At 42.7% G+C, this 144,179-nt stretch overlaps 1 protein-coding gene and 2 long non-coding RNA genes across 7 annotated transcripts; 2 read left to right on the top strand and 1 right to left on the bottom strand.

Moving 5' to 3' along the window:
• Window positions 1-74,892: 74,892 nt before the first annotated feature.
• Window positions 74,893-88,176, bottom strand: NR2F2 (nuclear receptor subfamily 2 group F member 2). 3 transcript variants are annotated; one of them, XM_069866980.1, is made up of 4 exons: window positions 88,170-88,176; window positions 87,586-87,647; window positions 79,599-80,126; window positions 74,893-76,491 (listed from the first exon to the last, which is right to left on the bottom strand). In XM_069866980.1, exons 2-4 carry the CDS (start codon window positions 87,626-87,628, stop codon window positions 76,217-76,219), a joined length of 846 nt encoding a protein of 281 aa, XP_069723081.1. In that variant the 5' UTR covers window positions 87,629-87,647; window positions 88,170-88,176; the 3' UTR covers window positions 74,893-76,216. The 3 variants fall into 3 exon arrangements, with proteins under 3 accessions (XP_069723081.1, XP_069723080.1, XP_069723079.1); XM_069866979.1 differs by lacking the exon at window positions 88,170-88,176 and having other exon boundaries at window positions 87,586-87,768; XM_069866978.1 differs by lacking the exons at window positions 87,586-87,647; window positions 88,170-88,176 and adding an exon at window positions 81,918-83,297.
• Window positions 84,974-106,223, top strand: LOC138725775 (uncharacterized). The gene is made up of 3 exons (XR_011338305.1): window positions 84,974-86,979; window positions 103,156-103,340; window positions 106,033-106,223. It is a non-coding gene; the product is annotated as an uncharacterized lncRNA (long non-coding RNA).
• Window positions 106,224-107,968: 1,745 nt separating this feature from the next.
• LOC138725514 (uncharacterized) lies at window positions 107,969-114,161 on the top strand. 3 transcript variants are annotated; one of them, XR_011338251.1, is made up of 4 exons: window positions 107,969-108,003; window positions 108,569-108,651; window positions 109,787-109,862; window positions 110,596-114,161. It is a non-coding gene; the product is annotated as an uncharacterized lncRNA (long non-coding RNA). The 3 variants fall into 3 exon arrangements; XR_011338252.1 differs by having other exon boundaries at window positions 107,969-108,030; XR_011338250.1 differs by lacking the exon at window positions 107,969-108,003 and having other exon boundaries at window positions 108,496-108,651.
• The last annotated feature ends 30,018 nt before the right edge of the window (window positions 114,162-144,179 follow it).

Genomic DNA, 144,179 nt, shown 5'->3' with positions numbered 1-144,179 from the left:
GAACAGTGTTCAGAAAAAAAACAACATCCTGGTGAATTTGCATTTGTTGAAAGGGACAAAATATGAATGAATGCTACAACACCATTTGGAATTTCTTCTATATTCCCCTATTTTCTTAATATATTAGGCAAGGGGGAAAAAGGAAAACAGGAATTAAGACACAAACACGGAACCTCAACTTCCACAGATTGGCACAACTCCATCCCAGTCACTGAAGATGCTTTGATTTATATCAATTGAAGATCTGGCCTAAAGATTTATAGGAGCAGTGGGGCCAGGAGAATTTCAGCAGTGCTTCACTGGTGGAGGAGAGAAGATGTGCTGCAGGGAGCTGCGCATATAGTGTGAGGCCATGACTGCTTGCACACTAATTAAACCAGTTTTATATTTTGGTACTGGAAAGATAGTTAAAACCATCTGTTTCTTTGTAAAATATTCTACTAGCTAAGAAGAAAATGTGGTCAAAATTAGATCTAGGAGATAAATAGTTGTTTGGATTTTTTTTTTATTCTGCAGCTGAACCTAAATATCTAAATAGTATTTGTGTCAGACAGAACTTAAGTACAGATGTAAAGGTTTATTGCAATTTGACAAACAAAATGATCTTAGGTTAATCTGGAATGTTTTGTTTCAACCAAAACAGTGATTTAATTTCTTTAGTATTTTATTTGAGCTTCCCTCTTTTTGCATGCTTTAACCCTTGCAATAGGGAAGCATGTAATATATTTTGAAACAAATGTTGAAATAAATATTCCCTATTTTTTAACTAAAACTAATTATTGAATATGACCCAATCTGAGGCCTCTTACACATCAAGCAATCAACAGGCTGATGCCTCAGTGGAGTGTTGCAGCAAATTACCTGGCACAGCCTTCGCAGGGTAGCTGTGCTGGAGCACATCCCTGGAGCTGAATTAGAGGTTGTAAATTGCCTCCACAAATCCCTTCCCTCATAGTCACTTATTGTCCCACATAAGTAGCTATCATTTTAATTGACAGAGTGTTGTATGAGGGATGCAAAATCATGAAAAATATGATGTGCCTCATACAGAGACAAAACACAACTCCATTGAAATTATACCTTGTCAAGAGAGAAAATATTCTGGTTGGCTGAACATGAATCAAAGAATCTGGAGGACCAGAATACTGGAATTACCTGGACTCAGAAAGTAAGTATAGAAAAGGACCCAACTTGTTTTTTTAGACTCATCTGTCTCCCTATTTATTTTTCTTTTGTGTTGGTCACAAACAAAGGGTGAAACTTTCAAGAGAAAAAGCAGGGAATAACTAAAATATAGATAATAACAACTTGTATTTGTGGAGTACATAGTCCAGGAAATAGATAATGGCACACAAGCATTTCCCTTGGGAAAACAGCTTGAACCCAGCTGGAGTCTGAAGCGATGGCTATCCATAGGCTTTTCAAGGGCCCAGATATAGTGGATTTGTGGTCCGTGTCCCTTCTTCATAATGGTATTTAAGTGGTTCACAGGCTCTGCATTGGCCCTATAAACAAAGATGAATTTCACTCTCTGAACACATCTGTCACGTTAGGGCTCTGACACCATGCACGATGGTGTTTAGCAGTCTTGGTATTGTGCACATTAAGAATTTTAATACTATCTTGTCTCCTCTAAAACAGATACTTAATTAAAAATTAAATATATATCTGTAATCACAGTTCTGTCCTCTTATGCTGCAAAGCCACAAATGGAACATCCAGTTCCTGTATCTTTCTTGCCTTTGTTTTCTGCTCCATGGTTTGTATTGCACAGTGAAATGGCACATCAATAAAATGAAGCTCAAGTGTTATTTTCTCCCATTTTCAAAAAACATAAAAATGAAACATACATGACCAAAAGGCTGGAAAATGTGACAAATAAAAATGTGTACTCCGACTGAGTTTTGTTTGATTTTACATTCTGAAATCCCTTGTTGATAAGGGAGAAGTATTTTACACTAGAGATTCTACTGGAAGTCAACAAAGCTATTTCAGTTTTAAAGACCAAGGGTAGAAGAATCTATACCTTAGTTTTTCTACCGAAGAGAGAGATTTAAAAAAAGTTTACATCCACTATTGATTGATTTATTTATTTAATCCATCCACTGATAGCACGAAAGCTTCTGCTTTAGCACTTTACTGTTGATGCTTGACTGAACTATAGAGCTTACTTTTTTTATGCAACCCTAAAGTCAGCTTCAACATTGAAGCAAAGGCCATGACACTAGAGATTTTCAAGCAGCTGGAGTAAAAATATTGGGTTTGTGTGTATCGGTGCAGTAGGTGTTGAAAATATAAAAAAGAGGAACATTGATCAAAATAATAGATAGAAGCATTGTTTAATCTGCACAAGTCCATACATGTTTGTATCTCCAATTGTATGCACACATACAAAGACATGCAGAAGTGTATCTGTCTCCTGGAGTATTTGGCATTATATATATCTTTCAGCTTTTCACTTGATTTCTTTGACAGTTCAGTCAGAATTGTATTTTCCCTTCCCTTGTGGCAAGCTATGCATGTTAAGCCTGGGTTTTTTAGCAGTGCTCTTGTGCTGTTTTCTTTCTCTTGCTTGATACATGTTCTGTTTTGTTTTGTTCTGTTCATGAAGCAGAAAAGCGCATCTTCTCAAATGGATTTTTATCACCAAAAATCAAGTGTGTTTAAAGTACAGTCAACTTGATGAAGGTTTGCTTGAAGGGAAGGGGAGATTTCTCCTGCTACTCCAATACTATTTGCAAGTGCATTGACCAATGGGAAAGTCAATCCCAAGATGAGGACTAAGCAAATTTTAACTCCCCTTTTCTCTCCCTGGTGTGCAAACCTGAAGGCTGCCGACATCTCCTGAGAATTAATAGCTAGGATAAGGTGCTTTACTGAGGAGCAGCCTCAGCAGAAGGTCAGGTTTCAAGGGTAACACTAGCACCAACAGAATGGTGTAAGAGAGATTTATTGTCTCAATACAGATATTTATTAAACATATTGTGAGTGCCACCAGTATATCTCTTGCCCTTGCATGCAAAGGGTTTTCAAGGAAAATGTGCCACTGTATACAGTTCAAAGATGCATAGATCGAGGCATAGCAAAAAAACAAGTGGTCTGGTGGTTCAAGATTGATAACTAGATCAGCAACACAAGTTGCAGATTAACTCTAAGCAACTGGCTTGTTTATTATGCACATAAACTGACAAATGTTCCTGAAGGCAAGGCTTTTTTGATGTAAAGCCTCGTAATGTCCCCAACTTTGCACTGAGTACTCTGAGAAGGAAGAGTTAACTTCAATGAAAGCCTGTTGGTGCTTTAAAATGTCATATATATAGCTTGATTAATGGAAATAGATTAGAAAGAAACATATTTTAATACGGAGAACTTAGTTACCAGTGCACTATCAGAGCACAACTGACATGGGACGCAGTCTAAACAAAAGTCAGCAGCTACTAATGAGGCTTGTTAGTGATGCTAATCTATGTAAATGTTATTAATTGAGAACATCTATCTTTTATCTCCAACATTTGGTAATCAGGCAATTAAAAAACAATGACATTCCCGGCGGTTGTTCTCCCAGTAAAAAAAAAGTGATCAAAGAGTCCTGAATAAGGAAAGGGAAAGTCCCTTATCAAGAGCTGGGCCTTGCCTTGGGCTACCAGGCCTCATTAAAGGCAGAAAAGCTCTGTTGATCACCAATTAACCTGATTTGTAGGAACTCTGATAAAGACCTCAAACAACATGAGTTTTCTTAACTATAATAAATGACACAGTTTATTGACAAAAATAAAAACGTTTGGTTTGAAAAAGAACATAAAGGAGCTATTCAAATTGGGTAGCCCTACCACACACCATGCCTGAACGACATGGGATAGGTTTAACTTCACCGCATCGGCAGCATATTATCAGTGCCAGATACAGTCAAACCTATTAACAGCCATACACACAACAACCAAATATATACATATTTGGTACCTGTCACATAAATTTCTGTCATCTCTAGTCATAACAGACAGCAGATTGCATTAATTATGTATGTACTATGCTCATGAATGGAAATTCAGTGCTCCAGGGTGAACTCTGTATCTCGAAACACGAAAGTAAAAAAAAAAAAAAGAAAAGGATATTTTCTTGAGGCTTAATTGGTGGACATTTTGTAATTATACTTTTTTTTTTTAATCCTAGCAGTTGCTTTAAATTATCCCCAGTGTAAATTTCCATATGCCTTTTTAACCCATTCTTTCCTTCTGGAGAATTTAATTCTTCCTCTCAGGTATTGTTCATAGTGTCACGACTGGTAGGTAGAGCACTGCAGTGTGACTGTCAACTATAATTGTAATTATCGCCAGCATTTCATTAATTCAGATGGTGATGGCCTGTCCCTGTTTGTGTCTCTGGAGAAAGATGGAATAATAACTGAATGTAAAAAACTTTGGCCTAGAGTTGAGTCAGAAAGTAGTACAAACATGGTACCAAACTCAAGCCTTCTCTGTATTTAAAGGTTAAATTGTTTTAGTTTAGCACTGCAGCTATTCCACCAAACCTAAGCATTGTTAATATACCTGCTAGACATAAACACGCTGGCATATTGAGGATCTTGCCAGCACATGTGTATTGTATCAAATTATATCCGGAGATTAAATTGCTTTATGTGCAACATTTTAAGTGTACTTTAGACCTTCAATGATAAAATATTTTTGAGACTGTAAGACTAAACCTGCCTTATTAGGTCTACTGAGTAGCCGATGCCCATGATTTTTATGGGCCAGATCTGACTTTGATAAGAATCAAATTGGGTCATAAAGTGAAAAAATACCACTGTCACTTTTTCTGACATATCCATTTGACACATGCAGGACTGTATCTCAGATTTATACATCAAAAATTCAGCTTGCTTTTCTTCCTTATCATGGAAGCCTTCATCATTTCTATAAAAATGTTTCCCATTATATAATATCTTTTCCTCCTCACATCTGCCTTTTTCATTTTCTATTTATGCCTATTCAATGCAAAACTGCAGTAGTGAAGAAAATCACATGGGGAGGTCCAATGCCTTTAAATGAGCAATTTTTAAGAAACTTCAGCTCTAATACACAAATTGATGATATGTCACATTTAGCAGAGAATGTTGAGTATCAAAAGACATGTCTGAGAAGAAACAAAAAAAGACATAGCAGTAAGGGTAGTATGGAGTGTCAACAACCCCTCTGAAGCTCAGACCCCTTTTATTAAGATGATAAAATGAAAAAAATTAAGCAGATGCTTAATGTTGGAGCATGTGATTATTTTGATCTGAGATGACATCTATGTTTTTGCTTTTTTTTTCTTTTTTAACTAATACATTAGTGCTTCCCTCCCAAAAAAACTATTGATTAGTGATACCATGACTGAGCTTTTATCTTACTACATAGATCTAAGCATGTTTTATAGCAAAGATAATTATCTCTAACCAGTGATTTTGGCTGGTCTTTGATTTAGCTGTTCAAGCAGATGCCACCATAGAGATTCTATTATGCACAAACAATTGTATTTCATTGGTAAGTGCCCTGCATGCCTACCTCATTATTGGAACCCAATTAATTTTTCTTTGTAATAAAATGGAAAGACTTAGAGCTAACAGGAAGGCTAATCTAAAGAAATTTGGACCAACTGCGAAGAGTACCTGGAAGAAGCATAAAGAAGGAAGAGCAGTAATTACATGACGCATGCACATATACAAAAAAGAAAGAGCATGAATTGAAGTTTCAGTAAAAGGCCCAGAGAGCACAGATCTCAATCTGTCTAGATTGCAAAAGTAGTACTGAGATGTCTTAATTATATGATTGATGTAAGCTTCAAAAGAAAACTCAGCATTCACAATGGCTACAAGGTTATGTTATCTAATGTATAAAGAAAACTGCCACTGAAGGCAAACACTGCGTATGAAACCTGAGACCTTTCTCTTTCAGAACCAATCAATAATGTCTTAATTTTAATCTATAATATGTTTAAGAAAATGTGATGACATCCTTGATTCAAGATCACACAAATAATTATGCTAATAATGACTCGCTTTGTAGGATCTACAAGGACTGGATCTACAAGCACTGTCGTTTGAATTCCTGTGACACTGCATGTGAGGGGACCTGGTTCAATTACCTGATAGAAGTACACAGACTATTTGAGACAAACTGGGAAAAGCATTACTTGGGGACATTGATTAACACAGTTCAACACAGTTCTGATTACCTTAATCCAGTGACTTAACTTACCAGCAAATTATCTGTTTTCAAGATAGCAGGGTTAACTGACACTGGGTATTTCATCTTGCAGGAAATTCTAGTATTTCAAACCTTGTTTTCCCTAAACCAGACAAAAAGACTTTCAAATTTCATTATTTTAGGGTCTAGTTTTTTTTAAATTTTCTTTCAAGCTTGTCACTAGAATTTAATTTTGTTTCAGTTTTATCATTACAGCTATTAATATCAATGGAAAACAAATAAAGAATATTTAGATTTCAACCAAAGGAAATATTTCTATAATTTGTCATTAAAAATTCAGTTAAGAAATCAATACAAACTTTTTTTTCAGTCAAGTAAATCATTGTATTCCAGACAGAAATTTCTTAGTTTGAAAATTGTAAACTGAAAGCGTTTTCTGAGCTTGCTGAAAATTTGCAGAAGATGACCAAATATTCAACATTTCTCCATCTATCAGTACCACTATCAATAAACTGCTTTTCTGCCTTTTTCTTGATGCTGAATTATTTATTCTAGGAGATACAAAGAAATATTATCTTTGCATACAAAATGCAGTCATCTATGTACACCCAACACAACAAGGAACTAATAGGTATTTCTTTGTGAGTACCCAAAATTACAGATAAGATGAACGGACATGAAATAGGTCTTTATCCACAGTGAACAGAACAGTGAAATTAAAAGCTATGAACTCTACAGCATAGCATATGTTTTTAATGAGAGCATCCACATAAACATCTTCTGAGATGGGTTTGGGTAGTCCAAACTACCTGACCTTTTTGGGGGCTGTAGATGAAGTGGTCTTCTCCTTTTCCTATCCAATCTGTTTATTATTAAAGGGTAACTCCCTTGCTTGTAGATACCCAAATATAATCTTAACACAGCTGGCCCACTTCTATTTAAAAGTCCTTTTATGAGTCCTGATTGACTAGGTCTGATGGTAATAGAGTGAGAGTTAATGTTACAAGCATTACACAGAAGAGGCAAAAATAAAAGCTCTACTGTGCAGACAGGAGGGGTGAAGGGTCCATTGAAAATCAGAGAGATTAGCAACTCATCACATTATATGTGGGTTATCAGGAGACAGAGGTAATGAAAGTGAGACCTATATCCTTGATCAATAAGAGTTTGACTGCATTTTGAGTTCATTTTCCCCTGCCGAGAGTGAGACAGCAAGCTTACTATTGATCACAGTGTTAATCCATAACTAGTCTGGGCCCTAGCCTAGTGGAACAAGGAGGAAAAATAAGATAATAAGCAGGAACTCTTGATCTTTTATTATGGTGTGCTAGATAAAGAGAGTGCAGGGTTCAAGGTGAAATACTTTATGGTTAACCCCTTCTTTGCTGCTTAAGTCCAAGTGTATGAATGAAAGTAAATTAGCCAGGCCTGATTTTTTTATATATATTGACCTTGAATCCTGTTGACAAACCTCTTGCTAGGACACCCACATGTGTGTACACGTTACCACTCCACATCTCTTCAAAGCCTCAGGGACAGAGACACTTGCGTGGCATCTGAGATGCTGGGGCCACATCCCCAGCTGGTGAAAGCCTGTAACTTTCCCCTGAAGTAAGCAGGCTGAGTTTCTCAAGATGTGATGAGGTGAGACATGCCTAAACCTCTCCTTTTAGCATTGCCCGTTGGAAAATGATCACACTGATCTTAAGATGAACAATACTTTGCCTTGCTTGTGTATTTATTCTAGCCTTTGTTACAAACACGTCTAGATATTCTCTGTTCGTGGGTTTTTAGTTATAGGTTGGGTCTTCTTTTTCCTACAATGTTTTTAAATGAAAACATGTGCAATTATGACAACTTAATCTTTCCCATGGCAACAGCTGACTGATGTCAGAGAGAATGACCATTTGAGGTGAGCAGCTGACAGGAAGTAGTGATGGCAAATTGCCTTTTAATAAATCCAGTGAAAAGGAGGAAAATTAACATTTTTATCGCAAAAGTTTTTAAACCATGAAGGTTCCATAAACTGTAGCTTCAGAAAATTTTAAAATAGTAGTATTCCCTTCAAGGACAAGATGATCTCTGTTTCTTTAAGTTTCTATAAAACACTAGAAATACAAGTTTTAAGTTCCTTCCATTTGGAGATGAAGAGTGCATCAAGAGCCTAATAATAAAGGGAACACCTCCTCTGGGTCCTGTATTGGTAAAGTAGGAATAGCTGCATTTATAAATGTGTTCAGCCTTACTACCTTGTTGTGTGATCCTCTCACATTTCAGCTGATAGTAGTTTCTGGCGTTTCTAGTCCAAGTTAAAGTGGCTCACATTCCAGCAGAACAGTGGCATTCTCCATACTGTTGGAGATGTCTTTGGGATGTGACTGAGAACTAGCAGAGTTATGAATGCAGTTTATGAGGAATAGTTTCATTTTGTTTAAAAAAAAAGAAAAAACCTTGGATTTTTGGGCCAAAAGTCACAAGTTTGGCTCATCTAGATAAAAGTTTTCTTCTGTAGACTGCATCAATTCACATCATCCCTAGTGAAATGAGAATACAAAGATGCTAGCACATATGGCACTGAAGGATTATTCTTACAGATAAATCTCAGTGTGTATCTCACCATAGTGCAATTATTTGATCCTATGACTGGGTCAAGTCTTTACGCTCTGCCTGCTAATGCCACGTAGTCATTTTGGTTGGGTAATGTACCTTTCAGCGCTTCTAGGCTATAACCAACTCATTCAAATAGCCTGTACAACAAATTTACAACCTCTATAAAGCAAATTCACAGTTAGCTCCTTTTAGTAGTTGTTAAATTATCCCCGTGCATCATTTACACATTGCGTGAGTTGGTTGGGATAATTAATGCCTGTAAAGCACTTTGAGGTTTTGGGATGAAATGTACAGTAGAATTACAGTGAGTTATTCTGGTGATGATGATGATAAATAAATACTATGGAAGAAAAAAAAATGACAACAGCTTTCATGTGCTATTAAAAATACAAACCTATAGCTGGAATGCTCTTTTCCAGCTGTGAGAGCCCTGTAGTCTCAGATACTCAAACAGAGAGATTAATCTTCAAGTAGTAGATGGCCAGTTACTCTTCAGTGTTCAGCATGTTTTACACAAGGGTGCGTAATGCAGCTACACACTGTGACATAAATCAATTTATGGACAAAACAGGAGGAGGGAAAAATCCCATTGTTCTTTAGTTTAGTAACACTTAAAAATCATATGGGGAAAAGTGAATTATAAGAGTCCCAAGAAATAACAGGGGTGGGGTGTTTTTTTAAACATCAAATTACTAAAATATTGCTGTAGGCAGTACCCACAGGTTAAACCAAGTGGTTCTTCCTACACAATATAGGGATGCAGAGACTTCTGCAGATGAAAAGCAGGCATCACTTTGCAGTTTTAGGGGCTTCTTTGTTTTATAGTATTTCAGTAGTTCAGTTAGTAGTTATTAGTTTTATATTCTGAAAACACAGTTTTGACAATAGAGGCTCAAATATTTGGCACCTTTAATTCAAGGTGTTGGTTTTCCCTGATAAGGAGGATTCCCCAAAATCTCTCATCTCATTTTTGTCACACACTTGAAGTCCTCATTAAGTTTGCAATGAAAGGAGGTGGTTAGAACAGAGGAAACTCTAAAGTGGACTCTTGCACAGGAGCTGTTCTTGTAAGGTCATGATCTGCACTGGACAATGATGCCTCAATTTTCTTATTCAGGTATTTATATCTCCATACAAACAAGGCATAAGCTTGTGTTCTTTGAATGACATCCCTTAAATCTTTATGGATTGTATTTTCTGACTACAGCCTCCTTTTACGCTCATGCCAATATTTAGTGCAATCCCTACACAAATAAATGTTATTGTCTTCATCTAAGCAAGGCAGCAACCTTAAAAATGTGAGCTGTCTATATTCTTCTGTCATGAAGTGTGCCAAACCCATAATAAAATGCAATGTAACTTTTATAGTCAGATCAGAGCTTTGTGGTTTTATTCTCTTGAAAGTCCTATAATTCTCAGGCTGCCTTTTCTGCCCATGGTGCGCTCAAGGAGGGCTACAGGGCTCGATATTGGTCATCTTCTTGTGAAAGTCTGACATGGAAAGTTTTACCTTCAAACTGTGGGGTGAATGAATCTCCCAATTCATTAAGGAAGGAGAGAGGGACCATACTTTAGAGTTGGAAGATTGTTTTTCTCTTTTTGTGAAGAAAGTTTCATCTTGTTTCTAGGAATGAGAATTCAGAATCAATCTCTGGAGACAGAACAAGCTGAGGTTCCAGTTCATCATGTTGACTTATGGGAAAGAATATATAGGGAAGGGGATACAGAAAACCATTAGAATAATCCAGGGAAGGTGGACTTGGATCAGTCTGTGGTCTAGTCATCATGTATAGAAAGTCTCAAGCCTTTATCTGGTGCATCCTCACCTTCCACGTCCAGTTGTTAGATAGGCTAGGATAAGTCATTAACTGTCTCACAAAGCACTTTTTTTAATTTGGAATTAACACCATGGACAATTTTTTGGCCAATTCATCAAGTTACAGTTGAAATTCCTTGGGAAAAGTTTGACATTTAGTTCCACTGCATTCAGGATGCCCCAGAAGGACTGGGATGGATGTGGCAGAAGCTGGCAAGCAGAACAGAAAAGAGCAGACTTGGAGGACAGCAATCAGATGCCAGCACGAATCACACAGTATTCAGAGAGCAGCATGAATCACAGTATTCAGAGAGCGGTGGGCTCCATGGACAACAGTAACAAAAAAAAAAAAAATTGCTTTGGAGTGGAGTAATGTTCTAAAAATTGATTATCTTCTCTTGGCTGTTGGAAATAGCCTACGTGAACCTCAGGAGCAACCCTAACCTTTGAATGGTGCCACACTAGCTGCAGCACAGCCTCACCATTTCACCTACTACTTCAGCTGTCCTAATAGGTATAAATCTATGCTCCAGTGTCTCCCTAATTCTTACTGTAGGACTCGAGCATGTGCTCCAGAAATATTTTCCCAAAAGATGTTTTTACTGTAATAACAGCACATCTATATGAGTATTTGAAAAGAGCTGTACCATACCTACCATGAAAGAAGAGCTTAGGAAAGTATTTCTTCATCTACTACTTAAAATACTTTCTTTCATTCATCACATTGTAATATCATATGTAGTAGATTGATTATATGTTTATTAATTATTCCCTTTCAAAATATCTACCAGTGATGTAAATTGAAACTGATGGATTTATTTTGGGGAAAAATTTTAATGTTGTTTTGCAGTCATTGGTTTTAATAGGGTTTAATTTCAAAATTACTTCTGATTAAAGAAGGAAAATAATACCATTTAATTAATTTCAGCATGTTTAGGATTTTTAACATATCCTAAGAGGCACTGAAATTTTCACTTTCTTAAAAACATTTTTCCTAACAACACACAGCAGACTATTTTTGTCTAGTGTTGTATTTCACATGGCCTTAATTCAAACACGCAAGTTTACTACATGTACTCAAATGAAAAGAACGTATAAAACAGCCATCTCACAGGTTCCCTTACCACTTGCGAACATTACAATCACAAAGGCCTTGAGAGATGGGCCATGGCCCTGTTCTTCAGCTGGATTTAGCAGGAACCTGCCACATGGTAGAAGATATTAGCTACTCTTTTATGATTTGGAGCTCTTTGGTGGACTATGCAAAATGCATTGCTCACGATTATGTCCCCAAATCCATGTTGTAGAAGTGAATGCCTGGACAGACCAAGGATATCTGGCATAAAAATTAATTCTCCTGTACACGCAGTTAAAACACTACTGGGCTATTTCACTGTAACATACACTGTAATCACACTAAAGAGTACTGACATGAGATGTTACAAATAGAATTTCAGCTCCAGATTGTTGAAGTTAACAATAATTTATGTAATTATTTTATATTAACTATAGGTCATCTACTAATATCTTTAATTAATTAATGCTGTAATATGATTATGTAATTTATAGTTACTATGGAAAAAGGTTAATTTGTCAAGAAAGGCACAAGGTAAACAGAATTGTTATTAAAACCCCATATAAACATTCAAGTCAAAACTTGAAATAAACATTAAAAAATTATAAAGAAATAAATGTCTAAACACCTATGTATACACACCTATATATATTGACTGGTCTGATGGGCCGTGGCTGGGGGGAGTGGAACTAAATGATCTTTAAGCTCCCTTCCAACCTAAACTATTCTATGATTCTAATTGCAAGTTTGTAAAACAGTTGGATCTCTTACAGGTTTTCCTCTCCTCACAAATGAGACAACCGCAATTTTTTTGTTTGTTTGTTTCAGTAAGAATTATAATCTAAAAAAAAAAAATTAATTCCCTGGTCTTTTGGAGGAAATCATTCCTTTTTGCAATATTTTAACCAAGGGAATCATTTTTACTGATTATTATCATGATTTCATTTACATGGAAAATTGTTCTTACTGAGGACAAATGTAAATTAAAAGGTAAGTAGTTCTGTAATCATGTCAGTAACATTTTTATAGACACAGTTTAAAATTAAAGATTCTTTAAATCATATCTATTTTCAAATATGTTACGATTTGCTTTATTATCAGCCCTAAAAAGTACATTTACAGCTTTCCAGGGCTGTATTTCCAAATATCACTGGGCTTAGGCAACAAGAATTACCTTCAGTAGGATTCACAGATCACTCAGAGTTCCTTTCCACACTCGAGGTGGGCAAAGAGGACTTTAAGCCCCTGAAAGCCTTCAGATCCCCATTCTCCCAGTGCATCTTAGAGCAGCTGTCAGGTTTCTCACATCTCTTCTTGCTGCTGCTCGATCTTGCTGCTCACAGACTATTTTATGCCTGAGTAACTTAGTTCAGCAGAATGTTTTTTTTCTGAATTCACTGGAATTGCTTTTATTTATTGAAGAGCTGACAGCTGCCGAAGTTCTTGGTAGCTCTTTGAGATATGTTGCCTCTTCCTACGTGTCTGTGCAGAACCAAGGGCATTTCAAGTTGGAATAGTCATCTAAACCATGATGAATGAGGCAAACAACTAACAAAAATCATGCAATTGAAAGCCACAATGTTAAACAGGTGTAGTGAGAGCAGAATCCATCCCAAGTGTTCGTTACTGGCATATGCTATAATACTATCAAATTATTTCAGCAACCTGATGTGAGAATAGCGTGTGGGGTAGAAATTTGCAGATGGTAACAAGGGCAAAAAATGCCGAATGAATTTTAAATCTGTGCAGCGTAACATTTTAGCATCAAAGTGAGCATTTAGTACCAAATACCATTAATTAACATTTCCATGGGCTTTTTATTAAATGCTTGCTCAGCAAGTCAAGTGTCTTTCAAGCTTGGAACAGCTGTGAATGTATAAAAATATATTGACACAGATATATTCATGCATGCAAATAAATGTATTTCTTTCATTTATTGTGAATGATTGTTATTATATTATAGGTTTTTAACAAGTTAGAAACTAATTTGCATTATCAGCCTGAACAGCTGAAAAGGGGTCATACATTAATACCTGTCTACCTGATTGTAATCACTCTGTAGCATCTGGTCCCAGCTAATCCTTTCTGCTTCTGACTTGTTAGCAGCTCGCTTCAAGGAAAAGGGTATGAACCCTAACCCAGGTTTCACTTCCAGCATCTCTTTTAAGGCTACTCAGGTACTCATTTAACAGTGGTTTTAAATCCAGAAAGAGTCAGTTGATGCCAAACAAGAAATTAAAAAGGCATAAATTAAGTTTAAAATAATGCATCGCAATGAACAGTTCTGCAGCTAAGCGCAATTCCTACTGTTTAGTCATCTTGTAGCTTGTGAATACTAGACCCAGTAAGCAGTTACCTGATAGCTTTTGTTTTTACCCTGTGATATTAACTAAATTAATTTGTTTCCTAATAAAATATTTCAGGATGTAGAGAAAATACAGATAAGTAGAGAGAATCCTTATTAGGATCATCAGTATTAACATAAAATCCTTTTGTGCTCATTAAAGAAAATACAGTCAATTTAATTAATGCACATTAATCCCTAGCTGACATTAAAATCAGCTAAAAAACAACACTGATATAGATTATTAAAATGAGACTTAAAAAAGTGTTTGAGATGGCCCCTATAGGAAGAAAATCATTACTGAAGACCTAGGTTTCCTATTTTTTTAACGGAAAATATAATCCAGCTGAAGCCCCAGTTGCCTGCCCATTACTCTAAGGAAAGTTTGCATCCACCAGTCATTTGCCGGTGGGATTCAGGAGCAGAAAGGCACATGGGAGACGAAAATCTGTCCCATGTGATGGTGGTGTGGAAAAGCCCTAGTTGTTCTTACACTAGTCCTCGCTGGAGGTGATGGGTTTTGCACAGCATACTGGGATGTATTATTTTCACGGCTGTTGGCAAACAGCTGTTGGCAAACAGGAAGCTTGGCAAACTGCTTTTCACCTTCTTTATCCCATGTGTGCTTTTTCCACCTTTTTTGATTTGACTGTGATTTAGTGGCATGTTAAAACATTGCATGATCTCTAAGTAGGTGAGTGATCTCATTCCTGTTCAGCAAAGCCCTCAATCTCACATTTTATTTTAGACATAAGATATCTCAATGAAGTCTACAAGATCCCTCATGTGGCTTCAGTTAAGCAAGTTCTTGGAGTAGCATTATAAAAAAATGCATGAGTAATTCAAGTGTATAAGACTTATTTTCCAAAGTATTGTAAGTGTTTAGACACCTGAATCTCATAAGATTTAAGTGCGTGTTCAAGTGTGTCCTGTGTTTTATGTGGGAGTGCACATCAAATGCACATGCTCTGGGTATTTATGCAGGTATACATATATGCAGGTATTTAAGCCCCACCTGACTGGGAGCTGTTCACTGGCATAGGGCTGTGCTAGCTTGATGGTACCAACCATGGGATATGAGCTCTTGTTTGCCCAGGGACCTCTAAACCCAGCACTGCACTGAGCTCTGCAGGAAAGCTATGCCAAGATCACGCTCCCCCAGGTGAATTTCCAGTCCATCCTCGGAGATCTGCCCTGGTGCCCAGCACTGAGTGGGAATCAAGGAACCCTTCAACATCCAGTCCCCTTCCCTTAAAAGCTGAAATATCAGGAATTGAGGGGTTCAGGGCTGGGATTTACAGCAGTGGTGCTTTAGATGTTTTTGGTGATGTTTTTCAGATGTTTCAGATGCCTGACATCACCAGAGATACACTGTGATACAGAGCCGTGCTGATACTTGCACATTCCATCTGGCCCAAATTTTGCGCAAAGTGGAAAAGTGGAACAGTTTCAGGAGGAACTGATGAAAATGTGGCCAGTTTCTTTCTTCCACCTCCTGGCAGAGATGGGGCAGTGGCTTATGTTCTTTCAGATGGAGGACAACCTTGAGTGTAGATCACCATCCCTCTGAGACTAGTCTAACCTCTTGAGGGCTGGTAAAAGGGCAGGGAAAGCACACCTTCCAGGAGGGAAAAAACATCAGGTCAGTCCTCTTTCTTCACCCTGTTCATTTTTTCTTTTAAAGCCCTGAGAACTCCCTCCCTATGAGACCCCTTGGGCAAGCACAGAGGCCTCATTTGTGAAGGGCTAAGAGAAAAAGTAGAAAACACGAAGCTGTTCAGCACTGCCAAGGGACAGAGAACCTTAGACCTGCCCAGAGGCAAATTCTAGGCGCTTCAAGGAGAAAAGCTGCAGTGCCTGCAGACTCTCAGTTTATTTTCACCAGCAGCTGCACAGGCATTTTGAGAAGCCCCATTTTGGATATAGGTGTGTAGGTGCCTTTGTACACCTAGCCTAAGTTGCCTTTGAAAATCAGGTTTAGATGGCTTTGCAAATATTATCTTACTATTACTTTGTTAAATAGGGACCGAAATCATTTGCTTGTGGAAGGTGTGTGTTGACGAAAGATTGATCTTCAACATGTAGCTTAGATTTCAACTGAAAATGGCAGAAATGTTTCCTGAAAGAAAAATGTAATAAGTTCTGTTTTAGAATTCTTGTGTATATAGCAAAAATCAATTCATTTTTATAGAATGTAGGATCAATAATATATATCTGTGCTCCCAGACACCAGTATTTCTAAAATACCATTCAAGTCATGACAAACCTTATTTAAGTTAATGAGAGTTTTGCCATTGATTGTTTGGTTACATTTCATTTTATGTTTCTTTATGGGTACCTGGTGTTTTCATCTCGCACAGATTTTAACTCCAGAATGACAATTTTTTTTTCCTCTGGGATTTCTGTCTTGTATTATAACTCCATGCACTCCCTTCACTATTAATTACCCACACAGACTCTTACAGTCAGCATATAACTTATTTTATTCACTACTTAAAATGTAAAAACATGGAAAAGGGCATTGTGTAATTATCTTATGAACAGTGCAGGGTTTTTGAGAAAGTACCTAGCTGTTAGCAAAATAGAAGAACTTTTTTTTTATGGTATGACATGTTCCAAACTATGATAAGATTTTGGGCTAATTAAATAAGAAGTAAGGTTTGATAATGTACAGTTTTTATGATCGATGTTAGCATGTCGAGTCTTTGCTCTTTTTTTTTTCCTTTTTGCTTCATATTTTAAAGTTTCCTTTTATGTCTGTGAAAAATGAGTAAAAGTGTCAAGTCTTATCACACCTGACCTTGCTTTTTGGCTAGACTCTTTCCCTTATCTATCAAACACATTACTCTCCCCATCATAACGTGGTAGTGCAAATATCGCAGCTGGCCAGCAAACGACCAAAGCTACCTTTAAACTACCTCTAGACTCTTTAAACTCAACTAAAAGGCTGATTAGGTTCCACCTCTTTGGTCATTATCTCATTTCGATAGCCACGCAATGAAAAAGCAATCTAGTAAAAAGCTCTTTCATAGGAAAACTAGTTAAAGTGTGTGCTTGCTTAGGACGGTGTACTTAAAGAAAACAATTTATTCGTTCGTCAAAACCGACTGTGTAAACTAGTTTAGCTGTTTGCCGAGGCTTGGAATGAACAAACGTTGCTGTTTTCCTCCTAAAGCTCCTCGGGAGGGGCGGGGATGGGGAGCGACCCTGGGTGCGGGGCCGGCCCTGGGTGCCCCGCAGCTCGCCCGGCACCTCGCCGGGGGCAAACCCAACCTCAGCCCCGCAGCCCACTAGCGGGACACCTTGTCCCCTTCCTGGGCAGGTAGAAGCAACCCTTCACCGACAAAAGCGACGGGAAAACCCGCGCTCCATCTCTCTTGGATGAGGATCTCGCACCGCGATTGCTGGGGAGGTGGATCGACTCCCACTTGTTGTTTGATCCGTTCTCCCTCCCCGCCTTCCTAGGAATTATCTTTTTGGGGTTTTCTTTCCCCCCCTTTTCTAAACAAATTTAAAGATTAGGACGGGGAGGGAGAGGCTGGCTGCGAGGGGCAGGAGCGGGGAACCACAAGCCTCTCTCGGGCGGTGTTTGCTCGGCTTTCTTCTGCAAGCGCGGCACAATGGCAACTATTCAGGAATCAGTCAATATGACCCGGCACCAACAACCCTTAAAAACATCTACAGTTCGTTCTCACAGAGCCTAGGAATCGTGGCTTTAAGTAGAGTTGACTTTATCAACGGATCAGGTAACGCGGGGAGGAAAAGCGCTCACCGTCCTCTCCCCCAAAACAGACCATAAAATCATCTTTCCCGGCCAGTTCAGCGCACAAGTGGCCCTAAGTGTCAGGATTTCCCCTTGAGCTGGAAAGAAATGCCTTGGGAATCCGGACAGCCACCCTCGAGGGGGCGGGGGGGGGTTCGCCACGCCGGGCATCAAAGGAGTGAAGCGGGAGGAGCTCACACGGGTGCTAGGAGAAAGGGCAGCCCCGGCCACGAAGAGGTTAAGAGCCCGGTGACTGGAGCCATTTGTCACCGGCACCCACCAAAAAAAAAAAAAATCCAAAAAAGAATTACTGATTAACATGATCTGTCAACACGCCTTTGCCCCGCGGAACTGGAGCCGATCTATTACCTGGCACCTCCTTTGCCATCTCCCTCACCTTGCTGAGCCTTTGCATCCCTCGCCTGGCCCTGAGTCATGGGTAAACACCGCCGGGTGCCAGGCTACGCCCGGGGTACCTGTCCCCGCCCGGAACCTCCCTGCCCTGCGGGCAAAGCCACCGGGCTGGGGGTTCGAGGAAGGTTTGGGGGGCTCCTGCGAGACAAGGTCGCAGCCTTCAGAGGGCAAATGAGGGAGGTCCCCACCTCTCCGAAGTGCACAGAGGGGAAAAAGCCAAACCAACCACCTGCAGGCACGGAGAGCGGCTGCGGGGAAGAGGGGATGCGCTCTGAGTTAATCCCTGACTCTGCAGGAGGAAGAGGAAAAAACAAAAATAATGCTATTTTTTAAATATAAAGCAGTTGGAAAAGTTTATTTCTTGTAGCAAAGCGTGGCTGCACGCGGGGGAAACACATAAAAAGTAGCCCCTTAATTAAAAGCGCCCAGGTGCGCGGCGGCACCGAGCCGCCCCCGGCCGGGGATGCCCGGGGAGGGACCCCCAGCCCCGCTGCGGGGAGAGCCCCCGGGAATCAGACCTCCTTGAGCAAATTAATTCATCACAGAGCTCGTTAAACAATTTGCAGGGCTGGAATGATGCGAGCTGGGGGGTACGATGCTTTTTGGGGGTGGGGGGGGTGTTGTGTTTAACTCCTCTCTGGGGGCAAACAGCAGCTGGCAGCCAAAAGACTTTCTGCCTGTTTCATCTGGTGAAAGTGAGGAGAAAACTGACGTCTGACTCTCTCCGCATTTTAAATATGCTTGAATATAATTGACCGACCGGAGCTATTAAGCATTTGACGTGGCTGATGGTGCTGTACTCAGGTGCTTTGAAAGTCGTAGAAAATGCTGATTTGCGGGAAGGACTTGTTAAAAATAAAGGGCTTGGATTAAATTAAGAGGCTAAAGGCATCTGCTTGTGCGACTGTTCGCATCGTGATTGTGTAAGCACTCCTCCACCTCTCCCCGTATATCAAATTTATAGTTCACAAAAGCCTAGTAGCTGTGCGGTACTAGTTCATAGAAACCCCTCTCTGTATTCCCCGAAAACCTCGTCTGTGCTGTAGGACCTGCTGTGTTAAATTATGATCCAAAGGCTGTGGGGTGGGAACAATCAATCAGAATACCTGGGGTAGTGTGTAATGTGTGTGCTCTTGCCAGCGGGAGCAAGCGGCCCCTGAACACAGTCCCCCAGCAGGTTAAATAAATATGATACTATAGACAAACCGAGAGGATCACATGGCCGCATCAATCAGCTGTTGATAAAATACAATCTTCCTTTAATACACGCTGGGAAAGTTATTTAACACTTACAAAACCCGAATCCAGTGCAGTTTCTTTTAGTAAAAAGGGAGGAAAATATTCTTTGAAAGTGCAACTCTTCTTAAAAGGCAAGGAGAGGTGACAGTTGCATTTTCCTGGGGGATATAATAGAAAGCTTTTAATGAAGCCACAGACACTGTACAAAGTACGTGAGCCACGATGCTGGAAAAATACAGAAGCTGTTAAAAGAACAAGTCAATGTAGAAGTGGACGGAGTCGATTCCAGGCTGCGCATTAGGGTTTATTTCCTTTTCATTCATGATTTCACAACCTGGGTGGGTAAAAGGCTCCCGAGAACTGTGTTTTCTTGGCACGTAATTAGGGGCGAGCACCTCCAAGGAGGATGCGACCGAGGGCTTTCCCCCCCCAGTCCAGTATTCCCCAGTTATGTCCAGCAACTGCTGGATGGAAGGAGCGGCTGAAGACACGGATGCTTTTTTTTTTTAATAGAGTTTGTCAAAGAAATAATAAAAGATTAGAATGTCCTAAAAGAAGTCAGTTCTCCGGGGTATTTATTGAAGCAGAAAGTGATGGGCAGTGGCTGATCGTGGGAGGTTTGATTGAATTTTGTTTTTCTGCGGCCGGTGGGAAGGAGTAAGGGCTGTTGAGGTTGCAATGAGTTTTCCACGTCTCAGGTGAGGGAGAGTGGAAGCTGTGCCTACTGCGATAAAAGGGGCTGTTGGCTAAACACGCTTTGGGATCCTCGCCCATTCGTTACCTTCCTGCTTCCCACTCGCTTAAATGCGCCACCCCCCCTTTTTTTTTCTTTTTTTTTTTTCTGATTACCCATCACGGTGCCTTGTGACACTTTTACTCCGTGGCAGGTCCGGCTCCTGCCCGGCTCTCCCCGGCAGGCTGTGTGTTTGCGGGGATGCTGGCAGAAGTGCGGGGTTAAACACTTTTCGCTGGCCGCCGAGCCCCTCAGCCGCCTACCTGAACCTCCTCCTGACGGGAAAAGTGAGCCCCGAGCCTCGGAGAGCTAGAGGCATAAATCACTGGGCGGCCAAAACCTCCAAGGGGAAAGGAGGGAGGAAATTCTGACAAGGCTTCCCCTAACAAATGAAGATTAATGTCCGCTGTAAAAAGGAAGTGTTTGGAAATTATGTTTATATGAGAGAAATCCTGGAAATGGGAGAAAGAGGGAGCTAAAAAAAAAAACACAGCTAAACGGGAGGATTGCAGTCTCGGGCTCATCCCAAGTGTGGAAATCCGTGGCTGAGGAGCCAAAAAGCCGTGGGGCGGCCGGTCCTTCCCGGGGTTTTGCAGCCGGGGATCCGCGGCCGCGGGAAGTGGCGGGGGGGATGCCCCGGGGCGACCGGGGCCCCGCGGGGCGGGGGGAAAGAGGCTGGAAAGCAGGATCCTGGGCGGGGGAAACCCACGCGTGGCCGTGAGACCCCGGAGGGGACCTGGGGCCGGTGTCCCCTGGGGCCGGGGAGAGGCGGCGGGGTCCCCGCAGCCGCCTCTGAAGATGCTGCGGGCGCCTGGGCTCCTCTAATGTGTTTGGAAAGTTGCGCTAAAGGGCTCTTTACCTGCCACAGACACCCTTAAGCGCTCTCCAGGGGCTTGTTGGGCAGATGTAATGGCAAGGCCAGGGGGTCTTGTTTGGCTAGACGTAGGGACATTTGTCATGGGTGACCTGTGAACTTCAGCTTCTGAGCCCAGAACTGTAAGGAGAGGCTCGGGCTAATGTAATAAAGCGAGAGAGACAAGAGGAAAGGCCTATCCTGCCCCAGGGCCACCACATGTTCACTCCGTTTTACTGTCAGTGCTACACGGAAGCTGGGGCTTCATTTCATATTCCATTAATATTTACAGCAGCGATTGAATTTCCCATTACAAAGTTCACCATACACACGCTGCTAATATGAAATATTAATAGTATTGTGCACATTATGAAAAGTCTTACTATTTAAAAAAAAATAATTAAAAAAAATGTATCTACTGGCCAAACTGCGCGGATGAATTCATTTAGTGGGTCCGGCTGCAGGAGGAGACCCGGCCGGACGGCGGGTGAGGAGCGGGGCCACCCTGGGAGCATCCCCGGATCGCGGGTGGCACCGCGGGATGCAGCGCGGTCCTCGCAGCGTCACCTCCACCCGCGGAGATGAGTCGTTTGCTTTCCTAGGGTCGCGTTTTCCATCTGGTCTGGGGCGCCCTGAGGACAGGGGGTGCCCGAAGTGGCTCTTCCCTGGATGGGGGGGGGAGGGAGGGAGGGGGACAGTGAGGTTGTAGGGGGTTTGACCGCTTCCCTCCAGCTCGACTTGTCAAGGGGATTTCAAGCACAAACAAACCCTGTGCGTCTAAAAGATGAGTAATCGGGCATCAGCTTACTTGGTCGCTTCTCAGTTGCTGCTCAGGGCGGGCAGAGAAATCCTATCTCCTGTGAAAAGAAAATTGGCCGCCAGAGTCCCAAAAGTGCCCTGAGGATCAACTGAAATGAAAGTAAACCGATAATTTCCAGATCTTGTGTAAAACAGAGCGGTATCGAATTTAATCGGTACAAACTTAGACTGTCAGGACGACCCTCTCTTGGAGCACTTTATTGTGGCTCCGTTTCAGAGAGGGCCTGCACAGATCATTCTGCGCTTTTATTATTGCTTTTATTAAGAGCACAAACAGCCTTTCCTTTGCTTTGCAAACCTGCAAGTTTTGCCTGTGAGCAAGGTGCAAGGAGAGAAAGGAGCGAGTCTGAGAGAAGCGGAGCTGCAGCTCCCGGCTCTCCACCCAGGTCTGAGCGCTTCAGAAAGCCCCGCGTTGAGCATCCGCAGGTGCTTAAAATACTGGGAAGAAAGTTGGCATAACCTGGATTTTTATAGCATTTTTTCCCACCTCTTAGATAACTCTTTAATTACACTGATGCCGGTCTGCGACTCAGATTCCTTTTTAAAACCCACTTGTTTTCCGTCAGGAGCTGGGCTGTATTGATCTACATGGGTATTTACTTCCTCCTGACTGCAGTACTAAAAGCCGCTGTAAAGTCACTTTCTTCACCTTCAATCTTTGGTGAAGGTTGTGTTTGAACTTCGCTGGGAGTGTTTTATCTCCCTGCTCTGCCAGATTTAACGTTTTCCTATAGGTCTGGGCCCTGGCTAAGCTGTGCCTGGGGCTGATTTTTCCCTGCCGTGTTTTGACCGTGGGGAGTAATCAAAGCCAGAAGGAAATCCCTGGCCAGCTATAGGTGCTGCAGATGTGGAAACAGATATATCTGTTAGCGAGCAGATCGTGGTGACTCCCCTGTTTTCCCAAAGCTTCCCCCACGCACAAGGAATAAACGCTATTTATGACTCTTAATAGCTCTGGATTAAGGTAATTTAGGAATTCTTAGGTTCGTCTCCCAGCTCGGGGAGATGACAGGCTCTAGGAGGTATGGATGGGTGACATTTCCACCATGAGTTCCGTCCTTCCCCCCTCCCCGCTTCCCTCCCTTCGCGTCCCCCCTTTCCAGCCCTAAATGTGTCATGCTTTGTCACATCCTCTGCGTGTGTGTTTTTAGAGAACATTTGAATAAAAGGCTCGATGCCAGGTATTGGTGACACAGTGGGTGGAATTTGCAGCCTTTCCACAAAGAGTTGGAAGCCTCCATTTGCATAAGGTCAGGGTACAGCTTCTCACAGAACTTTAGCAGCATCTCTGTCTCTTAGCAACACTCTTGCACTCTTGGTCCCTGCATTAAATTGACTGGTCCTTTCCTTTTCTTCTTTTCATAGGGAGGCTTACAATAAAATGTCACCCTTCCAACCTGTGCCTGTCACCCAGTAGGTCATCTGTTTCTCTTATACCTCCTTTCTCCTCCCCCCCCCACTTCATCTCCAATTAAGAGATGAGATTATTCATTTGGTGGATTCCCAAAACTGCTTCATTTTTTATTTTGTTAATTAATATTAATAACATTTCTCCTTTTGTATCAATAAAAAGGAGCCCTCATAAACAGTGAGGAGATAAGGAGCAAATTGCAGGCACCTGCAAAACAATGGGATTGGAGAGGGGTAATAAGGCGAGTGGAGATAGAGAGAGCAAGGTTTAGGTCATCCTCTCCACCCATTTAGTTGATGCAGGGTTGAACTCAGCATGGAAGCCTTCAATGTGCTCAGAATATTAGAGTCACCCCTCTTGGCTCCGGCATGGGAATTGGTGACAGAATACAGATGCTGATAGGAGGTGTTAATGGAGGGTCAGGCTTGGACAATAGTATCCATCACTTGCCTCATGGCTCTGCTGTCAGATGGAGTCATTTCTGACTGCTCTATCACCAAGATTTGGGAGAGATTCAATTATTACGTTCAGCTTGGCAGCGGTAGATACAAATCTATGCCCAAAGGACCTGAAAAATCACCCCTATCTCTCATCTCGCATAGCGGGGTTTCCCCTTCCTAAATTTAAATAAATAAATAAACTATATAACATTAAAATATCCATGCAATCCATCCAATGTACCCCTCTGCCAGATGTTCCTGGAAAAAAAATCAGCTGCCGCATTCCTCGGCCTGATAGTTACCCGGTGGTTACCGTGAAACTTCCGTAAGGAAAATTATTGCGGATCCTCTAAACTTCTCAGCCTGCATAAGAGTTTTTGCCTTTCCCCCGAGGAGTTCTGGCTCTGCATCCCTGGCAGGGAGGTGAATAATGTCTCTGAGTGTCGAGGGCTGAGCAGGACCCAGTGCAGAACCCGGCTCCACCCGGGGCCAGTTGGAAGGTTATTTATCTGGTGCCCAGAAAGTGCCCCCATTAACCTTAAGAATGGGGCTAAAGGACAAGTTTTAACCACGGAAAAGCTCTCGATTTCCCCCTTTCCACTTTTAAAGGTATTTAAGTGGTGATAGCCGTTTTAAATTCAGTTCGGATTTTATTCCCCGGCTCCCTGTGGCGAACTGATCCACTTCTAAGGAGGAATGGCTTGTTTTTTCTAATACGTTATCCATCTCTTGAGTGGTGCAAATGCTAAGGTGAACCCTGTGCTTTTCAGCGGTATTTCTTCAAAACTCTTATTCAAACGCCCCGCTCCCTCCTCGCTGCCCCTCCCGAAGCTTTCAGACACTGTAATTCCTGCAAGATAAATTCTCAGGTAATGGGTTCTGAGAAAAAGCAACAGAGGTTAGGAGTCAACTGCCTCCTCTTTAATAATTCACATGTCATATTTCTTCCACTTTGTCAAGTTGGCTAAAGAAGATGGGCAGGGCTGAGACAGGCAGACACTTGAGTTTATTATCCGAGGGCGAGGGGACCCAGGGAAATGCGATGCCCTCTCTTCCTCTAGAAGAGGGGCAAATCCTGCTGCCCTGCTCCCGAGTTGCCCATCTCCCCGCAACTTCGCAAAGAAACCCTTGTTTTCCAACAGGCATACCCTTGCCTGGCTTTCCTCTTCCTAGGATCCCGCATTCTCCTCTCCTATTTACCTTTAAAGCCGTTAATCGTCCCTTCGCTTCCTTTACTGCTGTTAAAGAAAAAGAAGAGGCAATTTACAAACAAACCTGAACGAGAGCCCATACTGTATATTGTCTTTTAGCCAGTGTGATGTGCTAGGGCTCTCTCCCTGAGTTGTAAGACCCTTTCGCATGGGATATTTCTCTGTACATGTCTGGAAAAGTTTCGAGGCTCGCTAGCTCAAATTCAAACAGTTTTAGATAACCAAAGGGAAGCTGGGATTTATCGGCAAGGTGAGAAAAATTTGGGCTCGGCTGTATTCTCGGAAACAGCAGCGCAGCAAAATACCAGCAGCAAAAATTCGTCGCTTAAGTGGAAGAGACAAACAGTTGTCCCTTCCGGAATTTGTCACCTTTTCTTACTTGATACAGTCCCCGAGTAGAGTACAAAATTGATACATTATAATTCCAGGAGTCCCCGCAAATTTGTCTTTTCCGATCGCTTTTAGAAAAAACTCTAGGATTTTCTGATTTTTCACTTTCTTGCCGCATCCTTGGAGCATCCTTCCACCGCACGCCCCAAACCTGTCTTCTAGCGTGAATGAGGAATAATGTCATGTACCTGTGAAGTGTCGGCTGCATTTTGAAATAAAATGTAAGGAGAACAGAAGCGGCTCCCTGAGCCACACCGCCTGCTCTCAAAGCGCAGATACAGGTGAAGACGCGAGTGACAGCAGAGCCGAGAACATCTTTATTCTTCTGGGAGCTGCCTCTTTTCTCCTCTTCCTATATTATGATTTTCCTCATGCTATGGTTTAAAGTAAAACATTTTTTCAACAGTTTTTCCTTGAAGCAGCGACACATTTTAAGTGATCTTTTGCAGTGTAGCTCTTATGTGTGGCTATAAGACTTATCCAGAAGCAGTAAAGGAATATGGCTTTATGTGTCAGATTTCGGTAACTTTATACGTGAAATGGAAGAGCAAGCAACTTTTGGGGATTTAGCAAAAGGACTTATCAGTGTAAGTAAGGATAAGAACAAACCTTGAGGCCCACGAGAAGTTTGCCCTTGTGATACCGGCCAGGGTTTGCTACATTTTTTGTTAGAGGCTCATGACTTTCACCCTTTCTGCAAGCATCATTTCCAGAAACAAGCAGCTCCAGTTCGCGGTGCAGATTGCTCTGGGATTTCGTTGGGGTTTGTTTTTCCTTTGGAGGCAACCTCTCATGTTCCTGAGGGTTCAACGCTTCAAAAATAAATGTAAACCCGGAATAAGACCCATGAGGCAAAGAGAAACAACAAGCGTCAGAGTCACCTGGCCGGAGAGGGCTGGAGGGAGCATCCTTGGGGGGAAAGGGGCACAGAGGTGCTGTGCTTCTGCCTTCGGTCCTTCCGATGAATTACCGTGTGGCTCATGGCTTACACAGGGATGTCAGACCGGCACAGAGGTCACCCTAGGGCTCACAGAGCACACGAATGTCCCCATATTGCCCTTGCGGCTGTCGCGTTTCTCCCTGACCTGAGGAGAATGAGGGGCTCCCCGAGCACTGCTCACCTGCCATAAGCCATAAAGTCACCCCGGATGAAACTCTTAAATTTGCACTCTGACACTTCAAAACTTTTTTATCCTTATTATTTAATTTTTCCAAACACGATGACTTTTTTTTTCCACCCCAGTCCCACCGCCCCGGCTTCCGAAATGTGAGTTTATTTTCCCAGTGCCAAACCGCTCCCAGAGACACCCGGCAGGCGCCGAGCGAGGCTCGAAGGGAGAGACGGAGCCGTCCTCGGTTGGCAACCAGCAGTGAAACGCTTGAAAAGCTGCCAGGGAGAATTAGGATGGTAGCCCTATCCTGCAAAATCAGATGGTTTAAAGTGTCCCTGAGCAGCTGTTAAGCTTGTTGGGTTTTTTATTATTATTATTATTATTTTCCGGCGTGGTTTTCTTTTTTTTTTTTTTTAACACCTGCGAAGTTTGTCTATGAGGATGCCACCAAAGACAGAAGTACTGAGTGCTTGACAGACTCCATAAAGTCCTTGGCATCCTCCTAACGACGTGACAGGTCCAAGGACTAAGAAACAGGAGCCGGGGTGTGAGCGCAGAGAGCCTTTCGCTGCCCGTTCGCACAGCCCTGCAGACGGGCAGCAGGTGCCCTCCTGGCCCCAAAGAGGATTTGGATGGGGAACCCGGTTGAAGTAGGTTCCTCTTGCCTTAGTCACAGAGATATCGCCTGTCCTGTGCGGGGCGAACGGGGAGAAAAAAACCCACAAAACTCTAGACATTCAGACAGCCCTGATTTAATAGCGGGGGGGGGGAATTAAAAAAATAAATAAATTTTAAAAAAAGAAAGAAAGAAAAAGGAGATCTGGTGCTGCCTGCTCCTTGTTTTCTGAGAACGAGACGACACTGGTACTGGGGCTCTTTGGGGCAGGAGCCGCCCCCTCCGCTCCGCGCATCTCCCGCCGCTGCGGAGAACGCGCTGCGCCCGCTGATGGCATCAGGGTTTCTTCTCACACCTCTCATCTTCCTTCTGTCTTCCAAACATCTGGGGCGTTCTCCCTTTCCCCCGCTTCGATTCCACTTGCTGTTTCTTCTTATTGAGTTCTCCGTGTCTCTCTGCAAGTTGTCATAACCTGTAATAAAATGCCCTTTTCGTCGGGAGTTAAAAGTCCAGAGGGCATCAGATCCATTTCCAGCTGACAGCAGAGAAGCGAGGCAGGACACAGGCTGGAGGATCGCTTTTGTCTGCCTCCAAGGCTTTAACCATTTCACAGAGAAACTCACAGAGGGCAACCGGACCCCGGTGTCCGGGCTGAGTTCCCCCTCAGTCTCCCGGGGGCTGTATTACAGCCTATCCTGACCCCCCAACACCACCCTGGGACCAGAGCTGGGGCTCTTGGGCATCCCTTGCATTGGTGGAGCCTGCACACCCCTGCCAGGGCGGGCATTAAACAGCAGAGCATCCTTATGTTCCCACTGACCCACCCCAGCTATGCAAATTATTCTTATTCTTATTCTTATTCTTATTCTTATTCTTATTCTTATTCTTATTCTTATTCTTATTCTTTATTACTATTGCTGTTACTAATCTCATTAGAGTACACTGGAAGAAACATGACCACTATATGTCACATGCTACCACATAGAAGGCAACGTCAGATACCTGTGATGAACATGCGCTCTCTTTATATCCATATTCATATGCACTGAGAATAACGCATGACCCTAAATATGAACATCTATAAATACGTGCTGTATATGTATGTATGCTATACATTTGTGCAAATTTATAAGTTATAACCTGTATATATACGTGTGTGTATGCACATAAAATAGTATGTAGATAGATAGATAGACAAGCTTTCTGTGTATTTTACTACACAAGAAAGTGTGCAACTTGCCCAGTTTATTGCATCGTCTGTTTGCAGAGGCGTGTGTACAACTGGAAAAGCACGCCAGGATATAAGGTGTATGAGGCCAATAAGCCCTTACATGGTTAAGTGTGATTTTTGCATTTTTTTAAAGATCAAGCAAACAAGTAGCAAACAGGAGGTGGGTTAAAAACACACCCAGCGAGGTGCGCTGTAACCCTGGTGCTGCCCAGCATGTCCTGCCAAGAGGTCAGGCTGTGAGGCTGGTGGCGGGGCTGTGCCTCTGATCAAGTATTTATGGCCACTGTGTCTTTGCATAACATTTACTTTGCTTTCTTTAGTGGTTTCCTCCACTCCTTTCCCCGCTCCTCCCTGCAAACAGTCTCAGTTCAGTTCCAGCCCCTGTGATGATATCAAGAAAGGTTTTTCTTTTTTTTTATGGTCAAGCCAAAGCGAGGTCATTCTAATAATACCCAAGGTCACTGGTGGGAGCCACCGAGTCTCCCAGTCATTTTTCATTTGCTTGCAACAGCTCCATCACAGGGATGGAGCTGGGAGCTGATGGCCATGTGATGTCACCAGCACATGCTAGGGGATTATAAGGGCAGGTACAGGGCAGGGTTGTGGATTAAAAATGATGGAAAAAAAAAATCACTATTAACTGCTTCACTCCAGCAGCTTGGTGGAGAAAAAAAGGGTACAGACAAAGAAGAGGAATTTTTTTCCTCCTCCTTCCGAATCAGTCCTCCAAAATGCCAGCTCAACTACTCCATTTTTTCCCGGATTTAATGACTCAGCTGGAAAAGATCTGCAAAGCGTGTGAGGGGAGGCACCGCTTACTGTACCAGCTGCCGGGTAAGAGGTTGCAAAAGTAACCTTGCAATTACTCAGGGGCATTCCTCCCCCCTCAACCCAAATCAAAGGCCTCATCCCCTTCCTCCTGCTGCCAAGGGCAAAGCCTGTAGTAACGCCAGCAGGAGTCAGACCTAGACAAGTTTTTGGACCTAGACAGGTATGTTTGGGGGTGGGATGTTTTAACAACTTCTTTCTATTCTTGCTGCCCACTTGGAAAAAAAAAAAAAAAGAAGAAAGAAGAGGAAGCAGACCTCCTGGTTAGATCACTCCCCGGTCAGCTGCAGTGCTCTTTGGCTGGAGGAGCCCTGGGGGAGGTGGGTATTGATTTAACCATGCGCACCAACTGTGAGGTTCATACTGCAAAGTGCCCCTCACACAGCCACGCTCACACTCAGACCTGCCCCTTGCCTCCAAGGAGTCACTCTGGAGAGCTCAGCCCACATGTGTGGCCCATCGCTTAAACCCATATGCTGAAACATTACACACCAGAAAGCTATGAGTTTGCACCAGTCTGCAGGGACCGGATGAAGAAGCTACATAAATCAACTAGATTCCAAGTTTCCTTATAGTTTAAGAAATATAATTATATTCTGCTCCAAAAGGAGCACAGGTAGGAAGATTTTAACCTCTAGGATAACTAATAGCTCAGACAAAGTACTCTTTCTCACTGGGAAACAAATCAAAAATAAGATAAATTGCATATTAATCTTCACTCAACCTTTCATCATTGCACTATTTTGTCTTAGTTGTGTCATCTTATTGCATTTATTTATGAAATACGGCCTTCCCATAGCCCGTGTTTCTGCATTTTTACTATTTTCTGATATATTAACTGTATAGTGACCATCAGTTTCACTATTTACTGCCTTCATGTATCTTTTAAAAAAGTAATTCCATGAAGAAGGTTGGATATCAGCTGAAATTTTTGTCCAATGTTTTTTAATCATTCAGTCTACAAAACAAAAAGCACCAATTGAAATGCTGCAATCTACAGTAGAACAATTAAGACAGAAAAGAAAACAAGCGACTGTCTGGTTTATATGAACACCTAAACTCTAGGCTTGTTTCACAGCCCACAACCATTCATGAAAGTCTCACTATTGAGGTCAATGGACCTTGGATCAACTCCTAGTTAAGGCAGAATGGATCGATGGGTTGACAAGATGAATGGAAAGTGATGTAGTTGTGCAAAACACATTGGGATGTGTAAAACCTGTACTTTCTGTTTTCTGTGTCTCTTGTCTTCTCTTAATGTTCATTTCTGCAAATAACTTTTCCTTCAAATGCTGCATCTCTTTTGAAGGAAGAGGGAGAAACAGATGCAGCAGGAGAATGAATTTTTGAGCCAATTCCTGCTGTTGTAAACAGCTGTGGCTGCAGTGAAACCCTCTGAAGGATGCTGAGCCATGGCAGTATGATATCTGCTCTGAGACATGTTGTTAAGGACCTTCAGGTGCTACCTAGTATTTACTTCAGCAGTTCTGTCAGAATCAAAGGCTGATTTGTTAGGGTTTTTTTAACCCTGAGAAGGCACAAACCCATGTGCCACTCCTCAGATGAGAAAAACATGATACATTCTTCCTATCTGCCTCTTTTCCACAAAAATATTCATGTCCTGTTTACAATTAGACCTGACTCGATTTATTGTAGTTAATAGGATTAGAGCGTCAGCCTCTCTCAAGAATGTTGAAATGCACAGGACGAGTGGTACTGAGTTGCTGGTGTATTTCTTCTCCTCCTGTGATGGGCATAAGGACACACCTCCAAGCAGAGGGGATTTGTCCAGTGGGAGCAAGCAGATTATCTGTATCTAGTGAAACAAGGCGTGCGTGGCAACCTTTGCCAAGACTCAAAGCCAGAACCTACTCACTATAAAATAATTGTGTCACTACCTAACCAATGCACTCTTCATGTTTCATTTATCTTTTGACTGTAATTGAATGGTTGAAAAGCAAAAAAATGTAGACAAATTCCAGCTGTATTGAGATCTTTTTCTTTCTCTGCTACCATGGCCCATCATTAGATAGTTTCCTTCTCTGTACAGAAGGTCAGAGAGTATAAATATAAATTGCATTTTGCATTACTTCTAGATGAGTGAAGCTGTCAAAGCAATAATATAAGCTTTCAGTCCCACATTCTACCACTTCTTTCCCATTTTTTGGCCAGGAGGTCATGTGCAAATTGAACGTGACAGCCCAGACGACATGTCCAACAGACTTATATCGTTAGACTGTTTTGCCATGGCACTCATCACAACATTAAACCCACATCGGACTCAGAGCTCTTCAGTAGCTGCTAACAGTAGCTCAGACTTCTTGCAAAAAAGTTTGTGTCCACATCAAGTTTTCACAAGAATAACAACTCTTTGGAGGATCTTGTCAAAAATGCAGAAAACAGAAAAAAAATCTACAGGCAAACCTGAAACAGCTGATCATAATAATGCGAAGTTTTAGTTGTTTGAAAGCTGTATACACTTATAATGTATGTCTATGTGCGTACTCTTCAATTCTGCAAAATCCTGCAGAGTTTTTAGGTGAATATTCTATTATAATAAGCAATAATTCAGTATTTAGTGGACATTTTCCCTATCCACAGTCAAAAGAGAGAGAACAATCCCCTAGTTGTCCACCTCTTTTTGTGCAAACAAAGTTCGCTCCATGTCTGTTGGATAAGACACTGTGTTTGTAACAGTTTATAACACATGTGATCTGGAAATAAATGTATGTTATAGTACTAAAATCTGCACAGGCAGTCTCCACTAGCAGTTATTTGGATGATGTAATTTAAATAAGTTAGTGAAAATACATGCTAATGGATATTGTATTTTATATTATTTCAGAGCAAAGTTTGTCTACAGAACTCCAAAAGGATGAGACCGAGGTTGTCTTTAGAAGGAGAAAATCAGATTTCAAGCCCTTCGCCTTCAGGTTCCTAAAAATGCTGCACAGGTTGTGAACAACTGAAAATTCTTAGCATCTGGCAGCAGCCTGCTGGCCTGTGCTAAAGAGCTGGTGGTCTTAGTCCAAATCTCAGCAGAGAAGAGTTCACATTATAAATGACATTATCTGGCAAACCTTTGTCATAGTCTGAGCAGAGAGGCCAAGAACCAAGTTGGCACAGCAACTCATGGTTTCCCTCAATGCAGAAATGTTTTCCCTAGATAAGGCCTGAGGCGTACGCATGGATCAAGAAAAGTCCCTGCCACTCTTGCTCTACCAGCTTTCCTTGAATTAACAAAGAACTTTATTTTCAAGGACTGTCAGGTTTTTGCCTTTTTTTTTTTTTTTCAGAAGGACTAAACTTAGAGTGAAGATTTTGAGTCCCATCTGGTACAAATCAGTAGGAGCTTTGCAGGCTTCAGTGGAGCTACCCTGATTTACACCAGATGATGCTATTAGAGGACTGAACTCTCCAACAATAATTATAAAAAATGTCTTTGATTATGCATGTGCAACAACTATTTATGTTTACATTGCAGAGATTTGCATGGAGCACAGTGGGGAGTATTTTATCTCTTCAAAACATTGCACCAGCATGAATAATCCACCAACATTCAAATGAGCAAAGAAATACCCGCTTTTTACCACAAGATGGACCATAAAGATTTTTCTTCATGCGTCTTTTTCAAACAGATTTGTCAATAATCCTCAAATGCAAAGTTCATTCTAAAGAAAGAAACACAGAAAAATAAAAAAAGAAATGTTCTTTTCCAGGTGGTTACATTATAGGCTGCTCTGAACAGGAATTGAGTCTAGATACAACCAGACGATCCTGCATTTGAGAGAGAAGAGGATGGGGGAAGCAAGGGAATGTAGAAGATCAAAAATGCCACACGAAAGGCAGTACCGTACCTCATCTGACAGTCTTCAAAGCAAATTGTCAAGGAATACGAACCAGTTCAAATCCAGAGTGAATATTTGAAGCAATTGGACACAAACCTATCAAAGGCAGAGATGGAGATAATCATGTGAAAGCTGGGAGATGTTCTGTTGAAGTACCAACTTGGAATGGCACAACAGAAATTACCATTGGGGTAATTGCACTGACATTTAAGCTTTCAAAATAGAAAATGCTTAAAATACACATTAATATATTGTACCTTTGACTCACAAGAGGAAAGAGAGATGAAAGCACAGGTAGTATTCTTTTGATGTTGAAACTGCACACACAGGTCTCCTGCTTTGACTTCTGGGGATTTTTTCTATTTGCAAGGTGTGCTTTGGTGGTTGCTTCGAAGGCATTACATTTCTAAAATGAAGGCATGCTGCCCTCTCCAAATACAGCTTTCCTCTGGACAACCAGGAAAAAAGCGTTGTTAGCATTGTAAGCTTGATGCCGAGCAGAGAACTGGAAGACACATAGACATAATTTTTATGTCCTTGCTCCCTCTATCCACCTTCACATCTTCCTTCAAATGCACCAGGTGCTGGTGACAGTTACACAGATCTGGTAGAGCAGCATGGCTACAATTGCAAGGATAGCTGATCTCAGCATGCATCCTTGGATGGAGTCACATAGCCCCGACCTTAAAAGCCTCTGGAAGTTACTGGGAGTCTGCTGCATTGCTTTTCTACCCAAAGGACCTTGCTGCCTTTGAGAGCAACAACCACTTTTGCCAAGGGTGTCGAGACAACAATGGGAGATTTAATCAAAGCATGAGGAGGAAGCAGAGAATCAAAATCTTGACAGCTCTGTGCTCTCAACTGTTTCTTTTGCTGAACTCTGGAAGGAAAAGATGGAAATACCAACATGTTCTTCCATTTATTCCCAACAGAAGTAGATTTTGCCCCACATTAGAAACCACACAGCACCTGGGTGGTTTGGCAAAGACTCCAGCCTGTTGTCCTAAACAAGGCATGTTGCCTCAGTTTCCCTGTCAACAGAACAAGGATGTGGTAACAATAATCTGCCTCTTGGGAGCAATCTGAGCAGTAATTAGTATTCCAAGATGAAATGTGTCACATAAATGGTCAGAGCTATTAAATGAATTTAATTGGCTAGGGCCTGAGAAAAAGTTCTATCATAAAGGGACATATTTGAACAACTGAAGGGGCTACTGGACTTGATTCTGGCACAAGGATGTGCTTTTGTATGACAGAACAAAACAAGCTCAGGATGGGAGAAGAAGAGCCATCACACTTGATACTCTAGGTACTTTAATAGGAGCCCAAGATGAGAAGTCATATAAGATATACACTCAGGATCAGTAAGAAACAGAAACTCAAGTTAAATTTCTGAAGTAGACAGAGTGGAAGTGAGCTTCTCTAGAAATCCCCTCTGCTCGAAGTGATGGAAGAACAAAAAAAAAAAAAAAAAAAGCCGGCCCAGGCTGTCGCAGAGGAATTTAACAAGGGGAGCGCAGGCTTAGCTGGGAGCTTCCAAACACCAGTCAGATAGGATAACTCTAATTTTGTGGATTTGTTTTCCTCTAAAAGCAGATATCTCTATTTTGATGGCTGTTTGGGGGGCCATAGTCTTTAAACGCCACACTTTAATCCTAGCAAACTAGCCAAACCTCCAGGCACACTGCTCACCAGAATTTCAGTACAAGAGAAATCTGTCATGTTATCACTACAAAATGGGGCCAAATTTTCAAAGACATCTCTGCAGTGAGACTGAGAAATCCGGTACTAAGCCATTAGGGGATTTGCATTCACGGTTTGGGTTTCCAACATGACAATAGGAAGTTTAACTCTAAACACAATCACGTTGTACAAGTGCATGAAAAAAAACAAAGTGAGAAAAGCCTCTTTTCATTTTCTGGGACAAGCATGAGTAAACTAAAGTGACAACTGTACTTTTGCTTTGCACGCAGGCTTCCTTTGATTTTTCATGAGAGCTCAGACCTGCAGAAGCTGTGTTTATAGGAGCTAATCAGAAATATAAAAGGAGAAGTTTTAAAAACTTCTTCTGTTTTGAAATCAATGGATGTTGAGTACAGAAGTCACCCATTAAGTATCAATTTCATACTCCGGATGTTCATTCTGCTAATGATAGCAAAGCTGTATTTAGATCCTTAGAGGGTATATAGATGTCCAAGATATCAGGGAGCACTGTGACAGGATGAGGGGTAATTATTTTAAACTGAAAGAGGGTAGATTTAAGCTAGATATTAGGAAGAAATTCTTTACTGTGAGGTTGGTGAGGTACTGGAACAGGTTGTCTCAAGAAGTTGTGGATGCCTCATCCCTGGAAGTGTTCAGGGCCAGGCTGGATGGAGCTTTGAGCAACTTGATCTATTGGAAGGCATCCCTGACCATGGCAAGGGGGTGGAACTAGAATCTTTAAGGTCCCTTCCATCCCAAACCATTCTATGATTCTATGAATATGAATTTGTTCTGACAATCTAAGTCCAGTCCTCTCTGTCAGCTGGGTGAGCAAAAGTAGAGCTGGGTCAACACTTGCTTGCTACTCCAGTGTAGGTGGCTGAGAGACCTTGCAGTGTGCAGATCTGTGTAGGATTGAACAGAGTTGGACTGTTTCAATCTCATCATAGACTGATCTTCCTCAGTGGCAACAGCTCTTGCAGGCTGCCAGTTACATGTAGCATGCTTTGAAATCTGCTGTTTATTTTTCACTTGATTTTACTCTCCATCATGATTCAACCAGCTGTGTAAGCAATGTTTCTCTTTCCAATTTTATTGCTAGCAGGTTTTGCCATGGCTGCTTTTCTTCTACAGCTTATGCATTTTTAAATTGGTAGCTGCTTTAATAAAACCTGTAGCTAATACGTCTATTCCCTGAACCACAGTCACCGTACTTACAGTGTTCTTTCAAATACCACTGTCGAGTCTGCATTGTCAATGGGTTTTTTGTCTTCTCTCTCTGTCTAAAAGAAGAGTTTGGGACAGTCCATTAAGGGTACTTGTGCTATACACTTCATATAATTCATTTACATGTACTTCCTAAATGGTCACATTAGTGCAGTCCCAAGAAAGAGCGTATAATCATGCGGTGGATGCTGAGCAAGATGCTCTTCTGGGGTAAAGGCTCTACTGTTTGCCATAGTTTAAGGTAAATTTTTGAGTCCAATCTCTGCTTTCTGCTAGTCCAATATGGATCCACAACTATTTGCATGTTTACAGATCTTTTGTTATTTGCTTCATTACATGTATTTTCATGTCATGTGATAAAATGCAATGAGAAGAGTCGTAAATGTGTTCATCCAGGATATGATGTAGAGAGAACTTGTGTTCAAACCTTCTATTTATCTTTCTGTTTCACCTTGTGAATACCCTCACTGGGGGTCAATTTATTATTCTTACATGAGGATCTCTGACTCAAAGGTTTTGACCAGGAAGACATGTCTAGATTTGAGATATCTTAAAGTTTAACTGCAAATGATGTAATTTATTTTTAAATATTTATATGTTCCAGTGGAAAGAATACATGCACATATGGGATTCAAGCTAAAAAACTCGCAGGTCTCCCCTGCCAGAAGAGTTTGTTGGGGCTGCGGCTTGGGTGTGCTGACTACAACCTCTTCCCTCTCCCAGCAACAACATCTGTGAGGAGACAGTGCCCTAGGTGAGAGGAAAAAAGGCCACAATTCCTCAGAGAAAACTGACCCTTTAACCAATTCACAGTCACCACTTGCTTTCCATATCACTGTCTCTAATGCACAATTTTCTACTGTCCTTATTGGACATTTTTTTTTTATTTTTTTCTTGTGGAAGAGCTGCAATCATTGGTGTTATTTTCCACTGCTCCAAGATCAGTGATGAATACACACCACTCCTTTCTTACCCCAAAACATTTACTTTTCAAACCCCCATTATCAGATATGCTGTAATAAATTTGTGCTGTTATTGGGATGATTGAAGGTCTGTAAAATATTTCTTGAATAAAATAATCCCTGAGGTGTTGGTGTGCATGAGCAGGAATGGGCAACATTTTTAGACACTCGTATGAATACCCAGTGCTGGAGCAACTCAAAACATGAACCCTAGTTTCAGTTCAGGCACTAGGTCTGCACTGAGAAAAAGAAGTGTGGAGGAAATGGGGGTTGAAGAAACCTATCACTGCAAATATCTATTCTTTGCAATCAGTGTGTCGGTTGAGTTCTCACTCTCCTCCTTTGTGACCCACCTCAGGCTGTTGCTTTGGTGATGCCTGATGTACAGCCAGTCAAAAATGAACATGGCCATCCTGAATGTCTGCACCACGGCTTGTGTCCTCTAAAGTGTGTAGGTGCCTACTCATTGCGATATGGCAGGGTGGCTTGACACCATCAGCTGAGTGACACCACGGTGCCTGAAGCCAGGCTCACCCTGGCTCTGCAGGACTTCCCCAGCCAGGGGGCACCAGGTGGTGCAAAACCACTGTAGTGGATCAGGTGCCATCTGCCCTCCTGGCCATGAGCACGGAGGCTCTGGGATGCGCCAGCAAGTCCTGGCTGCCAGAACAACCCCTCGGTGCCGCTGACAGCTTGTGTGAGGGACAGGACTGTGTCCAGATGGCCTCAGATTTTGAGGAACTGCACTGAGAGATCAAAACTGAAGTCACCCCTCCCACGTCAGTGGTGGGGGCTGACAGCGTTTTCTTCTCCCATATTCCCCCTATCCTACTCCTGTCATCTGCTATCCCTAACAATATCATCACTGACAATGCCACCACATCACCATGCAGGCTGGCAGCCATACCCAGCTCCCCCTGACCTGCACCGCCTGTCACCTTCCCTCTGCCACCCTTCTGAGGTCCAGCCTGGTCTGCTGTGTGCTCCTTCTCCTCCTTTCTGTGTCTCCTTCCTCACCACAGCCTCCCATCTGTCACCCATCCCAAAAATCAAGTGACAGATCACTTTTCTCAGCATCCTGTGCCTATCTTCCAGACATCCTCTACACTCCCTTTTTCCTTTCTACAGCAAGGTCATACTTCTTAACCTCACTTCCCAGACGCCCGTATGCTTTCTTTTTTCATACTGTTCTTCCTTACTATATCTCAGTTTCTTTTTCACCACTGATGACAATTTGGATCATTTCTTTAGCCACATTTTCTACAATTGCCATTTTTCATCCAGTACCCCAATTCCCCTCTTATAGCACTCCTTCAGGATGGCAGGTTAGTCCCCCTTTCCGATCACTTAAGAAACGTTCCTGTGGTGGGAACATTGAAAACAAATAGGTCAGATGTAGCAGACAATGTCTCATAAGTTGTCATTTAATTTAAAATTTACACTTGATGTAAAGTGTGTAACATCTATGTAAGATGACAGTGATGAACCCTTTCCACCACCGTCTAAAAATTGTCCTGTAAACACTTTTGGCTTCAAGGATCACTTGCAGTGATGTGAATGGGCACCATTTAACAAGGCACGTGTTATAAAGCAAAAAAAAACCACCCTAGTAAAGAAAAAACCCTTTCCTCTTTACTATGGTTTTCTTTCACTGGGGATAGATTTACTGGTAGGACTAAGGAGACTGCATCCCTCTTCCCTCAGAAGCTAACAGACCATAAGTTCCCAAATGAAGACATACAACCCCATCTCCATAACGATACTATTCAAGCACATTTGTGAAGAAAATCTGTTCCGTGCTGCAAAAATCAGTCCTTCTCACTAATTAATCTCTATGCTCTGGAAAATGTGTTTCTTCCTGACTTTTCTTTTGTCTGCCCCAGGCACACCATGAGTTCTTGCTTATCATCTCCCTCCCCTTCTCACCAGTCTCCTTCTTGTCACCAGTGACCACTGATAATCACGTCAGGCAACATCTTGACCCTTATCCCAAAGTTTCAAATAAGCCAGTTCTTTTTTTTTTTTCTAGTTTGTACTCTCATCATTGTACGTAGGCAGTACCGTGCACCGGCTGATCATCAGCTCAGTTTGCCTGGCCGCCCAGCTTGCTTAGAGTAGTGTCTTGTTGATTGGATTACATCTGAACAGCACTTTAGCTGTCTTAATATCAGGAAGTTCACCGGAGCCCCTGTGATTGTTACCCTGTGTCTATCACTTCAAGCAGACCGAAGCTGTATTTCTTCTGCACTATGAAATAATGACTAACTGGAGCTCTGAACCCTGATCAGCAAAAACCCTTCAAATGTTTGCAAGTATTCTGCCATTTGCCTCTCCGCCTTCACCGTTCTTGGCTGAAAACATTGTCACTGATCTTGAGAGGGAAGGATAAATCATACTAACACAGTGGCCGTGAATGCAGCAGTGCTGGTACAGCAGCAAAATCTGATCTGCAAAGTGTGGAGGGCTGTTATGGAATATTTCTAAATGCTGTAGAGGAAAGAGCAACCCCCATTTTCCCAGGTGTGATTTCCTGAGAGACACATAAACCCCTCTTTCTGTTTCTCTGTCTATCAGCACACATCTCTGTGCGTAAGAACACAGTCCCGTCTGCCTGTGAGAAGGAGATACATTCACACTGCGGAGATTGAAGATCCAACATGATGATTTCATAGCAGGATTTAAGGGTCCACAGCAACACAAAAATATCAGAATCAATCAAACTACTTCTGAAGAAAATCTAAGAAATGCTAGAGATAAAGAAGACCCAAAGAAATGTTAATGCTTTAATATCTAAGCCAACTCTTCCTATTCTATACAGGCCCTTGGTCCCTGATCCACATTCTCTGATGTTTCCCATGGCAAAGGAAATTTTTTTTTCAAGCTGAAATTGAGTCTCGCAGGCAGAGCAAAAATAAAGTGTTGCTTGTGGCACGTTACTCAGTGTGTGGAGTATTGCACCAGGCCAATGACCCTGAGAGAGGTTCATTCCACTCATTCACATTCCTTCAAGCAGCAGTTTTCAGCCTTTGGCCAGGAGAGACCTCGTAGTCCATGAGGCCACCTCTAAGTGACCAGGAGAGGCAACACCAGCTGGCAGGTCTGTGATCAGTGAGAAAAATGGCAGGGGCTGGAAAATTGAAATGGATTGAAAAATCCTGCCTTATGGGAAGAAATTAATTTAACTCTTTGCTTCTAACTCCGTCTCTAAGCCAGGCCAGGAAACTATTAGACAAGCTGCTGAAAATACACCCAGAGAGATAATTCTTCTAATAATGTAAAAACACCCAGAGTGCAACCTAAGTTTTATAGATGAGAAAATCATCCGGCAAATATACCTTTTATCCCATTAGTTTTAAATGCAATCAAGATGCCATAGTTACTGACATTTCTTCCCCATTTTCTGGGCCACACAGATAAACACCAGTTGGTGGGTCAGGAGCAGCTGCTTCAGTTCCATCCTTACTGGGAGCTTTGGGAAGGTGAAGGCACTTGTGTGCATCTTGATGGCCACACATGGAGCAAAGAGAAACCAGTTCTACAAATGCATCAGAGGATTCCACTTCATTCTCTCCTCTTGGTCAGCAATGGACCTAATGAATAAGGGCAGAGCTGGTTTCATTTGCTGCAGGCTAGTTGACACAGTAGTCTCTGATGAAACCCATGACCATGATGGAGCAACATGTAGGTGGGCTCTGCAAGGGACATAATCTGAACTGAATAGATGAGGAAGGGGATAACCTCTTCCCTTGCCTCCAACTTCCCCTTCTTTCCTTTTGGATACACCTCTAAAAAATGAAAGATGTTTTGTGAATGTAAGTAGATGCTTAGCTAGCATAAACTGTCTCTAGACTTTTGAGAAACTTAGGATAGTTTCTTTATCTTCAGAATCTCGCCTGCAGGGTCTTTACAAAGCATTCAAGAAAACACCTCATGCAAACCTTCTTTCTAATTTAATCCAGATTGGTTTAAACCAGGATACATTTCAATGAATGAAATTCTGGCTTAAGAGCCATCAGCAAAGGCAAGCAATAAGAGGAGCAAATTACCAAATTACCGAACCTGGAGCAGATTCCCCTGGAGAAAGGCTGGGACATCCATGAGCTTCCTTTTAATGGCTTGTTTTGTGCAGGAAAGGCTCTCACCTCCCATAGTACCAGTTCTATCACAAATTAATAGTCTCTTTCCATAGCAACACCTGACCCTTTCCTCCCCTTGCTGTGATTATACATACATATATACATATATACACATATATACATATATATACACATATATACACATATGTATATATATATACACATATGTATATATATACACACATATACATACGTGTATATATATATACATATACATATATGTATGTATAGATATATTCCCTGTCTAGGGAAAAGATGGACAGATGAGAATTTTCTGTGCCATCATCACAATTTAATGAAAGGAAGACATAAAAAAAAAAAAAATAGAGAGGCCTGGAATACTACTTCTAAAAAAAAGAAATAGGGGGAGTCACAGGATCTGCAACTGTGTCAACAGCACAACAAGCTGTTATCACTAGCTTGAGAAGGGATCCTACTTCCAGAAGAGACCGTACTACAAGAAGGAATGAATATAAGTGGGTGACAGCACCTTGGAAACAAGCCAGTGCTGGGGCAGCTGCAAGGAGCTTGCAGGGACTGTCCAGGAAAAGGCAGTTGTCCACTTGGAGACAATGATCATATCATGCCTGGTTAAAATCCTAGCTATATTTGCACCACCTCTGGTCTCTGCTTTTCAAATGAAAAGCCAATACTTTGTGTTAGAAGCAGAAATGTCTTCCACAGCATCGTTCAGCCCATAGTATGTATGATGGGTTGGATAGAGCTCGGCCTCCTGACACCTCTTGCAAGGTGGAAAGTACAAATAAAGGAAAAAAAGGAGTTGCATCTAGAAGAAAGTAGGACCTGAAATTGAGTAAATAGGAGCTGGAGAGGAATTCCTTTCCAGAGAAGACTCCAGAAACAATATTGTCTTTACAGGAAAAATAAGTTTGCACAAAGAACTGAAGAGTTCAGTTTGCAAGAACTGAACCCATGCACAAAACCAACCTATAACCAAAGGGGTAAATCTGATCAAGTCCAGGAACACACTGCAAAACCATGCAGAGTCCACACAAAACTGCTAATAAAAATCCGATGATCCAAGGGATTACAGCTCTTGATAAAGTAATCAACACATGGGACTGCCACCCAGCACTGAGGCACAGACAGTTGCAGGTGATGGGTGACGCTTAGGTGCTGCCAGTGTGAAAAGTAACAAATCCTGCATGTCTGCTCCAGCACATTTAAAGGGGAGTGAAGCATTTAGAGAACATAAATTCTACAGGACAGGCATAAGGTAAAAGCAGATCCCCTGACCATGATAACAGAGAAACAAAATTAACTTTTAGCACTGGTAGAGCCGATTGATTAGAAAAAAAACAATAACTTGCAGAGGAGGACATCATCGTGTTTAAGAAATCCAGCACAGAATGATCCACAGCCTGGAGACAAAAGAAACTGAAGGTAAATTGAAGGCTGACAGTGACCCAAAACTGCTAAAGAGTGCATGCTACCAATACTCTAGTGTTCTGATGTGAAGAAAAGGTATTACCCAGAGGAAAAAAAACTTCCTTAGGGGCCAATAGATTAGGTAGCATGCTTGTTCCAGCTGTGAGGTGCAGGACGCAGCCTATCAGCATACCAAAATATCTTAGGATCTCTCATTACAGCTGATGATTTTTTTTCCTCTTTTTCTCTGATGAAACAGATGTCCAATTTGTTGCATCTGAAACATTTTGTTTCTTCCCTGAAGATCTGAGCTGCTCACCCTGGGGCAGATCCCCCCTGAGGCTGCCCACAGCTCAGGGCCCTGGGAGCTCAGAGGCCTTGGGGCCATCAGTCAGGAAGGAAGCCCAGGTTCATGGCCCTGGACCAAAGCCAACAGGCGTATTTCAGGGGAGACCGAAACAAAGGGGTTTGAAATTCCCAATTTGTTAACTTTATGGACCCTCTGAAGCTGCTTGCAGCCATAGGAGCTAAAAAACACAGGGAGAGAGGAGGTGAAAAAAAAGAAGAGCGCATTCCTTGCTTGATATTATTATCCCAGGGCCAGCATGGGCTGGGGACCACTGTGGCAGGACGAAGATTCAACGCAGACATCAGTGTGCTCAGACAGAGGGTCCCACTGAATGAACCAAAAGCTTTTGACGTTTTGACAGTCAGAAGGCTATTAGACCAATGACCACTGGGCCTAAACCAACAGCAAGCCCCTGACTGACAATTTCTACAGGTTATGCTAATAAAACACAGGACTTCTTTGAAGCCAAAGCATGTTTCTGCATTTGCCATACATAAACCATCCCAGAGAACCACATGTGACGCTTTCCTAGAGCCGTTCCTCTGGCATTCATGTGCATCTCTGATGAAATATGGTCCTACCAGAGTCACAGGCAAATTATGTTCAGCTGTGTTTGAGTAGCACAAGTATGCTCACATATACACGTAAAAAGCTGCTTCCAAATCTAACGAAAACTAAAGAAACACTCAGGCAATGGTAACTTTCTTTAAACAAGCCTGAAAGAGTGAAAGCCAGAAAGGTACTGTTAGCAACAAAGTTTGATGTAGTAAAACTCTCAGAGTAGGGCCATATCCTTTATGTTTACATCGAGCCTGAACCTTGTGGCTGAATTAAGGGTAAAAGACTGAAGCAATAATAAATTCACCAGGTTCTTCAAGATATATTTTTCACCTTATAAACGCTATTAATTATGACATTTTTAAAACTAGATGCTAGAAACCCAGGTGATCAAATTCTAGTCCCTGTTCCTAGCTGCAGTTTTGAGCCAGCATCTCCTCTCTGCAAATCACCTCACAGGCACACTCACTCAATCTGTGCTGGCCAGATATTTTTATATTCCTTTTTTGTAGCATGTATTATTATAGTGAATTATTATAGCAACCCTAGGCATAAGTCAGGAGAGATTCCCGCCTTAAAAGGGAAGGTTACTTTTTAATTTCTCTGCAATTTTATCTTTCTTATGTAATTTACTGTGCTGAAAACAGGGAAGATATGCGCACCTGGGTGTGAGAAAACTTTCCTGGAATGCACGTCATGCTGATTTATTTCCTCTTGGAGAAGACTTCTTTACAGGGACGAGTGTGTCTGGATTTGCGGTAGGGTGAGGATAAAATTAGAGTCCTCATGAGGGCAAAACAAATTTTGGATAATTACTGGAATTGTCTTCAGCTCAGTCAAGTAAACAAAGGTGTAATCAGAAAGCGACTTTAATTTTGTTAACCATTTCCCACCATACTTCTTAGGTAGAATCACCTCAGCTTAGAGCCTAAGGAAGTATCAGTTTGGAAGCGAGAGCTCCTGGTGCTGGTCCCCGAGAGATGCTGTGACCGTGTGCTGCAACCCATAGCAATGGCAAAAAAAATTGGTACCCTGTTACCGCACCCGCCCCGCGGTGTCAGAACAGCCCTGGCCGCAGCAGGAGGTGATGGTTTAAATCTTATTAACGCTGCGGACGGGGAAGGGCAGCCGAGGGTCCGCGGGTGCCTGGAGGCGAGAACCCCCCGGCCCCGGCGATAGAACCACGCGGGGATGATGCGGGGAGCGAGAGCATCGCTGCCCTCCGCGTCCCCCCGGGCGGCCCCTCCGCGCCCCTCCGCGCAGCAGGAGCCTCTTCCAAGGGCCAGCGCTCCCCGTGGAAGCCCTGCGGGCTCAGAGGCGAAGGAATTGGGGTTGTAGGGGGGAGCCCCGGAGAGTGAGGAGGGCGGGAGGGTAGCGGGCACAGCGAGGATGCGGATACGGGGCAGTGAGGATGCGGGACCCCCCGGCTGGGAGCTGCGACATGGCCTGAGAGTACAATTAGCTTTATCTTGATGAATTTACAGGCAGCGAGTCCTTGCCGTGCCTTTCAGAAGTCGCAGGGCACCCCGTCCCCATCTGTTCCTTTATGACTATTACTTCACTTTTTTTTTTAATAGTAATCGTTGACCTAATCCGTGTGACTGGGGGGAAAGGGGAAGATGTGGCTCCAACGACGTCAATCAAAACCCTTCTTCAAACCCTCCCCTCACGAACACTTTCTGTCTCCCAGCGGTACAGGCATGATGTTCTTAGCCAAATACATGATTCTATTAATGAGCACTTATATTTGCTAAGGAATGCAAATTCTTCCTCTCCGTGTATTATTAGCTGTATCAGAATGTTTGTCCTTTCAGTCCTCTTTGAAGTTGAAGGAGGAAAGGCTGTTATGTGGCACTGAGGGGGAAGGAGAGGGGGAAAAAAACACTTCTAACTCCTCCGGGTTTTTATTTGTTCTCTTGCCAAAAACGCCAAAGGTAGCAAAAGTTACAGAAATTATTTAAAATGTGTGGGTTTTTTCCTCCAAATTAGATAGGGGTTTTTTTTCCAACGGATCGTCCCCTTTTAATAATAATGGGATCTAATGAACAGCCTGCTTTGAATTTACTTTGTAAAATAATCTCTCTGATGCTCTAGAGAATCTATTACGAGTTGGAAGGGAATAAATTCAGTTGCCTCCCCAAACATGAGGACGGGTGTTTCCAGCGCTTTACGCCGTCGATGAGCATCCTCTCCCCCTCCTCGGCGCAGCCTCCGCTACTGCGGAGCTCCCGGCTGATGCTGCGATGCGACCGAGCAGAGACCCGGGCGTTTGGGGCTGAGCCCGGTGCCCAGTTCCCAGCGGGATGAGGGGAATTTGCTTTTCCCGGGGCCGATGCGCCTTGTTTGCACGGGTTTGCGGCGCAGGGAGAGTGCGGAGAGGTTTCCGCACCGCTGCGCGGGGGCTGGGTCCTCTCCCACCCCCGGTGCAGGGCTCTCAGCAGTGAAATTTCCATTCCAGATAAGCGGGGAGGGGAAAGGGGGGGTCTTTGCATCAGCTCAACTTTTGTCATGTATCACTTTTCCTCTTGAAAGGTGTTATAACAGCAATTCAATTACAGTAAATAGTGTACATCATCTTCACAGCTGGAAAATTCTGTAACTAACTGTGACCAAACGTTGTAAAGGAATATAGCTTAACCAGTATTACTTTTTTTGTTGCTGACCACAGGTTAATTAATTTCAAGGAGCTTAGTATATCTAAACAGAAACACACTGAGATGCTGGCAAGAAATCATAAAATATAAAACGTGGAATTAGGAAGATCATGTGAAATCTCCACAGCAGTATTTGGTGCCTGGAAATATTTCTGACTGTGTCTCTCATCCAGTACCCCCACTCCCCACCCCCCCTCGCCCAAGACCCTGGCCCCAGAAACCAAGAGGAGACACTGAGCCCTCTGAAAACACCCCAGGGCACACACTCGCGTGTGGGTGCCTACGCCAGGGTGGGCACCTCCCGTGGATGTAGGCATCTCCTGTGGATGTGGGTATCTCCTATGGATGTGCGCACCTCCCGTGGATGTAGGCATCTCCTGTGGATGTGGGTATCTCCTATGGATGTGCGCACCTCCTATGGATGTAGGCATCTTCTGTGGGTCTGGGCATCTCCCATGGGTCTGAGCACCTCCCGTGGATGCGGGCACCTCCTATGGATGCGGGCACCTCCTATGGATGTGGGCACCTCCTATCGATGTGGGCACCTCCTATGGATGTGGGCATCTCCCGTGGCTCTGGGCACCTCCTGTGGGTCTGGGCATATCCCGTGGGTCTGAGCATCTCCCGTGGATATGGGCACCTCCTATGGATGTGGGCACCTCCCGTGGACGTGGGCATCTCCCGTGGCTGTGTCAGGAGCACACAGCCCCGCCGCCACAGGTGTTTATGCCACGCGCTGAACCCCATCCTTTCAGCAAGCCAGGATTCCATGTGCACGAAGCAATATATATATATACACACACATTACAGGCCGTACTTATAGACTTGTTAAGCAGCCGGTAGTAACTGTGTGCACGAGGCAGAGAGTGGTCCCCATCAAGACTGCAGGTGTGCACAGAAAGCTGTCGGGGTCCGAGAAAGAACCTTAAATCACCCGTGTAAAAAGCCCGAGTGAAACTCCCCACAAGCCAAAAGCAGTTCTCTTTTCAACTAATGGTAATATTAGCTACCGTCTCCAGTTGCAATTGAGGAGATGTAAGGAGGATTTAATTTACTTGGAGGGTCTATGAAAAGGCGTTATGTACCGTAGGAGGCGTTTTCACCCGACACATGGAACTGATGTCGTTTCCACCGCAGCCGGAGGAGCGCGGTGCCCCTGCCCGCTCTGACCCCCCGGGACCCTCCTTGGAGGAGAGGGAGGGGGGTACCCGGGGTGGGGGAGCGGGATCTGACCCGGGTATCCACATCCAGCACCCAGAGCTAGCTGGGGCTTCATCCTGGTGCTGACACGGGGCTCGTCCCGCGTGGGGTTGGGGCCGCTAGAGGAGGGGGTCGGATGCCGGGAAGATGTGATGGGGCATCCCAGTTTGGGGAATTAAAGATAACACACACCCTCCCACCCCCTAAAAAATGAGTATAGAGACCAAGGGGAGAGCCAGGTGGATTTCCCTGAGAAAGGGAGGCAGGATCAGGCCCTTTCTCTTGCTCCTGCCCGGGGAGAGGGACGCTCTCGCCAAGCGGGATGGGGTCACCGGAAGGGTTTCCATTAATTTCCACATTTGTTAGAGAGCTTTTGGACACACTTCAAAACAAACAAACAAACCAAAAAAAAAAAAAGTAAAGAAGAAAAAACAAACCGCCCTCGATCTGCGAAAACTTTATGGAGCAAAAATTTCCAGCCACGCACCGTCCTGCTTTTCTTTAAAAAGGGGGAAAACATAAGTCGCCACCTCCAAATTGCAATCGCCAGCCCCAGAACAAAGGTCCGAGCCCCAACGTTTTGCAGTTGTCAGGACAATCTTGTCCATCTCTAGGGTGAAAGGAATACAAATTCCCTACCTCCTCTCCCTCAGCCTCAGCTAAAACCCGCCGGAGGGGGGATCACCAGCCCGGCGCCCACCGCCCTCCTCGCTAGGCAGCTCTTCAATATTTCATTTTATTACTTTTTTTTCTTCTACTCTTCCGAAGTAAAAGTTTGAGAATTATATTCTTTCCCTGCGTCCTTGCCCTGAATGGCAACGATTCCCTCCTGCCAAGTTCGTTTGCTACTTGTCCTCCGCTCCCTCCCCTCTGACCAGGTACGAACTCCCCACAGCGGGACGGGACCTTTTCAGAGATTAAAAAATATCGATGCGATAAGAGCACAAACGTGCTGGTTCCCAGGGCAGCTCGTTGGCGAAGATATAGTTAGGACTTGCATCAATTTTTCTACTTCTTTCCCCCCCGAATACAGTTTGTTCGGCTCAAAGCGGGGAATTCGTCAGAAGTGGAATTTATGGTGTACATGTGCAAAAATACGTAGATTTTTTCCACCCAGGGAGGGGAATAGTTCTTATAAATTGACTTATTTCTGTTCCTCCCCACTACTCGTCGAACGGCTTTAAACTTGCGTGTTTCTAAATACTGTTTCTCACATCTTCTGTCTTTTTTTCCCTATTTATAAAGTTGCATCTGAAAGCCTGCGTTGCAAACACATCACTATCCAGATACAGAGAGAGGAGTACAAAAATCCTAATCGTCCTAATTCTGGTTTATGTTTTCTGGAGGGGGAAAAAAATCCCCGTCGCCCCTTCCGCCCCACTCCCCAAAAAAAAAAAAAAAAAAAGGACGTTTCTGATAATCCTTTAAATCAACTCATCACTGCACGTTCGAATTACTTTATTTTAAGTTCTTTAGTCTTGTTTATTATCCTCAGGAAATTGCTTCCACTACCGCGTAAGTTTGGTTTTTTTTTTTTGTGCCATAGACCAGAAATTTTCCCAGCAGAGGAAAATACACTGCAAACATATCTTTCAAAAGTTTTTTTTTTCCTTCACACGCTCAAGTTCGTCGATAATTTTTCTTCTTAAAATTCTCAGTCTTCACTTAGAAAAGGTGGGGTCCACACAAAATAAGGGGTTATTTGTTAATTAACTGATTGCTTCAAATGGTTAGGAAAAAAAAAAGAAATGTTTTGTTCATTATTGAGATGTCATTGCCAGAGTTACCAATGTCGGATTCAGGGAGGGGCGGGAAACGGGAAACTTTGGCCGTTTTAAATACATTCGTTTTTATCATGACTTTACCAATGCAAACCTCATCAGTTTAGACATTTTTCAGAGGTTATTTTCTGCTTCTCAGCGTGGCAGGAAAGTTATTTTTTATTTCGAGAGGTAATGTGAAATTCCGGTTTCTCAGTGGAGCCCGATTCCTTTTCCAGGCAAAATATGTTCATCTTCCTTGCTAATATATTTTTTCCTTCATAAAGAGTAATACATATATACAGAATCCATCACTAAAAGCACATTTTCGCTGCTTCTCTGTCTTCTCTCTACCTGAGGAAGGGCACCTGGCACCAGGGACTTTAGCTAAATATATATATATTCGAACAAACAAAAATCCATCCAGAATGTGAAATAAAGGGGAGTTTTTACTATTTCTTAGGATCTCCCTTGCAGAACACCTAGGAGTAAAATGCAGCGGGGGAAACTTTCCCTCGATCCGAGGTCCCCAAATGCTCTCCTCGGAGATAATTAGGAAAGAGCATCCCGGCAAGTTCCTACTTCCAAACACAGCTCGTTCATTTCGGAAAGTTACCCGCATCATTTCTTTTAGAAACCACAATAATTAGATCTGAGCTGAGTTAACTACTCTTTCTTCTGGTCAACAAATCAATAGCAATTAATTTGAAATAGCTGAGGTGATAAAACACTTCCTCTTGCACCTGACCTTTCCAAGAGTTATAAATAGAATATACTGAGTATATGTTTTAACACTGTTCCCGTTGGTTTAATCTGTCTTTTGAAGTTCCTCGGCTCTTAGGTGGACACTTTTTAATTTCCTTCCGTTATTCCAACTTCTTTTTTAGACTTTAAACAAATTTTCTTAGAACGATTTAAATTATTTAAATTAGAACTATAGTGGGGTGAGATATTTGTAGAGAAAAAAACATCTCTTTGTAGTTAAGTTCGAGTTAAAAAAACAATATATTTCATGTAAGCGTATATGATAGAATGATACAGTACAGTATTAGACATGAATATACATGTAGCCAATATTATATCACTTATACACACTGGTTTGGAGGATAAGTATTGATCTAAAATTGAAAGTGTTGAGGAGAAGAAGGTGATCGGGTGGGAGGACTATAAAGGGAAGAGATCAGAAGCGTTTAGGTGTGGGGTATTAATTATAAAACACAGAACTCTCTTCACTTTTCTTTGCTTCATAAGAAAGCCTCGTCTTCCCCCACTCCCCCTCTTGCTCCCTGTCCCTCTCTTTTATTGGAAAGAGGATCCTAAATTCCTTTTGACTGATAGGAAGTTACAAGACAAGATGCTATTTTCTCTTTCTGTTCTGACAACTCTGTCATCCCAGGGATCATAGCCATGTCAGAGTGTCTGTCTGGGAGAAGAAGAAAAAAATCACTGAAGCCTGTGGCCATCTTTGCATCAAAATTTTCCAGACCTCTATTTTTGATTGTGATCCCGCTGATCTGAGTTTGAAATGCGAACGCAGCAAAGCCCCTAAGCCTTCAATCGTGTGAAATTTTCAAAAGATCTCTAGAAGCAATCTCAGGCTGTCTGACCCCTGACAGGCAGAGATCTCTTTATACCTCTCTCTGCCAGCACTTCATTTGTTGGAATATCTTTCAGATTTGCACCTCCAGATGACAACCTGAGTGTTTATTATGTGTATGAATCTGAAATCTTCACTGCAGTACAAAGGAGACGTCTTAAACATCATATTTAATTTCAGATCATAATTACCTGCTCCTCTTTTGCTTCTAATTATCTATTCCTCCTTCCTCTCTGTGGCATGTTGATATTTTGTTGATTCTCCCTTTTAATCAACCTTTCTTGCTTGCTTTCTTTTTTTTAATCGTATTAGTTTAGTCCACAGGGGAATTAAACATGTCACGGTGGACACGCATCATGCCTATGTGGAGAGAGAAAATTCTAGCGGCGAGTGTGCGCTCCCTGTGACTCTCTGTATACATGTATGTGCTCTGGAGAAATAATAACTATTCCTGCCGTTATAATCCAGGTTGTTAGTATGCTTCATCTCCCATTAATCTTTATACATCAATTTAAATTGGCAGCAGTGTTTATGTTTTGTCCCGTGACGTAGCAGCAATGTCATTCGGTAGCAACCAAAGCAGCTGAAGCCCTTTCAAGACAGCAGAAAAGGGGGGGCGAGGGTGTGAAGGAAAATATACAAATTATTTTTATTTTTTAAAAAAACGCAAATATTTATAACTTCCCCCCTTTTCTTTAAGGGAACTTACATATCTCCTTCCTGCTCTCCTGTTCACCTGTTTAAAAGAATCCCTCTCCTGCCCCAAGCTCTTTGGAGAAAGATGGAACCGGTCACGCCGGTCCCGGTTCTTTTATTTTAAATTTTTTGGCGTTGATTTCTCAGGTGAAATAGCTGCCCGTTAATAACGTGGTAAGTATCATCCCAAGTGCCCGTTTGCACAGGCTCGTTGAGGTAGGATCCCGGCTCACTCTGCAGCTTAAACCCGAGGGGAAATAAATGTTTCTGGTGGGATGGTGAAAGCCGCAGAGGTTGGAGGCTGGAGCGGCGTCCAGCTCCTCCGCGGCGACCGCCCATCTCTGCCAAGGTGCTTAGGAGCTGAAGATAATTTTTTTTTTTTTTTTTTTGTATAGGGATTTCACATCATTTGTCCCTACCCCTGTGCTATAGATCCGTGGGGTTGCTATGATTAACTTATTAAAATAACTTGCCAGCGGTTTAATTTGTCCCGAAAACGCCTGCCTATGTGTTCAGATGTTTCTGTATTTATCCATTTTTCCCATAAAACTTGTATTAAAACAAAATGTTACTTTTCTTTCTCTCAGGAGCTGTATATAGAGACCCTCCCTTTTTGAAATAGACCGCAGGGACTGTCATTAGATCAGATGGCAAGCCTTTATAGAAAGTGTTTTGCATAATTACATACCAAAGCCAGAATAGTCACCCTCACATTTTATGGGTCACAAACCATCAACAATTGGCACATTATTGTCCAAGAAACCCCAGTCCATTCACTGATAGAGAAAACTAGACTGCCTAATCTAGAACTGAAGAAGATTGAAATTTCTTCTAACAAGAACGCAGAGAAGATTATTTTCAAACTGACAACGTGTTTACATATAGTTATAAAGTTCAGAGGACCGATGGGGAGACAGAAAGGGTATAAACCACTAAACATGATTAAGAATCTCACAGTGGCCTAATATAGATGGTTCATCAAAAAGGAACAGACTGAAAGCGCCCCCCCCCGCCCCCCCGACAGCCCCTCTCCTTTTCAGATCTGTTCCCTTTTCTACCGTTGTGATTCAGTAATTAAGATATTCTTATTTGGACAGACAGCTCCTCTGGTAACTGAATAATATTAGTTCCCTTTGATGTCAAACTTTTGACAGTTATCACACTAGCATTGGGCAATTTAGCACAAATGCCCTCTTCTTTTTTTTTTTTTTTAGAGGGGGAAAAAAAGTCTTTGAAGAAAAGTAATAAGTGTGATCGCTATCAGCAAATGATGTAAATCTCAGTGGACAGGCATCCCTGGGTATAAATTACATTTTGTTGTATATAATGAAGCGAGTTTTGTTTTTACCTCATTCGGTTATCATTGTCCAAAATTAAGGCAATAATCCCACTTCCTTCACACCAATTCACCACAGTCCCTCTCCCCCCTGATTATTTTCTTTTCTTTCACAGGAAAATTGGACGGTTTTCCAGCCCACCCCACACCCCCCTCCCTTTCTCCCCCCACTTCCCACCCACCCTGCGCAGCGCGGAGCCGCCGGCGCTGCTGTGCGGGGGAGCGGGGCTGCGCTTCACCTGGACCCCCAGAGCCTCTCCTGAAAGCCCTGAAAGCCCTTCTTTTTGCCATGGAAAAAAAAACCAAAAACCCCAAACTCCATAGCCCTTCGCTTGTGTCCCTTGGCAGCAGCGAAGCCGCACTGGTGTGGCATAATAATAATAATAATAGTAATAATAATAATAATAATATAGAAGTAGTAGGAAGAAATAAAGTGCATCCCGGGCTGGATTTGCAAGGGGTATGATGATGCGTGGCTGGCTAGGAATGGGAGAACTGGTTCCAGCGAGGAGTGGGGAGGGAGGGGGGGTCGGGGGGGTTGCAAGCATTGCAGTATCCAGTTGGTGACTTAGGGAGAAGGGGTCTCCCGGGGGCTGCTCGCCTCTCCTCAGTGTATGTTCCCCCATCCGAGCCGGAGATGCCACCCGGCCAGGAGATTTTCACTGCAGCCTTGGGGACGAGCCCCTCACCTGCCCCGCTCCCCTCACCCCTGTACGGTACCGGGTGCTGATGGGTGGGGGAAGACTTATTTATTCTTCCTTTTTCATCACAACTTTGCTGGCGGGGATGGGGGGGGAAGGCGAAAGCCAGCTCTCGCCAGGTTCGCTTTATCGCGAGATCTGGGCAATTAAAATAAAATTAAATGAAATAAAATAAATCCACCCTTCAGGTGGAGTTGGATTTAGCAGGGAAGCAGCTTCCTGGCTGCGATGCCCTCACTGATCCCACGATCCCGGGACAGCTCGGTGCAAGCGGCGTGTCCCATGTGGCCCCCCTCCCCACCTTCAGACCCACCCCCCCCCCCCCCCCCGACCCACATCCCTCTGCTCAGCGAAACGTGCGGCCCTGCTGGGGGCAGAGAACCGACCCCCGGCCCCTCCCCAGCCCTCCCCCCCGGGGCAGGGGGGGCCACGACCCGGGAGCTCCTCCCGGCGCGGCACAAGCAGCGCAAACCCCGCGGCTGCGCTGCCCGCCGGCCCTCCTGTCCCTCCCGACCTAATTAGTAGCCGTGCGGGGAGAGCCCTGATTAATTTAAATGCTTTTTTTGTAACGCTATAAGGGCGAGAGATATGTCTGAGGCCGCAGACGGGTTATATTATTTTCGGGCTCACGTTTCGGCCGGCCCGGGAAGGGGGGAAAGCCGCGGAGGGACCGCGGAGGATGCGCTTGTGCTTCCAGGGAGATAACGCCTCCTCCAGCATCCCCCCTCGCTCCCAGGGAAGCGGTCAGGCTTTTCTGGAAACTTTGCTCCAAAAGGGTATCCTCGTGTTGTGTAACATTTTCCGAGGATTTTCATTACACGTTCAGGCAAAGGTAACACAATCATAGAGGGGAAAGTTTCTTTCCGTGGCCTTTTCCCCGGTGCCGGGGCGGGGAGCTCGCCCAGACGGGCTCTGGTCTCAGCCAGAGGCGAGGGCATCTCTGGGTCGGTAGCCCAAAGGGAGGGCAAGGGGAAGCTGGGCTGAGGTCGCCCCCACAAACTCCTACCGTAAAAATAAACCTCCGTCTGCCTCTGCCTCCGCATGCTCCGTGCAAATGAACCTCGGGGAAACCTCCCCGGAGCGCCTGGAAAACACACGAGCGAGGGAAGCGCTTTCCCCAGCATCAGCCCCGACATGGGCAAGGGAGGCAGGGCCCCTGGTCGCCCCGGGGGAGGCAACCCAGGACCCGCAGCCGGCACCCACCCGCACCCCGCCTTGAATCCCTGGATTTCGCTGGCAGCGGCTCCCCCCGGCCTCAGCCTCGCCCGGGGCCACCAGCGGGTGTTTTACACTGGGGGGGACGGGGAATTCGGGGGGGATCCGCGCTGGGATGCTTGCAACAGGTACGCAAGGATATTACCTCTCTGCCGAGCTCTTCTCTGAAAAAAAGACGTTATTTTTTGAGAGAGAGCTTCCTGCAGAGGACTGGTTTTTTGGTTTTGTTGTTGTTAGTGGGAAGAAAAAGGAATTTGCGTCTCAATCTTTTTCAAGGATAAAGAGACTTGAGAAGAGCAATGTAAGAGACAGGTTCAGCTTTAGAGTGTAGTCAGCCAAGTAACTTCAAAGAAAGCTACGAGAGGTAAAAGAGAAAGTGCGGACACTTTCCCAAAGGTCACGTTTAAAGTAGCAGAGAAACTTCTCTCCCAAGTTCTCTGCTCTTGGGTTTCTGGGGGGGTGAGGGCTGGCCTGAAATCCTCCCCAGCCGTGACAGCCGGGCTCGGGCACCCCCCCTGCCCCTCCAGAGCCCAGAAAAATCAGAGCAAGTTAACAATTCTGGTAAAGGTGGACAAGCGCTTTTATTTAAACCTTTTTGGAGAGAGAAAACGACGGGGGAAAAGCAATAAAAAAAAAAATCCATCCCGGCCCTATATCACAGACTGAGTATCCGTCGTTCACTTTTCTATTTACAAATTTTTTAAAAACCTAAAAGAAAAGAAAAGAAAAAAAAAACCCAAAACCTGTTTAGAGAAATCCTGGCACTATTTCTGTTTCCCAAGAGCAAACACGAACGCTCCGTCCGGGCTTGGGAGCTGGGGGGGGATCCCAGTGCCTCCACCGGACCCAGGCAGGATTTGGGGAGGGCTCAGGGGGAGCCTGAGGGAGCGAGCCCTCCGCACATGTCATCGCAGTCATTAATTCATCCATAATAATTCATTAGAAAGGAGCGTTAATTACTTCCTTTGCAATATTTTGCGGGTTGCAGACGAGCCCGGCGAGGGACCGGGGGTACAGGGGATGTCCTGCCCTCTCCGAGCAAGAAGAGACGTTTCCCGGAAAAGAACAGACCTCTTTCTGCTTTGTTATTCCCTCCGTTTGTTTGTGGTGTTTTCAAATTATTATTATTTATTTATTTATTTCTCCGCCGTGCCTGTTAGCACGCAGGTAATAAATTAATCACTTAAAAGAGAGGAAATAGCCCATATTTCTTTTGAAAACGTTCCTGCGTGCACTGCCTACAGGAGGCGGTGGGTTCAGTACTCGGATCAGTTTGGCCTTTAAAACCAATAACGCGGCGCGATTTGTGCGCAGAAGGCCTCTAAAAATAAAATAATAATAAAAAAATACCCCAGGAAAATAGCAGATGCCTCCCTTTCCCAGCTGGATGTTGGGGATCGTTTAAATACCCTTTTTTTCTCCTTCGAGGGCCCATAATAAAAGCGTTGAAAATGACACGGGTTTCCGTCCAAGGTGGAATATTTGCTGCTGGAAGGTTGTTATTTCTCGCGGCGGGGAGAGGCTCGGGAAGGGCTGCAGCACCCAACGCTGGATCCGCTCCCCGCAGCTCCTACCGCGACACTATATTAACTCCTAGTTAAGCCGGCAAATAATATTGTTCATTCATCTTTTTCAAAGTTGATTTATAGCAATCGACAGGTTAAAGCGTCATCTGACTTCATTACTTTTAAAAGCTGTCTATTTCAGAACTGTCACTTTTCATCACTTAAACCGAATAAAACGGTTGAAGAAATGAATTGAGAGAGACTTGGAGATCGTGTTTATAATTCTTTGTCTCGACGTTAACATTCTTAATGACCTGACCTGCACGGGGAACCCGGGTGCCTAATGCGGAGATTAAAAACAATAATAAAAAGAAAATCAACACACCAGGCTCTAAAAGTTACAGAAAAGGTGAGAAAGTGGCAGGGGACAGAGGGAGAGCGGACAGAGGTGAAACACACGCACTGCTGAATCGTCATATATGAACATACATGTGCCGCCTACGCCCAGAAAGGGGGAAGTCAGGGGTTAGCACTGAGTTAGCAGTAAATAAATAAATCCCTTTTCTCCATACCTTCCCCGCACTCCTACTACGGCTGTAAAGGAAAAAGAACAATTAAAAAAAAATGAGGAAAAGGTATCTCTGATCCCTTTATGTCAGAGAGTGTTTTTCAAACACCATTAAGGCATTATTTTTTTTCAGCTCTAGCACGATCATTTCGGAGAAGGGGGTGGGTATTGTAGGGAAAGAGCAGGTTCTTAAAAAGGGATATTCTCCTCCACACACACACTTTTGGAGACGTTGGACACAAAATTCTAAGTCACGGAAACGCAATCCGAAGTGACAGGACTTGCAAACGCGTTCAGGAACTTCCCTGACCACATAAACTGGTTTGTTCGCCTCTGCTCGCCATGTGCCGGGAATTCACCTTTGGAAGGAGTTTTGATGCCTGCGCGTTCAGGTCTCCGCAGCGCATTTTGCTTCATAAAAATAATACTAATAATAGGTGCTTATTAATAAATCTCCACCGAGGTGCAGAGGCAGCAGTTCGATTTCGGGGTGAGGGGCAAAGCTGTGGGAGAGAATTAATTGTTTGAAACGAAGGACACAGGTTGCTCCCCTGCTTTTGCTCCGAGCCGAGGGCGTCAGCGCTCGCCCGCGGAAATAACAGCGGAGCCCAGAAAAACGGAGAGAGGAGCCCGACTGCCACCCGGGAGAAGGGGGGTCGGGGCGAAACTGAGGGGTGCAGAATGTCCGCGGGTGCGGAAGGTGAGCGCTCCCAGGTCCAGGAGCAGGGGCGCGCAGGCGGTGCCAGAGAGCGGATCGCTCTGGGCTTTGTTGTATAACGAGATTTATCCCTGGGGAGGAGCAGGATGGGGTTTGGTGGTGGTCGCTTCCCGCTGCGCACCCGCGGGGCGCCGCGCAACACCCCCCCCCCCGACCTAAGGCCGGGCCCGGCTCGCCGCGCTCCCTATCGCCACCTCGCTGCGCTGCGTGGAACTGCAGGGCGCGCAGCCGCCTCCGCTGCCGCGCACCTGCGGGGCTCGGGAGGGCAGGTCCGGGGGGGCAGCGCCGGCCGCGGGGCTCCAGGGGAGCTGGAACCAATAACACATCCCTATGAGGCCTTTTCTGGGTTGTTTTCCCCTTTTTGTTTGGACGGTGGAACTGAACCTTTCAGGGAGACTGAGCGCAGGAGCGTCCTGTAACGCAAACAACTGCGACAGAGTTATACTTTCCATTAAAACGAGCAAAATTCAAGGATCGCTTCCCACCGGCTCTGACAAGCGGGCACAAGGCAGAATATGTCGTAATTTCTGCACGGAGGGGGGGAAAAAAAGCATTTAATTACTTTGTTTTGGCTGATCGAAATGGCTGAGTAATTCCTTCAGCTACATGGAGCATATATAACTATGGCATTTCTCGGGATCTGTCTAAATTTTTGAATCTCTTTGTTTTCCCCAGGAAAAGAGAAAAAAAAAATAACAAAAGTAAATGGTGAAAAGGACGCGCCTGCCTTGGCTGATACAGCCCGAAATTCCCGCATCGCTTAGGGGAATAATGCCCAGTGAATAAGCGAACGTAAAGAAGAAGATGAAAATGTTGAGTCTCGAGATAGTTTCAGTACTTGGAGGACTCATTAGGGAAATTGTTTAAAAAGAAAAAAAAAAAAAGAAAGAAAGAAATAAAAGGCGGACCCCCTGCAGGCTCCCACCAGGGCCAGTGTCACACGCCCGTTTCAAAGAGCTTCGCGGATCTCTGCGCTGGGGATGAGCGGGGCCGGGGGGTTTGAAGGGTCCCCGTGGGTCCTGCTGAGGAGGGAGCAGCGGCACAGGCAGGCGGGGAAGGGGCGAAGGACAGGGAAGTCCCCATCTCTCTGTTGTCTGTGGGTGATAACGGAAGGCGAACATCCCCCGGTTCCTCTTCATCCTCTTGTTTACAGGGAATTCCTACCCATCAGCACACATGGAGGCTGTTTAGCATGAAACGTGCTATTAAGTATTGATTAAGAGCATCCACGTGTTATTTCGAGAATATAAAGACCTATTAAGAGCCATTTGACTTTAATAGAAAGTAGCGAATATTAGTTAATGAGTAATGGAGAAAATAGGGAGGTGCGGGGCGGCCGGCCCCCCGGTCGGCAGGAGCGCAATTGGATTCTTTCAAAGAAAGCGGAAAAGAAGAGAAAAAAATCGCTCTATTTTTTAATTCCAGCGAGAATTTCTACCGGGAACAATATAACCCAACAGCTGCGACAGGTGGAAGAGAGATAATTGAGCAAAGGCTGCTTTTGACAATTAATATTAAGGGGAGATAATGTCCTCGGTCTGGGTTTGTTAAGAGCTGGGGATGCGAATGGGCAGTGCGGGGGGATGCAACAACATAAGAAATTACGGAAACACCCAGAATTGTTGAGGTGGGGGGGAGGGTTGGAAATAGGAGTGAGAAAAGATTGCAGAGAAATTCCCCCTGCCCGGTGCGGACAGAGGATCCCACGGGCTGAGAAGTCCCCTGTTCCCCCTTGCCCGTCTTACCCTTTGATATTTTTTTTTTGTTAAGATAAAGAGTATTTCAGGTAAACAACTTAATGCCTGGAGTCCGTTTTTTGGCTTTTTTTTTAAAAAAAAAAGCTTTTATTGCTATTGCACTTCCTACCACAAGATGCAGAGCAAGTCAGCGGAGTTTGTATTACAACTATGTCATAATGTTTCACTGATGCAAAACATGTAGCCAGAGGGGGTTGCTAATGATTCCTGGATTAGAGAGAGGGAGAGCGAGAAGTGAGAAAAAGAAAACCTGGTTTGGTGGGGTTTTTTTAAGCCACGTAAAACCTCCCCATTAATATCCTGCACTCGCAACATCTCAGTATCTCGCACAGACACGCGGACCTGCCATGAGCCTTTTAGACACCGCAAACGTTTTGCATATTCCATCTATTAATTATGTTTGCAGCCTATTAATTTCAAGAGGCTCTTTTCTAGAGAAGACAACTTCCAACTTTATGTGTGTGTGGCAGGATCCCCCAGGTGCAGGAGGTTTCCAGTCAGGACTGAGACTGCTGCAAAGTTCCCGTGGCCCCAGATTCCCTCCCCAGGACACCTGGAGAGAAAACTTGAGCTGAGGGCAGCGGGCTGGCTCCTCTCGGGGTATGCAGCTCCCCTGGAGAGAGGTGTAAGGGGGAGATGCCAGGATGAAGGAGCATCCTGCAGAGATGCTGCAGGGCGCTGCGGGGCTTTCCTCGCCCTCCTCCTGCGCTGGAGCTCGAGGCCCGGGGGCAGAGGGTCCTCCGGGCAGGGTGGGAGCTTTGGGAGGAGGCATGTGATCCAGAGCATGGCGAGGGGACGACGGGGAGCGGGAGAGGTGAGGGTCGGGTCGAGTTGAGCAGAGCGGGGGGTGCCCGTTCCCAGCCAGTTCCAGCCTCACGGCCCCGTTCTCCGCGGCCTCTCCGGCAAGGCTGACCGCGGCTTCAGCTGGAAAAGGGTTTTCCCTCTCTGATAAGATATTTTCTATTTTTTTTCTTTTTTTTTTTTTCCCCCTCCTGATCTCGAACTTCCCAGAGCTGTGCGAGGAACGCCGGGGGCAGCGGCGGCCCCGGGGACAGGCACTGCCGCCTCCTCCGCCCTGGCACCCGTGGGCTGGAGCCGGGGACGGGCTCCATGTGGGATGCTCGCCTCCATCCTCATCCTCCTCCCGTCCCGGCCCACCCCCACCCCCCCCAGCTCTGCCGGATGGTCTCGTTTCCCGGTCTCATCTCTGTCCCCTCGGCCCGGCCTGGCACGACCCTTGCAGGAAGGCTGGATCAGGCTTGTCGGGGGCGGGGAGGGACCTGCGAGGTGCCCAGGTGGGACCGGTGACTCCGAGACTTGGAGTATCCTTGGGAAACAGCGGGGGCGAATGACCAGGGGAGGAAGGGGCTCAGGTCGTGGTCTGACCTGAGCTTTGCACCTAAATCCCACCTAAGCGGGACCCGCGGGCAGCCCCCGGCCCCGGGACTGGCCCCCGCTCCAGACACTCCGGCAGGGATGGGTGTACTGCCCTCTTATCTCTAGATTTCTCTCAGAAGAGATGAAATATAAAAAGTTTCGAGTGTGACCTAGTTCCATCTCCCCCTCCCCCTTCCCTTTAGATATTCACGTCATCTATTGGGGGGAGGGGGGAGAAGAGAGAAGCTAAATTTACGAGGTCTGGTGGGTTCTGGAGTCTGGGTGCTGGGAAACAGGTGTTGGCAGTTCGCTAGAGTGTCAGTCAACTTTTGGAGATGAAGTCATTAGGGAGGTAGTCTCCTCGGAACAATCTGGTGGTTTCAGTCGGAGTTAATTTATACCGAAAAAAACGAGGGGAGGGAAAAAAAAAAAAAAAGAAAAAAGAAAGGGAAAAAAAAAAAAGCTTGTAGAAATACCGAAGGGGACAAACATAACGAGAACAGATTCACACTCCTACAGATTATGCCACTTGGAAGTCACATCCTGAGAAAAATAACCGGCTATTGCGGAGCGGGGGCGGCGGGGCCAGAGCCCCGGGGAGGCTCGGGGGCGGCTCCGGAGGGCAGAGCCGGGGTGAGGAGGGGTCCTGCCCGGTCCCAGCGCCTCCTCTGCCTCCGCTCCGTCTCCAAAGACGAGAACCGTCCGGGAGGAGCCGGCCGGGGTCACCTCTCCCCGCGCTCCCGGGGCCGGCGGTGGCCGGTGACCCTGAACCGCTCCCCGGCCGCGTTTGAAAAGGCCGGCGATCCGCGGGCCGAGACAAAAGGGTTCATGCGCACGAACCCGATCTGCCCCAGGCCTGAGCACGGCGCTGCTCCGAGGTGCCGCCGCTGGGCCGGGGCCGGAGGAGCCGCTCCGAGCCGCCCAGCCCCGGGGGGGACGGCGAGGAGAGACGGGGGCGAGGGGGGAGCCGCTCCGGCAGCCCCAGAGCTGGGGGAGCCCCGCAAAGGCGTGGTCTGAGGCTCGGCAGGCAGCGAGGAGCATCCTTTGCTTCAAAGAGATGGACCTGATGCTCAGATCCGATCGACCACCCCCCCTTTGGAGCTGGGTGGCAAATCACCTCCGTTGTATCAACCACTTGTTTCTTTTAGTATCGCAGGGAAAGATTTCATTAATTCTCCTCCAGCCCCCCCTCCCCCCTTTCCTCCCCCTCCCCTCCCTCCAAATCTATTCTCTTGCTCAGAGTGTGTCTTCTAATCATAATTAAAATCGTCTCATATACATCGGCGTCTCTCGTGTGCATATTGAATTGCAGGTGACCGAGCGGCATGTTATTTCACTCTAGTCTCTCCTTTTTACATTTCCACAAAATAAAACCCCACCCCAACCAGCCCCAGTTCTCCCTCCCCGGCCGCAGAGAAGGCGTATTGGGAATATCGATAGGGGGGAGAAAGGCGATATTCACAATCGATCGTTTGAACAGGCAGCCGTCGTGCATCACGTTCAATTCCACGGCGAGCCCGCTACTCCCCTTAATATAATTAAGATTAAAACTCAAGTGGTGGAGGAGGGAGCGGCTATGGGTGATTTGCAAAGACAGCAGCCGGGATCTGATGCTACCAGCTCAGAAGGGCAGGGGTCACTTCATAGAGGGTGTTTTCCACGTTTATATCGTATATGCGGGTTGGTCGGTGTGGGCTACGCGTATGCTCAGCGGTGCGCGTAGGTTCGGCTCTGGCACTAGGCAGCAAGCTCGCCCAGATGACTCTTAAAAGCAGAGGAAGGGTGGCCGCGCCGTTATTTACGGTCAGAGAATTAAGCCAATATGATGGTTTTGAACCAAAAACCCAGTCCCTCTTGCAGCGGAGCAAGTGAAGCCAAGTTGTCTGCCATTTCAAGGGAGGGGATGGTTAATTTATGCGTTAATATTATCATTAATATTATTATTCCTGCGCGTCTGAGGCCACAAGCAAAGAACAAATCGAGATGCTGGGAGTTTATTCCAGGCGAAGTGACAGTCTGGGTGCAAGGCAAGGGGAGACTGTGGGAGAGTTCAGGCGAGGGCTGAACCAGCCTCGCGAACAGGGCTGAAACCCGTGTTTTCTTTCAGGCTTACACGACGGGGTTATCATTCGTTTCTTTTTCCTTTCTGATTTTTTCCCCCGATTTTTTTATTTATTTTTTTTTAAACAAACAGACACGCTTGAGTTCATTTTATTTCCCGACATCATATTCAGCCCCTGCACTTTAAAGTCCTTTAAGCGATAGGTCTGCGTTTACCTCCTCTGGAGCAAATGCAAAATACATTTCAGCTTAAGGGCTAGAAAGAAATCTCCTCCGAAAGCAGAAGCTCTGCTGAACAGCCTGGTGCTGCTGATTATATAGTGCAACTTGAAATGATCTCAGCCGGTGGAATATTAATCAAATCAATCAGGGTTGACAAATGAGAAATATTTGAGGGAAGGTGGTAATTTACAACTTTGTTATTAGTTAAGAATCTCCCGCCTTGTAAGAGTAATTAATAACTCCTGGATGGGAACAATTTGGAGATGGAAAGGAGACAGCTCCTTGAAATAAAACAGGATAAAGAGAGGGGTTGAGAAGTGAAATGCGCCTCCGTGGAAGAGAAATCGCAAATGATTTTTAAAAAGATGTCTACAGGGGCATTATATATATAATATGTGTCTAATGTATACACACGTATAAATATGGCACAATCAGCGAGAGGGTAAGAGAGCGAGGAAGACTAGACAGGAAATAAGTACTGAAAAATAAATCAAAACATTGATTCTTGTGGTCACATCTCCCGTCCAAAGATTAGACGCAACGCTGGATTTCAAAGTACTTCAAAGAAATGATACTCAATATGCAAAAGTGCAAGTCAGAAACCAAAGTAGTGACTCCAAACTGATTTAAGACATGGGTTTTTTTTTCCCTCTCTCTCATTCACCCACACACACTCTCCAGTGTCTGATAAATGTGAAGACCTCTTTTCTCCCGAAGTCCCGCTCAGATGGGAAAACTCAATAGTCTGTAATGTTTATAGTGTTAACCCTACTTATCTGCAGAGCCCTCCCCTCCCCACCCCTCCCTTTTCACTTTCCATAGACACACATTGATTATTAGACTGTATGCCCCCCCCTTTTTCCAAAACCCCACCCTCAACAACTGACCAAAATAATGACTTGTTGGAAAACTATAAATCATTTTCGTGTTTGAATCCCTGAAGACTCTATTTAAGTAAATAGGCTTACTGTGAAACAATGCATAGATCCAAGTCCTTCTCCGGATTGCTTCCAAATGCTGCCATCTCCAAAACTTTTATTTACAAGAGAAGAGGAAGAAGAAGGGGAAGGAAAAAAAAAAAAAAAAAGTCCAAACCAACTTTGGCAAACTTTATCTCTTCTTTATTATAAGCTTCAGCCTTGCCTTGGTAAGCCCCAGCCTGTTCTACAAAAGGTGGCTAGAGATTGAGATTTATTGGTTTCCAAATGAAAAGATTCATTCGATATAAGAGGTTAACTCAAAGTTCCTTAAACCGTGACTAGCATTGGCAAGGAGCTTTGCCTAGTCAGCACAAAGGCAGTTCAAAGAAACCTTTAAAAATACACACAGATATACATACACACAAACACACTCTCACACTTTAGCCTCAACTGCAATTTTCTTTTCATTTTTGTTTCTTTCTGCCATTACAAAGCCCTGAGCCCCTTTGTAGGTAGCTGGAGGGTTTTTTTTTTCCAAGCTGAACTTTGCCATTTTGGTGTTGACCAACCCCCTTTTCTTTTGCAACCAGTGAATGAAAAGGCTCCAGGAAAAAAAAAAAAAAAAAAAAAAGATTAAGAAGTAAACGGGGTGAGCAAAAAAAAATTCTAGCGAGCAGAACAACGTTTAAAAAAATAACACAAGCCCAAAGAAACCCCCAAATCCGTACAAAGAGAGGGGTCAGTCAAGGTGACACAGTGGAGAGAAAAGCAGGGAACCCACCCCGTGGGGCTGGGGGCGCTTGGAGAGGGGTGTGAAGATTTGGGGTGCTGTCCTGACACATGTGCAGGTCTGTCCGTGTGTCTGTCCGTGTGTGGGAGCCGCACACCGCGGCAGCCGGGGCTGGAGGGCTGGAGGGCTCCGTCCTGCGTGCGGAGCCCGAGCTATGGAAATGGTAATGAGGGAAAATTAACCCGGCCGTTTGTTACATTGCAGAGAGATCAATGCGTGACCCAGGGCCGAGGGATAGCTTACTGCTGGAGGAAAGAGATGAGATAATCGCCCTGGAACACGCCGGTGGCGAAGGCAAACAGGGACCCATTTGAATATCGCCTTTAATAATAATAATAACAATAACAATAATAATAACAATAATCCCCTCGCCAGAGAGTGCTAGGAGATAAAGAGAGGAAGGGGTTTCCAGGTTGTGCGGGGTGCAGGGAAGCCCCGGGGGACGGTGCGGGGCAGGGGCCTCCCCGCGGGGGCTACGCGGGGTGCGGGGATGGAGCGGAGCTTCCAGCAGCCCCGCTCGGAGCGGGAGGAGGGAGGACACCTCGGGCTGCGAGCGGGTCGCGGGGATATTAGAGTGAGGAGACGCTGACCTTTCTGGGATTTAATTTTTTTTTTCTTCAGTGAAACCTCGAAATAAAACATGAGAAGATGAAGGGGTTGGACAAATTCAGCTGGAGGAGAGAGAGAGCGAGCTGCTGTCTTAAAAGCAGCCAGCGGAGGCTAATGAGACCTTTGGGGTAGGAATAGTGCACTTCTTTTTTTTTTTTTTTTTTTTAAGTAAGACATCAGTAAACCCACAACGCTGGAAATAGTGACAGTGCAAAATGAATCATCTCCCTATAAAGGGAATAGGAAGTACAAAATACGAGCGGGTAGGGGGGTGTCTATCAGGCGTGGAGCGTAATAAAAATAATTGTTTAAAAAGGCAGCTGAGGAAAGTGGCCGGGCTCTCCCCACGTTTCAGGAGACAATATGGGCAGTGTGATGTGCTCTGACCTGCCTCCTATTGTACAACTTGGCCGCTGGATTCAGCGAAGGAAAGATGGAGTTTTATCTGAATAAAGTCCAGCAAACTTTGCTGGATGGCAACCCTCCCTCCCTCTCCCCCTTTGAGCTTCATTCCAAGCCGATGTAAAACTGGTCGGGATGTCAAATGTCTCTTTTAAAGCTTCTCCCGTAAGACATTTCGCATATGTTTCTCCCAGAGTTGTTCTTTATATTATAATCCTATTTACTTATTTATTTATGTTGTGACCATTATTTCTATTATTGCATATTGTGATACCCCCCCTTCTGTTTAAAAAAAAAAATTAAAAAGTTTCTTTTTAAGATTCAGTGTCACTGTCAGCCGAAAACATGAAATTGTAGATCACCGTCCAGTTAATTTCCAGGGGTCGTTAATTAGTAATGTTGGAGGAGTTAAGACAGAAACTTCTTGGCTGAGATTAGATTATGGAGGAAGGAAAAATTGCGAGCGGACTCCGTTACATCTCCAGCCGGGGACGAGTTTCTTGCCCAGAAAAAGAAACGTTGCAAAGAAGAGGGACAGACAATGATCTCCAAGGGAGGAACGGAGAGTGGTGGGATGGTTTGGGGTGCCCGGAGCCCCGCTCTCCCGGCTCCGGGAATTGTGGTGTGGAAAAGGCTCTGGGGCAAGGGGGAAAAAAACGGGGAAGGTGGGAGACCGCACTTAGATGACTAAACAGTTCGTGATCAAGGCAAGAGAGCGGCTGGTGAAGCCGCTTTTAAAATTAGGATTATCTTTAAACCTGGGAATTGAGAGTGGCTGAATCTGGCTTCGCCTGCAGGGTGGTGGTTTGAGGGTAGCAAAGGATAAAGTTTTAACGCGAGCACCTGACAAACAGAAATAATCACCGGAATGGTTAAAAGGACCCTGGGAATAATTAAATGGGGAGAAAATAAAATAAAATAAAATAAAATCGCGAAGCTGCAGAAAAGCCTGAAAGGGAACGAACGGGAAAACACACGGGGAAAAAAAAAAAGAGAGAAAAATGATTCTGTGATGCCTGGATATTCTGACAGGAATAAATGCAAAATGAGAAATCTGAGAAGCTAGTCTGTGCAGCCTGTCTGGTCTATATAGCAGCGACTTAAAAATTACACCTGGAGCAGAGCTGTCCTGGGCTGGCTGCTTTTAAACCGTGATATCATATTATATATTTATTTATTTTTAGCAACAAGTATCCAAGGATCTAAACTAATTCATTCTGGAGTTCCTTGGAATTTGTCCAAGGAGCAATATAGTTTTAATTGTACGTTGCTTAAAACTCCATTTCTTGAACAGTGTGAAACTAGTCATAAAAGTCATAAAGCGTATCACTGTTTTTTCCCCACCCATAAATACTCAGCCGACACTCGCAATTCTCTCCCAACACTCCTAAGGGGTGCAAAAATAATTTCGAAGACATGTAACTACACCATAAACTTGGAAACTGTTAATCCGTTTAGCTGATTTAGAAAGCACTTCCAATTTTATTTTTTAGGGGAAAAAGAAAAAAAAACCCACAAATTAAGACACCTTCCCCACTATTTCTCCTCACCCAAAAGCAAGAAAGATTTCAAAATCTAATTTTAAACCTGAACACTAATGTTCCAGTTAGACTAAGGGGGTAAAACTAGGTAACTGTGCAAACTATTTGGGTGGAGATAAAAAGGCCTGTAAAGTTTATATACATTTCTGTTTTCCTCATCTGTCTCTTAGAAACTCAGCCAGCAGCATCCCAAGCTAATGAGCCAGAACCAACCTCAAAAAGCGGTTTTTTTTTCAATTAACAACAATATATTTTCATCATTAGAGGCCATGGTTATAAATATCTATTTCTCTTAAGAAAAAAAAAAACCAAACCCCACCACGAGAGAAGAGTCACCGTCCCCCTCCCCCCACCTCCCCTCATCCCTGCACACCCACACTTTTCGTGTCTAAAATTAGCAGGAAAACTATGCACTGGAGAGAAAGTGCAGTGTGGCTAAGGCAGGGAGGCTTCATTAGTTCCTGCAGAGGCTTTGGGTTGGAACTGGGGCCGGAGAGGCAGCCAGCAAAGGGAGCCAACTGCGTCTCTGCAGATCATTTTGGCGCTTCAGAGAGCGATTCAGGCTGGAAATCTGTAAAATCCAGGCAAACCTTTCTCCTCTCGCTACTAGGCACCCTTTGACACAGCCGTATTGAAGTTGGGGCTGGAAGGTCCTTGGAGGTCTCCGAGTGTGACAGTACTTAGAATAGCGGGTAGATGGCACAATTTTCTAACATTTAGAGAGAAGAACCCACGCTGGGAGCAATAAGTCCATTTAAAAGCCCTTTATTTAAAAGGAACAAAGATAACTGACAAACAAAGTACAGAGACATCTCAATGAAATTTCTAGAGAAGAATAAAAAACTCTCTGCAAAGGCAAATACAAGTTCTCGGGTTTATTTATTATTATTTTAAGTACAATACCGAAATTAAATTAAATTAATTTAAAATAGAGATGTATCTAACAAGCGCCTAGAACGGCAGATGTTTAAATTGGGGATCCAGGATAGTAAAATAGGAGCAGCTATTTGAAAGGAAGGAAATTCAGAAAACAGGGTTAATGTTTCAGAGTGAACACAGCTCTCGCATGCCCGTTGTTTAAACGACACCATCAAATCAGCACATATTATTGTTTTTGTTGTTTGGTTTTTTTTCTTCCAAAGCGATTCGGGGAAAGATGTGGTCAAGGGGGGAAATAAGACCAGGGAAATGTGTGTGAGGGGAGAAATATGAGGTTAGGAGCTACTTTTTAAGAAAGGGAAATAATCTTAAGGGCGCTACGTAGCTGCATTTCAGTAATATTTTTTTTTTACAGTGCTCGAATCCAACAATGAATGGTGGTTCTTTCTCTGTTCATTTCTTTTATTCGCATACAGGCTAATGGGTAGGGTTCAAAGCAAGGGCTAAGAAATAGGAGAGAGAAATTTCAGCAGAGGTAGGCAGCATCTCTCCAGGGCGATGTGGCTCCTAAGAGCCTCCCGCAAACGTTTAGGAAGCGACACACAAATAATTCGAGGACAATTTCTTCCCCCCTTTTATCATCCATCTTGGACTCCGAAATTCGACGACTTGCGATACCGAATACACACAGCGTCAACGTTTTGGGGCTGAAGGAAAAGAAATAAATGAAGAAGAGGGAGAGAAGACGGAGGGTGATGTGGAGAAATTAGGCATTGATCCGGGTTTGATCGAGTCTGGGAGCTTCCACCAGCAAGAAGCAAGCAAACACTCCCAAAATAGAGACAGACGCACGCTCCCAGCTCCACTGATTATGTTAAAGGTGGAGGAGTGGGGGGCTGGGGGGAAGAAAAGAAGAAAAGGGGGGAAGGAAAAGCGAGGGAAAAAAAAAAGGCAATAAGCAGTATGTTCCCTCGAATCTGTGGTGCTGTAAAGAAATCAGTTTCCGTATAAATGATTGTATTTGGGTGGGTGCTTTTCCGACTTATTTGTTGAGTAAATCTCTCTCACTGCGCTGAAGGCGAATCCCTGTTGATAAATCCATCATTACCGTTTGGATACAGGGAGACAGCAGCGCCACTAAATTTATCTTACATTTGTAGCGCTTTAATAGACATTTATTAAATGCTTTTAGGGAGAGACATGGGGCGCCTGATTACATCCTAGTTATAGACAGAACATAAAGACACACGTTAACAGCAATTTAGAAGAAGGGGGGAAGAATAAAGAAAAGAAAACAAAAGAAAAGGCAAAGTTTGGGAGTGAAGCCGCTGGGAAATAGTCAGTGTGTGCCTTCCTGTATTGGCCGCTGAACACCAGCTTTTTCTCTTGCATCTCAGAATATTAATCGTGGCCTATCCATGTGTGTGCATGTGTACATATAGGGAGTATAGGACATACCCCGCATCCATGCAGATACGTGTGTATGGATCAAACAAGGCGACGCACATTTCTGTCTGTCCACCAACACATCAGAATACAGGAGAGCATTTACAATAGATTCATCACCCTCTCTCACACTCGCCCTCCACCCCCTTACACCACCACCCCCCGCCTCCCGCCAGCTTTTAACTCTAATTTCAATCTTCTTCAACTGGAGCATCTCCAGGGACCTGGGCAAACTTGTGTAAAATAGTTAAACCAAGCGCGTTTCAAAGAGGATTGCTGAGTTCCTCTTCCTGCCTTAATAAACCGAAAGGCCCAGTTCAAAGAAAACACGCTGCAATCAAAATTCAAAATATCTCACGACTCACACCGATGGAGCAGGCTCGCAGCAATGAATGCAGCTTCGTGCGTTGGTGGGCACATAGTGACAAAAATTTCACCCTGCTTTTTTGTGGGTGGAAATCCTTCCCATGGACTTTTTCTCCCCCTTTCTCTCTTTCTCCTTAAACCTTCGTATTTTTTTCTTAAAAAAATCCCTTCTTCCACTGTCTCTCAGGTACACGTTTAGAGCCACCTCTTGCTTTTATAAAGCCAACCCGCCCCTGCAGAGTCCTGAACGAATTCGGGTCCACACCGCTTACTGCCCATCGCTCCGCACCGCAGCGCGCACCCTCCGCCTCAGGAGCAGGGATTTATTATATTTTCTTTTCGGATGTCTTGCGAGGATCGCCTCTGCGTTATCTTCCCACCATCCGAGTCATGCCAAGGACAGCACCGCCCGGATTTCACATCTAGCTGGGAGCTTATCCTCCTCTAATACCCCGTGGATCGCCTTTCGCGGGGGACAGAGATACGCACACATCCACACAAACACAGAGTTGATCCCCGCACCTCCAGGAAAAGAAAAAAAAAAAGAAAAAATATCACGCAAAACCTTCTCCCCCACCTCTGCCCTTTTCCAAGAACACTTCTGTCTAAAAGTTTCCAAAGGAAAATAAATACAAGTGACACTGTGCTGGGGGAAAGCTGATTAGTTCGTTGTCCAACTCTAATAAAAGAACAGAAGTGCAAATTATAGAGTTCAGCTTCAACACACGCTCTGTCAACTAAAATCAACCGAGCGCAGGCTTGATTCAAATAGCTGCGAAGTTGGTCCGCAATTCAAAACCACCTTCCCCCTCCTCCCTTCCCCTTCCCACCCCACCTCCACCCTGCCTCAGGGACGCTTGGTTGGAAAAATATTGTTCCAAGGAAGGTAATGATAAAGCTTAACATTAGGAAAAGAAATGCGCAAACTCATTTCCCCATCGGTAATCCCAATAAAACGAGCGTGGTGCTTCGCTGGGAAGGGCTGGGATAGGGGCTGAGTGTGTGTGTGGATGCTGGGGGGAGGGAGGAGGGACAGGACTCCTGAAATAACATCTTCTTTCCAGCAAGGTAGAAGAAGAAACAGCCCCTTTGTTTTGATAATTAGCTAAGCCCAAACTAGGAAAGCAGATGTGTTTGCTTAGCTAATCATAAGACAAGTTTCTTTCAAAGAACTTCATTGAGCGATTTGGATTGTGAGGGAAGGAGAAGGATTTAATTTTTCTCTCCCCTGTCTCCCACCCCCCTCTACTTTTATTATTACTATTATTATTATTATTATTATTTAAACTTCTAATATGACATAAACGCTTCCGATTACCTAGAGGGGCAGAAGGCAAACCCTGCTCAGCACAGCACCGGGCTGGCCCCGAGCCGCGCAGCCACCCCGAGCTCCCCCTGCTCCACGTTACCACGACAGATCTGTTGACACTTTACTTGGGGGGGGGGGGAGAAGAGAGGGGATGGGTAGAGAGAGAAGGAAAAAAAAAAAAAAGAGAAGGGGGGAAATAAAGTTTTAATGACATGTATGACATATTAAATTAGGCAGTTTTACAATTGGGTTTGAATGCGATGCTAACTGATTACAACTGTGTTATCAAAAGGGTGATAAGATTTATAACTTCGTGAGCACAAGCCTCCACTCTTAATGACAATAGATGTTCAATAGCAGAAATCTGGTTTCTATTTCCCAAGAAGAGACGCTGTGTGTCTCCGTTGCCCCTTTATTACCGCAGGATCCAAGATCCTCTCTAAACCATCTTGGCACTTGGAAATCCACAGGCCAGGAATACCTTTATGGTCCCTATTAACTACTGTGTTATTTACACTTTCACTGGTGCTTCTCACTCAATACCCGTATCACATACGATGGATAACACAGCCTCTCTCCTTGCCTTTCGCTGGGTGTTTTGGGTTTACATTCTGCATTTCTTTGCTTTACAAAAGAGGAAAAAAAAAAAAAAAAAAGGTGGGGGGCGGGAAAAACCCCACAACCCCACAGCTCTGTCTCTTACACCCCTCTCCTCCCCAGCTCCCTAAACCAACACATTAAGCAAACTTTAAAAACTGGGTTCCTATTACAAAGCAGCGCCCAGGACTAACTGCTTTAAAATTACTGCATAATTAGATTTAGTTGAATTTCACCATTAATTAGGCAGCCGCACTGCGGGGAGCCTTTGAAATCTGAGAAAATGGGAAAAATCATCTGAAGCACGTTTTTTAAACCCAACTTCAATAAATCCTGACAAGGCCTGCATTTCTCCGTGTATCTCTTTCCATTCTACAAAGCAAAGCGGAGCGAGCGCGATCCCCAGGACCCCACTAAAGTTTTAATTAAAAAAAAAAAAAAAAAGACAAAACCAAAAAAAAAAAGAAACCAAATAAAAATCCATCTCCATTCCCCACATCCCGCTCGTTATCAGCGGCGGCTACGAAGAGCCTCGAAACGTCTTTCTCCTTCTCTTTCACTCCCTTTTCTCCCCTTCTCTCGGCTCCTTTCTCCCTCAGGCACCTTCCCCGAGGATCCCGCTGTCTCTGCAGGCGCAAACCCTAAATATAACCCCCCCGGGGTAGGTCTGACTCGGCTCCCCCGGCCCGCGAGCCGCTCGCACGAGGGAGACGCTTCCCCGGGTCGTTTACGCGCAGCCGCGCTCCGCGGGGAGGGCCGCGCTCCGCAGCCTGCGCGGGGCCGGCGGCGGGGGAGCGAGCCGCGTCCCCCTCCCGGGGCTCCGCGCGGCGCGGAGAGGAGCGGAGCGGAGAGGGCCGGGCCGGGGCCGCCATGTTGGCCGCGCTCCTTCGCACTTTCCCACGCGCGGCCCCCGCAGCCGCGCTGCGCGGCGCGCGCTCCCCGCGCTCCCCGGGCCCGCGGCTCCTCCCCTCCCGCCGGGCCCCGCGCGGGCTCTCCCCGCGGGCTCCCGGGAGCTCGGCCCGGCCCCGGCGGCCCCGCGGGAGGGCCGGCACCGCCCGCCAAGCGCCTCCTCTCGCCCCAACCCTCCGCTTTTGTCTCAACTTGGGAGAGACGCCTCCTTTCCGCGCCCCCTCCGCGCCCCGCGCAGCCGGCTCCCCCCGCCGCTCTCCCAAACCTTCCCCGACCCCGCGGCGGGGAGGAAGGAGGGGGAGGAGGAGGAGGAGGAGGAGGCGGCGGCGGCGGCGGCGGCGGCGGCGGGTGGGGGGGGAGGTGGAGGGTGAGGAAGCGCTTTCCCGAGCTGCGGTTCGCACCGCGGGCGGCTCCGCAGCTTTTCGCTGTCGTTCCGGGTCGCCTGCGGGTCTCTCCCGGCCGGTCCCCGCGCCGGTGGGGAAGGAACGAAGCGAACCGAGAGCAGATTAAAGAAGAAAATAAAAGCGAGGGGTGGGAAGGGGGGAACCGCAAGCAAAAAAAAAAAAAAAAATTAGAGACTTAAAGGGAAAGAGTCGCCATGTTTAGCAGCTTTCTTTTTTTTTTTTTTTCGCCCCCTTAGAAAAAAAAAAAAAAGGATCTCCTCAGTTCCACACAGAACAAGCTTCTCGATCCCAACCCTCTTCTTTTGTCCAATTCAATCTTTGGATAGATCTTTTGTTCTAACTCAGCATGAGAAGAAAAACTTTCTTTAAACGCTATAAACTTAAAACTAACTGAAGTCCCTAAACAAATCCTCCTCTGAGCATTCCAAACATATATACATGGGGCTTATGTGTGTGTGCGTGCGTGTGTGTTTTTATTTAACCCTGGTGCATTTTCTGTTTACTATTATTCTCTGTGAACCAAGGCTCGCTGCAAGAAACTTATAAATACAGAGATAGCTTACAGGCTTTAAAACATAAAAAGCAGAGAATGTTTTGGATTTGAAAATCATAAATTATAATTTAATGCCAATAACAATTTACAACAAATGGTTGTTTACAATAAACTAACACAAAACAAACAAGTAAAGATCCTGTGTTCTTAGTAAGCATAAAAACTTCACACACACACACTCACATGGATAGCACTTGCAATAGAAAAAGCTAAATCTAGAGGTCAGCAATCCCCTGCAATAATAGTATATTTATATATTTATATATATTTATATATTTATAGAAAAGGAGCCACGATTCAGATGTAAAACTCCGCTCAGATTCACAGTCATACGCCCCTCAGCCCCCAGTACAGATGTGTCTAACCGGAACACACTAAAGATCAGGGTTTAATCGACTTTACAGAATGATCTCTCTCCCTCCCTCTCTCTCTTTTCGTGAAACCACAACATGGTGTAGTTACGTGTGGTAAAAAGGGAGAGGGGGAAGCCTCAGCCAAGATCAGAATTGCAAGCTTCCACATACAAAGCATCTGCCACAGACCAAGGGGAGGGCGGGCGGGGGGGAAAGAGAGAGAAATAAAAATGACACACGCATACACACACACAAAATATCAACCCCTTGCAAAACCACATCATCTCTCCTTCCTTCAGCTTTTTCAGGGGGGTTTGCCCGCTCGGGATAGCACTAAATTCACAAAAACGGTGTGTCCGGTGCGGTGCCCCCCGCCCAGGCAGGTCCCCACAGCATCAGGCAGCTGTGCCCGGGCAGGGATGCAGGAGAGGGCCCTACAGCGACACAGCAAAGATGCTTGGGCGCCTACGCCTCTACGTATGCAAGTACATACAGACATACATCCCGTATGTAAAATATAGAGATGACCTGTGGTCATGCTTTCACAGTCTAAGGTAAAAAAAAAAAATCCACTTGAGAGTATATATACATTAAAACCCGACTCCTCAGCGCTAGAAGCTAAAGCCACTCCATTTGAAGACCTCTCAATGACAACGATAGATGGGAACTACAGAGTATTATAAAAAATCACACATACTTAAAGAAAACTCATTGCAAACAACTGACCTATATTTACAATACTGCTGTTACCTTGCTTGAATGATCTTGTGCGTCTATGTCAGACATTAACAAAAGATTTTCGCCCCATTCTGATCCTAAAATAGATACTGATCTCCAGATTCCTAATACTTTTTCACAATACCTTTCCTACGCAGGCACTTAAGTGTGACAAAAATAAGGGCCTTTTTTTTTCTCCAGAAAATCCATTTTTAATTAACAGGAGGTTTAGATGAATGGGGGTTGATGGTTTACCATTTCAGCATAGTACTTCCTAAAACCAGAGATAAACCACGAACTTAAGTCCTCCACCCCCATCCCGGAATTAAACAGGTAAATACGCTACAATACATCTGCTACAAACTTACTGTGACAAGTAAACAAATCAATCGCCTAAGGACTTAAATGACTGCAAACTATAGAGAAGTAATGCGGTTTCTGAAAGACATTTATGACAGCCAAACAAGTTTCAGATATCAAATAATATTTTAATTTCTGAATACTTTCAATTTTCCTTGGAATATAACACACAAAGACTCGACCAAACAGTTCAGTTATTATAACTTTTACAGTATACAGAAATGTTGCACTTAAAAAAAAAAACCTTCAGTTTTTTTAAACACAAAACTGTAAACTCTAAGATACTGAATCAATCACGTTATCTATAAGTGCCAACAGTGTTATTTTGTCATGCTGATTTCAATGGTATTTTTTAAAAAGGGAAAATATCAACAATTATTATAATACAAAGGGCTTGCAAATATACAAACAGATAGAGGAGTTTAATAACAATTCATGATGAACTATGTGGAACCCAATTCAAATTACAAAAGTTCACTTTGCTTGCTTGTTTGTTTTTTAAATCAAAACCATAATGTGTCTTGGACACAAATTCCTTCTACCTATAATAAATCCCCACAGTTCATTTTCTGTCCGAAATATCAAAAAACCTAGATTTGGGGGGAGTTATATGACACGTGTGGTTCATTCGGGTCTCTATAATTATAGGTCTCTCAGCTTCAAGCTAGATTTTGGGTCACCACCTTAAGTGCGCTTCCATCATTGTGTTGTTGAGGGGGTTTTCTCTCTTTTCCTTTCTTCCTATGATACTTTCGTGGACTCAGTTTTAATTCTTTTAGAACATATATTTTAAGGATACACAGTTTGTTTTTTTTTTAAAGAAGCCAAGGTTATATCAAAACTTATTATAGAACCACAGAATAAACTGGTTTGAAACCAGAAAAATACAAAAAAGAACAGCTATAGGTACATAGACACATAGGACAATTAATAATTTGGAAAAAAAAGACTTACTTTCTTCCGTTCTGCTAATTTTCTCCAAATTTCCTTTAAATGCACTTTAAGCGAGATTTTTTTAAAAAGTTTACCCCCCAAAAAAGAAAAAAAAAGGAAGAAAAAAGAAAAAGCCCACCATCCTTTCTCTTCTTCTTCTTTCTCTTTTTTCTTTCTTTCTTTCTTTCTTTCTTTCTTATTATTTTTTACAAAAAATGATAAGTAGCAATTGGTTTTTTTTTTTCTGAACGACACGGGAGTTTTGAATGCATTCTGTAAAAGTTCATTTGACAGTCTCTTTTTTTAATTCACAGTCCATTAATTTTTTCCTGTCTTCTTTTAGCAAACTTGTAACATCCTTTTACATCCTCTCTTAGCAGAAGGAAATTTAGGAAACAACCAGAACCCAAACGTCATTTGCTTTCCTTTCACTCTCTTTCATCTCCCTTCTCAATTTTTAATTTTATTTTTAATTTTTTTTTTTCTCTCTCGGATATTTTATTGAATGGACATGTAAGGCCAGTTAAAACTGCTGCCAGACAGTAACATATCCCTGATTAGGGTTTCTATGGGGGTTTTACCTACCAAACGGACGAAAAACAATTGCTCTATGACAGAAGAGGAGACAGTGCGAAGGGAGGGGAGACGTAGTAATAGCTTCCCGAATCGTGTTGGCTGGTTGGGATACTGGCTCCTAACATACTCTTCCAAAGCACACTGTGACTTCTCCTGTAAACTTTCAACATGGGCTACATCAGAGAGACCACAGGCATCTAGAAGAAAGTGTATTAAAAAAAAAAAAAAAGAAAAAAAAAGAAAGAAAAGAAAAAAGAAAACAATCATCAGATTAAAAAGTTTTTCTATTTTTAATTTGATTTTTTTTTAATTGCTAGAATTAAGCGTAGATTGTGTGCCATCACCTCGCCCCCCAAAGTTTAAGTAGGTTTTACCAAAAGGGACAATGACTCTTTCTGTGTATGTGTGTGTGTTTGTATTTCTCTCTTCTGGAGGGTCTCCTTTAGCATTGAGAATCTCCAAGACTCCAGATTTCTGATGGCACGAGAGACTTAAGGGGCTGACAAGGAGGTGCTGGCCAAGCATAATTTCGTGTATCTGTATTTTTTGGGGGGAAGGCTGGAAGGGGCAAGGAAGGCTTGAGTCGAAAGGGGGGGAAAGGGAGCCACTATTTCTCCCCAGGTCGCCCGCCCCCCCTCCCCCCCGAAAATAATTGGGGAGAGAGTAACCATGTGATGAGAAGGAATACTAATAATAGTGACAGAAATCATAATAATAATAAAAAACTGGCCCAGCCAAAGATAATGGCGCCCCGGATCCAGCAACAGATTCTCCCCCAAAGAAGACAACGCGTTTTTCTTCAGTCTTTGAAACTGATTTAAGTGGCCCTTTAAAACTGATCTTGTCAGTTTAGCCTATTCAGAGGCAGCCATGCAAACTGTGATCTCTCTGTTCATTTGAGCTGTTTCTTTTCCCCCCTCTTTTCTTTTCTCTTTCTTTCTTCCCCCCCTTCACTCCCCCCTCTTTTTTTTTTTCCCTCTTCTTCTTCTTTTTAAACCTAAAGGCCCTTACAAGAAGAAAACTCCCTGATAGGGTCTGGACATTTTTTTCCTTTTTTTTTTTTTTTTCCCTGATACGCGAAAATACAATAAGTTCCCTTTAAATCAGAGACGTCTGTGCTGAAAGAGCACAGGTTGTGACCTGACCTCCCTGTGGCTTTCCTAGGCACAGGGCTAACACATGCATATTCTGAGAGTCATTAGAACCCAGATTTTGCGCCCCACCCCCCCCCCCCCCCCGTTAAAAGAGGCTGCAGCAAACATTATATGCATCTATGTGCGCCTGCTTTACCTCGGGGAGGGTTACTGGGGTGCTGCAAGAAGCTGCAGGCAGCACCCTATGTTTTTTTTGCATGTGGCTACCTTCCCCAGATTCAGATAACAAGAAACGTTTATCTAGTTGGGAGGCAATTTACAGGCCAGGCCTCACATTTTGAAAAGAGTAATATATTAAACAGTTACGACAGGATCGGACGATTGTTTTCTCAGAAGGCTAAAAAAAAAAAAAAAAAATAAAAAAGTGATTTGGGAGAAAAGGCAGGATTGGAAATAAACTCCTCCGTGTGGGTGTTAGCTGGCCAGGGCTGGGGAGGGATGCAAGCATGTGTGGGATTCTCGCTGAGGGTTTGAGCGAGGGAAAGGGAAATGCATCCTAGAAAATGATGGAAAAATAAAACAAGCACCCACGTACACCCCTTCCCACTCGGGATCCCTCTCTCCCTGTGTCTGGATGTGCCCTGCTCATTGATCACCTTGGAACTTTAGCACGAGTAATTTGAGGGGGGGGAGGGAAAAAAGGAGAGAAGTTTTTTATGTGTAAAGCAATAATATATAAAAGGAAGTTTAGGTCACGACCCAGAACCTGGACAAAGTCCAGAAAATGACTTCGTTCCCCAGACCCCCTTTAACACAACAAGGAATGGATTGTAAGCCCTTCTTTTCCCACATAAACTACATTTTTTTCCTGTTTCCTGATATCAGGCTCTAAAAAACTCCGATGAGTAATTATTTTACAGGTCCTGCTTCCATTCATATGTTTATCGCGTGGCCACTTTCCCAAGCTTTCAAATGAGTTACACAAGAAATATGTATGTTTTTAAACTTAATCCCAAAACTTCTAGGGCTCCGGCACATTGGGTTTGGATGCAGCCTCAAAGTTAGCAATCTGAGATAACGTATTGCACAAATTAGCGAGCAGAGGGTTTCAGGGTTTTTTTTTTTCCCTCAACAACAACAAAAAAATTTAGCCTCCAGAGTTAATATCAGGTTTATTACTCACCCAGGTTAAACTCTAGTGCAAGCTAATTAGATTTCACAACGCACTCAATTATTGCTTTATAACTCACGCACTATTTCTAGGCAGCAATAGTTGACACATATTTCCCCCCCCTTTGATTATCTAAGAAACACCTCGAGGTCTTTTCCTCGGGAGAGGCATGGCTATGCCACCCCGGAATTATACCGTGGAGCGGTAGCTTCAGTCTCCTCTTACTTTTTCATACTATCCCTATCTACTTATGGTAATGATCTTTTTGCAACCGCTACTCGCTTTGGACTATACAGTTCCTGCTGGGTTAAAATACAAACTTTTCCCCTTGGCTTAAATGTCACAGAACTGCTCGTTGCCACATTCTGTTTGAATCAGAGACAGCTCTTTGCAATGTTGATTTATTTTATTTTATGGGATGGCAGGGAACATATTTTAAACTCAGCTTTGCACATTTAACTTTTTTTTTTTTTTTAATTCAATTTTTAATCCTGCAGGGCTTTTTTTCTTTCCTGGCTGCCCATAAAATGATACTCTTTTTAAAGTGGTTTCACTGATAGGACGACTTGTATTTAACAACATCAAACAGATTTTGCTGCTGTTCGGATGCGTGTCATTAAATGCAACAACCCAGAACTATACTGTTAAATAAAATATTATTTTCAATGGGAAAAGCGCAATCTCTCATAGCAAATGGGTGCCTCTCCCCGAGCCCCCTCTTCCCCCATCCCCAGCATTATTCAGCTAGGGTTGGGGTGCCTTTCGGTTGTCTTTTTGTGGGGGATGTTTGTGTTTTATTCAATGTTGTTTGTATTGTTTTGTTTTTTAGTTTTGCACTCTCTCAAAGATGGGATGCTCAGATCTGAGGCCCTAAAGGGGAGACCACAGGGCACTGTTTCCTAGAAGGAAAGAGACCGCGCTAGTTCTCGGGGGGCCAGGGAGTGATGATGGGGTGCAGGCAATAACACTTTACAAGAGCAAACAGTTCTTGGGGGGAGTCAGAGGAAGGAAAAAAGAAGAGCAAAGAAATGTTGCCTACCTGAGGTGAAGAGGACTATGGCCTTTAAACAGCTATATTCTGCAGAGTCGACATGCAATGCTTTCAGTTTTTCTACTTGCTCTTGGAAGATTCGTATGTGGTCCATAAAGGCGACCACTCGGTCAGCAGACATTGGCGAAGCGTGGAGGCCGGCAGCTGCCAGGAGCGGAGCTACGTGGAGGGGCATGGAGCACTGGGCAGCGTTGAGGACAAATAACTCGCTCCAGGTCAGCCTCAGGAGGGCCACCTGGTCTGTGATCTGGAGGTCTGGGAAGAAGGGGATATTCCTGGCCCACTCCACCGCACTGAAGAGCATCCTAGCTGCCAGTTCACAAATGTTCTCGATGCCCATGATGTTGTTGGGTTGCATGCACTGACTGCCAAAGCGGGAGGTGGGGTAGGGCTCTGCTCTCAGAAGAAGGGAGATATATCCGGATAGGTAGGAATGGCAGTTGAGAGGGTCCCCGTTTGTCAAGGCGAACTGACCATGAGTTGGCTGTGTGGGTGGCATTCTGCCCCTCTGGACCGCTGCAGTAAATAAGAAAGAAACTACAGCTATTAATATCTGAATTGCGACCATCGGTTCAAATACAGCCCTGCTTTGTGTGCTTGTGCATGTGTGTGTGACACCGTACCAAGTCAGCTTAAGGGGAAACAGGCATTTTTTCCAGTCAGAGTTCATCCTGTACCCACTTTTAAGGCTTCACAGTTCTCGGGTCAAGTAAAAGCAACAATAAAAGCTGAGCAGTGCTGTCCACTCGGCCAGGACTGCCTGCCTGAAGGAGCCCGAGATCCTCACTTCCCAAAACACACCACAATTCAGTTACTTCAACCCCACCACCACCACCACCGCCACCCCTCCTTCAAGAGATGCAGGGTACGTCTTTGTGTGCCCAGGTATTTTTCTTCATGACACCTAAACCAGCTTATTGATTTGAGGCTGGGAGAGCGGGATGGGGAGGGAGCAAGGGGAGAGGGAAGAAACACTTGAGTTCAAAATCCCCGGCGCTGGTCCCACACGCATTTCTCACGCACTGAATACATTGTTGCTGCTGTTATTACAAATTCCAACCACCACCACCACACCACCCCCCCTTATAAAAAATATCAAAGGAGGCGAGATCACCCCACAACATCCCCAGCAGGTCCACCAGCGAGGCTGGGGTCATTCTCCAAAGGCACCTTCCTCAGCTGCCCATGGAAAGTGGGCCTTTCATTTTGTTAATAAATTTACACGGTGACAGAGAGAGAAAAAGCAGAGAGAAAAAGAGCTCAGAGGCAGAGAGACGGCAAGAAGGGAGAACGCCTGAAAATGTGCTTGATTTATATTTGTTATCGCACGTATTACAAGGTTAGTTACTCTTGCAGAAACACAAAGAGAGGAGCCCAGCAAGTCCCAAGCCCCCTAACCCTTAACCTACATAGCAGCGTCCAGACACAGCACGCACTGGAAAACTGCAGGCTCACATTTCTCGTCTAATTTTATATCACAAAGACTCTACTTGCAGAGACCCGAGCAACCCACACTTACTCCTGGGCTGCTCCTTCTCCCCCACCCGTCCCTTCTACCCCCTCCTGCCTCACCCGGAGGGATGAGAAAATAGGAGGAAGAAGAGAAAAGTGAGATAATAACAATCAGGAAGGGCAGGCACGCGGCAATACACACACACACACACGGATATGTGTGTGTATGTATATATTTTTTTAAAGGAGGAAAAATCCGTCTGGAAATCCACAGTGGAGTGCTGTAGAGCCTCGGTAGGGTGAGTCCCATTGTAATAGTAATTTGAACCGCCTGTGTAAAATTGCAATCTAAGGCAGGGTGCTGGGGGATATATATATGCGTGTGTGTGCATCTCGTGAGGCTCCGTGTGTGTACACAGAGACACGCTCAGAGCTGCTTGGGGGACAGGGGGTAACGCTGGGCATGCAGGAGGAAACGTGAAGGAAAAGTAACCACCCGTCAGAATGATCATCTCGCTCTTAAGCAGCGTGAAACTAAAAACCCACTTCCAATAAACCTCCATCAGCAAAATCAAAACAAACACAAATCAATTACGAGTGCAGGAGAAAGCATGCAAGAACCCCTGCCTCCCCTGCCCACCCTCTCCAACACCTCTTTCTTTCATTACGAGAAACTTTCTGTCTGTTTATTCGAGGGGTGAGAGGGAGGGAGGGGAGGGAAAGGTTCTGGATGGGTTTAGGGAGGCAGGTTAAAAATAAGAAGAACAATAATTAAAAAAAACAAACCCAAACCCAAAACACAAACCCAAAACGCAGCGAGTGAAAAAAATTGCAAAACAAATGAAATCCCAATACCTTCCCGTCTCATGCCAACTTTGAGGCATTTTTTGAGGCGGCAGTACTGACACTGATTGCGGTGGTGCTGGTCAATGGGACAGTTCCTGTTGGCACGACAAGTGTAGCTGAGATTCCTCCTTACACTCCGCTTGAAGAAACTCTTGCAACCCTCGCAGGTAAACTGGCCATAATGTTTGCCACTAGACTTGTCCCCACAAACCACACATTCAATGTGCTGCTGCTGCTGCTGCTTGTCTCCTTGGCTCTGCTGGCTCGGCGGGTTGGTCTGGGCTGGCGTGCTGGGAGGGCCCCCGGGCCCCGGGGTCTGCGGGGTGTGCGGGGTCCCGGCCGGAGGTCCCTGCACCGGCGGGGCTTGCGAAGGCTGCGTTCCCTGAGCTCCGGGCACATCGTCCTGGGGGTCTCGCCACGCACCGACTACCATTGCCATATCTATCGGACACCGTTGCCAAACTTCCTGTTCCCCCTTTATTTTCAAAGTTTGTTTGCTTTGCTTTTCAGATCAGCTTTGCAGCAGTCTTTTTTTTTTTTTTCTTCCCTCCCCTCTCTCTCTCTCTTCCCCCCTCTCGCTTTTGTTGTTGTGTCTTTTTTTTTTTTTTCCTCTTTTTCTTTTTTTTTTTCAGGAGGGTCGGGGTTGGGGGAATCTCCCGGTACCGGCGAAGGTGCAGAAGCACGGGGCGATGGCGGTGGGTGTGCGGGGGGGCGAGTCGCGAGTCGATTGTCTGGGCTCCAGGAGAGCAAAGTAAAGGGGTGGTGGGGGTGGGGGAGAGAGGGAGAGAGAGAGAGAGAGGAGAAAAAAAAAAAAATCTCTTCAAAGATCTCCCTCTCTCTCTTAGAGCTGATCTGCAGCAGAGTAGTTGAAGGAGGAGAGGCGGGTGTCTGGGGGCCAGGTCCAGGGAAGCTCGCAGTCAGCCATTCAGGAAAGCCATCAAAATAAGAATGAATAAAAGGTTAAAGATTACACACACAGCGGAAAAAAACACGCGCAGCTGAGGAGACTTTTCTCGGCGCGGAGAGCGGACGGTCTCGCCGTAGTTTTTGGAAGTCCAGCTTGCGGCAGCAACATCAACTGCGATCGCTTTGTTTTTGTGGGCTTTTTTTTTCCTCCTCTTTCCTCCTCTCTCTCTCTCCGCTCTGTTCTCTCCTCCCTCCTTCGCTCGCTTTAATTCTTCCTCTCCGCCGCTCCGCCCGGGCGCTGCGCGCTCGCTCTCTCTCTCTCTCTCCCTCTTTTTGGCTCGGGGTTGGTGGGGGTTTGGTAATTATTATTAATTTTTTTTTTTTTGGTTTGTTTTGCTTTTTTTTTTTTCCTCCTCCTCTCCTCGCTTTATTATTACGATTGTTGTTATTATTAGGAATCGGTTAGGGCCGCCGCTCCCGCCGCGCTCTGCCCCGGCTCCGCCGCTTGCCCTGGTGCCGCCGCCGCCGCCGCCGCCGCCGCCCGGGTGCCGCCGCCGCTCCCGCCGCCGCCGCGCTGCCTTATGCTGCTTGTGCCGCCTCGCAAGTGGGATCTCGCCTCCGCGCCGCCGGTGCTCACGGCGCGGGCGGGGGGAGGGGGGCCGCGGGGCGGGGGGGAGGGAAGGAGTCAACTCGCCAGCGCAGCGCCCAGCCAGCCAGGATGATAAAAGAGGAGGAGGAGGAGTGGAGGAGGAGGAGGAGGAGGAGGGAGAAAGAGAGAGAGAGAGAGAGAGGGGAGAGAGAGGGAAGGATCATAACCCAGCGCGCAGCATCGCGGGGGGAGAGGGGAAAATCACCGCGGGGAGAGCGCCCCCCCCCCAAAAAAAAAAAAAAAAAAGCGTGGCGGGGGCTCCCCCCTCGTCGCGGGGCGGGGCGGGGCGGGGCGCGGCGGCGTGTGGGCCGAGTGGCGAGCGCGCTCCCCGCCGGCCGCTCGCCCCGCTGGCGGGAGAGTGAACTTTGACACGGCTGCTGCAACTTAGCGCACGTCGCCATGGCGACCCGCGCGCCTTATAAGGCAACCCGACCGGCGTTTGACTGGTCAAAAGCTCACGCCACGCCCCCCCCGCGCCCTCATTGGGCCGCGGCGCCCTCGCGCCGACCGCCATGGCCGCCGCCGCCCGCCCCGCCGCGCGGTCCTAGAGAGCGGCCGCCGCCCCGCCGCGGCCACCGGGGCGCCCCCGCTCCCCTCTCTCTCTCCCTCCTCTCGCTTCTCGCTCCGAGCTCCCCTCGCTCCCTCCTCTCGCTCCGCGCTCCCCCGCTCGCCCCGCGTCCCCGCCCGTCGGGGAGACGGGAGCGGAGCGCAGCCGCCCCGCCTGGGGCACGGCCCCGGGCGAAAAGCAGAGACCCGACGTTCCAACGAGATAAAACTCCACTGAATAAAATAAAACCGAGCCCCGCCGGGGGGAGGGGAGCGGCCGGGGTCGGGCTGCCGGCGCCCTCGCGGCTGATCGGGGGGCCGAGCATCCCCTGGCCCCGGGGCGCCGGGACCGGCCGCTCGCACAGCCCCGTCCCCGCGGGGTGACGGGCGCCGCGGCTCCTCCCGAGCGCTCCTGCCCGTGCGGGAGCCTCTCGCGGGGCCGAGCGGAGCGCGGTTTCCCGCAAGACCCCGTCGATCCCTTCCCCTCAGCACGGCGGAGGGAGAACCCCCCGCTCGGCTCCGCTCCCCGGAGCGTGACACTCGCGTCTTTTCCCTTCGCAACTTCCACAAGCATCGCTATAGAGCGGCTCGGCTCGACCTCTCCAACTTTATTTTGCGGTTTTCGGGTTTGTTTTTTTTTGTTTTGTTTGGGTTTTTCTGGCTCACGCGCCCCCTGATGCGGTAACAACCTGTGAGCCGTAGCGGGAGCCCCGCTAAATAGGGACCCGACCTCTGCCCGCGGGGTGGTTGCTTATTTCCCGCTGAACGGAGCTACCGGGCAGCGGAAAGCGGACTTTGAGTGCATCTCCTCGTGCGAATGGCCAAAAGACACTCGGACAGGCGAAGAGACGGGGGGATGTAAAAGAAAACCGGTTAAGATAGACAAATAAATGCCCGGCCGGACTGTTTCTCGCGTGGAAACACACGCGTCTGTGCGCGCTCGCGTGTAGCCGGTCACCGAGCACGGGGACGCGGAGCGGTGCGCAGCCCTGCGAAGGATTAATCGCCCCTCACCTCCTCACACCCTCTATTTCATGTTGCCACATGCACACCCCCTTCTGCCGCAGGAATAATAGATGGGGCTAAAGCCGCAGGTGCTGAGATGATGGGAAAGTTGTAAAAAGCACCTAGACTTGACAATGTCCTGCCTAGAAACCTGGTGTGTGAAGACCCCACAGACGAAGATGTTCTGTGGCTCAGTTTCAAAGACAAGGCTGCAGCCTTCCCAGTAATCCTGAGAGAGCAAAAAAATAACCTTTCTCCGAAACGGGGACCAGGAGAGACTGGAAAGGCGTGAGGGGGGAAAGGACCTTTCCCCGTTAAAATGTGGGGAACAGCTTTGTGGGTTCCGAATAACCCAGAGCCAAGGAGGTCACCTTTGGGCGAGGGTGGGAGAAAGTGGGGGTTCAAAAAGCAGAATAAGTCACAGATTGTTGCTGATGTTGAATTTCCTGAGGAAAAAAAAAATCACCCAGCCCAACACCAACCTTTCCTGTCTTGAATCTGACAAAGTAAACAGGATTAATTCACCATATGAAAAAACATTAATGCCATCTTAACAAACGCAGAAATCAGAAGAGAAAGCGGTTTTAACAGGACGTACAATATTAATAGTTTGAACGTATGATCGTAAAAATGAAAAGCCATTGATACACGCTTAAAAGCCGCCGTATACGCTGATTGCTCAAGCATTAATGAAGAATGCCCCAGATTAACTATTTGCTCTTCGAAGGATGCAGCAATATAACTGTCTATTAGCACCATTAGATGCTTTGCTATTTTTTTTTTGAAAACACCCCTGCGAGTGGGTTGAGGCAGAACAGATGAATGTAAAAATGAACTGCAGCTAATTTCGCTAAATAATACTCGAAACCTGAGCGCCTCGCAAAGAAGGGGAGATTCTCAACTGTCCTTCTCCGAGCCTAATGACAATAGAAATGCTGTTCTAAAAGTAAGACCGTATTTGTTTTCCAAATAGACAAATGCATCCCTCCTGCCATTTTACTGCAGATGTAAATTTATTTTAATGAGAGGGAGTAGAGGATTTATTTTGCCAAAATAGAGTTGGGGATAGAGCCGGTGTAAATCTTTAGGTTTTAAAAAAGAGAAGGAAGGAGGGGGAAGCTGCTTTCCTGGCAGAAAGCTGCCTAACAGTCCTCTAATTCTTTCTAGATTAAATCGCAATATGAATACAGCATCGAACAAATACCGAGTTTCGCTCTGAACTCAGTGGAAAGCAGTTACGTCTAACAGAATTCAATGAATTCCTCTTCTCCCTCAATGTAGTATGTGTGTGTTTTTCTCTTCCACCACACTGAAGTTCCATGAATAGGGAAAGTGGCTCCTATTGTGTGCCTCTGAACTTCCAAGTCAATGCAATTTTTAACCACTGGCTTGTGGTACTTTGAAAATCACCAGGGGCTGTCAGAGTTGGGTCCTCTGAAAAATTTACAGTGCTAAATCAGAGCATATGCTGTGAGAGAGGAAAAAAAATTGCTTAAGATTGGAGCAAGTACAGTATCCGGCTGCCCCCTAGTGTAAGTCCCTCATCCGCCTAAATCCAACTTTAAAAGAAAAGGATCTCTTAAAGGGAAACGACTTTTGGCTCACGTATGCGTACGAGAATGAAACTTCTGTACATTTTAATCTGATTAATTCCTAAGGATTTAAAATTAATTGGCTTGGGCACTCCTAGACCGGACTATAAGATTTCTGCATCAGGGTTCCTACGAGCGCCGTACCGAATAGGTGTTTTTAAGGGATACTGGTAAGGGATGGGGGGGGGATCCTGTTTTGTGATTTTTTTTTTTAAAAAACGAGGAACGGTGCCTCGCATGATGTTGTCAGAGCAAAGCACTTTTGCAGCTTAAAGTCAGATCTACGTCTTTTGCGATAAGACTTAAAAAAAAAATAAAAGGATAAATAATTGCCTTAAAGCCTGAGCCGAACTGCCAACCACACCTTCGGATGGTGAGTATATTCCAGCTTCTTTCCATTGTACTTGCTTAGCCGGAGAAGGGAGCGGAGGGGAGAGGGGATCTCGGCTCTATTACCTTCACCACAGACCTTTTCCCTTAAATAAACGCTGCCAGCTGCACACGGCGACACAATTCTGTGCAGTTTAATACCTATCTCTTAAGTTCAGCGCCTCGTCCTGCCCTCCCCACCCTCCCATCCCGCCGCTGCCCCAGATCCCCGGGCAGGGGAGGATGCACCGGGATCTGCCTCCCGGACTCCGCTTTGGAAATGACTTTGAGGCGCGTCGCCTCGGACCTGGAAGCCGATTCCGGTCGCTGGGTTCGCTGCCTTGTTTGTTTGTTTGCTGCTTGCTTTATTTAGCTAAAGGACGTGCTAACTGACGGTGCTGCAATTACACATACTTGGGTCTCCCCCCCTCCCCTCTTCCCCTCCTTAGAGCAACCCACGTAACCTTAGAAACGATCGTTTAAGACGCACGTTAGCTAACATTTGCTTTTTTTGATTTTTTGTTTTCCTTAAAAGAGAAACACAAGAAACACAACACATTGCCCGAAAAAAGTGTCAAAGAAGAAGAAAAAAAACTATAAGTAAACATACCAAAACCATATTTGCCTTGTTCAAGGTCCCAAATCGCTTGCATCTTCCTTTTTCTACCTCTCCTTTAGTTTGGCAGGTGAAACAAACAAACAAAAAAAAATAATCAGACCGCTGTTTGCCCCCCAGAAAGATGTGCGTTGGGTAATTAAAGAGAAGTCTCCTTCTTGGTGTTTATCTAAGCGATTGTGCAAACTGATTAAAAAAAAAAAAAAAGTAAAGTTACAGCCTTCGAGGGGGGGGAAAAAAGGAGGCAAGGTGAAGGGAATAGATTTCCCACAACCTAAAGGGAAGTGCTTTCGATGTATTATTAGCGATCAGCCTTGGGAGAGAGGAAAAAAAAAATCCTGAACACACTCTAACTTTACACAGACAAGATTTCAGGGGGGGCTTTGTACATAGCTGCTTAGGAATGTGCGCCTCGCCTTTAAGAAAAAATCCCCAAGCCCAAGGTAGGAGATGTCTTTGAGTGATCCTTGTCTCTCATTTCATTCCTTAGAAGGAAGAGCGTCTCGCTACACCTTGTTTGGAGCTGGAAAGGCGAGACTTAAAAAAAATACATATATTAAAAAAAATTCACAACCCACCCTTCCAATTGGGGAGAAAAAAAAATAAGAAAGGGAAATCTCCTAAGTTAATGACTGTGGGGGTAGGTTGGATGCGACCGATTTCAAACCCCCCCTACCCCCCCCGCCGTTCTCACCTCCCCCCTCCCCGGCAGGGAAAAGAAGAAAAAAAAAAAAAAAGCCAACCGCAAACAACTACAGGCTGAACTATCAACACATGCACCGGAGGGGAAAAAATATATAGTGTCCTGTGTAGGGTCGGCAGGGAACGCAAGCACACGCTAAAGCAAGTTGGGAAAGAATCCGAGCTAATCAGCAATCCCTTTCTCTCTCTCTCCTTCTCTCCCTCTCCCTCTCCCTCTCTCTCTCTCTCTCTCTTTCACTGCCCCTGAGATCCCAGCTCGAAAGAGGTACTCCACATTTTTTCATTACCAAAAATCCGTTGCAATAATCATTTGTTGCTAATTGAAACCCTTGGAGACATTTTTCCCCACCCCCTTCACAAACATGGCAAATTTTAGACATGGGAAGCACGTTTAGTTTTATTTTATTAAAAAAAAAATACGGTTAGGAGGAGGCTGAATCTTTCACCCACGAGAAATATCAGCCCCTCAAGTCCCCTTCCCCGGGGGGGACGGGGACGGGACCCCAGTACAGTGAGGGCTTGGGAAAATTTGGAATACATTATTCTGCCTTTGGCAGGAGAATACTCTCCAACTAATGGATTCCTGTTCCTTTTTGTGCGTGTGGATCAGTGTGGGGGGTTTCTGGAAAGAGGGGTGGTGGTCGTGGTGGTGGGGAGCCGAGCTTTTATTTTAAGAAACTGTTAGGGTAAGAAGTGTGTCATACTTGACAAATGGAACAAACGCTCTTCCATTTCTTGCTTGTCCTTGCCTTAAAACAGGAATTAAGTTAACCACAGTGCTGCATGTTAATTGCATGTTTACTGGGCTAATGAAAATTACAAAAGGGTTTTGCCACCTCGATCGGTGATGAAAAAGTATGAAGGCGATTGTCATTGCAGCCTTCGGGGAGGGCCGGGGCGGGGGCCAGCGGGGGGGCCGGGCACCAACAATATTGATCAGAAGAAGGATAAATCTTTTAACTGCTCGTTAATACCATAAATATGGTCAACACAAGTTTCCACTCTTGTTAAGTCTAATCAGTACATGGAAGATGGAGACACAGCCCACTTAAATGAATTTTTATTATTGCCAGGGGGTGCTTGCATCTGTGGGCTCCCTCCCCTCCTCACTTTGCGCCCCCTCCAGTCCCAGATCCAAAATACCCCCTTGCAGAAGAGCATCGTGAAGGTGCAAAGAAAGCAGAGAAGACAAATTCAAGCTTTTCATCCTTTCCTCCCTTTTCCAAATATTCCTTTTCTGTAAAGATGAACGGGTCGTGGTGGTGAAAGCCTAAAGGGGGACACCCCCTCCGCACAATTTATTCCTGAGATCCGTGGACTAAAGGATGACCTAGCAATTCAGTTTGATGATAAACCATTTTCATGCTTGAAAACAAACTGCCAAATTAAACCTAAATGGAAAAAGCAGTGGGAAAGGTAGTGGGAGCTGGACATTTTGAGATGCCCCCTCTCTGAAAGGAATTGTTTGGCAAAAAAAGGAGGGAATGGTAATTAAATGGAATAAAGATGATTAATATCCCAACCAAAAATAATTCCAGGGAGAAGTTTCCCCCCTCCGGTGTTGCCCAGCCCTGGATTTGAAAACTTTGGCCCAACTTGTGGCGATAGCTACAACTTTGCTCCGCAGGGGTCAGAGGTGAGGGCTATTTTAACCCTAAAAGCCTGCGAGTGACCAAGGTTGAGGCTGGGCTCGCAGCACTAATAGCCATAATTACCTCCTCCCCTTCCAGGGACATTCCTCGCAGCACCAGTGTTAAACGCCGAACTGAAGAAAATCATGGAGTTGAACATATCTTGGGGGGTAAATAACAGCAATATGAAGGAATTTCAGAGCTCTCTCTTTTGCTTGGGGGTACAGAAGCGCCCCCCCCCCCCCTTTCGTCCCCCTTTTCCCCCTCCTTTTCCCCCCCTTGCCAGCATTCCCAAGGCGCTGGGTCTTTGTCTTAGAAGGAATGGAGTGTCTGAATGGTGTGAAAGGGACAGAGAGGGTCGCTTCAAATCGATTTTACTTGTCCTCTCTGTCTTTTCGGATCAACGCCCTTCAATGGACACATAGGTGCTCTTTCAACCAAAAACTTGTGCAACATTTTCTGCCTGTATTGGTGCTAAATACAATAAATGCTGGGCAGATTTTTTTTCTTTCTTTCCAAAGCAGAAAGCACCCTAATTAAATTGTTTTATACGGACAGTCAAGACAGACCAATTAAGTATGCATTAGTATAAAGATATATTCGAGAGATAAGCGCTCTATAGGAGCTCTGTCTAGGCAAGGTGTGTAAAGTGTCCTCTTGAAGAGAGGCTGTAAGCAGGGTTTCATACGGATTTTTCCCCTCCATTGCCTCCTATACTCGAGTAACGGACTGAATAAGTTAGCGAAAAGCCATTAGTGAAAGTGGTTTCTAAACAAAGTTAACAGGTGGATGTAGCTGGTTTTAGATTTGAATAACAGTCGCACATCTGTAATACAAAGCCATATAAATATGCAGCTCCTATGCATGGGATGTAGATTTACAGAGACAAACGCCTTCGCCCTATAGCTTATGTGCAAATGCACACACAGGGAAATAAAAGAAATAGCTGTGCACTTCTGTGGGCTGCAGGACATGATGTGAATGAGCACACACGCACATCACAGACATAACTGTGCATCTATTGTGCATCAAAGCCAAGCACACGCACACCAGGCGTAGCTGCCTCGCCTGGGTATGCTGCACAGACACCGAACCCGGCACACAGACCTGGGGTAATTACAAGTGGAAATATTTCCTATTCGAGGCATAGGCTTTCCCAGGAGTGAAATAACAGATCAGGGTAAAACACACACACATACACACACGAACTTCTCTTTCTGTCCATTTTATCGCCCTGGGAAAGCTCTCGTGTATGGTTAACCACAGGAACCGGGCTTTAAGCTCTTCTCCATTTCCATTATTATATTTTTCTCTTCATCGCAGATTTGCCACGTCGTTCAAAGAAAAATAAAAAAAAAACCCTAAAGAGACAAATAAACAAAAAAAGCAATCAGCCCCCAGCCCTGCCTCAGCCTGATCCTGGGGCAGGCAGAGCTGCGGGATGCGCTGAGGAGGAGCAGGGAGGTGAGCTGGAAGTTGCTGGGGCGCCCTGCATCCCCGGGCACTTCATCACCCACCCGAGAGGCAGAGCAGTGGGAGCGAGCCCGGTGCCCGGAGACGCTGCAAAGAGGGACCGGGAAATCGCCCCTTTGTCGCGACATCGCACTGCGGGGGCAGGACGGGTGTTTGCTGGAGGGGTCGGGGGAGAGGGGACAGAGGGGCACGGGGATGCGGAGCAAGAGTGCGGTCGCTGCCCGGTTTGATATTCATTTTCTAGCAGCGCTTTGGAAGTGCCAGCACATCAAAGAGAGATGGGAGACGGGGAGGAATAAGCCATTACCCAGCTTAAGTGCTTTAATGTCACGGTAAACAGGTTAGAAACAGGCGTTTTTAAAGCCTCTATTTCTCTTCACTGGTTGCCTTCAAGGATAAATCATAACAGCCTGTATGGGGGGCAAAGGATTCATCTAAAGGAGATCTCAGCAAGTCACTACCTGGACAATAGTCCACCTCCTGTTGGGTTGCGTATTGATCAGGAGAGGAGCTGAAGATGTCGCCACACTAAATATTTACTGATCACACACAAATAGCCGGGACTTGAACGATTTTCTCCTGTGAGGAGAGCAGAGAGAGAAGGGTAAATCATTTTATTAGTGTGTATAAAGCAAAGAGCACACTCTGGCTTGGAGTGTTTTAAGATGTGTCTTCGGCTGGATGAAAAGAGTTAGGGAAATCGATATGGAGTGATTAGACGAGCCAGTCGTGTCAAAGAGAGAGGCTGTGAATTTCATGGATTTGGTTATACCGGGAGGGGGAAAATATATCGAGAGATTAAAGGGAGGAACCCATTGTAGCAGAGCCAATGAAAAAATAATATCTAATCAGACCCGGCAAAGGTAGGGACGGGATGAGACCCATTTTTCTAAAGAAACACGTCAGCTGAAGAGGGAGCAGGGGCACACATCAAAGAGACAAACATGGGGAGAGTAGGCGAGTAGGAGCCTAGAAATGCTATAGAGCAAATCCTGGAGAGGCAGAGAAAAGTCACCTCTGCAGAGCGATGCTGAGACACCACGAAAATGGGGACAAAAGACCCAAAGACCCAGGAGCGAGGGGAAGGCGAGGGTTGGAGTGAACGGGCGCCTGACTTCGAGGTGAAGTTGAGGGGTCTCCAGCCCGTGTGTCCATCAGGCAGAGAAGTCTGCAGCAGCAGAAGCGAGGGCACATCCAGCACAGATACGAGGGGTTTAAATCCTCCTACAAGTTTGTCCTCCCCTTTCCTCCCCCCCGCACCCCTCCCCAGGCAAATGTGGTGAGTAAAATGGATTTTAGCGTTTAACCACCTCATTTTATCCACGTAATGACAAGGCTTGTAATATGTAATCTACAGATTACTGCCATTCGAGGGTGACCACAAATGACACGTAAAAAAAATAAAAAAAAATAAAAGAAATCAGCATTCCTGCAAATGACAAAACGGCTAAAACCAGCCCGTGCTTTAAGCATTGAAGTTTGGGAGTTGCTCTAGCAGGATTTTGCCGGTTCTAGGGAGCAATTCAGTCGTGGTTCAGGTACAGCCCTGGGGTGTCTCGGTGGATTAAGGAAAACTTTGCTGGAGACAAGCAAATGTCTAAGAGCCAAAGGGCAGAAAGCTGGGAGCAGGGCAGGGCTCTGCCAAACGACGTTAAAATATGTTCTTTAGGGATGCTCCTTTTGTTTTCTTTTCTCGGAATCACTGATGTTTGGGCCGTGTTCAGCCGCTACCTTCCCTCTGTGTATTTGTCTTTGGCAGAAAATAGGATGCGACTGCAGAGAACTGAGTCAAAGGAGCGAGAGAAAGTTTGAGCCGCACTTTAACTGATGCTGATTCCTGGGAGGGAGGAAAGACATCTAAAGCTAGGAACCGAGGAGTAGGACCGATGTGAAAACAGCTTTTCACTTCTTCTCCGAGTGCTAATTTTGCTACTGTAAACAAACACTGAAGTTAGAAACAGCTGCAAATAGCCTGCCGGGCACCCGGGGCTCAGGGACGGGGTGGGGGGAGGACTTTTGTTCATCTCTCGGGCTGAATTTCACTCAAATTTTGCTTTATGCCGAAGGCAGAGTGGCTGATGCTGTTTTTGAGTTGTGGGGCAGAAAAGAAAAAAAAATATATAGGCATATTAAGTGCATTTCATGCGAGTCTATAGAGTGCAGGCAGCTCGGCTGGATCACTAATGCAACAGGAAACCTCGGGATAGACTCAGCCTAATTAACAGTTTTCCATAGCTGAAGCGATTTTTAAGAATCCCAGTGGATTAGCCCAATATGTTCAGGTGCGAGACTACGAGGGCCTATAACTCCTTTCACTATAATCTTATAACCTCCTTACCTAATTCCTTAGATTGCAGATAGGAAGAGTCTGACCCTGGAGGTCGTAAAGAGCTTGGTTTCATTAACCCTTCCCTCCCCAGTGCTGCTCCAAGGTTAACTGCGCCAGGCTGGGTGTTTGGAGGAGGGAGGGCAAAAGAAAGGGATTTGCAAGAGGGGTCGATCCGATAGGGGGCAAGGCTTAAAATGATTTCTGCTCCCTTCATCCCCCTCCCTTGATCCAAAGTAAAAATGGAAATGGAAAGGGAACTTTTTTCTTTCCCATGCACCGGGAGCTGCATAAATGTATGGATATTTGTGAGACAAGTAATTCCCTTTACAACGTTTCAATTTTTTTAAATTTTTTTTTTAAATATGGAGGAAACGAAACATTCCAGAAACATCAGATATCGCGAAAAGCAAAGCAATATCTATCTTTAAGACCAGCAACAATCCTTTGAACTTCTTGTCCATAGTGGAGCTGTAATCATTAAAGAAAAAAAATGTAGCAAAGCTTCTCAGACTGCATTTGCCTGGTAACACACGTGGTTTATATTTTAATAGGTAGTTACATTGTATTGATTCAGGGTACATCATTGATGTTGAAAGTTAATAACTCTCAAATTATATCTATCTGCCTGGGTACGTAATTGCATACACAGTATAGCACTGTAAGAATTTGCATTTTGTAGCACATTTTTTGTTCTTAAATCTTTTAACACGTTGAACTGTTCCTTTGAAGAAAATGCTATTGCACTACATGTTTAAGGAAAAGATGCTTCTAAACTATATGTTTAAGCAATTAAATTGTTGAGTGAAATACAGGTTTCTTTGTATTCCACACAAATCTTGCCATACGCCAATCTTAACCTATACATCTGAACTGGTTTTTTTTTATTTTCTCCTAGTCAGAAGACAGAAATATGTGAACTGCTGAGAGAGGGGGGATACTTTTTGGTAAGTATGTTTAGTTATGATCTTCAGATACAGTTATTGTACTTTCAGATTCTTTGCATACTAATTGAGCTAGCAAACAATATCCCAGCTGAATGTCTCCACTCCTTCCCTATCTAGCAAGCTCTTAATATAGAATTCTATTGTAGCCATCCTTCTACTAAGTGATGTAGCTGAGGAGTCAGCAAAAAATAAAAAAAATGTTAAAACCAAGTTATAATTGCTGCCTTATATCTGACTCCTCTTCCTTTCCGCAGTCCTAATGAACCCTTTAAGTTTTTTTTTTTTTCATTTCAGAGTAGTAGATCAAAAATAATTAGCCGAATCAGAAGCAACTATAAAGCTTGAAATAATGTTTCTAAATATTTCATATTGCTACTTCTAATACTAGCCCACCTCTTGAGAAAAGGATCCATTCTCTATTTATTCTGTGGCAGTTTATAAATACAGAAAGATAGATCCCTTTTTTATTTCCAAGGCCTGCCTCAGTGATGACATAAATAGTGATTGAGATACTAGGAAAAAAATGATAAAAAAATAAAATAAAAAGAAAACCCTGGACAGGAATAGAGACAGATAGACACATGACTGCATCTGAACAATGTTACGTACAACACTAGGGGATGGTAAAAAAAAATAAATAGATTGCATATTTATAACCTCATAATTAAAATACATTCTTATCTCTCTCTCCTCTGAAAGGTTGCAGCTTTCTTGGAAATAGTTTGAGTGCATATTTTAAGCTCCGTGTCCCGAATTGAATTAAGATGAGCTAGTTTACCCAGAAGTATAATACTTGTTTGCAATTTAAGTTTCAACTGCCTATCAATTGCCATATAATTTTCTTTACATTTTGCCTCCTTATGCTTGAAGACTTTATTTAAAATGGCGTTAATTTATATCATATTCTAATTCCTGTTTGTAAGAAATCAGTCAATATTATCCAAAATAATTCCCTGTGTTTGACTGAGATAAATCAGATGAAAATTTGTCACATTAAAAGGGTTAAAGCTAAACTGAAAACTTTAAAGCAAAGGGATACCAGCGAACACTGAAAAATAGCCCACCTGCTCTCCCTTGACAGGCTTGCATTATATCACATGTAGAGAAGCACAAATTTTTGAATCTAAGACCAGTTTTAGTTTTTAATAGGAAATAATTACATGGAACTTTATTTCCAGAGAGAACATTGCTTCCAGCTACAGTATTTTCCTTTGATCTAAGTATTAACTGGTAATAAAATAACCGTATTTTGGATCCTAAGCATATTGATGCTTAAAGGAATGTTATGCTTTCAATCAAATTCTAACTTTAGATTATATAAAGGTATTCATCCTTCTTTTGTCAGAAACCAATTTGCTCTTTTACTCCTGCAGCTACTCACATGTGTTTTAGTATACTTCGTTATTTTATAGTAGAATTCACACTATTGAGATGGAACACTTTTAAATGGAGCGAGGTCTTGTTCCAGCCTGGAAATCTGGGCTGTTTCTCATACAGCCCCCCAGACTAGCCCTTCTTTACACTTGTTGTACACTACCAGTACAGCTCCTCTCTGAGGGCGACTATCGTGAATGTCTTCGCAGCAGTATTTTGTTTTAAATCTTCAGATTTATTTATTTATTTTTTAAAAAAACCTGGAGAATCAATCATTTGGACCCATCCTGAACAATTAACCTCCCCATTATATTACAGCCCCAAGTGCAGTACTTCATAAAGACATGAAAAGAACATCCCAGACACCAGGACCCGAGCCCGGGCTTGTCACGGAGCATAAAAGGAGAGAGAAGGGGAGTTTTTATCTTTTTGCCCCACTGAGTCTTAATAGTTCTAAGTTTCAGTGTGACAATAAAACAGTTTTGATAACATAGCTCATGGGTTTCTCTGCCACATAAAGTTTTCTTAATAATAAAAAAGAAGAAACTTTATCCCTGCTAAATTAAAATAGGGCAGATGTTGGATATGGTTCATATTAGCCAGCCTTTCACCCCTTTGCCCCTGGCACTAAAGTTCTGACTTTTTCTTTCTACTATGTCTGTTTCTAACTGAAAGGTATTATTCCTGCCCTAGCTCTCTTCTTCTATTTATTTTTTCAGCATCTAAAATTAAACCTATTCATTTAGTAGTATACATTCTATTTCAGATTGCTAAATCTGGACAGAGAGGGGAAACGTTCTCCAAAAAGTGATGCACCACTGACCTTGAAAGAAAACACAAGGCAGGGAAAGCCGTTCTTAAAAGGTTTATTTCTTGAGAGTTTTGTATCTCTGTTGACGTTATAGGGTTAATGGCTGTATTATAACGGGCTTTCAAGGCCCAAGAGGTTTATGTTTTCTTCTGACCATAAGCATAATAAAATTTTAAAGGTGCACAAATTCCATTGCTTTAGATATTTAAAATTAAATTTAAAAAAAATCATTGGGAAACATACATTATAGTCATCAGCCCTGCAGGGAAAGAAGAGGATAGAAAAAAAATACCTCAAACCCAGATAAAAACCCCAGAGTTTTCATGCTCCCTATAAAAAATCCTGGCTATTAAGCTCCCTAGAATAGTACAGCTCTCTTCTCCAGGTCTATGAAGATAGAATTTATTGTCCATTTGCAACGATCAAGTTTAGGCTAATAAAAGGCCCTCTGCAAGCAGAAATGCCCAAGCTGAGGTTTGGCAGAGTTTTCAATAGTAGAGTTTATATAGGATGGAGGCTCTGCACTATTTGAAATTACTCATATCTCAGCAGCCGAAGATGGCTTGACATAGAGAAATAAACGTTAGTTGGCAATGGCTGAAGGTTAATCAACAGTGCTTTCTGAACCGGACGGTTGAAAGAAGCGAAAAGTGAAAGCTGCCCTCCCTGGCCCTTGGCCCTTCCCTTTGCTAAGGTGCTGCTAACTTCAATGTTCTTTTTTTTTTTTAAATTTTTTTTCTCTTCCTCTTTTACTATCTGTCTTTGTGCCTGAGGGCCAGTGAAAGAACACTGCAGATTCTAGATTGCTTTCAGAGTTTCCCTTTGCTGATGATGGATTACCATGTCAATTTAAACGGCATAGGATTAATTTGTTTCAATGATTTCTCTTTAGGCTGAATGCCAGTCTTTTTTCCTATCTCTCTCTTTGCTCTTAATAATAATAACAACAACACCACCAACAACAATAAATTCCTTAAAATGCCCAAACGCTTTCGCTATCCTGCATTAAAAAGACAATAATAGAAATAGACAAGTTAGGTGTAATGTTGCAACACAGTTATAGGCTTGAGTGTTTTTATCTCATTCTAAGGGGCTGAAGCATACAGTCAGTCACATTAAAATGAAATTGGATCCAACGTTTATTCAATAAATACTTGTCTTGTAGGTAATCCAGAGCAGAGTGCTTTTGACACATAAGGACTTAATTTGTCTTGGATAACAAGTTATTAATATGGCACATTTAAACTTGCCACCTACAATAAGGTCATTTAGATCTATAATATGACTTGCAAGAGAACTTCATAAAGCCAGAAACAAAGTTTGAGACTGGCTCGGAGTGGTGGAGCAAGCGCATGGCTCATGGTTTGCTCTTTTCAGAAGAAAGTTCAAAGCAAGTAGGAGCCACCCAAACCCAAACGGCATGAATCTGCTCTTCTTTGAATGGAAAACTTAAATGGAGTGAAGAGGGAAAACCACACATTTTTGAATGAGTAAACTTTAAAACTGTGCTGCGTCTGCTAGCAAACCCATTGCAGCTTTGAAAGTGAAAAAACAACATTTGGTTCTGGGTGGAAATTTGCCCTCATTTGCACCCTACCTCTTCCACGTGCTTTGCAATTTACTTGCTTTTAATAATAAGCGAGGAAGTTGGAACATAATCCACCCATAAATGTTATTGCTGTAATTTGACTGTGCTGTGTTTGTTCATGCATTAGCTGTATATGGAAAGTGAAGTGGGGATGTATGGTTGTGATCCTTGTGCAGCCTGAACAAACAAAGATGTTTTGGTACGTACTAGATTTCAACCCCCAAATACTCTGCAATTGTTTTAAAATTTGGAAAGCTGGAGGTGGGGTGTTTCGTTTTAGAGTTGTCCTGACTGAACGATGCCTGAAAGAGATGCCTCAGGAGGGGAATATTGTGGGCATGTAACGTAGGATGTGTTTTGTGACTGGTGATTTCATCTCGATACTGTATACATGAGTTTTATTGTCCTGGTTTTATGTATTAAGATCTTGGTTGCTCTTGCTCTGGCAGATTCTGCATCTTCAAGTAACTAAATCTCATTTTTAAGCTCTTCCTGGGAAAAAGGTGTTACGTATGACTAGGAAAATGCAGGCAAGAAAGGCTAATTGAATGAAAAGAGAGAATTAGGTTAAAAATAGAGTACAATCTAGTGTCACATTTTCACTAGTGTAACCTGAAATGAAGGTGTCTCCAAGTCCCTAGTGATGCCAGAGTGTTTAGATGTTGGGCACAGATGGAGACACCTATTGAAATGTGTCTGAAGAAGATTAATAGGACTTGTCACTGTTGGGAAAGCACTGCTTTGCTGTAAATTTCTACTAGCACAAGATGAATTACCGATGAATGCTCAGTTATCAACCCCATCACTATCATTGGACACTAAATCAAATTGAGCAGTTATCTACAATCAGAAAATTTCTTTTAAAAATAGGCATACACCTTTAGGCCTAAACTCTTTAATAAGACAATATCCTTTATAGTATGTGTGTGTTCACGAAGGGATATGATTTAAAGTTTCTATACAAAAAGCTTCTGTTCAAAAATGAACTCGAAGTTGAGTGTGAAATCAGGGTTGTCAAACAATAGAAGATATTCAGAAAATACTGATTATGCAAAATAATGTTCTGCTGGAGACCTGATCCAAAGTCGATTTTCATTTTCATGTTGGAACCATCCTTATTTGTGAGGGGCTTTTCTCATCACTCCTCTACCCTTATTTTTGGTGATGATAAAACCCCTCCTCTCTGCCTTAAAGGCTGAGCATCCATATCATATATTAACACAAAATAGCTGTTAGGACTTAGATAGGTGTATAATAATAATACCACCATCCAACATATTTGTGAAATTACAGCTTATTATAATGAAATGGGTGATGGAAGAATTAATGAATAAAATTTTAACTGAGAATATTTCCTTCTCTCCTTCATAAACAGAGGAACTGTCACAAGCAAAATTATCACAAGCATTTACTAGCCCACTGATGAAGTATATTATCTGTGTTTACCAGGTGATGCTGGCGATGACCATGATATTAAATGAGCACCATATATTTTTAGTTTCTAGGATTCCTTTCCCTCTCACCCAGGCATTGTACTACTTTATCCAAGGAGATTTATCATGGCATGTTTTCCAAAGTCAATTTTCCCCTTTTATTATAGACAAGGGCAGTCATTTATGTTTAGAGAGGGAGACAGGTACAGTGCCTTTATCTGATCTGTGTCCCCAGCCGCAGCCTCCTTAATCGACGGCAAATTCCCAATCTGGGGGATCAGGCCCTATCTGGGCTGCTTCTCAGCCAAGGAATGTATCCTTCTCTTCATCACCACATATCTTACCTGTGATGTATGCTACTTTTTGAGGAGGGAGTAATGAACTATTTACCCCAGAGCACAACTTCATAGCCTTTTTGTGTTTCTCATCTCCAACCAAAGCTTGTTATTTACCACCTTAAAAATTTACCCAGCTAAGAGATAGTAGCAGTTATTGTCTTCATTTTTACATCCTAATTTTCATGCAGTGAACATCTTGCATAAAGGCCAGATTCTCACTCAGATGGAAGTTATTAACTTTAAGCAGAACAGAGCTGTTTTCAGCCAGCCACAGCCCATGCTCTTCTAACACAATTGCTTTACAGCATCCCCTTGTTTATTTTTTTTCTTGGGAGGGCATGATTTTTTAAACATGTTTGTTTTACACAGAGCGGCAGTTGATTCCTATTTTTTTTTTCCCCACAAACATGTAAAAAGAATATTAATAGGGAACATTAATAGAGTCAAGTGCAGCACAATGCTAGTTAGGTTGTAGTAGCCGAGAAATATGAACTAGTGAACATAATCCATAAACTCCATTTGGTTACTATAATACTCCAATCTGTATTTATTACAACCCCGCTCTGATGCTTATACAACTGCAATTGCTAGATTTATACAGTCTAATGGTTTCACAATAGGAAAAACCTGTGTTCTTTATCTTTCTTTTCCTGTCCCAAATAACTCCTTCCACATATACTTCAGGCTTCTCTGGACCTTGTCTGGGTTTAATCACAGGCTGTGGGACAAAATGTGCATTATTAAGAAATATAAATATTTTCAGAAGCAATCAAAGGGTTGAAAGATTGATTCGGCATGTAGATTGGATTTAATTCTAAGCAGCTTTGTTCTAATGAGGACTACAGGGATACAAAGACAGCAGCCGCTTATGGCCACCAGTTGGGAACTTTGACTCGCTGCAGCAACCTGTCAAGAATTTCAAGAAACTGCCAGGTATTAAAAGAGCAAAGTGGTGGGGAAGCCAGCGGTCCATTGTTTTCAGTCTCCTTCCAAGGCTGGATTAGGATTTCATAGTCCCTGTTTTACCGAAATAACAATTAAGATTAATTTCTTGCCACCCACTGGGCTAAATCCTGCAGTCCTTCATTCGTGTGAAACCCCTGGGGACTTTATGGGGGGGGCTTAGCCTAAGGGAAAGGTGGTAAAGCTTGGCTGAGCCCCAAGTCCGGCAAATCTGAGAGCCTTGTAGCAATCAGTACTGCTACCAGACCTGGTATGGTTGCTGTTGCAGTGAAATTTTCTGTTAGACTTTGCTACCTGCACTCCTAGACATGACAGAACCTTTTTGAACATCTCCCTGTTGGCTTGGAAGCTCCTCTGTCTTTGCTGGGTGACCTAGCAGAACTGTCAGACTCATCCTGCTTCCCAGGGAAAAGCCTGCAATGTCCAACAGAACATCCTTGAGATGATGCTGAACAAAATGCAACACATGATATCTTTCTCTGTAGACTTAAAAACCCCAATAGTAAAATTTCTGCATGCACCGTGGGAGAGTATCACATCACAGGTACTTGGGGAGCACAAAACCCTGGCAGCTTTCATAAATGTTGAGTGTACAGTCAGAATCACAGTACATACAGGATCAAACACTGACTAGTTTCTCTCTCCCTTTAGCCCCCCCACCCCTTGCCTACTTTTGTCCATAAAAGCAATAGAAAGAGAGAAAGCTTGAATTTTCTGAACTGTTTCACCCATCCACAGCTGGAATTCCAAAGTGAAATGAAAATGCCTTTAAAATCAACCCTACATGGGAGCCTGAGAGAACAAGTTTTTCTTTGTTGTAGGGTATAGTATTATTTGCTGTAGGTTTTTGATATACATTCTAAATTAGGCCTGCAAAGGAATGCTTCATCTTTAATTCATCACTCTCAGCTGAAAGAGATTAGCAATGTCTAGCACGCACCCTTCGTATGGTGCTGACCTCATCAAGTATGGCCTGAAATTAATTAGCCTCATTCATTCCAAATGGAAAAGGATAATGGAGCTGCATTTTAGAGATGACCATCACAAATTGTATGCAGCATATTTAAAATCCCTCCGCCTCCCTTCTCCCCTCCCCATTTAAAAAACTATGTAGATTAAAATTCTTTCCAGAACTTGCAATATGTCAGAATTATCGAGGCATTAGGAGCAGAAACCACTCAGTTTTATTTGTGGAACTGGGAGCCACATTTTGTGTGTCTGGCTGTAAAAGCAACAAGCCTGTCTTAATGGCGTAACACCTGGAATTAATTTGATATTTCCAGGTGCTCTGGCAAACTGGGGCATCAAGAACTTGATGTTTAAACATTCTTCCACTGGCTTGCTTAAATCAATATGAAAGTGGTGTCCTTTTGTCATTCATACATGCAAAGTGCTAGCACAAACTCCAGCTTGGCTTCAGAGTCCTACATCACTCATAATCTAATTAGAAATCAGAGCAGAGCTGAAGCAGCATTCTTTGTGGATTCTTGGGCAGCAAATAGGGATACTTGTCTTTTGTTTCCCTCCTCGATTGCATCGTTCACAAGCTTTCACACCACATCTCTAAAGGTGGTTAGGTGCCTCAAGATGTTGACAGGCATGAAGGACAAGATTATTTAGGTATTTAGGTGCCTACCTCGGGTGATTTCAAATGGAATTAAGCAACTGGGTGTTATGGGGAAAGGGGGAAGGGAGGAGAAAAAAAAAAAAAGCTTCCAGTGTATATGAACAGCTAGAATTTGTTGTCCTAAACTCTAGCAACATGGGTGATGTTTTTTTTTCCAGGATAAAATTGCCTGCAGGGTTAATTTACTGAAGTCTGACACTTTTTACAGAGGTCAGTGGGTATTCAGTTTTGGGCAGTGCAGCCCAGCCTGGGTTCAGTCAGCTCCTCTGTGCCTGGACACGGTGGTGGCATGTGCTCGGGTTGCTTCCCAAGAGACGGGGAAAGTCGCAAACAATGTGGAACTTCCCACAGGAATGTGCAAGATGCCCACGTCTAAGACAATGGTGAGGGTTGGGCCAAAATCCAGATCTAGCCTGGATTCCTCCAACTGAGTAGTCCTATTTTAACCTACGACTGCTGATGGATCACAGCCGTGTGGACCTTTCTCTCTCCTGACTCCCCAGCATCAGATCACAAAGAGGGCCTGAGACAATGCCGTGAGTAAAATACATGCTTTATCTCACACCAAATAATTCGTTGTGAAACTTTGGATTTTGAAATTACAAGGTCAAAATTGCCTGTATCTGCAATGCTAGGGCTTGGGGAATGTTCCTGCATCCAAGTTCGTACATCCAAGGCTGGATACATAGGAGAAACATTTTGTAATAAGTGCTATAATCACCTGATATCCAGGAAAATAGAGACTGATTTCTTTTTAACACAAACAAATATTTATCTTATAAAGATTCCATTCAGTAAGATTGCCATTGAATCCAGGATTGAACCCATTGTTATTAATCCTAAATGAATTCAAGTTTGTCTACCATGAGCAAAGCTACTCACCATCTGATAATCCAAATTTGCTCAGGAAAAAAGAATGAGCAAATGTTAGAAGCAGCAGGTGAAATTGTACCACAGTTATTAAGCCTTCTTTCAGGGGAAGCACAGGATAGATTAAATTGTTATGTCTGGCCATATTGTGAGTCCATGTCAATTTTGTTTGAGATCTTATCTTAGCTCAGACCTGTTTCCTCCTAAATTAAACTAAATGCTGAAGACATGAGAAGCATATTGACCTAAAGATTCAAAATTTTGGATTCAGCAGCCTTCTGATCTTTTGTCCACAGTGTTTCAAGTTGTAAAGCTGTGGAATATTAAATAATCATGATTATTTTCAACTTGCCTAAGTTCGTTTGTCATGCTGAAACACTGGTAAGGATTTTCCTTATGGTTTTTTTTCAGAACAAGATATTGCTTCTGAATGAAAGCTGGGTTCCTTTGCCACTGATCTTACAGACTATGGTCCTATACTAATAATAAGTCTAATACACTAACGATAGTCTGTGATTCTGTATCTGATGCTCTTAATCTCTCTTTTGCAAACACCGTTGTCCAATAAAGCAACAAACAAAAATCTTACAATGAAAATAACCAAACTATGGTTGTACTTTGATCAGCTGTTATCATGGATAAGCAGTTCTTGAGATTCAGAAATGCAGTGTTAATTCACCTGGGATAAGAAATCAAATTTTAAAATGAGCTGAACAGACATTCTTAGGAATAAGTAAGCTTTTAAATAAACCAGCCTTTTAATTCCACCTTTTCTATATTAGTACTGTAAATCAATACAGTCTGCAGTTGGAGAAACCAGATGAGTTTGAATTGTTATAATTAAATATCATATTATTTCTTCCAGCACAGCCAAACAAAGAGTTTTAGTCCTGACACAAGAGTTTTCTAATGATTTAAGCTCCAAGTGGTTCCATCATTTTTTAGAAAACAAATCTTTATCAGAATGCACAGCAAAATTAATCCCTAATGTCAGAGCACTAAAGAGATGGAGTTGTAGAAGAACCCATATTGTTTAGATGCTTTTTAAATACAAACATAATGATGATTCATTAAATAATGTGAACTACTCAGCCGGACTTCCAATTCTCTACATTCATCACTTCATTCAATCCTGCTGTAATGTTGGTTAGTGGTAGACATTAACACTACTCCGTAAGTTTGAATAGGAAGAAAAACAAGGAGAGTGCAAAGCTATATTTTAAGATAGACAAGCAGGATGTCATTGCCAGCCTGAATTTGTTGATGACACCAGGCATTAAGCAAGTAAATCTTTAGCCACTGATGCGACAGTTCACTTACTTTCAGTAATGACAACCAGGAGGCAATGCAGTGGATTTACAACAGCGGGTACTCATGTATTAATGATGGCCACTTAGCCCCAACCACAAAATAATGAGTCAAAATGAAGATTTACCTTTCCCCTGAAAGAAGAGAATTTTTTTTTCTTATTTTAGTCTCTTTTGAGGTGTTCAAGAGTCCGGGTTTGATCTTTTTGGCAGTGGGGAAGGAATTTTGTCTGTGAAGTATCGAGCTCATCAGGTCATTTGGGCAATGTCCATTTGTACCTTGCCAAGACAATGGAGACGTTCAATGGTACAAAAAAACATCCAGCTCCCAGTCCAGTGGTTTATGTGTGAGGTTAGGCCTTTCTGTGGGCTGGGGTTTGTTCCCATTTGTACCAGACATCAGTGACCTGTAGTCGTTTTCCCTAGATCACTGGACATTGCAGATAAATACACACATATGGTGATCTCATGTGCTGAAAACAGAAGTGTGTTGAGCAGTCATTATAGTTCTTCGTCCCAGCTAAATTCTTTGACTCCACTCCTGCAGGATTTTCTTCCCATATATCTTAATTCTACCATCCTTATCCCTGAATAACAACATAAATGAGTACTCTGTAGGTGTAATTACGATAATAGTTCTTTTACCACAAATACTAGAAGCCCGTAACCTGTAATTCACTTTTTCTGATACTCTTCTATTCTAACACTAGACATGTTATTTTAAAATGTCTAGGACCTGAAAGCTAAATTTCTATAGTGATATATAATAGCAATGGAAACTAAGCCTCCTCTTTAGCTCAGTCTTTAGAGTTATGTCACATCTCTTTGCCAACTGGTGCCTTGTTCACCTATAAATATCATACCCACCACTCACAGAAGGAAGCAAGATACATCTCCATCTGTTTAATTATCTATGAAAACTTAAGACATACTAGCAGGTAATGTCTCCTCTTGCATTATTCCACAGCAAATTCAGGGGCAATAAAGGCATTTGCTCTCACTACTGTGAATCTGCCATACCTCTTGTAACACCAGCTACACTTCTTTTCAGGGACAAACCATCACAAGACCATAATTGTAAAGTGTGGGGACCAAGAGTGCAGAGATCGTTGATGCAGCTGGTTCCAAGACCGTTGCTGGGTGGTTGTTCAGCTCTCAGTTACAAGCTACCAGAGGCTGGAGAAAGACCATATGGACTGTTCCTGTCCTTGCTCTTCCTTGTCAGTCCTTTGAGCTGTATGAAAGCCCTGAGAATCAAGCCAATGTAAGTGCATGACCTGGAATTTGCTCCTCTCATGGTCTATATCTGCAGCAAAGTGCAAAGTTTCATCCTTTGCTTCTGCAGGTGGGAGCTCAATCTAATTTATAGTTTCAGTAATGAGCAAGACAATAATGTTAAAATAACCCATGTGAACCTTTGCCCTCTTCTAGATCTGACATTGTTTCATCATTTTCTCTCTACTTGCTGGAGGAAGCAGGCAGCATTAGGAGAGCATGCTGGCATGTATCCTACCTGATAGCTGAAAAGAACAAACTGACAAACATTTTTAATGTGCTTATCAAAGTCTCAGTGAATAAAGGGTGAACGATATTTCCTATTGGTTGCTCATAGTTGTACACGGATATGCTGATGAATTTATATTTAGTCCAGAGGCTAGACAGAAATAACTCACCAGATAAAATATATTATTCCTAGTGAAAACTTCTATGGAACATGTTCTTACCCCAAACCTCTCCTAGAACAGGCACAGTAATGCTCCCTGAGACCTGGCAGCCCTTCTAAATGAGCATATGGTCTGCTCAGCTCTTGCAGAACTGCTGCACGGTGAGTAAACACACAGCAATGTCAGAGCAAACAGGAGGCTGTTTAATAGCATGAAATTCCATGGCTACTTCAAACTTCATCAGTACTTCACAAATGGATTCCCCTTCTCTGCTGGAGCATGCACCGTTTGTAGGAGAGGTAGGAGAAAACAGACAGTCTCTTTGTGGGCGGATGGTGTTTGTAGCTATCTCCCATAAAGCTGATACTACTGTGGAAGGGCCCTGGTGTGTCACAAGTTGCATTTTCTGGTGATGCTGTGCTGCCTTTTTTGCTTTCCTGAGGTGCTCCCTGATGCGATGCAACTTGTACAGTAATTGGAATAGAGAGAGACCTGAAGGTAAAAATCCCACTGTTAATCAAGGCTGGCGAAGGGCAGAACATTAGCTGCAGTAATTGTATTTCTGAGGGAGTCAACAAAACCAGGCTCGTCAATGCTAGCAGACAGATCTGATCCTGCCTCTGTGCTTCTTGCACTGGCAAAATATTGCACTGAAATCACTGGAGTAGGGATCGGGCCAGGAATGAGCAGCTGAGTTGCAAAGCAAATTAATTCCTGCCAAAAAAGTTCAGCTATGCTCAGAGGTATGTAAAGTGTCTGATTTGAGAAGTGTCAAGTAGCATTTGTGACCAATTATCCAAGATGAAGGGGGCAGAGCTATGTTTACATGTACTAATCTTCAGCCAAAGTTTGAAAACTCCAATTCATGGACACACGTCAGATTTCTTTCCAGGCTTGGCATTTCCCTGTATACACGCATACCCATTGCTTGGGGATGACAGGAAAACATGATTACGACTTGCAAATAATACAAATAATAAAAAAAAAAAATGGGAAGGGGAGCTGCCATGCAACAACTGCATGGCAATTAAGCTTATATTGTGATACACAAAAAAAATCATGGACCCCTGTACGAGTAAAATAGCTTTATCAGCTGAGCTGAAATATGATGTGTGATATGTCTGTATTGTTATCTTTCCATGACCTGTGAAGCCCTAGGAAATGATCTACACAAAAGAATATGAAGTAAAAACTGCCTCTGCCATCTTTTGTTTAATTAACACAGGTATTCCGATTGAATGCAATTAATCAAGATAGTAGGGATTAAACAGTAACTCAGAGTTGACAACGACAATGTTAATGTTGTCATCACTATGGCACAGAAAGGGTGCAAAATGGTAGTGGTGACCAGAAACACTGTAAGAACAAGCTGGCTGGAGTTCAGGGTGCCGGCCTATTGGAATTTAGAGGCAGCTGATTTTTCATGTGGGGCAGTGTTTATCTGCCCCTGCTCTTCCCTTTCCCCTCTCAGACCTTTTGGGGTAACCCCCAGAGTGGCAACAACTTTTAAAGTGATTCCTCTTTCTTCTAACAAGTTCCTGATGCTAAAGGTCTGACCTTAAAATGAGCAGTGCATAAGGCAAGAGTGGGTACTGCAGTGAGCTTCTGGCCTTCAACCTTTGCCAATACAGCTATTTTGGTAACCAGAACAGTATATTCATGGTAGCTGAGGGAACAGTCTTCCAGTGGAGGATTTCTCAGCATAGTAACTCTATCAGTGCTTGTTGCTGTGTCCCTTAAATAGGCAGGTTACCTGTCTATTTAAGACCCTAATTGCAGATTTGAAGAAATCTGCGTCTTTCTGTTAACTTCTTGCTGCATCTAAAAACTGAACCATACTTCCTGGGATTTCCATAAAGATCTGGGGAGAACTGCAGTCGCTCGCCACTGTGAGTAGCTCAGTCTTAAATTTCTTGTCCACAGGAGAGGCACAGCCTAGTTTGCTACAATGCAACTGTCCTCATTAATATATTTCAAGCCCTGATATACCAGGACCACCTCACTGGGTAAGAAGATGGTTGAGTTTTCTGAGCTTATTCTCTTGGCTTAACAATGTTAAATTGGGTGATAACGAGTAGTAGTGCCCCTTTATGGTGAAGCTGACACTTGCCTTGTAGTAAACAGACACAGAGATGACCCTCCTCATTTCACACAGGTCACCAAACAGCCCCTGGGATGGCAAGGGTTATTGGCCATTTACCAAACTCTGTTTGACTTGGGTTCATGCGTGAGAGATGAAAGGCACTATATTGCATTACCAGTCCCTGGGGCCAGACAGTTCTCCCTAAAGAAGCATTTTGTTTAGCAAGGCAACTGCTGGCCCACGAGAATCAGAGTTAAGAAAAAGAGGATGCAGTTTCAATTGCAAAGGCTTCCTTAGGGCAGATGTCTTAAAGCCACATGGAAACTCACTGCTTCAGTGTCACAATAGTTGTTTCAGGACACTCAATAGCCAGTAGATTTTCCCCTTAACTAATCTCCCCTTCTTCCCAACAAAACATCCATTAGGTTACTTGTGGTGCTTCTACCTCTATTCTGTTTTGCTCCATCTCCCTAAAGGAGATGCCTCATACCTGGGGCAAGACCAATGCAGCAGGTATGAATTGTTACTTTTTCCAAGAGGTTCAAAGTTTAAACACAACGTGCCTTCCCTGTCTCCCAGATGAAACAAGCAGCCTAGGTTTAAAAGCTGTTGGGAGCTCGGGAGGACAGAAGTGTGAACTTCCCAAACATTTTCAGTACTCTAGAGCTGAGGTGTTGATTGGATTTCTTGGCTATATTGGAGCAGTCCTTGCTATCAGGGTATTCCTAGGGCTGGCTTTTTACAGATTATGGGTACAGTGCTTAATGCTGCAATGGTTACAGCAAGGAGAATATCTGCTGTTCAGACAGACCAAGAATTCAGCCTGGACCCATTCTCAATTTCTTATGATCTCAAAATCCAGTGTTGTTCCAAATTCATTTGCACTGGTGGTCAGAACCCTCTTTCACTTTTCTCCTTTGCTGTTCGTGATGTGAATCACAAAATGTTCAGAAGTCACATTTGCTGTTTGATAGTTTTACATTATGGTTGTAATAGTGCATCTGCCAAGTCAGCAGTTCTTTCTGCGTTCATTTATTTATTTGATACTCCATTTCCAGCAAGTTCTTGTTACCCAGTTCCTGCTGAAAACCAGGGAACAGGCACAAGTCATCCCAGAAAATGAACGACTAGAAGGTAAGTGAAAAGAATAGTAAATGCAGGCCATTCATGTGACAGGATCCGATTCATTTTTGTGCCAGCGAGATTTTTTAAATGGGACTTCTCCCAGTGGAGACCTCAGAATGCTCAAGGCCTGCTTCACCACAAAGACAATACATAATTATTCAGATCTTATTATTATTTTTTATCACTCATTTTCCAGTCTCACAGAGCAAGGACACAGATGAGATCAGGACCTAGTTTATTGCCCTGCACCGTACAGATTGTACAGTACACTGTACTGTAAAATCCCTATAAAAGGTGCTAACTATCTGCTTTATGAAGGCAAACAAATGAGCCTAGGTTGAAGGTTGAAGCGACTGGTCTAAGATGGCAGAACCCATCAGCAGCAAACCCAGAGATTTGGTCTCTGATCACCTATCCTGGGATGCTCCTGCTCTTTGCTTTAGACACCTTTTTCTTTTTCCTTTTTTTTTTTTTTACATTTATTTCAAATTACTGAAATGATTAATTGAATAAATGTCATATCCTTTGAATGACTATTGATTGTATTTATAGAAAACAGATTGTCTGTTCTCTCAGCCTAGTGGAGATTATTAAGAGTGATAAACTCATCAGGAAAAAATGTAGGTTGGGTGTGACGGAAAAATATATGTTTTTCTTCCGCAGTGCCATCTTCATCTCTGGTTTTGGTATGACAGCCTACGTGGTCTCAGTGATACCGCACCATCCTGTTCTCTGCTTTCAGGCTAGGGTCACAAGCTGGATTTGGAAGAACCAAATTTCATGCAGAGGTGTGACTGGAACACGAATGCCACCCCAGGGTAAGTGGATTTTTGTTTAGTTTGGGTTTTGTACACGTTATAAAGTCCATACAAAGTCTGTTGTTAATTCCAGCCTAGTTATGAAACTGCATTTGACCATTATTTGTTCAATCCAATAAAGTATGCGTATGTACCATAGCAACACCTGCTCTATTTATGTATTAAAATTATTTTACCACGTCAGCCATTTGGGATTTAGCATTTCATTCATAAAGAATTCTATAACACACACCAGTCATGCTATCGCTCTATTTTCTGATTAATTAGTGATTTTCTTAAGCCTATTTATATTTTAAGTTATTGTAACTTTTCTTCACTTTGTCATTTGGATAACTGAGAATTTACAAAAATAAGAAGAGTTAAAAAATAACTCTCAAAGACCTCATGGATGTTCATTATACTTTTCTCTCTAGTACTTGCAAGTCTTGTGTTATTTTACGCAACCTTTCCATGTTGACTACTCTTTGTTAGTTTTGCTCATATATGGTAGTGACAATGGATAATGTGTTAGTTTTTTTTACAGATTAAACCAATGAAGTGTCCTGAAGTCTAGTAAGTACTCAACACCAGCAACTTATACAACCCTCTGTGTTACTACTGCTGCTCTGAACTGATTTATTTAGTCATTTATGACTTTAACTACTCAGACTCATTCCTTCTTGCTGCTGATACAGGAGGGTGTGTTTTAAACCATGCAGTCATTTCCATCCTGGATTTAATGAGTGGTTATTCTTTCCTCAGAGGTGAATCTTTCAAATGTCGTTCTACAGATTCCAAATGAGTTACTAACATTCAGATGCTTCCAAGTAATATACAAAAAAGTGCCGAGATAATGACAAGTTTCCACCTAGTCAAAAAAAGCTCAGCAAAAGTAGATATGACTAAAATACTTGTATTAATGCTCAAAATCTTTCTCAGGAGATCTAAGGAAAAAGGGCTTTTGGCTTCAAAAATTTGTACCCAACAGGGATGCACAGTACTTGCTTTACTGACTGACCCATCAGCTGCTCTTTGTCCCCAGAAACAGTTCAGGAAATCACTGAAAATATCTGATAATATAAAAAGGATAATTAAGTTTCATGGTGGGAATAATAGGGTAATCTGTCCTGACAAATCTAGGAGCTAGTATTGAAAACTCTAGTATCTGAATATAAAAAAAGAGTAATTTTGAATAAAGATGTCTATCAGGATTGTAAATTCAGAGAATAAAAAAAGTAGCTTTGCTTAACAGACCATCTCTCTCTCCATCTTCTTCTAATTCATTTTCTTGTTCTCTTTCTTCCTTCTGTGTTATTGCAAAAAATGTGTGTAAAATATGATATTGAGAATGCTTTAGCTTCGATTCAGTCTGCTTGTCTACAAAATTTTTTGTTCCACTGTGAAGGTTCCCCCACAAGATAACCTCAGCCATCACCTCACTAGGCTTGTGGGGCCACTTATTTGCAGAGGGAACAGCTATATTTTGAGGTGTCTCTGAGGTAGCCAGCTCCCCACGCTTCTGAGGCTCTTAAAGGTGTCCTTAAACTGGCATGAGAAATCACCTGGAACTCGGAGCAGACCACAAGGTGGTTAGGACAGTATTTTCTCTGTGCCTTTTTTGCTAAGCAGAATTGCTGCACTATAAACTAATGCGAGTTTTGCCTCATTCTTAGATACTGTGAGTTATGAAAGCCCACCCTAGATGTAACGAATGTATAGATCATTTTGACCAGATCATAATCTATTGTTAAACAATGTTCCCTGAAAAAGTATAGACAAAATAAAGAACTTCTTGCTACTGTTGCTGAAGTGGTATCAAGGGCTACTGGTGAGGCCAGCATGATCCTGAAGATTTGTGCTACTGATATTTAAATATAACGTAGTACTAACTACAAGGTTTGGTGAGCAAATTCCTTCTTGGATTAGGATAGTCCAGATATATCATGCTGGAAACAAAATCTGAAACTATGCAAAACTTACCTGGAGACCTTATCACAAGCCCCAAATTTCTGTTCACTGACATGTTCACTAACATTAATGAGAGTTTTCCATTAGTCTTCCCTGGTTTTGGTGGTGATAATAATAAGCAAATTGCACAGCAGCTTTCAAAATAAGTGGGGCTCTGATGTAGCAAACCCCTATAGCACCTATGGCTCATCTTCACTGCCTGTGGAGGAAGCCCAAAGATACTAGAATAAAACCTACGGAAACTTGTCAGCACAGCCCTTTGGCCATGAGAAGGTTAGTTTTAAAGAAGGCACTTCAGGGACATCTGTGTGACACACGCTACACTGTCCAGAGATTGGAGTCTATGTATTTTGCTCTAAATCTAGAGAGGGAATCACTAGAAAAAAATGGAAAGAAGCACGGGGGAATAAAAGTACTTTTGAAAGAGAAGAAATCTACATTTCAATGAAAATCCTTTCAAGGCATTTCAAATAAGAGTCTGAGAGAAATAATTACAAAGTTTGGAGAGAAAGAACGTTAGCTTTGATATCTTTTTCTTCTATGAAGCAATTAAAATAAGCAATTTTTCAAATACTAAGCAGAAAATTACTAATGGCTGAACCCAAAAGCTTTCATTTCCTTCTTGGGGCCTTTATTCTTCTAAAAAAAGACAAAAAAAATGTGAAGGTGGTTTTCCAGATAGATTAATGCATAAAGCAGTCACTAGTTGGATGTCATAAAAACTACAGCAGCATAGAATAGCTGAGATTAAGAGCTAGATTTAAATCATGCAACAGTCCAGTTAATATCAATGTCTAATTAAGAAATGCATAAGAAGTCTGTAATGTTGATTTGATGGAGAAAAACTCTAATAGGGTTTCTTTTGGAATTTTCCATTTCAATTGCTGTGTAGACTTTTAATGGATGTCCTATGCAGTCTTTGGTATTAGCAGGAATCATGCTCAAATTAAAACCAAGGCCTAAAATGGAACACAGGTAGAAGAATTAGCTCGTCTGGGAAGCAGTCTGGGTAGAATGACAACGTGAGCTCAAGTTGAATATTTAATGCAAATAAAAGAGAAAAAATGTCTCAAAACTGGTGTGGAAATCCCATCTGCTTATTGTTTTAAACAATTTAACCACCTGTAATTTTAAACAATGCCATGTTAACCCATTTCCCCATCTGTTTAAGCCTGCTGAAATCCCTGACAATTCATACTTAGAAATCCAGACCCCTAAGCACTATTAATTAGTCTTTTTAAACAGAAAGGCTTTCTGTGGTTATATATACTAGTAGTATGTAGAGGTGGGCTCTTCTTTGCTTGCAATGGGATTTGCAGCCCACAGTTCCTTATCATTATCAATTAATACCATTAATCTCCCACTCCTCTCTGGGTAACTGAAGCTCTTAAACTCTTTGAGCAAAACTAAACCCGTGGTATCCGCTGTGTCACACACTATCCAGGACGTCTGGTCTCTAGGTATGAAAGGGGAACTGGTTTTATGCTGCATGTGAGAAACGCTCTGAAGTTGTTGAACTAGGAGCACTGTATCTGCTAGTATGCACAAATCCACATTGCAAAGAGGGAGAAAGCATGGCACTGGATTAAAGCAGCAGTGTATTTGTTATCACCACTTTGTGGTTGACCCAAGAGATCCAAAGGGAATTATCTCAAGAATCCAGGAAAATGGTAAACTCAAAATAACCCCTCTGACCCAGGCAGCAAGTGCAATGGGGAGTAATTTTTAAGTTCATTAGAACACATTAAAATACAATACACTGGCCATGGCAAAACAAGGCATATGATCCCATCTGTCTACATGTTTCTTTCCAGTTCTAAATCCATCCAGAGACCTTCCAGAATTATATTATTTGTCTTGCCACTTCACTTAGCAAACTGAGAGTCGAAAAGACTGGAGGGAAAATCAGAGTAACAGTGAAAGTTCAGCACTTCCAAGTCACCGTCATTTTTTGAAAAGTCATGGTTCAAATTCATGCCTGGTATTCATTGATCAATGAAGCACAAAACCATCATTTAAACAGTGATACCATGTCCCTAGGAGATGCTCCAAGGATTTTGCTCCTTGAAAGAGATGGGAACAAGGACATTCTGCCCTCTGAATGACACAGAAGGTCAAATGTGGGAACATTCAGGTCATCAGAGGAATCTGATTTTTTTGTCTCCCTCTTGACTGTGTGACCGAGGAGGTATCATAAGTAAAGATGCATCTAGATGATTGTTCACATGGACCACTGCTTTAGTGGGGTGCTTTGTCTGCAAGCTTTTTTGGATTTATGAAATACTTAGAAAAAAAGAATATGAAACAGGCTGCCTTTTGCAAAAGCATGTAACAGACAAAAATAAACAAACCTTAACTTGTCCAGAATGCTTAAGAGCAGCAAATTCTATTACAGTTTTGCTAAATGAGCGGAAAATGTCGTCCTTCCTTCCATAAAACTATCTTTTTAGACATTACGGCAATCATGACCTCACCGCGGTCCCTGGATTCTTTCTGAAGAGATTAAAGTGAACTAATACACCAGTGATCTCATCACAGCGTAAAGGACATCTTACAGGGCGTGAGGGGGAAATCAGGAGAATTTCAGTGCTTCATTTACATCAAGAGTAGAAAAGGCACTATAACATCATAGTGGAGGAACACCAAAGGTACAATTCCAGGAGGCATTTTTCAGTCTTCTTATAAACTACTTGGGCTTGTCCTACCTGATCTTGCCTGTTGTACCTGTCATCCTTGTGGCTGTCTCCGCATCTATTCTCTTTCCTTTTTTTCCCTGCCTTTGTCTATACCTTCCCTTATCTCTTCTGTGCCTCTCTCACATGTTTTAATGTATCAAATTATTTTGAATCACATTCACTACTATTCTCAACTACATCCAAAATACATTTTGGAGAGTATATACATAAAATCACATTACACAAAAGTATTCACACATTCTTCATCTATGGCTTACATTATTCTTGGTAAAAATGGCTTTCCTACATGTACTTACTCAGGCCAATGGGTCACGGATTATTGCAGCTTTCATCTACTTTGGAGCTGTTGTATCTTCTGCAGAAATCAGGAGGATAAGTAGGGAGAGATATTTTATTGTCTTTGATAGGAGAACCTACAGATTAGTATTCATGCAACTGAGAATCCCCTGTCCCTTTTTAATGTTATATCATATTCTGAGGTTGGAAATATCTTCAGAACATGATGAGTAGAGTGCTAATAATGTAATCTTATCTCTTGTACACATAGGTATGTCACAGTTCTGCCTTGAAATTACACTATTAAGCAATGAGGTGACAAACCGGTTTCCTTTCTCAAGCCAAATGTCACGTAACTACCCAGGGGCCTGTTTAGGTGGTGGTAGCATCCCCTGACTTTTCAAGGAGAGATGTGCCAGTGCGACTCATTCCCAGCCTGTATGCATGGCAGGAGGAGACAAAACTGCTCTTTATCCTCTGAGACATTTCTCAGCCAGGAAGAAACCCATGAGACCTCAGACTGTAGGCTGGGAGACATCAGAGCAGCCACTTATTAGACATTGAGAGAGAAACCTCCAAAAATTACGAAGTGGAGGTGAATTCCCAAAATTTGCTAAAGCAAACTGATATAAAGGATGATGGTGCCTTTCTGTCTAGGCAACAAAACTCGTTACCCCTAGATGAGGCTGCAAACATATCCAACCCATATACTCTGTGGTTGATAGATCTGCTTTAGTGAAGAGAGGTCCAATCTGCGATGAGTTTTATAGGATAATACGTACTGCAGCATTAATAGAAGCCAAATGGGGCTTCTCCTCCAAGGAGCAATGAAGAGCATCTGTTACAAAGAAAAAAATAGTGGGTAAAAATGTGTTGCAATTCTTGACCCCAGGAGTCCATCTGGAGTTGGAGAACTCTGGATGTTCCGCAAGATCTCATCCTCCCACAGATCTACCAGGTCAGCTTAGCTCAGGCCAAAAGAGTGGGGCAATGTCCATGGATCTACTCATTAATCTACTGATTGTGAAGAGATGTTTATCAGGATCTTGAACTACGGCTGGCCTACAAGCTGGAGCTGTACAAAGATATATATTCACCAACTATAGATAAAACCAATGGCAATCAATCATCACTTCTGAGTGAAGAAGAGATAAGCTCTTTGAGGTAAGTTCCCTTGGATATAATTCTTTCTTTCCAGGTTAAATAAGGGCTGCAACTAATACGTATCCTAAGTCATAATGTGGATTTGCACCTTTCTTGTTAAATATATCTGGTTTGTGTCCAAAGCATTGCTTCTATTCCTAATGATCGCTTATATTGTTACAACTTCTACATTAACTGCAGGTGTGGAATGCCAACTGATCCACACTCCTCTTGCTGTCAGCAGGAGACTAATGTGTGTCAAAGGCCTGATTCTCAAAGGTAAGGTCACCAGAATCTCCAATTGCACATCTGCTTTGCTAAATACAAAAATCTGGAGATTTGCAAAGCTCCTATATGCGCAAAATGTGGGTTCACTGAGGTCTATACACAAGAAACTGTTTGTGCCTCTCATTTGCTGTTTTATGAAAGGCAGCATCTTGCTAGTCTTCAGATGAGGGTACTTGCATGTTCTGTATTAATAAGGAAAAAGACTACATTTCTCCATGTCATGTGACATGAGAGAAGTCAAGATACCAACAGGTTAAAAAAAAAAAAAGAGCCTGATACATTAAGCAGCTTCAGAAAGATGCTGATATTCAGTGTGTTCCAGCTTGGACTGTGCAAATGTTGATATCATGAGCCTGACAGATCAGAGCTCCTGGAGTCTGCCTTGCACAGAGGCATTAAAATTTAGTTTTGAGGGCTTCAAGAGAATCATTCAAATATTTCTGCTTCCTTCTGTTAGTGGTTATTTTTCACACCTTGGAAAAAGCCTTCAAATTGTAATGTGTTTGCACTTAATGCCTAGATGTTCTTGCTTGGTGACCTCTAATATACAGTATTTTCAGCCTTTTACATGAGATCAAAACTAATCATATATATATGCCTATTTATTTATTTCTGCTAATCTAAAATATCCTTGAATGTCTGCAATAAAGGTTCCCTCGAGTAATCTACACAGACTATTTTTTTGTCTTCATGTATGGTAAATAATTGTCCTTTCAATATCATCTGGTTACAACATCATGATTCTGGTTATTCTGGACTTGTTTTAAACACGTGCATCCAAGCATTATTCACCACTGCACATTATACTTTTCCTCCTTCAGCTGATTATTCCTAAAATTTTTTGGCATAGTGGAACCAAAACTGATCTTAATATACAAAATAAGAAAAAAGGGAATTGGTCATCAGCTATACGTTTCATTATATGCAATTGAAACTCTCCACCCTCATACCGGCTTAATTTGAATTAAAAACAAATGATTCAAAGGCCCTGTGGCATACTGGGGAAAGTCATGAACAGAACACATAGGTCAAAGCATTATTCATGAACATCTGAGATCCCAGCCCTGAGACTATACTGCTCAACATGGACATCTCCTTAAGGAAGCTGTTAAAAATAATTTTCACAAGTATCAGAAGCGATCATAGAATCATACTGTGGTTTGGGTTGAAAGGAACCTTAAAGATCATGTAGTTGAGGAGGCGAAGCACTTGTTTTTTAAAAAAAAGATTGATTCTGGAAAAGACTCACTATGTTAGTATGTTAAAGGATTGTGCTGTACCAGGCAGCATGGCTTGGATGTTTTTTCATGGACGTGGCTATTGAATTAAGAAGTGTCCTTTTTCCTTCACACTTACACCAGAAATTCAGAGCAAAAGTTTGTCATGATTCATGAGAATGGCTTCATTACCTTCCTGAGTAATGGGAATTACATTTGTTTCACTGGGCTGTAGAATACAGACATAATAAACCCATGAAAAGAAATGGGGAAAGAGATACTGATTTTCCTGAGATGAAATAAAGAAAAACCAGGCTTAAAAAAATGTGAGAACAATATGCTCTGGATCTTTAAAGAAAGTTTAAAGAAAAGTTTTAAAGAAGCATTTTCCAAGAAACATTTTGAAATGCACGCCTGTTAGGTTTATTTTCATTTTTGCCATGAATAAGAAATTTATAGACAACCCATAAGGTTTTTAATTTCTGTTGAAAATTGCCGTTTCACAGATAATTCTGTACGTTATTACTTTAGTCCACCAGGTATCATGTAGGCAAGGTGTAAGATTATGCACATGAATATTTCTGTCTACCGCTTATGCACATTGAGACAATATCAGCTCACACTTTCTCCTGTCCTTGGTCCCTTTTCCATGAAGGATATTCTTAATTACCAGCAAGATTACCGGATATTTGGTAATATCACGTGAAGTGTTGCAGCATCATTTCTGTGATTTACACCTGCTAAGGATTTGATAATTGAATTTTAAATCATATTTTAAGATCAGAAGATAGAATATATATTTTTTAATAGAAATACCCTCTTTTTAAAATTTATTGGCACAGTTCTTCTAAGTGATAGAGAGCTTTTGAACACAAAACCACATTTTTTTTGGCACATTTGTGCTGCGTTGAAAAATTTAGAGTACACTTCTGTATTGGCTTAAATCAACTCAAATCTAAATGCTATTTTTGACAACTATGCATGAGGGACGTACCTTTACAGGGATTCTATAGAATATAAAACTAAAAATATCTCAATTGTAGAGCAAATTCACTTTATAATTTCCTTCACTTTGTGATTATGGCTATATATATTTTTTAACCCTTGCAGGTTCAATCCTAAATTTGTTGGAAATGATATAAATGATTCCATTGAATCCAACAAACTCTGCTTTCTATGGGATTAAGATGTTTGTACATCAGTTTTGCTGGAGACAACCCTGTTATGAAATAGGGAATATTATAAGTATTTCAGGGAGGGTAAGTGCCCAATAGAAAATGTGTCAGATGGAAATTCAGAAATTACGGACTACTTGCAACAGAAATAAAACAAGTTTTCCCAAGTCATCTATAGAAGGCCTGCAACTCACGGGAGTTTTGATTATGGTTATGATAACAACACTGCATCTGGTGATAAAAATTACCTAATTTGTGAAGGATTTTTGCTCCTCAAATTATTTTTCTGAGGTTTTATTTAATTTTCAAGGTATTTTCTTATCCTCCTCCTCCTTTTCCATTTCTAATATAAAAACAGGAGTTCTTATCAATTAAGAAGAGAAATAAAACTAAAGAAAATTCAGGCAGAACTGTAAAGCATGGTCTATTTCAAACTTCCAACTCAGATAATAAGAGTGTTTTGTGCTGTACTTCCCTCATGAACTCGGTGTTTCAGAGTACATTCAGTGTTGTAATAATACAAATCAAATACAATTTTAATAACTCCTTCCATTAAAATGATCTATTAATGTTTTAAGACTCCAACACTTATGAGCATGATCCTAATTGCATGATTTTGCTGCGGGCAGGTTTATAGATCTGCCTGATCTTCAGATATTCACATAGTTAGGGTTATTTTAAATAAATTAATTCTGGAAGTGCTTCAGTCTTAGTAATGATAGTTGGGCTTGATACTAGTTGTTTTGTGGGTGGTTGTATGTATCTGCTTCCATGCGAGAAAAAACTAGATCAATTTAGAATTATTTGAAATGAGATAGCTGAAGTCTATGTGATGACAAATATTATGAAGAATGCTCTGAAGAGGGGAATATTTGTTCACGAATCTAGGATGAGGAGCAAAAGAGATTTAAAGTGAACAAACTTTTAAGCTTGTCATGCAGCACAATTAAAAAGTGGGACTTTCTGCCACAGAATACCAAAAATATAATCAAATTGAAAAAGGTCTAGAAATTCATAGAAGATAGTTCCTTTGATACCATTGAACATTTTTTATGCATTGAACAGTTTTATGCAACTTCTGTTGTCTTTCTCTGTAACGAACCAAGTGACAGGAACAAGGAAAATACATCAAAAGGAGAACTACTCTGTGTTTATTTCTAGCATTTTTCTGTATCTGTCAGGGATTTCTGCTACAGACAGGGCAAGGGGCTAGCGGGAACTTTGTTGGGTCTAGCTGAGCACAGCTACTTCTAGGCAAGAGAAACAGTTGTTTCAATGCTTATCCCTCTCCGTAGAAACCTGTGAAAAACTTCAAGATTTCTTGTAATTATGCAGAGCGGGATGAGGAAAGCAAACAGGTCTGGCCTTGGGATGAAGGTAAGCAGGGAAGAAAAAGTGGCAAAGAAAGCGTTTGCTGAGTGGCTTGTGAGAGCCCCTACCTTGATGCGGTCCCCAGGCTTTATCTCTAGCTGCAGGTTCTTGGTCATTGGCATGCTGGCTCTCCTCCTCAGATATGCTGTTCTTCCCTTTGAGCATCACTTGAGAACTACAGCAGAAGGTTCCCTCCTTCAAAATGAACAGAAATGTCAACACAATCTTGCACTCTTGATTTGATATTTCTCCTGCAGAGAATTTACTCCAACTTTTGTCCATGACAAATGTCTACATAAACCTTGAACAAATCGGCATTAAAACTAGAAGTTGTAATATTCTTTGGGGGTTAAAGAATTAGTATTTACTGAATGATGCTAATTGTATGCTGAGAAGAGATTCCTTGCCTGCAAAAAATAACTTACTTTAGTGAATATGGCTTTACCCACTCTAACAGTGGTAGCTCTGCCTGCTTGGTGAATTCTGCATCTGGCAGGACAGAAAAGAGGACAATTTTCTCTGATATATCAAGTGAGCATTATCTTTGCAGCACAGAATTCTAACAGACTTGCTATGGAGTTTACACACTGGCAAAGAAACAGTGTATGAGTTGTGTGAAACCCATGACAAATCTTTACTTTAATGAAAACACTTTAGATCAACCTTATTGGAGAGGAATGGAAAGGACAACAGGACATACGTACACAGGCCTCAAGAAATAAAAGTTTTTACATGAACTCAGAAATATGGATAATTTCAGTAGTATTTGAAATTTTCAGTGCTGAATCAACTCAGAGCATGAAGTTCTCAATAATTCCTGCTCAGAAGCCATCCTGAATGAGAGCACCCTGAGATACTGAATTGATGATACAAGTGGATTAGTTTGGGCTTTTCCACGAAAGCCCTGTACTGGAAAATGCCGAACAGGCAAAAAAAGTCTGGAGGGAATAATGAAGCTTTCTTGAGGATTCTCAACTGAAAAAGATGTTAAAGATATTTCAAAATGATTGCAATGTCCCAATATATATTTTTCTAAATGAACAGTTTTCTGCTTTGAAATGTGTTTTGGATCTAATTTTTATTTTATAAATGAAAGCAAGAAGTGAAATATTTTGAAATTACTAAAACAAATTTTTTTTTAACAGCTTATTGGTTAGCCAGAGAATTATTTGGGAAAAAAAAAGAAATCTTGAAAACTCCCAAAGGACAGAAAAAAGTACTTCCCTGCTATCTATGAAATAAGAGAAAAATATAATGACATTTTCATATAGCATAAAGATTTTGTAAAATGTCCCACATTTTCATAGAAGTTGCAAAGACTTGAACTTGGACACACTTAGAGTTTCTTTCCAGCTGTGATACTTACAGATGGTAACCGATAATGTTTTTACTAGACCTGGTTACCTACACTGTTAGATAAGTAACTGGAGGCAGTCCAGCCTCTGCAGGGGTTATGGTCCCTGTTTCATACACTGTCAAAGAAGGAGGGCAGGAAGCATAAGCAGAGAATTTCACAATTTTAGTCCAAACTGATGTGTTTAAACAGAAAATGATGATTAATTCTTAAGTAATTTAAAAGTGGGCTATCCAAGGAGAAAGAGGCTTGGGTGACAGGAGGGGTTAAGCTTTGTAGGGTGTAGGGGGAAGGCCTGTGTAGCTACACTGTGCCATGTTAATGATGTAGGGCAAAACCATCCTTAGATGCCTGCTCAATTTGTCAGAAATTTCTCTTCTGAACTATTACCTCCACCTTTCTCCAAAAAACCTTCAATCCTTCTATCTGTGAGCTATCTCAACGTTTACTGTCTGCCTATCGCCTTGGCTGAACCACACTAATAGTCAGCTAATTACATGTGAACACTCTAATTTGCTTTATGTCTTTTTTGAAAAAGGGTGCGTGTACAGGCACGCACGCAAGTAAACTGTTGCTCATGCCACAAAACTGCAGCACTCTGTAGAATGTAGGTGCACCAGCTGAAGTGTGATAAAATATGTTGCATGCTTGCTGCCCCCTCTGTTGCTTCCCCCCAGCAGGCCACCACCAAGGCTTGTCATTCCTGATTTGCAACATCACCTGTTGCTCCAAGACCAGGCTTCTCTAGGCCAGAAACTGAAGCAAAGAAGAGAATTGCGTGTTTGTCATTGAACTGAACTGAGAAGAAGGAAGAGGAGAATGATAAGATCATAGCCTGCAGCACTTTGTTTATGAGAACATCCTTCCAGTGATATATGTCTGCACCAGGTGAAAGTATTGTGTCACCCCTAACATATTTTAAATGCCAGGGCTGTCATGCAAGAAGACAATGATGAACAAGTTTAAACAGCATATGGTATTGTAGCCATGTACAGAGCGTTACCCTTTAAAGGTTTGCACTGGTAGTACTTCTCAGCAAAATGTTTCCGATCTCTGTCATATTCTCCTACAAAAGTATGCTCATACAGAATTTAAACTAACTGAAAATATTTCTGTTGCAGACAAACTGATAGGGTTGTACACAAACCAGTGCATTTTCTCATGCAGGTTTTACATGCTATTTCACATGTCCTCCCTGCTGTACTCTCTGAGCTTCTCATAACTCCTTGGATAGAAACTTTGTTTTCCTTAGCAAATAGGCAAAAATAAAGGTCTACGCTGCGCTCTGGAGAGCAGGGACTGGGCCCAGGTCACTGCATGTCAGAAGTTTACTCAAACTAGTTCTAGCACGCTCCTGTGGACTGAATGGAGCTGCTGGAGCTCCCAGACCACATCATCTAGTTTAATTTAATGCAAAAGAATTCAGTTCGTGCGTTCTAAAACTGCCTCACGTTGAGGACCAGGGTAAGTGGGGTCATTTTAAGGATCACTTCAAAAGTGCACTCCTGGGCCAAATTGAAATGCTAACATAGAAGCACCTTTTGTCACAAAGCAGGTATGCCCAGAGCTATCATCATATGGCAGTTTTCTTCCCAGATGTTTATCTTGAGCTCAACTGCATGAACACCATCGCAGTACTATAATGCTATTGCACATGATGACTCATTTGCTCAGACTGACAGCTCAAATTGAGCCTTGGGAAAGACAACATCCAACACAGGATACTGAATATGGGCATGACCATGTCCACCTTGGATTCAGGTGAAAGAACTTTAGCCACGTATGTCACATGGGAACGAAGGCAATAGTGACACCATAGTTTTAGGTCTTTGAGACAAGCTAAGGTCAGAGCCACTCCACGAACCATCAAGGACAGCATTAATAACACTTTACAAGAGAGAGGAAAGGGAGCTTCTGATTGCCTGAAAAAAGTTCAGGGGGCTAGGATTTCTTAAGTACTTACCAAGGTCCTGTGTGGGCTTCCATAACATGTTCAGCATCTCCCCATCAATTTTACTCCCTGTGAAAGAGAGATACCTTATTTTTCTGACAAGGTTATTAGCAGCATTTTCCAATTAAGATTCTTTATAAATGAAAGTGTCTTGCAAACAGTATTTAATCATCTGACTAAAAATGGTCTCCAATTTCTTTAGGCAGAACATCGGTTTTTACAGAGACTAGTCACAGTGTCCGGCTTAACATAAGGCTGCAGGATCATACACTGCATCTTTAAGACATAGTTTACTTCTGAATCAGTAAATGTACTAGACAAAGCAGCCATTATTTATGCATTCCTGCATACACGGCAAGGTGAAAATAATAGAATAAACATCATATACTTCATTATGATATCGGTTTACACTTCCAGGGTACACAAAAAGAGGCCATTTCATCAAGCTAATTGCCTGAAAGTAAAAGAGAGAGAACTTTAGCTATTAGTCTATTATGGGGCTTTTTTCTTAATCACAAATAGGGGCCGTGTGTCCCCAGGGGGATGTGTATTCTAATTTACAATTGAACTACAGATCAGAGCAATCAATCTTGTGCAGCACTTTTACAGTGTAATTGCTGCAACATAACAAATAAAAAAAAAAAAAGCAGCCAAAGTCGAGTTTCAGCTTGAGGTGGAGATATTTACCAGGCATTGGTTTCGGGGTGGGAGGGAGGCAGAGCGAGAAGAGAAGCGCCAAAGCCATGAATATGCAATGAGGGCTCATTAGTGCCCCAGTGTTGCCATGACGAATGGCATTATCCCCAGACTGGTGCAGCCTAAACATGAATTTTATAACGACCCATTTATCATGACTTGTCATGGATTTCTTTACTGTACTTTCTACTGACTCTTGCACCTTCCACCATTATCACCTCAGAATCCCTTCCTTTTGTTATTTTATCTTATTCTAGCTTGGTTCTTGATAATGATTCTCAACTGATAAAAAGAACAAGTCTGCAAATAGCGATATGCTGGTGCTCAAGATAGAGCTTCCTAAGTTGAAGACCCACTGCTGAATGTGTAGGTGGTCTTCAGTTCACTTACTAGTGGATAAGTGTCCTCATTGTCACAAATATCTGCAATCTTGTCAGTTGACTCAGCAGAAAGGTCTCGGACTGACTGAGCATCGAGACAACTATCTTTCCATTCTGGCAGATGTGATGGATGGATCTGTTTAGTTGACCAAGGCCTGTCTAAAAGTGCTCTTCCTCAGCCTACTCCAGCTATGTGCACAGTATAAAAATTCACCCGTCATCTCTAGGTTGATAAAGTTACTAAAATCAGGTAAATAGACAAAACCACCTTTCTCCCCAGCTTCAGTTAATCTAAAAAAAATTTACTAGATGTAAAACCTAACTAGCAGGAGAAGCATTTGCCTTCCAGGAGTGAGAGACTGGTCAACTCTAAAGGAAAACAGAATTACTGCAAAGTAATTAGTGTCTGGTTTTAGCTCATTTTTGGTCACTGCACGTTGTCTCTGTTTTACTGCTGTCCCTTTGGCCTACCCAATTCCACATTTAATATACCACTGCTTATAAAGAAATCCCTGTGGCTCAGAAGGCTGAATTGCCACTGCTGGGCTAGGGCCTGTGGTCGAGTATATAGAGGCTTTCATTTCCCAAGTTATGAATCTGACATCTAATGGCCAAATCCATGCCAGTTTATTTCTGAGAAGTCTGTCGTCATTATTTACCCCAAACAGTTTCACTGCCGGTATGCCTTTTTCCCCGCTATGAAGTAGCTGGAGTATCTGAAAGTATGAAGCCTCTCTTTCTTGGATTTTACACTTTTGCTATTACAAGAATTTGTCTTTGGGGATAGAAAAATCAAGCAACTTATTTCCAGCTATTACTTGGATAGGACTTCATGTTCTTAAACAAGTTGTAAGCTCCCATGATCTCTGAAAACAACTCTCCTGAGGTCTTACATCAGGATAGTCCTACAGTTCTTTCATTACTCTACTGGATGTTTGAAAATATTAAAAGGCATCTAACATCCCAGTCCAGCAATTTATAGACTCAGAGTCTGGTGCTGTAGCACTCAAAGCCTCTATTTCTTCCACAAAACCTGCACTTTGCTATTATCGTCGCCTAGACGGGTACGTGTTTCTCTAGAGGAGTAGTTTGTCAAAGCAACCGTCCATTATCCAAAGATTCATCGCAGGTTCCCACTTCGGTACACGATGGAAGAGAGTCTGGATGTCAGAAAGTGAGAAGAAAGGAAAGCTTCCACTCAAAAAGGTGCATTAGGTAAATGGCATAGCTAGATACACCTGGGTATAGATGATTAGGCCACCACATGCTGATGCGCTCTCGACATTATTTTTTTATTTTTAATTTTCAAACCCATCCATGTTCCTTTGAAATGTACATATTTAGATATTTAAAATGCCAGAGAGCACCTTGCAGAAGTCCTTTATATTTGATGGGGAACCCCAGCTCCCATTGCAATTCAAATGATGTTCTCCAAATTATTGAGAGACAAAAGACAAACAGAAATCTCTCTTAAAGAAACAAACTAGAAATGACTGCTAATACTGCAAGGAGAAGTCCACTGCCTTTGCAAGGACTCAGCCCACAGCAAATACCATTATTCCTAAGAATAAATGCTTGCTCTGTGACTCAGATGATCTGGATCATCCACTGAGTGAAGGGAGTGGAAAGTTGTCAGAAACGATATGGCATAAATAAATTGTTCTTTTTCAACTCCTGTTAGGAGTTCTAAAACTTCCTATAGTCATTCTATAAAGTTAGATTGATATGCCCGATTGCGAAGTCATTATCTTCAGTTTATGTGATTGAACAAGTGGACTCTTGTTCGAGTTGGTTTTAGTAATTCATAGATCCCATTCAGGGACCTTATTCTATTATTTTATACCAATACTTGTGAGTGTCCCAGGGAAAGAAGCTCATCTTTCTTACACTCACTGCATCAAAAAGACAGACATTGAAACAAAGATTATTACAGGCCAGCCAATGCAGATGACGCCTAACTCTACGTCACTTTAATGCCACTATCACTAAAGTCACATCAGAGATTTCTAGGTTGAGATCAACGACCATATGGAGGGCAGCTGCCTAAGACAGAAAAGCACTCAGTATTCCTCAGTCAATCCACAAATGGCAATCATTATAATAAAACAACTGCAATCCTTAAAATATTAAGCCTTTGGTTCTAAACCAATAGGCCTCTAATAATGGGAAACCCCCTGATTTCAAGAGGAAAAATATTACTTTCATTGTCAAATGAATCTAGACACCAGTAAAAATATTGACTGTGAGATTGTTTCAAAGAGAAATTAAGAAATATAGGTGAGTTAGAAATGGAAGACAAGCCTATAAGGTGGAACCAGTTGTTTAACCTGAATTCAGGGGAAGGTTAGTGACTGACTGCTTTAGGATCAGAAGTGGGCTGTGAGTGGACTCACCTGAAAATTCTGCTTCACACCTATATTTTAATGCAATCAAATCCTGACCAAGTAGTAAAATTATGCTTACTTACACTCACTAGTTTTCTACATTTACAGATAGGATCCACAAAATTAAGAAGCAAAAGACCCCCAAAATAGACTAATGAAGACCCTGGAAAAGAACTACAGGCGTGATTATTATATAATACTATTTAACTGATGTATTTACAAGAAAATCTAAATAACAAAGCAGATACTATTTCACTGTGAATAATGATACACTTCTAATGACATGATGAAATACTAACCCTGAATAAAAACTCTTTCTGAGAGAATACTTAAGTACTTGAACACCTATATAGTGCTAAGACGACACACTTCTGTGCTTGTAAAGACCACGCATTGTACTACATAAACCCCACTAGTCTTTCTTTTGCTATTTTGTTGTGGAAAAATTCACCTCTCCCTCCTCAGTTGTGTTTCAAATATGGCCTGGTATTTTTTTCTCCCTTCAAAGCTTAGCTCTAGTCATCCTAATGAACTAGTAATCTTTCCTGTGTTAGACTTCAGCTTTGTCTCAAAGCTTCCTCTGCCTTTCTCCATGTGGAGCCAATGCTGTGTCACTCCCCACTTTTAAACAAACAAACAAAATGTCCTTCTTCTCCCTCCTCCCCACTTTCTTTAATGACATCTTCAGTCATTAATGAGTTAATAAAAATCTCAAAGTCATCTGGGACTAGATAAGGGGAAAGAAAGAAGAGTATTGTACACATAATGACAGGCTCCCTGCTGGCCCTAAGATGTCATGGGTCAGCCATGTCAAGAATGTGTGTGCCCAATCATCTGCTGATTTTTATCAGTAAGGCCTCAAGCAGAATCTGACACGGCCAGTTTGGGAGTTACAATGAATAAACAATGACTTCTTGGATTGTTGGCGGCTGTATGATAGAGTGAGAGGGTTTATATATACTAAAACATGATGACATTAGCAATCAATATACCAATTACTAGACAAGTTATTGGACAAAGAATGCACATGTCTTGAGCTTTGTGCGCTTTGAACATACTATCAGCAATGGAGACCACAGAAATAATGTTACTTAACCCTTTGCAAGCTAGATATGCTAATACCTGGCGATGCCTTGAAGTTTCTAAGAGCTAGTGGTAAAAGAAAACCTGGTCTGATTTAGCGTATTAATCCTTTCAAATAGAAGACATAAGCCTGACAAATTTCTTTTCCATGAGGACTTGAGAAAGAAAGGAATAGGTTTTTCCAAGTGAGCAGCTGGGTGGGGAAACAATGAATTCTAAGAAATTTAAGTTGTTCTCCATAAAATTTCAGAGCAAATCAATTTCTTTTCACCCACACAGCACTAGCAGGCTACACAAACTTAATCACAGAGAAGTTAGAACATATCATTCATTGAATGGCTAGGCAGATATCCCAGCAGCTCTCATTTGCCTATTCCATAGTAGAAAAAGCAAGATAAAACTGTAATATACTTTTCCTATTCCTGTGCTAAAAGAAAGCATTTCTGCATGTGATCAGTGATCATCCTCTTCTTTTAGTCAGCTCAAAATATTCAGTGTTTATGAGTTTGTCTTCTGTTGTTCTGGAAGTGATTGTGAAGACTCAATGCCAATGTTATAATTGAAGCCAGAATAAAATGCGGTTAAATAAGTCACCTAATTCCAAGTACAAATATAGAAGACAACTAAGGTGGAGATCAATGTGGCAGTCAGACTTGCTGTACCAGTGAGCATAACAGAAGTGTTGTCTGCTTTGAAGTTAAATGGTGTCAGCTCTCCGTTGTCCTTTAGAATGACAAGTCCATGATCTAATGGAAAGCTCATAGGTTTGTCCTGAGATACATCTGTAAAATGATGTGTGAAAGACAGTTTTTAGGATGGTTCTCCACCCTTTTCTGTGTAGCCTATGAATGATAAACTTTATTGGAATCTAGGAAGCAGCAATGCCACGTACCCTTTGCCTTTTGCTCATGTTGGGACAAGCAAGGCAGGGCATAAATATAAAATTTAACTTTTGTCTGCCAGGGTATCAGCCAATGCAATGGAAATTGTGAAAAAAATAGAGAGGTAGAAGAGTTCAGACATCAGAACAACATTGTGTATTTACTGTGTACCAGGGCCTGAATAAAATCTTAAGAAACATCTCGATGTATGGGGTTAAAGCATTACTCTAAATTACAATCAAATCTGCTCCTGCTCCTCTGAGCGCTAAGCACTTCTCAGAGCTGCGTTGGACAGTAGAGGCAGAGGGACCAGTCTCTGACGAAGGGGAAAAAACAGATGTGACTGCATCTGGTTTTAACTGCAATGGTTATGAAATGTTAAACTGAATCCTTTCAAATGGCTCTTCCCTTGCCGTTGAGTAAGTTCTTGAAAAGTTTTGAAGTGAATTTGACCAGCACATCTGATACGAATAACAAAATGCTTTTAAATGTAAATGTTTCATAAAATAGCACCATTACTATATATTACATACAGTTAAAAAAACCAACTCAATAATGCCGGCTCTGTAATTTACAATTAACTTTTTGCCTCAAGGTAACAGCTACATTCACAAAAATAATGGTAATAGATTGACCTTGTTATGAGTGGATAACAGGCTGGAAACAATACAGTTTGTCACAGAGCATTAACTGTTACTCTTGAAATTGTAAATAATGTGCATAGAACATACAATGTAAACAGCTCCCCTTAAAAATATTAATTATGTCAATTAAACACTTGATACATAATGGATTATTCTGAAACCTATTTAAGTCCATGTGAGACTGAGTACATTGTTTTATCAGATCCCATTCCCAGACTACTGGAAAAATCTATGGCTGTGCTCTGACTGCTCAAGGTGGACAAAAGGCTTACAATGCAATATTGCCTTAAATTAAAGATATATGGTTGCTTCTATTGTTTGGATTGCTTGTATGCTTTTTCATGGACTACAGCATTAGAAAATTAGACTGTCTAGAGACACTGGGCTCTTCCAAGATGCTTTTAGGCTGCTTTAGAAACTAATGAAAAGTAACCCTCATCCTACAGCACTGGCCACTCACTGGAGAATCTCTATGGGATACAGAGCACACTGATGGTTTTTATACCACTTTGTAATCACTGGTAATGGCACAGAGAAATATCAGTTTTTGCACTTGGCTGGGTTTTTCACACAGATGTGGTGTAAATCACCTGCAAGCCAGTGAAATCTATGAGGGCTGATGATACTCAGCTGATCTCCTCTTTGTATGTCCTTAGGAGCCAGGGCTGTGCTTATGTGGGAAGTGGAGATTGCCATCACATGGCTTTAGAGAGTGATTCAAAACTGGTATGTAACACATGGTATAGAAAGGATTAGAATTTTCTCCTAGTGCCTGGGGACTACTAATTCACGAACAAGAGACTAAACCGTATTTTTGTGCTTTCCAACTGCAATAAGTACTCTTTAGCTGTAGCTCAAGACTAGACTTAACAGCACAATACTTTAGATTCCTGGCTAATTACTATGCATAGACTGTTGCATTATAAAGGAGGGCTTCCTGCTAGAATATCCACATAGAGAAACTGATATTAAAATGACAAGCCACAAAGAGGTCAAATAACCAGTTGCCAGAAGTTAGAATAACTAGACTGTAGAGCAGAAATGTCTGAGAAGCTGGCACATGTCCCAGGTCTGGTTGTCACATAAATGAAAGAAAAGACAGCTGGAATCTTCTTGGATCGACTGTTATTTTCTCTGAACATAGTGTAAATCTATCACGTTGGTTTTTCAACCGAACATCTGAACTGGGAATTGAGAAACTGATTCAGTAAAACATAAGGTCTTTTTATACCTCATTTTCCCATGTGTCAGCTTCATCTACTTTGTTTAGCTTTATCCTTTGGGATCAAGGACTGTTCAGAGGGTCAGAGCGTAAGAAGTCTGATCACAATTAGGGCTCTTCTGTGCTCCCGGAATCCAAGCAAATACATTACATCCTCTCTTGCCAAAAGGTGCGTTCTCCCATCTCGGGGGAAACAAAGTCACTGCACATGTATGACGAGCAAGCATCTCTTCCTCCATGATGTGGTCAAAATTCTAGCACAAGACTGGTTAAGGAACACTCAGATTCCCCTCCACCCAATGCTTTTCTCTGGGCAGCTCTTGCTTTACCTCCAGTTAAAATTTAGCTGTTTGGTATATATTCAGTGCCATCTCTTTAAAGATGTACATCTGAATGGGCAAGAAAGTTAGAGATTAGCAATGGGCAGAGGTCAAGTCCGTCAAGACTTTAAGCATGTCCTTGGTTGTAAAAAAGATTACATTACTGGCAGCTCTTTGCCAGATCAGTACTTCGATGCCAAATGTTAATCCTTGCTAGGGACAAGATGGCTTGTAAATGTTAAAGGAGAACATAGCTTTTCCTGTAGAAAACAGGCATTTATGGTTAAAAAACAGGGATTATTTTCTCATGCTTATGTTTGCATTTCATGCCAGTTCACTCTTCCTTGCTATTAGCTTTGCTTCAGTACTTATATTTAATCGCTTCAGATCTTTATTTATATAACTAAAGAGAGTATGGTTGAGTCCTTAAAGCGCTGGGTAGCAGACAAGTCAGAACTCAGCCTTAAGCTTTGCCAGAGAACTTATTCTCTAACACTGGGCAAAGACTGTTCACATGCTGAATGTTAGTTTTCCCATCTATAAAATGAAGCTGCATGTAAAAAGGATCCTGCAAAATTTTATTTATGACTGTCAGAACAACAGTGTTTATTGGATCTATAAAGCAATCTGCCTATTAGTGTGGCTAAATATTTATCTGTGACTTTATAAGTAATGTCTTTTCCTACAGTTAGATCGGTTTGGGTGAGCTCAAGTTTCCCGATCAGGTGTTTACACCAGGACAGCCAAGGCATAAGTCAGCACAAGATTATTTTAAAATAATAGAAGATTCAGTTGGCCCAAATTTTATCCTACTGTAGACTGAGAACATAACTGGGTGCAACCTGCAGCTGCTATTGAATGTGTGCAGGACATTGCATGTGACTAAGCATATAATGAAATTCATATCACACCAGTAGATCTCTAGCTGTACCTCAATGCCCAAAATGTAGGAAGTCCCTTGATTGTCTCATGTGAAAGGAAAACAAAAAAATTGTGCTTATGCCTGCTTTTGGCATCTTGATATTTTCACCATCTCTGTGCCTCAGTTTCTCATTGTGTTTTGGGAAGTAATGAAACTCTATGCTAAGGCAGAAATCAGTAAAGCTTCACTTTAAATGGTCTGATGAGGTCAAAGACACTAGTGCTTGATGCACATGGGTTCTAGAAAAAGGCATCACGTAAGCTCCCAGGTAGATTTGATAACAGAGTTCATAAAATAAGAAAAACAAACTCAGTCTGGGGAAACCTGAGCTTCTAAGTTTCATGCCACATACACTTAGTAGCTATGAAATTAGAATACTCTGGTAGAAAGGGAGTCAACATTTTTTCTGGCAATAAATAAAAATTATATGTGGCATACTAAGTATTAAATTGTGTTAGTTCAGTTTTCTTATGCAGATAGATTTTTTTTCCTTCTCTTCTACTCTTTAAAATGTTTTGAATTAAAATAGCTCACTCAAGGTCACCGAAAGCATATGGTCCTGCTCAAAACTTTAAACAAAACATTAGTTTTTACAACCTTTTGTAATTTGGTATTGTATACAACATGGTTATAGACGGAGTTTCTGTAATCTTTGCAGTGGGTGACAGAAATATGAGAGCCAAATTTATAAGCCATTTAGTGAAGCATTTAATCAATTTCATGCATAGGAAAGAACTCCGATTGCTTTGCTTTATCAATCTTGCTTTCTCAGAGACCTGCAGTCACCCCAACCTCAAAACACTTAAGTGCGTGTGGGGGAACCATATGCAAAAATCTAATGCTATACACAGTGTCAGGAACTTCTGAGAGCTGCTTAAATTTACTTGCCAGCATCAATAATCCCTCTTGAGGCTGTTAATCTATTTCAGAAGGAAGGCAGAAAACCCAATATTTATAGGAAGTTGCAAAGCCTCTTTTTACAGAATTTTTCATTAAACATCCTTTGTCTAGAAAGAATCTTTGACACTGTGTAGAGTTATGCAGATTAGGCTTTCCTCTAATACTAAAGAGTTTGTGGATGTTGGATTTAATCACTTACAAACACTTAAAAAGCCTCCCTGCATCACAAGTTCATGTGGTTCTATGGAATAGAAATTGCGTATCGTTTGACAATTTCAGAAAGACACTGAAACGATACTGCTTACTGTGGCCATTATTGGGGAAAATAACACATTGAGGACTAGACTGTCTCGAAGTCCATGTAAAAGTCACACTTACCTATGACTAAGTGGGGGAAACATCTAGGGGCTTTGTCTTGCAAGAGACTAACACAAGGATAAGAAGAGCTCCTCTTCTGGTCTTCAAACCGTGGCTCTAGATGGATCACCTAATCATTGCTGCACTGGTCAAGCAGAGGGTGCCAACACTCCTCACCCCTTCCACAAGGCAGTTGGTGCACTGGAAGATCCACAGCCCTGTTCTTTAGTCATATCTCTACTCTGAAGGAGATGGGGTAGGACTGGTCTCCTGGTATGTGCCAGCACAAGTTACTACTCTTTCTCCAGAAGACAAAAGAAAATATTATCCAAAACAACACCACTCACACTTCTATATCTGAAATCCCTACCTGGAGTGAGATGTAGGGCTTAAAAGCCTATTTCAGAGCACAATTTTTTTCTCATGTACTACAACAACTTGTACAATAACCTAAGCAGAGTACTACACAGTGAATTTTTTTTCCCGAGTGAAAAATTCCTGAAGGAGCAAAAAGGCAATCTCTCTGATAATCATCATCTGCTCAACTATATTAAATTTAGACAAGGCTACAATAGTTGAGCAGCTGATGAGAGTTGTCCCCTGCCCTCTAAAATTAGAACTGAAAGAATGGTAGGCATAGCGCTAAATATATAACTCATTTAAAAATAATGGGCTCTCAGGCTTTCCTAATGCTTGAAAAACTGATCATCATAAATCCTTAAAGATCTGTTTGCACAGCCAGCCTGCCTCCACCAGCCCCAAACATGTTTCGGTAGGATACATCCTTTCCTGAACATCCACTTTTCTTCACTATATATAGGAAAAAAAAGCAGTAAAGATTTCCTGCAGCTAAACTATACATTTCCTATTTATCTAGGAGGACAGAAGCTTAACCTGGCCTCTGCTGTCTATGTAGAACTAAGAAAAAGAGAGGAAAGAAAAAAGGAAGAGTTAATATTTACTCTCTCTGCTAAGCACTAGTCCTAGAAGAATGGATAGCAACTGTCCTTTTGAAGCGATCACAGGTGTCAGCCCTTCAAGCTCTAGAAAAATCTTAGAAGGCTTCTGCAGAAAAAAACCCCTACAAATTAAGAACCCTTATCTTACTTCTGTTTCTCAAGTCCAGCAAAGTGTAACAGTAACATTTTTCGGAAAAAAAAAAGATAATGGATTAAGAGCAATTTGGGCATAGAAATAGAACAACAAAACATCTAAAGAAGAGCAACTTCTGCCTAGAAGACCACCTCCCCTTTCCTTCCCAACCCCTTTCTAACAACACACAGAATCACCCTAGAGAAGAAACTGTACTCGGGAGAGTGGCCCTGGGTTCGCACTGAAATTATAGCCAGCTGGGACCTGGTAAATTGACCTAAAGGAATGCAGGGACCTTGGAGTCTCCATCTTATGAGACAAGGTTTGTCTTGGAGAAATGTAGCCTTTTATTTGCTAACTCTTTCTCTTTTTCAGTGACTTTGATTATCAGAGCATCTGCAGCAGATGGTGAGCCTTTTAGAGGAGTAGTAAGAAATAATTGCTTGGGAAAGTTTCGTGGAGGTGTCCGAAAGCAGCCCTTGTTTCATGCAGCTCTTCCTTCTGGTAGAGAGAATAAACCTGGGCTCTATAAAAAGCCAAACCCTATTTAGCTAGAAAAGTTAGAGACTAAGATTATGTGTGAAATGGGGGGTCTTGGTTAAAGGGGATGCTGCTGTTTTACCACAAAATTTGGCTAAAAATAGTGGTTGTTCTTCCCCTCCTCCTCTTATGGGAAGCTGGAGAGGGCTTAGGTCTGTACTTTTGGTCTTTTATAGAGCTGTGAGAGGTGCCTGTGCCACAAGAAGTGAGTCTGGACTTGATCTGCTGAAAATATAAAAGCTTGTTAGAGAAGCAAACAGGTCATATTACACTATTCTTGTACCTTAAATAAATCAAGAAAGGTGTAAATGTGCTAGTCATGAACTTATTTCTCCCTTGGGCTACTTCCATGAGATGTTTCTTTCTCTTCCTTCCCCCCTCCAGCCCCCGCCCCTTGTTACACTTACGCTGCTTTGGATGGCATCAGCTTACTGGAAAGGTTTGCTGAAAATAATAATATTAAAAAGGCATGTTTTCTGTTTGCTCATCTGGAATATTCTAGGAGGGATTAACTCAATTCTTCACCCCATAAATTTGGGATTCCTTTTCTAGTTTTGTTTTGCAGAAATGTTAAGGCAATAAAAGTATAAGTAAAAGAAGCTGCAGGGTTTTTTTTTTTTAGATAGAGACATACCTCCAGCAATCTTAATCATCAGGTGACCTGCTGTTTTTTTTTTTTAGGTAGCAACAGGAATAAAAATATCTATGTTTTTCTGCTAGAGGAAAACAGCTTGTTCCTGGAAAATTTTCTCACAATATGAAAATAAGTTTTGGGAGGAGAAAAACAGTATAGGGGCTCAAGGTTTTTTTTTGTTTTTTTTCCTCTTTTAAGGAATCCAGCATGTGGATTCAGTGATGAGTAGGCAGCACTTGTGCCTGGGGCTGGTGCTGTTCACATTTGGGGTATCCTAATCTAGCTCAAGGGGTCTGCACTTGATGCTCTCAAGGTACTCACCAAAACTCAGCTGGCAGAAAGGCCATTTGCCACCTTTTATCCTCTATATCCCCAAAGAAATGGATGTTTGGATTTATTCATCCTTTTTGCTCACAAGAGTGTGAACTTATATTTTACTTCCTGGAGAATGCCTTCACTCTCAGTCAATGGGCTGTTTCTTGGAAACTAGTGTTTTTGATGACTGTATTCTGAAAACAATTACTTTGCCACTCCTAGAGGCTGTTTGCTACTCTGTGGACTTCTCTAGGCTTGGTCCAGAAGTGCTCAGTTTTTACTAATGAAAGTAAACAAGTATTAGAGAAATGCCACTGCTTGCTTACTCACCAAAAGTGGTTTTCTTGAAGCAGAATAGACACAACAATTTGAAAACCTCAATCAATTTTTTTTTACTGTTTAAAGAACACAATATTTTATGGATGTAATTTATACAGAGGAAAGAAGAGGGATATTCCTAATATTATCTTTATCTTCTAGACATAAATAACAAACAACTCTAGTAATCAAAATTTACTGCAGTTGTAATAGGTTTTGGCATCATTTATGTATTGCAGGGAATGTTAACATAATGCTGACTTCCAGGACTGAGGCCGGTTTTTTCTTTTTTGGTTGTTATATTTTTTCTTTTTCTTTTTAGACTGGATTCATTATAAACCACCACCCCCCCGCCAAAACCTGTATATTTGTTGCTTTTATGGTATTGGAGAGATTAATTCTCATAAATAACACTGTTTATACCTCCTCATCAGAAAGCTGAAATTATCTGTGACAATGAGAACACTAAGAAGTTGTATACTATGAAAATATTTCAATAATTAATGCATGCACTATCTAGAGAAATTGACAGTGAGGTCATAAACATAATGGGCCATCTGTGTTTGATTTGTATCTGAAAATGCTTAAAGGGAAAGGCAGGTAATTCAGGCTTCTCTTACAAATGTAGACAGGCAAGATTTTTCACCTTCTCAGAAGGTTGTTGAACCATTTCATTGCTTTAAAGAAGAAGAAGAAAAAAGTTCATCCAGGCTAGAGCCTTTCAACATACTTGTGTTTTGCTTGTGCATTCTCTGACAAGGTGAGCACACCAGTAGGGCTTTTAAGTTTTCTTTTAGAGTAGACAGAACGTTGTCAATCTCCCTGATTTACTTTACGTTGTTTGCTCTGTAAAAAAAATGCCACTTCAAGTTCCCAAGCAATCCCACTCTCTCACTCTCCATTCTGGGACCTGGGTTGAAATAGCTTCCTTTGGACCTTTCCAAGTTCAAATCTGTGCTGGGCTGTTGAGAGACAGAAAAGCTTTTATGCAGGGATCTGGCTCGTTGCACCTTTATGACCCTTTTCTGGATTTGTCCCAGCTTGCCTCTTGAACTTTTTCTCCCTTGTGAAAGCTGAGGTTCAGGTTACCTGCATGTATGGAATTGGATTTACTATAACATTAGATTTCTTACTGTAATGGGGAGAAATGGATTGTTCTGCCATTGGTAGGAATAACTCTTTATCTCTGAACTTATGTGTATTGGCATAAAGCCAATATCAAGCTGGAATGACTCAATAAATAAACAACCAAATACCCCTCTTGTTTTTGCTGGCTGATTTGATGACAGTCAGACTCCTGCTCTTGGCACTGACTGAGGCCCTACTGAAGGAAATGCCATTATCTTTCCTGTGCCAGGCAGAGATTAATACATTCTTAGAAATTGAATCCAGACAGGACTTCTAAATGATTTCATGTGACCTCCTGTATATCAGGGCTGTTAAATACTACAAATTACCTATGATAAGACCAGAGATTGCAACCTATTTAAAACTCAATTTTTTTCCCTCTGCTCTGCCCTTTCTTGTTGCCCAAATATTAAGTGTAGGTCATAGCAAGTTAGTGCTAATGTCTAGAGAAACTGGCCGAAATATATCCAGGTAATTTCACACAGTAAGAATTCCCCCACTGGTCCTTGATAATTTTTTCTCAAGTTATATTTCTTCTCTCAGATCTGACTCTGATGATCAGCATAATCCTGAACATGAAAGCAACAGACACCACCTACTACCCATGAGTTGTCTCCATTGCCCTTGAAAACTTTGACCACTCTTTCAGTGTCTCATTGCAAAATCTTTGATGTAGCCAATGAAAAAAAATACTGGGATAAAGCAAGACCAGAAGCTGAATTACATCACTAAGGTGTGAGACTTGTTCTTGATTTTGCAGGGACCTGTATAATGCTCTGGACTCTGAAGCGTATTTTCTTAATGTTGAAACATAAGGGTAATAACAGAAGGCAAGGCCTCAAATAAATGGACTAGTAAGAGAAAGACTTTGCTCTATGGATCCTGTGGTTGGCAGTGCAATTCTCTGACTTGCATAAGCATCTTCCTTTCCCCATATTTTCTCAAATATGAGTGTCTAGAAATCACTGGGTTTTCCAAATCAGGCGATGAAGAAGACAAATTTTATTTTGTCTCAATTAAAGTGGGTACACAGCCTTCACTTGTGTTTGTCTTCAGCTGTACTGCTGTATCTACAGATTGAAGAATTTCTTTGAAGATCTACAGCAGAATTCTTATTTTTTCCTTTTCAGAGAACAAATTTTGTCTTAAATACTTCAAGCACACTGTTCTCCAAGTTTAGCCATATTCAGTGCTGGGAAACTGCATCTTCAAAGCAGGATTTCTGTAACTTCTGTTTCCACTTTTGCATCCTGTCATGTTGTTGGAAGCAAGGTCAAATGCCCCACATTATCCAATATTCTCCCTGCACACAGGCATCACTGCTTAGAAATCAAGACCTTCTCCTTCCTTTCTTGTTAAACTGCAGAAGTTGAGTTTATACATTGCACAATAGTGCTTGTTCCTAGTACCTAGATTATTTTAATCTCCCAGGGTATTACTTCAATACTTTTGAAAGTAGTTGGACCCAGCTGCCTAACAATTTATCTTACCAGTGCTCTTTTTCAGAGACAAGATAATTTCCTTGTTTCTACTTGGATCTTTCTTTTTTTATTTTAGCTCTGGACTCCAGAGGGTTTTGACCTCTTTACGTTATTGCATTGAATAGAGGAGGAGAATAAATCCTTCACGTTCAACTGTTTTGAGACAGTTTCCCATTCTATAAAAGTAGCCTTGTTCCCTGACTTTTGTTGTATTTAGCTATATCACAGTAATTGCAGAATAACAGACTGCTCTAAATCAGAAACTTCTCCTTTCCCATCATTTGCTAACATAAGAATTCTTCCTGTCATCCACAGATTTTATTAGCACAATTTTATGTACTATGTGAAAATTTCATAATAAAGTTCATTATTTTGTGAACTGCAAGTTGGGTCAAACCAAAGCAAAACCTGACTCAAGCACAGTTTGTGACAGATGCTTAGAGAAAGTTTATTAGGAGGAGGACTCTGTACCCTCTTGCTTTCATTATCAACAGCTAAAAGTCATCCAAAGCTCATGTTTCATATTACTCAGTAAAGTTTCAAGTTTTTTAAAATCCATACATGCTTTTGTTCTCTACAAAATCTATGAAAATGAGTTCCTTCATTTAGTTCACATTGAGGAGAAAAATACTTTCTTGTAACAGGTGCCCAATATTACATTATGAAAGGTAGTGAATAATCATTATCTACTTACCTCTTCTACTCTATTCCAGACTTTATAAGCCTGATGTTCTTCCCCCCCTCCCCCCTGCTTTTTTAGGTGTTCTTTACTTAAAAACAGGCACCAAAGTGTTATAATCTTTTGTATCTATTTTGAGTCAGAATGACCAGAACCACTAGGGATGAGGATTTTTTTCTGGGTTTTCATTCTCTACTCGTATTCTTATAGCTTATTTTCATTTTTGTGGAGCACTGAATCAATGCTTTACAGAATTATTCACAATCACGGAGATCTTTCTGCCATAGGTGGGTGTAGAGCTTGTGTGTGTCTGTATTGTATGTGTCTTGCTTTCCATCCTGTGACACTGAATTTCTTGTGTTTTCCTACTACACAGGCACTTAGTATAGTGAGACCTTTTGGCTTGGATAGTCTTCGATAATTCTCTATCATTTGTTCGTATGTGATCAATATAGTTGATAACATAGATTTCCGGGGGCTGGCAGAGGGAATCCTGCTCAAAATATCTCCCTGATCTGAAAACCAGGTATTTATTCTTGTAACCATCTCAACTTAAAAGCTCAATTTAAGGGCTTTTGTTGTGAAACCTTCTCAAAATCTTCCTAAAATCCGTGTATCCTTCCTGGACTTCCATGTGCATTTGTGGATTCTGTTGTCAGAACTTTTAATGTTAAAAGGGGTTTGGGCAGAACAAGAAATGGTGCTGAATATCACTTGGCATTAAAAACTGTGATGATTTTGCTTAGTTAATTTTACAACAAATTCAAAAGGAGAGTGTGGTTTTGTACTTAGGACCATGGTCTGGCATTCAGGATATACAGGTTATACTCTGCCAAAAATCTGTTTAACTGGGCAAGCTGTTTCACCTTACTTTGGTGCAGTTACTCAGATGTACAATCATTACTTATTTCTTTCTTCTTCTCTATTTATCTTCTAAACTTTCCTGGATAGGGGTAGCCTATTTATATATACATTTCTTTAAAGCATTTTTTTCAGTATCTCTGGATAATGTCGTAATGCAAGCTGATAATGCATTTGTTAAGGTCAAATAGTTTGATAAGGGCATTAGTTCACTGCTTTTAATCAAGCTCTATTTCACTCTTTCAATTAATATAATTTTGAGTTTTGGTAATATGTTATCATAATAGGAGTATTTGTCTTGGACACTAAAAAACAGGATGCTGCAAGCAGTTTGAGCTATTTTAAGTAAAATTATTTTGCTATTATTCTGCTATTTTAAGAAAGGTAGTCGGATCCCAGACTAGTAACGCCAGCAAAATAGCCAAGGACTCTTTTTTCCTGAGATTTCACTAGGAATCATAATTAAAAAATGTGAAAAGAAAAAAAAAATCAGTGCCATTGTGTTGAAGATGTTGTGCCTGAAGAATCTGAGTAATAACTATTGGGTCAGTGACCATAAAACAGTCCTATAAATGCAGAATATAAGATCTGAACGGGGGCATTGCCTTGCAACAATTATGCCAGCAGCTAATGGTGATAGCCAGTGGGTTACTGGTCCTTCCTCCCTCACCATTTAAAGTGACACCATTCCTGTTTTCACTCTGCATCTATCATAAAGACACATTGATTTCCTTTTGGAGGAAAACACATATTTCTTCCCTCCTGCTAAGAAGATAAATCTGACAGATTTTAATCAAATGTAGTTGTTCACAACTACAGAAATGTTTCCAGTGTCATAGATTAAAACCTTTTTTTTTCCTTTCCTTTTGAAAAGGAGGAGGTTTCTGGAACCCAAGTTTATTTGGAGAGTACACCTGTGCTAAAAATCTTACTATATGCACTGGCAGTTAACATTTCAGAATGCCCTGTGGGCAGGTTTAACTTTACTGCCCTCCAACATAATGCCTGTCTTGTAGTGGTAACCATGAATACTGCTATAGTTAAGGGTCTGTCAGTGGTTCTATCATAAACTCCCCTGTTTCCAGGGTTTTTATAACTCAGCCATAAAAACTCTCTCCAAGCTAAAGCTTAGCTTACCAAAGCAGACCTGATTCTGATCTTGGAAAGGCAGATGATACATATCCCTCCGTCTCTTCTGAAATTAGCTACGATCCCCAAGGAAGGGCTCTCACAAACCATGGGTGCCATACATGTCCAGCAATATATGATAGATGAAGGGGAAACAGTGTCTTAGAAAGACTTTCATCCTCTTCAAATGGCAAATAAATTGGTCTTTTTACTTTGAAGCAAAAAGAGTCAAACCACACAGTGCTTTCCAATTGAAATTGCATTTTTATTTTAGTCTTTTATTTCTTAAAGTAACTGTAGGAGTTCATTACTTCTTAGTCTGGGCCACAGGCAACAATTTGATAGCATTTAGAATTGTGGAATATCATTCACTGTTTAAGTATTGCTCTGGATTTAAATCTGAGGGGTGAATGCAGAAGCAAGTATCCTGAAGAAAAAGATCAGTCAAATCTGAGCAAAGCCAACGTTCCGATCATTTGTTTGTTGTCTTAACCCATCTTGTAGTTAAGGCTGGCAGCAATGAGCTCCAGAAGTAGAGCAGATGTTGGTGTGTGATAATAATATTCTATACAGGTAGCTGGTATGGATTTGGAAATAGGTTATAGTTTCTTCAGTAAAATTAGAATATTAATAGATGCTAGTTGTATTATGGTTGTGATGCTGTATTCATATCCACTAATGAACAAAAAAGCCCAGTATATTTTGGATACTGGAAATATTCTTTTGGGAAGAAGGAAGAAATGTTCAGCTCCGCCAGGATATTCATAGGCTTTCCACTCTCTGGTGGTAGTTATCTACTGATGCTCTGATTATATACAGGTGCTTCAGACCTTCACTCTGTTCCTAAGTGCCCTAAAACTGAATATTCACTAAATATTTTGACCTTAAACCTACGCTTACATCTGATCAACACTGAAGAGAAAAATAAAGGAAATACTTGAATGTGACTCTAGATAAAGGAATAGCAGGCCAATTCTGAGTTCTGCTGAAGGGCTTGACCAACATCGGCTAATATTTGACTAATACAGGTCCACCTGTCATCACTTGAAACCTGTACTCTATTACGGTAAGTCAGACAGAGATTCTTCAACAGTCTAAATTTGGTGCAACAAGACTTTGCTTTCCTCAGCCTGATTTCAGCTGCAATGTCCGGTCAGGTGGCAGCCAATGGGCCAGATGGTTGAAATTGATGTTCTTGCATAAGAAAACCTTCTAAAAGAGCTGGCACCTTCACAGGTGTATTCCTAGTGCTGGGTTTTATCTCTAGTATTTGACATTTTTACTATACTAAAAACCTAGTTTGGCTTAACTGGGGGAATAAGGTGGGCCGTGACATGGGCTTGGAACTACTTTCTGCAAGAGAGGGAGAGCAACTCTTCAGAAGGAGAGGGAGAGAGTTCAAAGTGCGCTGCGGTCCTCGTTACTCCCCTGCTCTGCTCCTGGGACAGCCAGTCTGCCCAGTGCCTCTGACTGCTTCATGCTCCAACCCAGGGGAACAAAAGAGGAAGAAAGTACTTATCCATCTCTTCCAAGGAGGACGTTACAACATTTTAAGGAAGAAAACCAAATTAAATAGGGAGGGGAAAAGCGCCTTTTGTTATTTCTGCAATGATAACGGAACATATATTTAAACCAGGATACTTTTTAGAAATTAATAAAAAATAAGCCCTGGCCAAAGTAATTCTTATTTTTAAACAATATTTCTGCTCCTGTGTTGCAAGGAGCTTTTATGGCTCCTGCCCCTAAGCCAGACCATTCAGGCCTTACACTTCTTTAGATCTAAGCCAACAAGATGACATTCTGGTAACCAAGCTTTTCTCTAACACTTGCATCTTTATGAATCTTCTCTCTTCGAGATATGAAGAAAGTTCCTCCTTTTAAGGAGTCTAGTCTCCCAGTGGTCTTGGGGTGGATTTGCACATTTAAGTCCCATCAAATGCTAATAGGAATTCCTTGGTCAAATCCTCTCCCCCATCCCTCTTCATGCCTCACTGAGAGAAAAGAGCCATTAGTGTGTTTAAAAGTAAATTTCAAGGTTTCCTTTTTGTGTGTTCCAATGGCTGAGTTTTATTCCTCTCGGCCTTTTTATTTTATTGTGAGGCACCTTGAGTTATTTGCATGATAA

Source organism: Phaenicophaeus curvirostris, chromosome 12, assembly GCF_032191515.1.
Source record: "Phaenicophaeus curvirostris isolate KB17595 chromosome 12, BPBGC_Pcur_1.0, whole genome shotgun sequence".
In the NCBI taxonomy this organism is placed as follows: domain Eukaryota; kingdom Metazoa; phylum Chordata; class Aves; order Cuculiformes; family Cuculidae; genus Phaenicophaeus; species Phaenicophaeus curvirostris.
Note: the sequence above shows the minus strand (reverse complement) of the source record. Positions and strands in the feature narration are given on the sequence as shown.

Bases quoted from the DNA above. Each gene is read 5' to 3' on its own strand.
- NR2F2 (XM_069866978.1), bottom strand. From the start codon at position 82,347: ATGGCAATGGTAGTCGGTGCGTGGCGAGACCCCCAGGACGATGTGCCC. The intron at 80,127-81,917 runs GTATTGGGATTT...TATTTACTGCAG, and splicing joins AGTTGGCATGAGACGGGAAG to CGGTCCAGAGGGGCAGAATG. The intron at 76,492-79,598 runs GTAGGCAACATT...ACTTTCTTCTAG, and splicing joins CATAGTCCTCTTCACCTCAG to ATGCCTGTGGTCTCTCTGAT.